Consider the following 136,005-nt stretch of genomic DNA (forward strand, 5'->3'; position numbering starts at 1 on the left):
AACAACCCTCCAGGCGAGCTTCAATGCCATACAACTCTCCTTCCGTGGCCTCCAATTGTTCTTAAATACAAGTAAAACTAAATGCATGCTCTTCAACCGATCGCTGCCTGCACCTGCCCGCCTGTCCAACATCACTACTTTGGACGGCTCTGACTTAGAATATGTGGACAACTACAAATACCTAGGTGTCTGGTTAGACTGTAAACTCTCCTTCCAGACTCACATCAAACATCTCCAATCCAAAGTTAAATCTAGAATTGGCTTCCTATTCCGCAACAAAGCATCCTTCACTCATGCTGCCAAACATACCCTCGTAAAACTGACCATCCTACCAATCCTCGACTTCGGCGATGTCATTTACAAAATAGCTTCCAATACCCTCCTCAATCAATTGGATGCAGTCTATCACAGTGCCATCCGTTTTGTCACCAAAGCCCTATATACTGCCCACCACTGCGACCTGTACGCTCTCGTTGGCTGGCCCTCGCTTCATACTCGTCGCCAAACCCACTGGCTCCAGGTCATCTACAAGACCCTGATAGGTAAAGTCCCCCCTTATCTCAGCTCGCTGGTCACCATAGCAGCACCCACCTGTAGCACGCGCTCCAGCAGGTATATCTCTCTGGTCACCCCCAAAACCAATTCTTCCTTTAGCCGCCTCTCTTTCCAGTTCTCTGCTGCCAATGACTGGAACGAACTACAAAAATCTCTGAAACTGGAAACACTTATCTCCCTCACTAGCTTTAAGCATCAGCTGTCAGAGCAGCTCACAGATTACTGCACCTGTACATAGCCCATCTATAATTTAGCCCGAACAACTACCTCTTTCCCTACTGTATTTATTTATTTTGCTCCTTTGCACCCCATTATTTCTATCTCTACTTTGCGCATTCTTCCACTGCAAATCAACCATTCTAGTGTTTTACTTGCTATATTGTATTTACTTCGCCACCATGGCCTTTTTTTTGCCTTCACCTCCCTTATCTCACCTCACTTGCTCACATTGTATATAGACTTATTTTTATACTGTATTATTGACTGTATGTTTGTTTTACTCCATGTGTAACTCTGTGTTGTTGTATGTGTCGAACTGCTTTGCTTTATCTTGGCCAGGTCGCAATTGTAAATGAGAACTTGTTCTCAACTTGCCTACCTGGTTAAATAAAGGTAAATAAAATATAAAATAAAATAAATAAAAATTCAAAATGACCGCCCATTTGAAAAAGGACAATGCAGTAAATATTTACTCTGAGCTGCGCTTCGGTAGATTGGTCATAGATCGTAGGCCGGGTTGTCTTTGAAGAATGTCTAGTGGTGAACTGGAGTGTGGTAGAATGTATACTCTGTCCGTCCTCTCCTAGCCCACGTTTAGCAGGCGGAGGGGGTAGCACTTCTTTAGTGAATAAGAGTTCAAAGTTCATACCAAGTTGCCATACTTTAAGCTCATGCTAAATTCTTGCTGGTATAGTCGAAATTCATCCTTCCGGCATGTAGGTCGTTACCTTCACATTGAAATTCGATGCCAATTTTGTTAGGTTCTTGCTAATGTTGGCTTAGTTCTGTAGGTGGTCTTTGTCCTTTCAACGTGGGGACTGGCAGACCGCACGTCCTTGGAACAGAAAGTTACATTTTTGTCAAGGGGCTTATATAGAATTGGGAGAGAGAGCCGTGTTTCATAGTTTACAACCCATGTCTGTTCACTTGGGCGGGGCCTCTGAGTTAACAGAGTAGTGTTCTTCTTACAAACCGTTCTCTCATTAAGAAGCTAAAAATTACATTTAATCTTTTCACAAATAGTTTCATATTTAAACATTTAAATTGCACAACAATTCCATGTGAATCTGATAACTAGAATGTGTAGATTTTCCAAGATACAGTTTATGTCGTCCTATAATCAGTAATCATGTCTCAGACGCCAACTGAACTGACATCATATTCATTAAGTCTCAACACATATTTTCAACTGGTTGGATTACAAAATATGGTTCCATTTACCATCCTTTGATATCACTAAAAAGATATCACTCAGAGAGAGAGATAGAGAGAGAGAGAGAGAGAGAGAGAGAGAGAGAGAGAGAGAGAGAGAGAGAGAGAGAGAGAGAGAGAGAGAGAGAGAGAGAGAGAGAGAGAGAGAGAGAGAGAGAGAGAGAGAGAGAGAGAGAGAGAGAGAGAGAGAGAGAGAGAGAGAGAGAGAGATAGAGAGAGAGAGAGAGAGAGAGAGAGGTACTGAACTAGACACAGATATGAAGAATGATCTGATGTCCTCAGAGCCAGGGACTCTCTTTCTCACTCATTCTGTCTCTCTCTGTATCTGTCTTTTTCTATCTCGCTGTCTCTCTCTGTCCCTCCTTCATGCTCTCTCTCTTTTCACACACACTGATGAAACATGACAATATGGAGGAGGGGAGATGGGACATTATGAATAATACCTAACATCCGCGAATAGGGGAGAGATAAAAGAAAGACAAGAAAGAGACTGTGAAAAAGAAGGTGAGAGACAGAGAGGGAAAGAGAAAGAGAGAGTTGAGTGAAAAAAAACGATGTAAGAGTGCGTGTGTGTGTGTGTGTGTGTGTGTGTGTGTGTGTGTGTGTGTGTGTGTGTTTCTTTCCCTTCCCAATTGTAATTTTAAAGAGGGGTTTAATTAAACAACTGACATTTTCTGACCTGTTTCCTGACTGTTCTCCATGGAGACGTACAGCAGGATGTACAAACAAGGAAATCAAAGAGGTTTCAGCCAATCACAGCCAAACATCTCAGAAAGAACCATGTTAGATCAATGACATCACGGTAACTACCCTGCGGTTAAATGTAAATGTTTTCAAAATGTTTTCAAAATGTTCTATAATACCAATGTGATCTAAATGGGGAGGAGAACATGCCTGCGTCCCAAATGGCACCCTGGGCTCTGGTCAAAAGTAGTGCACTGTATATGGAATACTAGGGTGCCATTTGGGACGCAGACCCTCTCTGGGGTACTATGAATCACTTTCAGGTAAGCTTTCCTCGGCTCTCCTATACAGCTGGTTACAAATAATTCCAATGTATACAACATATGTGGGAAAAATGTGTAGGTTTATTGGACTGGTTTCCTGTATACCTGCGCAGTGGGGAGTGGCATTAACTGAATGGCTCACAGAAGTTTCTGTAATGGGGATAGGATAGGAGAAAGCATTCGCTTATTGGGAGATTAAGTGTATGTCCCAAACTGCACCCTATTCCCTATATAGTGCACTACCTTTGACCGGAGCCCTGGGCATTGGTCAAAAATAGTGCACTATATAGCATAGAGGCATTTGTGATTCAGTCAATGTTTCAACATGGAAGGAGATGATTAACTTTGTGAGAAATGTGGAGCATTAAAGGAGAGACTGCTTAGATTCTTGTGATTGCTGTATTCATTCTGTGAAGAGCAATTACTTAACTGCAGCACAGCAAGACATTTTCAATTTGAATGGACACACAACAGTCAGGTCTCTCTCTGTTCTTTATCCATCACTCACCCTCCTCTTTTCCCGTCCTCCCTTTCTTTAGCTATACATCTCCCTCTCTCCATCTTCTTCGTCCATGACTCTCTCTTCTTACCTCTTCCCCGTTCCTCATTCTCTTTCTATCTCTTTCTCCTTCTCTATTTCTCCCCCTCTCTCTTTCTGAGATAGCATGTTTTAAATCATTTTTATTATGGAAAAGCTTAACTTACCTATCTTAATCTAACATTACAGGTACAAACACAAACCTACAAAAAAACATGCTCAACCTCACACAACAGCCAGTTGTGACTGTGGCTCACAAACAGAGATACGTGACTTATCAATAAATGTGTATTTTTCCCTCCAGTCTAACCCTTTAACTCCCTATTTCAAATGACAAGTGAAAATCCTCTCAGATTCCAGATCACCATCAGAGATCATTCTGTATGAAGACTGGATGACCTACCTCTGAACCTGGACTATACTGGTATATTACTGCAGACCTCTCTCTCTCTCTCGCTCTCCCTCCCTGACTGTCTTATCTCTCCATCTCTCTATGTAGCTCTCTCAATCTCTTGCTCGCTTTCTCTCTCTCTCTCTGTTCTTTTTTCTTTTTTCTTTATTGTCCTCTAAACCAGCCCAGTTCTCTGGGTTTTCCTCTAGGGGCTCAGGAGGACCAGTGTCTGTCTGGGCTGTCTAGCTGTCTGTAGGGAACTGGTGGCTTTGCTCTTCCCTGTATCAGTCACAGGCAATGAATTAGTCTCAGAAACAAAGAATCACTACATGAGATTTAAAAAAAAGTGTTATTTACCCCTGATTTCAGATAAAAAAGTCTACATTTGAATGTATTTAATAACAGTTCATCTCTTCATTGTGCACCTCCTTGCTGTGCAATTGAATAGTTTGTTATGGTCTCTATTGGAGGTGTCTGGTTGACACAGACACCATCACAGGGCCACCGTGTTTCTGTAAAGAGCCCCTGCTGTGAAGAGGTTGGCGTTCCATGTTGTGATTTTTACTCAAACTCTTTGATGTTTCTTTGTGTTGTCTCAATAAGGCACAGAGTGGACAGCGTATGCACATAGGAAAGGTCATTCCACTGTTAGCGCTCTCTTTACAAACTACTGATTTTATATCATTCATCCATTCAGTCATTTTGTTTGTTTAGCTAAGAGCACCGTGACATTTCAATCACATAAAGGATGTCATCTGTTACAGTGTGATGGTTTAAGGGGTGAGCTGGAAGACACACGCAAGCATGCAAGCATTAACACATGCAAGCACACACACACACACACACACACACACATACACACACACACACACACACATACACACATACACACACACACACACACACACACACACACACACACACACACACACACACGAACGTACACACACTACCACTCAAAATGTGAGAATTTCAACATAATCCTGTGTAGTTTGTGCTACACACAAACGCACACACATGCACATACACCCAGACACACATGCACACACACACACGCACACACACACACAGGCACATTGCAACCATGTTTCCAGTACGTTGCATAAAAAATGTCACGAAAGGCCTGATGGAAACAGCAAATTTGTCTATATAAACTTCCAAATATCGACAAAACAAAATACGCTAGACAAGGTGGGATCTTTTTGTCAGCCAGGTCACCCGTGATACAAGTCAATAGTAGACATCCAGCAACGTCTCAGGACGTCAGGAGATTACGTGGAAACCGACCACTAGGGGCAACAGTGAGCGCTGTTACCTTCAAGTAGATTTTGGTTTTGCTAGGGCGTTGTGGACAGGGATAGTGGATGGGCGATTTTTCATATATATATATATATATTATTTTTAAGCCAATCCCAAACCTTAACCCTTGCTAGGGTGTTGTGGACAGGGATGGTGGATGCGTGTAAGCATCTGCCTCTGGTGCAAAAAGTTGCATGTTTGAATCCAGCGATATCCCAAACATTAACCCTTACATTAACCATTCGGGGTTGATGCCAAACCTTAAGATTTCAGAGTTAATGCCTAAACTTAATAACCTAGTTAATGCAAAAACTTTACCTTAAACACTTTGAAATTTGACGTTTGGAACAAGTTTGAAATTTGACATTTGAGACGCATGGATGAACGTCTAATTCTGATGTGAGACTGTGAGAGCATGTGCGTATTGTGTCAGTAAAATGTATTATATGAAAAATGACAGGGAAAAGCCTTTATGCCCAAATATTGATATACAGTTTTTTACAATTACTTTGGCACTAATTTCGGGAACCTTGATGTCATTTTTCAAAACTCTAGACACAAAACTTACAACCAATGATCAAAATGCAAATTTGTCAAAACTCTAACACTTTTTCTAATTGCTTGGATACAATACACATAAAGCTAAGATCATTTGTTCATTGAACTAAAATCACCTGTTCAAAATGACACAACTTAACATCAAAGTACTACCATTTCAAAATGCAATTCACACATTACATCTGAGATGACTGTCTATTCATTTCATTACAATGATCTAACTATCAATTGATACAACTGCTCAAAATGATAAGTAACTGTTGCATTACTCTTAATGCATAGTTTTATGGAAACTGACAAACAATATTCCATGTTTAGATCATGAAAGTTTCAGGATAACGAGATCCATGAATTATTCACGGTGTTGTACATTCAGAGATGCCCTTCTGCACACCACTGTTTTAAACAGCTGTTATTTGAGCATTTGTGGCCTTTCTGTTAGCTTGACACCAATTACAGTGGAACATGAACCAATTGGACTACATTATCTATGGATGTAATATTTCATCATCATTCTTTATCAGACACTGTTTCTATGGTCCCATGTACCACTTTTCCAGACCATGTTTTCAGATTTGACATTACTGTATATTTACCGGCCACTATATTAGGTACACCTATCTAGTACTGGGTAGGACCCCCTTTTGCCTCCACAAAAGCCTGAATTATTCACGGTGTTGTACGTTAAGAGATGCCCTTCTGCACACCACTGTTTTAAACAGCTGTTATTTGAGCATTTGTGGCCTTTCTGTTAGCTTGAATGAGTCTGGACATTCTCTTCTGACCTCTCTCATTAACAAGGTGTTTCCAACAGAACTGCCGCTCACTGAATGTGTTTTGTTTATTTGCACCATACTCTGTAAATTCTAGAGACTGTAGTGCGTAAAAATCCCAGGAGGGCAGCTGTTTCTGGGATGCTGAAATAACCATGTGTGGCATCATTAATTATACCACGGTCAAAGTTGCTTAGATTACCCATCTTTCCCGTTCTAATGTTTGGTCGAACAACATCTAAAGCTCTCTACTCTATATACTCTATATATTGAGTTGCAGGCAGCCACATGATTCGCTGTTCGAATGTAACCTTCCTTGATGAGCTTAATCAGGTCTGTAGAGCTGATGGCATGACCTATGTCATTGTGTGGGATAATGTCAGGTTCCACCATGCTCAAATGGTGCAAGCATGGTTTCAGGCCCATCTACAATTTACCACCCTGTACTTACCCCCATACTCTTCTTTCCTAAAACCCGATTGAGGAATTTTTCTCCACATGGAGGTGGCAGGTATATGATAGGCGCCCTCACGAACAAGCCACCCTTCTCCAGGCCATGGATGACGCATGCAATGACATCACGGCAGACCAGTGTCAGGCCTGGATTCGCCATGCCCGAAGATTCTTCCCAAGATGTTTGGCTAATGAAAACATCCATTGTGATGTGGATGAGAACCTGTGGCCAAATCCACAAGACAGGGTTGATGGAAATATAGAAGTACAGTAATCAATCCTTTGTTTTGCTTTTTACAGTGAGCCAGGTGAGGAACACTGCAGTTGACCTTTAACTGTTTTTTCTTTTTTTGTAGCTAATTATTTTTGCTTTGATTCAAAGAAACCTATGTTGTGATTTGATTGTATTTCATCAATACATTTCATATTTTGTTCAATGATTCCACTGTGTCTGTAGTATTCTCTCTACTAGTCCTTTTACAGTGATGTATTTACGTGTAGTAGCATAATGAAACATGTATCACATATTTTGTACTACAATATTTAATGATTGTACGAACAACTACACAGTGAAACTATCGGTATCTTGTGTGTGGGTGATCAAAATGAAGGGTGCTATGGTATTTCATGATAAATGAGTTATTTGAACCAATGATTCTGCAAGTGCAAGGTTTCTTTAAAGATATGAATGCACAATGCAATGTTTTGAACATTGAACAGCCTGTGTTACAAGTGATGACCATTTTGAGTTTTGTGTCTAGAGTTTTGAAAAAGGACCACAAGGTTCTGAAATTAGTCCTAAAGCGATTGTTAAAAACTGTAATAACATTATATTGAAGTAAACTTGGAGTCATGCGATGATACATTATGCTGTGTGATTCTCCCACTACGACTCGGCAAAGCATACAGTTTATTAGGCTACAGAGGAAATAGGCTATGATACACTTCAGACGGTGTCAAGAGTGCATGGTGATGAGCTTGATCAAATCAAATAAATAAATCAAATTTATTTTGTCACATGCTTTGTAGACAACATATGTAGACTGAACAGTGAAATGCTTGCTTATGGATCCTTTTCAAACAATGCAGTTAAAGATAATATAAATGTTTTATTAAAAAAAATGTAAATAGTGACACAGTGAATAATGAATAATTAATAAAAAATAATGAGTAAAAATAACATGGCTATATGTAGGGAATAGAAAATAACATGGCTATATACAGAGAGTACCAGTACCGAGTTGATGTACAGGGGTACAAAGTAATTGAGGTAGCTATGTGCTGTATATTGTTTTTATTAATGTTTTTATTTAACAAGTCAGTTAAGAACAAATTCTTATTTACATGAAGGGACAATTGTGCGCTGCCCTATGGGACTCCCAATCACGGCCGGATGTGATACAGCCTGGATATACAGTAGGTAGGGGTATAGTGACTAACAGCATATGTAGTGTGTGTGTGCGTGCGTGCGTGCGTGCGTGCGTGCGTGCGTGCGTGCGTGCGTGCGGCCACACAGTCATGGGTTAACAGGGAGTACAGGAGTGGACTAAGCATGCACCCCTGAGGGATCTCTGTGTTGAGGGTCAGCTTGGCGGATGTGTAGTTGCCTACCCTCACCACCTGGGGGCGTCCCATCACGAAGTCCAGGATCCATTTGCAGAGGGAGGTATTCAGTCCCAGGGACATTAGCTTAGTGATGAGCTTTGAGGGCACTATGGTGTTGGACGCTGAGCTGTAGTCAATGAGCAGCATTCTCACGTAGGTCTTCCTTTTGTCCAAGTGGGAAAGGGCAGAGTGGAGTGCAATAGAGATTGTGTCATCTGTGGATCTGTTGGGGTGATATGCAAATTGGAGTGGGTGTCTGTGAGGATGGTGTCTGGGGGGTGTCTGGGTGGATGGTGTCTGGGAGGTGTCTGGGAGGATGGTGTCTGGGAGGTGTCTGGGAGGATGGTGTCTGGGAGGATGGTGTTGATGTGAGCCATGACCGTCCTTTCAAATAATTTCATGGCTACAGATGTGAGTGCTATGTGGTCTGCTTGAAACATATAGGTATTACAGACTGGGTCAGGGAGAGGTTGAAAATGTCAGCAAAGACACTTGCCAGCTGGTCAGAACATGCTCTGAGTATGCGTCCTGGTAATCCGTCTGGCCCTGACGGATTCCAAGCTGTTAAAAGGCACAGTCAACTTAGTGTATGTAAACTTCTGACCCACTGGAATTGTGATACAGTGAATTATAAGTGAAATAATCTGTCTGTAAACAATTTTTGGAAAAATTACTTGTGTCATGCACAAAGTAGATGTCCTAACTGACTTGCCAAAACTATAGTTTGTTAACAAGAAATGTGTGGAGTGGTTGAAAAACTAGTTTTAATTACTTTAATGACTTTAATGAAACTGCCGACTTCAACTGTAAATATTGAGGGTGATTATCGATGCTTGGCTGCTGTTAAACAAATTAAAATAATCTTGCTCTTTGTCCATAATAATCTCATCATGTAGGTGTAGCCTTCCCACACTGTATCTGAGAGCTGTTGAATAGAGAGCACGTGTCAAGACCAGAGTGGGCACATTCGCTGCATAATGGATTTTTTTTTATGACAAAACCATCAATAGAGTTGAAAATGCAATGGAAACCCATTTAACTTGTACTTTTTATTCGGTACATGAAATCCAGACTCAGGATATTACCCAGATACAGACACAGGAGACAGAAGGTTCAATACACAGAGTAGTTTATTAAACCACAGGAGGCAGGCAGGTAAACCAGGTCAGAGTCAGATAGGTACAGGACGGCAGGCAGGCTCGGGGTCAGAGCAGGCAGAATAGTACGGCAGGCGGGCTCAGGGGCAGGCAGAAATGGTCAGAACCGGGAGGATTAGAAAACAGGAACTAGAGAAACAGGAGTATGGAAAAACACACTGTTTGGCTTGACGAGACAAGACGAACTGGTAACAGACAAACATAAAATGCAGGTATACAATTTGCACAGGGGATAATGGATAATGGGGAAAATGGGAGACACCTGGAGGGGGGGTGGAGACAAGACAGGTGAAACAGATCAGGGTGTGACAAGTTAAACTGCAAAAGTTTTTATGTGAACTGTGTAATCACACACAGCCTTTTATCCGCAACAAGCAATTTGATGGAATCACATCTCTGGCTGGATAATGCACATATTGTTTTTATGCAGATTTTTGAATATTTACATGAAAATCTTTCGCCAATTGGATGGAAACGCAGTTACAGACACACTATTATTTTTCTATTTTATTTTTGCATTGTGCTCTGCATTCGGAAAGTATTCAGACCCTTTGACTTTTTCACATTTTGTTACAGTACGTTACAACCTTATTCTAAAGTTGATCAAATAGTTTTTTTCCTCTCATCAATCTACACACAATACCCCATAATGACAAAGCAAAAACAGGTTTTTAGAATTTTTAGCACATTTTTTGCAAAGACCCTTTACTCAGAACTTTGTTGAAGCACCTTTGACAGCGATTTCATAAATATTGCTTTAATGTGTTTTTGAATAATACTGATTTGATGCCCCTGCACCTCTGAGGGTATAGATGTCTCTGAGGGTATAGATGTCTCTGAGGGTATAGATATCTCTGAGGGTATAGATGTCTCTGAGGGTATAGATGTCTCTGAGAGTATAGATGTCTCTGAGAGTATAGATGTCTCTGAGGGTATAGATGTCTCTGAGAGTATAGATGTCTCTGAGAGTATAGATGTCTCTGAGGGTATAGATGTCTCTGAGGGTATAGATGTCTCTGAGGGTATAGATGTCTCTGAGGGTATAGACGTCTGAGGGTATAAATGTCTTACTGAAGCAGACGTTCTCAGTCAATCATCTGTGGAGAATGTTACAGTATATGGGGTGGAGGAATCTGAATGGCCAAGTAGTCCATAGCACCAGTAGGCTACAGAATAAAGTACAATCTAAAACCATAAAACACGTGTCATGTTTATAACTTTAATGTCAGTATTTAAACATAAACATTAGGCATTTAGATTTGCCAATAAGCAAATAAGACAAGCGTTTGGAATGCAAGATTAAATAGTCAGCTTTTCCAGTCAGTTTCCAACCAGGAGAACACAATATATCTCTTAAGTGTTCAGATTTTAAACATTAGTGTTTACTTTCCTATCGTCTAAACTAATCCAACCTGTAAGGAGTTGGACATATTGCGCCTGTTACTGAGATGGTTGTTCCAGTTTAGGTAGTCTTGTTTATTAAGTCTTTCACCATAGCAGTCATTCTGCAGGTTAGGGATGCTAAAATATTCCAATTGTTGGATATCCTCCCTCTGGCTGGATTCCGATATGAATTACTTATTCACTTCACAAACTAGCATAGTGTTTACTTGCTGGTCTGACGTGGCTCATGAGGATTTTCAGACCACAATGTCAAGGATAACTAAGCCATAACTAAAGGCCTTATGACATGTATAATATGTGGTCATAAAGGGTTTACTTTTTATTGATTCACATTCTCTTAGACAGTAACTTGGTGAAGGCTTAATGAATAGGAGTTTTTGAATGCAACAACCATGTCTCTGTCACTAACAAAAGCAGTCATGGGTGGGTATCTCTCACATTCACTCGAAAGGAATGCTTGAAAATATTCAAATATGGCTTTACACCATACAGTAGTGTTTAAAACCTAAATGCCTTGTGCTGAATAAATGTGTTCATGTGTTTAAAAAGTGTTACAGCGAATAAACATGTTCTGGCGTTTCCAATCTAAAGACTGTGATGCATTTTTATGGAAATTCTAAATGCCTTGATGTGTTTAAAAAGTGTTACTGAAAAGTGTTTAGTTTTGTGTTCAGATCCTAAACAATTGGTTTTACAGTGTAGTCCATACTATACCTGTCACACCCTGATCTGTTTCACCTGTCTTTGTGATTGTCTCCACCTCCCTCCAGGTGTCGCCCATCTTCCCCATTATCCCCTGTGTATTTATACCTGTGTTCTCTGTTTGTCTGTTGCCAGTTCATCTTGTTTGTCAAGTCAACCAGCGTTTTTTGTATCAGCTCCTGCTTTTCCCCACAAATTCCAATTGGCTATACTTAAACTCTTTAACATCATCCTCAGCTCTGGCATCTTTCTCAATATTTGGAACCAAGGACTGATCACCCCAATCCACAAAAGTGGAGACCAATTTTGCCCCAATAACTACTGGGGGATATGCGTCAACAGCAACCTTGGGAAAATCCTCTGCATTATCATCCATAACAGCAGACTCGTACATTTCCTCAGCGAAAACAATGTACTGAGCAAATGTCAAATTGGCTTTTTACCAAATTACCGCATGACAGACCACGTATTCACCCTGCACAATTGACAAACAAACCAAAACAAAGGAAAAGTCTTCTCCTGCTTCGTTGATTTCAAAAAAGCTTTAGACTCTATTTGGCATGAGGGTCTGCTATACAAATTGATGTAAAGTGGCGTTAGGGGGAAAACATACAACATTATAAAATCCATGTACACAAACATGGATTGGCAAAAACACACACATTTCTTTCCACAGGGCCGGGGGTGAGACAGGGATTCAGCTTAAGCCCCACCCTCTTCAACATATATATCAATGAATTGACCAGGGCACTAGAACAGTCTGCAGTATCCGGCCTCACCCTACTAGAATCAAATGTCTACTGTTTGCTGATTATCTGGTGCTGTCCCCAACCAAGGAGGGCCTACAGCAGAACCTAGATTTTCTGCACAGATTATGTCAGACCTGGGCCCTGACAGTAAATCTCAGTAAGACAAAAATATTGGTGTTCGATCTAGACACCGTTGCCCTAGAGCACACAAAAAACGATACATACCTCGGCCTTAACATCAGCGCCACAGGTAACTTCCACAAAGCTGTGAACGATCTGAGAGACAAGGCAAGAAGGGCCTTCTACGCCATCAAAAGGAACATAAAATTTGACATACCAATTAGGATCTGGCTAAAAATACTTGAATCAGTTACACAACCCATTGCCCTTCATGGTTGTGAGGTATGGGGGCCGCTCAGACAGTCCCCGATAGGCTGAGAGAGGCTGGACTGAGGGCTTGTAGGCCTGTTGTAAGGCAGGTTCTCACCAGACATCACCGGAACAATGTCGCCTATGGGCACAAACCCCCGTCGCTGGACCAGACAGAACTGGCAAAAAGTGCTCTTCACTGACGAGTCGCGGTTTTGTCTCACCAGGGGAGATAGTCGGATTCGCGCTTAACGTCGAAGGAATGAGCGTTACACCGAGGCCTGTACTCTGGAGCGGGATTGATTTGGAGGTGGAGGGTCCGTCATGGTCTGGGGCGGTGTGTCACAGCATCATCGGACTGAGCTTGTTGTCATTGCAGGCAATCTCAACTCTGTGCGTTACAGGGAAGCCATCCTCCTCCCTCATGTGGTACCCTTCCTGCAGGCTCCTCCTGACATGACCCTCCAGCATGGCAATGCCACCAGCCATACTGCTCGTTCTGTTCTTGATTTCCTGCAAGACAGGAATGTCAGTGTTCTGCCATGGCCAACGAAGAGCCCGGATCTCAATCCCATTGAGCACGTTTGGGACCTGTTGGATCAGAGGGTAAGGGCTAGGGCCATTCCCCCCAGAAATGTCCGGGAACTTGCAGGTGCCTTGGTGGAAGAGTGGGGTAACATCTCACAGCAAGAACTGGCAAATCTGGTGCAGTCCATGAGGAGGAGATGCACTGCAGTACTTAATGCAGCTGGTGGCCACACCAGATACTGACTGTTACTTTTGATTTTGACCCCCCCCCCCCCTTTGTTTAGGGACACATTATTCCATTTATGTTAGTCACATGTCTGTGGAACTTGTTCAGTTTATGATTCCGTTGTTGAATCTTGTTATGTTCATACAAATATTTACACATGTTAAGTTTGCTGAAAATAAACGCAGTTCACAGTGAGAGGACATTTCTTTTTTTGCTGACTTTATTAAAACAACGCAGACTATGGAGGGTTTTACGCACTTCCAAACTTTTCACAGTAGCTGGACAAAGATACAATATAAATAGAAAGGGAGAATGTCAACTCATGGTTATACTGCTCCCAAATAGGCCTGTTTTATGAACATGATCGGAACCATTTTACAGATCAGATTGCATTTACACATCTCCAGAAGTTAAATTGCAAACGCGCCACGGACGTAGTCACAATAAAACCAGGAAGGTGAATCATTCTAATAAGTGTGGTTGTAATAAAATGTAATGACACACAAGTAAGAATTTGTTTACAACAATAAATACATTTAAAATATAATGATATCAAAAACCACCCGGATAAAAAAGACACACATTGCTGTTGAACCAGCCTTCGTTATAGTAGGCCTAAGAGAGGGCTTGGGTTTTGAACATATGAAACGGAAAACAAGCAATACAGGTTTACAGGTTACAGATAACTTCTAAATACGAGGTTCGCTGGTATTCACCGAGGTTTCATAATGGGCATGGACACGTAGCCTACATCATGGAGAGGGGACAGGTAGCCTACATCATGGAGAGGGTTTTAAGCATGTCCAAAACAGTACCTGCATGGTTAAAATAATGTGGGCCTGCCTGCAATGCATAGATAAAAAGAGAATGTCAGCTCACTGTTTTACTTCACTCAAAGTTAATATTTTAATAAAGGTTTGGTGATTATGATTTATTTCCAAGCTGTCTCAGGATCCAAACCCTTTATCGACAGTCTTGACTACTTCGCGATTGCATTGGGAAGGACAGCAAAAAGCCTTTTTTTTCACCTGTATTTAACCAGGTAGGCCAGTTGAGAACAAGATCTCATTTACAACTGCAACCTGGCCAAGATAGAGCAAAGCAGTGCGACACAAACAACACAGAGTTACACATGGCATAAACAAACGTACAGTCAATAACACAATAGAAAAGTCTATATACAGTGTGTATAAATGTAGTAAGATTAGGGAGGTAAGGCAATAAATAGGCCATAGTGGCGAAATAATTACAATTTAGCAATTAAACACTGGAGTGATAGATGTGCAGAAGATGAATGTGCAAGTAGAGATACTGGGGTCCAAAGGAGCAAAAAAAATGTAATAACAACATGGGGATGAGGTAGTTGGGTGGGCTATTTACAGATGGGATATGTACAGGTGCAATGATCGGTAAGCTGCTCTAACAGCTGATGCTTAAAGTTAGTGAGGAAGATATGTCTCCAGCTTCAGTGATTTTTGCAATTCGTTCCAGTCATTGGTCTTCATTAAGATGAGTTTTTTGTTTTTAAATATGTATGCAGGCACTAAAAGCACATTAGGCTACTCTTGTTCAATGCGTATATGGGCAGTGTGCGTCATGGCTGGATAGCTTTTGGTTGGTCTTAAATATCAACATCAGCGCTGCCTGATATTAGCACTTTGGATCATGTTTTTAAGGACACACCTCAGATATTTCCCCCCCTCTCATCTGAGTACAAGCGAGCTGATATAAGACGGGTAAATTCCCGAATCTGGGGTTAGGGCTGGAAAAGTTTTTGCACCAGTTTTTACATAATGAAATTGCAAACTAACGTGCGTTAGTTGCGCAAGGCAATCTGGTAAACTCATTATGACATCATTCTGTGGATAGAGTAAATATCAATAGCTGCCAACCAGTTAAGTACATTTGACATTTTAGTCATTTAGCAGACACTCTTATCCAGAGCAACTTACAGTAGTGAGTGAATACATTTCATGTTTTTTTCATACTGCCCCCCCGTGGGAATCAAACCCACAACCTTGGCGTTGCAAGCACCAAGTAGTGATGATCATGATCATTAATATGTCTGTTTATACTCAGAAAATCTGTGCAAATATACAGGTATTGTGCTGTATGTCCATACAGTAGCCTAGCCATTCCACTGTTCTCTTTCTGAAAGGATTACATTTGGATTTAACACTGACAGGCTGACAGCCTACTATTGCTTCTGCTGAATTGGAGGTTGTTGTGTGCGTGTGTGTGTGTATACTGTGAATGGTCATGTAAGCATCTCTGTGTTGTTATTTTTGTATGTCAGACACATGCACACACTATGCACACACACTATGCACACACACTCTTACTCAGTCAAATATAAATGCTCAGAGAGACATTTACACACGTTTATATTCAGGACAGGAGGAAATTATCAATAATCAGGCTGTGGAAATGTCAGAATCAATCAGCTAGTCCCTGATGAGCAGAACATTCCCTATGGCAAGGGAGGGAGGGAGGGAGGGAGGGAGGGAGGGAGGGAGGGAGGGAGGGAGGGAGGGAGGGAGGGAGGGAGGGAGGGAGGACAGAATGAGTGAGTGAGATTGTAATCACTTCACCAGCACAATGAGTTTGTTCAGTGAGTCATTGGTAGCAGTCTACTTTCTAAAAAACTCTGCTGCCCTCTATAGGTATAGCTCTTAGCTCTTAACCAAACTATTTCATGTAATGTGATTGTATGAAATGCAAAATTATGTTATATTGCTCTTATTGCATCAAATGGTTGTTTTATGCAACAGAATAGAGTATTCTTAACTATTGTGTGTGTGTTCTACTGAGGATGGGCCTCTGGGAGATAACACTGACAGGAGATTTACCATGTCTTTTGGGTGATAAAACCTAAAGAGCATTCCAGAGCATGAGTTAATGTTTCTGTTCAATACGGGGCCAGGCACTGGTCTCTATACAATGAAAACTGTTGACACAGCAAATACTGTCTGCTATGTATTATAGGTATCTTTCATACAAATCTTAACCTTATGACCCGTTCTATATATCTGTTGTTCGTCGTGTAGGTTGAAAGGGGTGTATCTTGGCTATAAAATACCTTTGTACTTTTGTCTCGGGGCTCTCAACAAATCATCTGTGAATCGTGTGAATCGTCGACCAGCCATGACCAGCCATTATCGTAGAGCACTCAATCGATTCACTTTATATGTGTTAGTTGTGTTGACCTGCTTCCTTATTAATAAGTTATTAAAGATTTAGTTTAAGTATAATTCTGACTTGTGTGATAAGTTTGTCTCTCCTCCTTTGGTAGTAAAGAAATTAACCACCACATATGGCGATGAGGATGGGATGTGAATCTTCACTTGGTGACCGCTCCTGACGACCTGGGTAAATAGTGCACAAGGGATCCCTCAAATTTGGGATCTCAGGGAGACCACACTTCAGAAATGAAGCAGATGGACCCACCTTTGATCTGAGAGGCAGCGAGCCGAGTGGATACCACATCTCGAACTTAGTTTTTTAAAAATAAAGAGGTTAGAGAAACACACAAAGTCGAGTTTTTAAGAAAAGCCTCTGTTACGTAGGCTCTGAGTGTGTATTCCTGTGTGAGGGGGGCACCTTGGAAGGGCGTAAACAGGGCCGAGTCAGTGGAGGATGATCTGAGAGTTAGTCGACGCAAAGACATCTAGGTTCTGTGTGAAGCACAGAACCTTTCACGGTACCAGGTGAAACCCTTTTGGAAGAAGGACCTCATTCTGAAAAGTGTCTGTGAGACCGTCTAAGTCACATATGTCAGAGTCAAGGCCCGCGGGCCACATCCGGCCCGCGAGAAGGTTTTTTACGGCCCCTGGGATGATCTTGATTTATTATTAGAACCGGCCCGCAGACCGCAGCAAGCCGGCAGCCCGCAGATCTTTTACACGCACCAATACTACATTTCCCACAATGCAACGGTGACGCACCGAGCAGTAGGCTGCTTCATTTCAATATTTATTGGCACAGCAGTCGTCAGCATCACAGTAAAATTAACTTTCAGATACCCATCAAAAATGGCAAAACGGAAGGTGGACACTGAGAACCGGGGGTTTCAAACAAGGTGGGAGTCGGAGTATATGTTCACGGAGGTAGCTGGAAAACCTGTGTGTCTTCTGTGTGGAGAAAGTGTGGCGGTACTGAAAGAGTATAATCTGAGACGACATTATGAAACGAAACACGCGGACAAAAACAAGAATATGGACATGGAACAAAGGCTACAAAAGGCAGAGGAATTAAAACGAGGCCTCAAATCTCGACAGGCTCTGTTCAAAAAAGCCAAATCACAAGGCCAGGCTGCTGTCAAGGCCAGTTTTATTTTGGCAGAAGAGATCGCTAAATCAGCCCGGCCATTTACGGAGGGGGATTTCATCAAAAACTGCATGATTAAAGTTTGTGACGAAGTTTGCCCAGAAAAAAGGCAACTCTTTTTAAATGTGAGTCTGAGCAGAAACACCATTGCCGTAGGTTTTCAGTAGGTTCAATTAGGTTCACTAGACTATATGCGTCATTTAAAAATTTTTCAATGAACATTCGAACAGTCCGGCCCTCGGCTTGTAGCTAAATTTTTTATTTGGCCCTCCGTCCATTTGACTTTGACACCCCTGGTCTAAGTGATCCTTAGAAGTGATGAATTCCAATTATTTTAAATGTGCCAGCCAGGTATGCCCTGGGTTTGATAATTTAGCGTTACATATCTAGAATCTGTGTGAACTAGTTTTGGCCATTTAATGTTAAAACATCCGGAATCTGTGTGAACTAGTTAAGACCCTTTATGATATAGTATAAGATAGTAAGGCGCACCTGTAATTGTTTTAAACCTGTACTCCATTTTAGAAGTATTGAAAGATGTAAATGTATGAGTTGCATTATCCTAGGAACTAACCATGAGATAGAAATTATAAAATATTCCTGCAGCTTAAAATATTGTTGAAAAACAACTAAGTTCTGCTTTTCTGATGTATCAAATACTTATGTCATGCAATAAAATGCAAATTAATTACTTAAAAATCATACAATGTGATTTTCTGGAATTTTGTTTTAGATTCCGTCGCTCACAGTTGAAGTGTACCAATGATAAAAATTACAGACCTGTACATGCTTTGTAAGTAGGAAAACCTGCAAAATCGTCAGTGTATCAAATACTTGTTCTCCCCACTGTATATCACTGTATCATCTGCATTAATTGGAACTTCAGACCCAGTACAGACAGAAGGCAGATCATTAAAGTACAAGCTGAACAGTATTGACCTTTGGGACACGCCAACATCGTAGCTAAGAGTGGGAAACAGTTCGTTTTGGCTATTACGCTGATGAGACAACACCAATTTTTTAAAGGTTCTAGATTTGTTAAGCAACAGGTTTATATTTTTACTAACTTTATGCAACAGGTTGAAATGATTAGATTACTGGAAAGGGGTTATGGGTTTGTTTATTGTTTATTGTTTATTTTAGGTGTCAATATCACTTAATTAAATACTGTATTATCTGATGTGTTTTGAGTAGGATTCTTCCTTCCCGGGAATGATGGAAGTTCCCTACAGTATGTATGTTAACCTCTCTTGGGTACGTGAGACGTTAGTGCCCCACCTCTTCAACAGCCAGTGAAACTGCTGGGCGCCAAATTCAAATACAGAAATACTATAGGTTTAAAGATTAACTTCTTGTGAATCTAACCACGGTCTCAGATTTAAAAAATGCTTTACTGCGAAAGCATACCTTAAGATTATTTGAGAACATAGCCCACTAGACAAATCATTACAAACAGTAACCAGCCAAGTAGAACAGTTACACAAGTCAGAAATAGAGATAAAATTAATCCCTTACCTTTGATGATCTTCATATGGTTGCACTCAGCAGACATTCATTTACTCAATAAATGTTCCTTTTGTCCGATAAAGTCTTTTTATATCCAAAAACCTCAGTTTTGTTCGCGCGTTTTCTTCAGTAATCCACAGGCTCAAACGCAGTCAAAACAGGAAGACAAAAAAATCCAAATTGTATCCGTAAAGTTCATAGAAACATGTCAAACGATGTTTATATTCAATTCTCAGGTTATTTTTAGCCTAAATAATCGATAATATTTCAACCGGACAATAACGTCATCAATTTAAAAGGTAAACAAGAAAGGCACTCTCTCGGTCTCGTGCATGAAAAAGCTCTGTGACACTTTAGGGTCCACTCATTCAGACTGCTCTTACTTCCTCATTTTTCAGAATACAGGCCTGAAACAATTTCTAAAGACTGTTGACATCTAGTGGAAGGCATAGAAACTGCAATTTGAGTCTTAAGTCAATGGATACTGTAATGGCATTGAATAGAAAACTACAAAACCACCACAAAAAAATACTTCCTGAATGGATTTTTCTCAGGTTTTCGCCTGCCAAATCAGTTGTGTTATACTCACAGACACTATTGTAACAGTTTTGGAAACTTTAGAGTGTTTTCTATCCAAATCTACCAGTTATATGCATATCATATCTTCTGGGCCCGAGAAGCAGGCAGTTTAATTTGGGCATGCATTTCATCCAAAATTCCAAATGCTGCCCGTTACCCTAGAGAGGTTAAAGGAGACATAGAAGAACATGTCTCTAACAACTTTTTATTAAATGCCTGGGATTAAATATCACTGATACCTTACGCTGAGAAATTTACTACATTTGCGACAGGAAAAATTATTACATTTAGAGGGGTAACAGGAACAATCTAAGGTGAAACAGCTATCACATATTTGTTGGACATTGGTCTAGTAACGGTACAAGGATAATTGCATCTAAGGGTAGCGCATGTTAAATTAAGCACATATAAACATTTTGGAAGATTAACTTCTTTGGGGTAGGGGGCAGTATTTTCACGTCCGGATGAAAAGCATGCCCAGTGTAAATGGCCTGCTACAAAGCCAGAAAAGCTGGAATATGCATATTATTAGTATATTTGGATAGAAAACACTCTGAAGTTTCTAAAACTGTTTGAATGATGTCTGTGAGTATAACAGAACTCATATGGCAGGCAAAAACCTGAGAAAAAATCCAACCAGGAAGTGGGAAATCTGAGGTTGGTCGATTTTCAACTCAGCTCCTATTGAAGATACAGTGGGATATTGGTAATGTTGCACTTCCTAAGGATTCCACTAGATGTCAACAGTCGTTAGAACCTTGTCTGATGCCTCTACTGTGAAGTGGGGCCGAAGGAGAGAGGAATGAGTCAGGTCTATCATGACCTGAACATGACATGACCATGCGCGTTCACGTGAGCGCGAGCTCTGTTCCATCGCACTTCTGAAGACAATGGAATACTCCGGTTGGAACATCATTGAAGAATTATGTTAAAAACATCCTAAAGATTGATTCAATACTTTGTTTGTCATGTTTTTACAGACTGTAATATAACTTTTTTATTTTTCATCCGTACTTTCCGCTGGACCTGCCTGCGCGTCGTAAGTTTGGAAAGTGTACTGAACGCTAGAACAACAAGGAGGAATTTGGACATAAATGATGGACCTTATCGAACATACAAACATTTATTGTGGAACTGGGATTCCTGGGAGTGCATTCTGATGAAGATCATTAAAGGTAAGTGAATGTTTATAATGTTACTTCTGACTTCTGTTGACTGCATAATATGGCAGATATATTTGTGTCTTGATTGGGCTCTGAGCGCCGACTCAGATTATTGCATGGTTTGCTTTTTTTGTAAAGCTTTTTTTAAATCTGACATAGCGGTTGCATTAAGGAGAAGTGCATCTAAAATTCCATGCATAACAGTTGTATCTTTTAGCAATGTTTATTATGAGTATTCCTGTAAATTGATGTGGCTCTCTGCAAAATCAAAGGATGTTTTGGAACTTCTGAACGTAAGGCGCCAATGTAAACTCAGATTTTCGGATATAAATATGAACTTTACAGAACAAAACATACATGTATTGTGTAACATGAAGTCCTATGAGTGTCATCTGATGAAGATCATCAAAGGTTAGTGATTCATTTTATCTATATTTCTGCTTTTTGTGAATCCTCTCTTTGGCTGGAAAAATGGCTGTGTTATTCTGTGAATAGGCACTCACCTAAAATAATCGTTTGGTTTGCTTTTGTCGTAACACCTTTTTGAAATCGGACACTGTGGCTGGATTTACAATAAGTGTATCTTTAAAATGGTGTAAAATACATGTATGTTTGAGGAATTTTAATTATGGGATTTCTGTTGTTTTGAATTTGGCGCCCTGCAGTTTCACTGGCTGTTGAAGAGGTGGGACGCTACCGTCTCACGTACCCTAGAGAGGTTAAAACTAATGATTAACTTCTCTGCGCTACGGATCCCTTTTACGGGATCATTTTCCTAAACAACCCCTGAATTGCAGGGCGCAAAATATTACTAAAAATATTTATAATCATGCAATCACAAGTGAAATATACCAAAACACAGCTTAGCTTGTTGTTAATCCACCTATCGTGTCAGATTTTGAAAATATGCTTTACAGCGAAAGAAATCCAAGCTTTTGTGAGTGTATCAATCAATGCTAGAACAGCTAGCCCCAAATTAGCATGGTCACGAAAGTCAGAAAAGCAATAAAATGAATCGCTTACCTTTGATAATCTTCAGATGTTTGCACTCACGAGACTCCCAGTTACACTATAAATGTTATTTTTGTTCGATAAATATTACTTTTATAACAAAAAAACGCCATTTGGGTTGTGTGTTATGTTCAGAAAACTACAGCCTCATTCCGTTCGGGAAAGGCAGAAGAAAATTCCCAAACGTATCAGATTCAAAAATATTACAAAAAATATTTGTAATCATGCAATCACAAGTGAAATATACCAAAACACAGCTTAGCTTGTTGTTAATCCACCTATCGTGTCAGATTTTGAAAATATGCTTTGCAGCGAAAGCAATCCAAGCTTTTGTGAGTGTATCAATCAATGCTAGAACAGTTAGCTTTATATTAGCTTGGTTAGCTTAGTCACGAAAGTCAGAAAAGCAATCAAATGAATCGCTTACCTTTGATAATCTTCGGATGTTTGCACTCACGAGACTCCCAGTTATACAACAAATGTTCTTTTTGTTCGATAAATATTACTTTTATAACAAAAAAACGCCATTTGGGTTGCGCGTTATGTTCAGAAAACCAAAGCCTCGTCCCGTTCGACGAAAATTCCAAAAAGTATCCGTAATGGTCGTAGAAACATGTTAAATGTTTTTTATAATCAATCCTCAGGTTGATTTTAACAAACATAATCGATAATATTTCAACCGGACCGTAACCTATTCAATAAGAGAGGAAAAGAAAATGGAGAGCTACCCCTCTCGCGCGCAGGAACTAATCAGAGGACACCTGACTACTTTTGAAAAATCTCGCTAATTTTTCAAAATAAAAGCCTGAAACTATGTCTAAAGCCTGCTCACAGCCTGAGGAAGCCATTGGAAAAGGAATCTGGTTGATACCCCTTTAAATGGAAGAAAGACGGGCCAGGAAACACAGATTTAAATTTAAAAAAATCACTTGTTTTGTTATACTCACAGACAATATTTTGACAGTTTTGGAAACTTTGGAGTGTTTTCTATCCTACTCTGTAAATTATATGCATATTCTACGATCTGGACCTGAGAAATAGTCCGTTTACCTTGGGAACGTTATTTAAAAAAATAATAATAATAATAATCTGACCCCTAGCGTCAAGAGGTTAAGAATACTCTATTCTGTTGCATAAAACAACCATTTGATTTAATGAAAGTATTATAACATAATCTTGCAATTTTCCACCATAATCCCCCATTTTGAGAATCCGCTCAACTTAAAAGAAAATTACAAGATTTAAGAACAATCATTCACATGTAGAAAATGCATATATTCTACATAAACCAAGAAGCATACAAGCAATAACTCATTGCATGGGTACCTGCACGTAACCAGCTGCTATAGCACTGGCTCAGCCTCCTGCCAAGAAACTTAGCACTGTCTCCCATTTCAACCTCCAACACATTTTCTAAGCACTCTAGCAATTTGTCTGGGAAGGTTATGATACACAGTAACCTGCACGAACCCATGGAGTAAAACAAAAGATGCATACAGTTTATGAGATTCAAAGCTATATCTTCATAGACAGTGAAAAGCACATATTTAATGCATAATGCAGTGCATGCAACAATGGAGTTTAATAAAATAAGCTTTAGTTATCTATCACACTCCAATGGATCAGCATGGTGGAAATAACTACAGTTGAAGTCGGAAGTTTACATACGCTTAGGTTGGAGTCATTAAAACTCATTTTTTCAATCACTCCACAAATTTCTTATTAACAAACTATAGTTTGGCAAGTTGGTTAGGACATCTACTTTGTGCATGACACAAGTAATTTTTCCAACAATTGTTTACAGATGTCACGACTTCCACCGAAGTTGGTTCCTCTCCTTGTTCAGGCGGCGTTCGGCGGTCGGTGTCGCCGGTCTTCTAGCCATTATTGATCCATTTTTCATTTTCCATTTGTTTTGTCTTGTCTTCCCACACACCTGGTTTCAATTCCACCATTACATGTTGTGTATTTAACCCTCTGTTCCCCCCATGTCCTTGTCCGGAATTGTTTATTGTAAGTGCTTGTGCACATTATTCTGGTGTGCGATGGGTTTTGTACCCATTGTATTGTTTGTTCTGTTTATGGTGATTTTTATTATTAAACTGCGCCGTTGTAACACATTTTTTGCTCTCCTGCGCCTAACTTTCTGCAGCCAGTACGCACCCCTTACAGAATTCCGGACCAAACTTATGGAGTCAGCAGGAGCAGATACCCCGGGTATAGGGGTGGAGGAGCGCGTCCGGGAGCATGCAGCAATGCTCCACAATCTTGGCACCGCCATGGACCGCGTTGTCCAGACAATGGACTGCTGGGAGAGACAGGGAGTTCTACCAGCGCCTCCACCAGCACAACCGGGGTCTCCACTACGCGCCCCTCCTTCTCCTGGTCCCAGTGGGATTCGTCTCTCCCTTCCCCAGGAATACTATGGGACGGCTGCGAACTGCCAAGGGTTCCTGTTGCAGCTAGACTTATACCTGGCAACCGTCCACCTGGCTCCTTCGGGCCGTGAGAGGGTGTCCGCCCTCGTCTCGTGCCTCACCGGGAAAGCCCTGGAGTGGGCCAACACCGTGTGGAGAGAGGGAGATGCGGCTTTGGACCAGTTTGAGGAGTTCACCCACCGGTTCCGGGTAGTCTTCGACCACCCGCCCGAGGGTAGAGTGGCGGGTGAACACCTCTTCCATCTGAGGCAGGGACGAGGAGCGCCCAGGAGTTTGCCCTGGAGTTTCGGACACTGGCTGCTGGCGCGGGATGGAACGACAGGCCCCTGATCGACCATTATTGCTGCAGTCTGCGCGAGGACGTCCGTCGGGAGTTGGCCTGCAGAGACACCACCCTCACATTCGACCAGCTGGTGGACCTGTCCTTCCGGCTGGATAACCTGCTGGCTACCCGCGGACGTTCAGATCGGGGTCTGTTGGTTCCATCCCACCGCACCCCCTCTCCGATACCCATGGAGCTGGGAGGGGCGGTGCCCAGGGAGACTGAAGGGGGTTCCAGCTCGTGCACCATCTGTGGCCGCAGAGGTCACACTGCCGGTCGGTGCCGGGATGGTTCCTCTGGGTATTGAGGCAGCAGGCAGGGCACTCTGGAGTCACCCCAGGTGAGTCGGCACCATTCTCACCCAGAGCCCTCTGTTGCACATATGTTTTTGTATATCACTTTTCCTGAGTTTTCCCCGCATTCCCAGCATAAGGCGCTCGTCGATTCAGGCGCGGCTGGGAATTTTATAGATAGATCGTTCGCCCATAGTTTAGGGATCCCCATTGTTCCCGTGGCTGTGCCTTTCCCTGTTCACGCCTTAGATAGTCGACCATTGGGGTCAGGGTTGATTAGGGAGGCCACCGCTCCTCTGGGCATGGTGACGCAGGGAGGTCACAAGGAGAGAAGTAGTCTATTCCTTATTGGCTCCCCTGCGTTTCCCGTGGTGCTAGGCATACCCTGGTTAGCTTGTCATGACCCCACTGTTTCTTGGCAACAGAGGGCTCTCACGGGGTGGCCCGAGAGTGCTCGGGGAGGTGTTTAGGGGTTTCCGTTGGTGCTACTACGGTGGAAAGTCCAGACCAGGTCTCCACCGTGCGCATTCCCCCTGAATATGCCGATTTGGGAGAAGGTGACTGAATTACCACCCCATCGATGGGGCGATTGTGCGATAGATCTCCTGGTAGACGCTGCACTTCCCAGGAGTCACGTGTATCCCCTCTCACAGGAGGAAACGGCGGCTATGGAAACAAATGTCTCCGAATCCCTGCGTCAGGGGTACATTCGGTCCTCCACTTCACCCGCCTCCTCGAGTTTCTTTTTTGTGAAGAAGAAGGAGGGAGGTCTGCGCCCGTGTATTGACTATCGAGGTCTGAACCAGATCACTGTGAGGTATAGTTACCCGCTACCGCTCATAGCCACAGCGATTGAGTCAATGCACAGGGCCTGTTTCTTCACCAAACTAGATCTCAGGAGCGCTTACAACCTGGTGCGTATTCGGGAGGGAGACAAGTGGAAGACGGCTTTCAGTACCACCTCAGGGCACTATGAGTACCTCGTCATGCCGTACGGGTTGATGATTGCGCCATCAGTCTTCCAAGCATTTGTAGATGAGATTTTCAGGGACCTGCATGGGCAGGGTGTAGTGGTGTATATTGATGACATTCTGATATACTCCGCTACATGCGCCGAGCATGTGTCCCTGGTGCGCAGGGTGCTCGGTCGCCTGTTGGAGCATGACCTGTACGTCAAGGCTGAGAAATGCCTGTTCTTCCAGCAGTCCGTCTCCTTCCTAGAGTACCGCATTTCAACCTCAGGGGTGGAGATGGAGAGTGACCGCATTTCAGCCGTGCGTAATTGGCCGACTCCCACCACGGTAAAGGAGGTGCAGCGGTTCTTAGGGTTTGCCAACAACTACCGGAGATTTACCCGGGGTTTTGGTCAGGTAGCGGCTCCCATTACCTCACTGCTGAAGGGGGGCCCGGTACGTTTGCAGTGGTCGGCTGTGGCGGACAGGGCTTTTGGTCACCTGAGGGCTCTGTTAACCTCGGCTCCTGTGCTGGCCCATCCGTCCGAGGCTGGCCGTCGTCCGAGGCTGGGATAGGAGCCGTGCTCTCTCAGCACTTGGCTACGCCACTAATGCTCCGTCCCTGTGCTTTCTTCTCGAAAAAGCTCAGCCCGGCAGAGCGAAACTATGACGTGGTGTACCGGGAGCTGTTGGCCGTCGTCAAGGCCTTGAAGGCGTGGAGACATTGGATTGAGGGGGCTAAACACCCTTTTCTCATCTGGACTGACCACCGCAATCTGGAGTACATCCGGGCAGCGAGGAGACTGATCCCTCGTCAGGCAAGGTGGGCCATGTTTTTCACCCGTTTTGTTTTCACCCTTTCCTACAGTCCAGGCTCCCAGAACGTGAAGGCAGACGCATTGTCCCGGCTGTATGACACAGAGGAGCGGCCCATGGATCCCACTCCCATACTCCCCGCCTCCTGCCTGGTGGCGCCGGTAGTGTGGGAGCTGGACGCGGACATTGTGCAGGCGTTCTGGGAGAAACCCCCATTCTCCCAGAAAAAAGAAAAAAAACATTTTGTTAGCATTCATTATACTACACCTATTCAGCAAGCCAAAAGTTTGAACTACAAACAAAACCTGATAATCATGATGTCCACTGTACTCCCTTAAATCATTAACTATTGTGTGTGTGTTCTACTGAGGATGGGCCTCTGGGAGATAACACTGACAGGAGATTTACAATGTTTTTTGGGTGATAAAACCTAAAGAGCATTCCAGAGCATGAGTATCACGAGAATTTTTTCTCGTAGAAACTCCACCTCTCTTTAGGTGGGCTGTATTTTTCCACAATACTAACACACAATTTCTCATTTTCTTCTACAAGCCTAGCCATTCCTAACAGTTACTCCCCCTACCTAAGTTGGGGAGGCCTCTTTCCTGTTATTTTGTTTCAGAGTTATCACAAGTCGACAGTTCAGTTGGCCTTGAATGTCTCAACTCTACCCAGCTCATATTGCGAAATAGTAACACAATGGTCTAGTCACACATATTATTGAATTATGACTCTAACACATTTCATACGATTATATGATTTCAGGGTGGAACACTTTAGCCATTATCTTAAAACATACAAATGATTCTATCAATGAGTTAATGTTTTTGTTCTATACGGGGCCAGACACTGGTCTCTACACAATGAAAACTGTTGACACAGCAGATACTGTCCACTATGTATTATAGGTATCTTTCATAATATCTTAACCTTGTGACCTATTCTATATATCTGCTGTTCATCATGTAGGTTGACATGAGTGTATCTTGGCTATAAAGATACAAGCGTCAGATGCTAAGTGTCAGCTGCAGTGGTGTAAAGCTCGCCGCCATTGGACACTGGAGCAGTGGAAACGTGTTCTCTGGAGTGATGAATATAGTATAAATATTTGTCATCGGTCCCCAGATCCTCAAAAGGTTCTACAACTGCACCATCAAGAGCATCCTGACCGGTTGCATCCCCACCTGGTATGGCAACTGCTCGGCATCTGACCGTAAGGCTCTACAGAGGGTAGTGCGAATGGCCCAGTACATCACAGGGGCCAAGCTTCCTGCCATCCAGGACCAATATAATAGGTGGTGTCAGAGGAAATTCATTAAAATTGTCAGAGACTCCAGTCACCCAAGTCATAGACTGTTTTCTCTGCAACCGCATGGGAAGCGGTAGCAGAGCGCCAAGTCTAGGACCAAAAGGCTCCTCAACAGCTTCTACCCAGAAGCGATAAGACTGCTGAACAATGAATAAAATCCTCACTGGTCAATTTACATTGACTCCCCCCTCCCTTTTGTACACTGCTGCTACTCGCTGTTTATTATCTATGCATAGTCACTTCACGCCTACCTACATGTACAAATTACCTCAACTAACCTATACCCCCGCACACTGACTCGGTACCGATGCCCCCTGTATGTAGCCTTGTTATTGTTATTCTTATTGTGTTACTTTTATTATACATTTTTTTTGTAAACTCTGTTTATTCAGTTTTACACACAAGACAACACAAAACAATATAAATAATATAATAAACTAGAAAGAATACAAATAAAAAAATATATAATTAGCTTTAAAACCTCTCCGGGCTAGAGGGCACTATTTTCACGTCCGGATGAAAAGCATGCCCAAAGTAAACTGCCTGCTACTCAGGCCCAGAAGCTAGGATATGTATATAATTGGGAGATTTGGATAGACAACACTCTAAAGTTTCTAAAACTGTTAGAATTATGTCTGTGAGTATAACAGAACTTATTTGGCAGGCGAAACCCCGAGGACAAACCATCCAGGACTGTTTTTTTTTGAGGTGACTGTTTTCAATTGATTTCTATGGGAATCTAGATTTCTGAGGCATCTGGTTGCAGTTCCTATGGCTTCCACTAGATGTCAAAAGCCTTTAGAAAATGGTTGAGGTTTTTCTTTTGAGTAATAAAGAAGTAGCCCTTTCCTTTCTGAGTGTCGAGCCAAGTGGACTGTTTTGTTTGGGGCGCGTGACCTGGGGCTCGCTCCACTTTCATTTTATCCGCTATTGAACACAGTATATTCCGTCTTAAATTTGATCGATTATTTACATTTTAAAATACCTAAAGTTGGATTAGGAAAGTTTTTTGAAAAGTTTGGACCAAGTTTACAGGTAACTTATTAGATCATTTGTAGTCATGTTGGGCGAGTTGGAACCGGTGTTTTTCTGAATCAAACGCACCAAATAAATTAACATTTGGGGATATAACGATGGAATTTATCGAACAAAAGGACCATTTGTGATGTTTACAGGACATTTTGGAGTGCCAACAGAAGAAGATCTTCAAAGGTAAGGCATGAATTATATAGTTATTTCTGAGTTTTGTGTCGCGCCTGGCGGGTTGAAATATGATTGTCATGTGTTTGTATGATGGGGTGCTGTCCTCAGATAATCGCATGGTTTGCTTTCGCCGTAAAGCCTTTTTGAAATCTGACACGGTGGCTGGATTAACAAGAAGTTAAGCTTTAATTTGGTGTATTGCACTTGTGATTTTATGAAAGTTAAATATTTCTAATAATTTAATTTGAATTTCGCGCTCTGCAATTTCCGCTAACGGAACGTCTAGCCGTAACAGTTTAAAGATACCGTACTTTAGACAAGTTAAACACACCGGGCAGAAGGCTACAAAGGTTAAAGGGCAATCTGTAGTACAGGGACAGAGCAAACGCCTCACCATTGTTCCTGTAAACAGTCAAGGGATAGGTTGTGGAGAAATGCAACCACTCACAGACAGTCATGGCCACCGACCGACCATCCACTGGACAAAAAAGGTTACAATGCTTTAAAAAAAAAACATTTATAATCATTTTATGTAAGCGTGAACAAAATGTAAAAAATGTAATTACATTTTAAAAACAGGTCAAAACAAGCTCACATTTTAGTCTCTGACCGAACAAGGCATCCGCAGGACACAGTCAATAAGCACATCAACCTAAATGCCCCCCCCCCCCCAAAAAAAACTAAGAAATGCTCATCCAACACTTAAGTCACAGGGGAGTCAAAAAAAATACTTATTTTTGTTTTAATATGAATACCATCAGAGGATGGACTGTTTAAAGTAAGACCGGAATGGAGCCCAAGCTTCATAAAACAGTTTGGGGTTCCAACGTGTATTGAATTTAAATTTTTCTAGTTTCAATATTTATAAGATGGGGGAGCTGCCATCTTCCAGTTCTGTAGTATTAGCCATCTAGCTAAAAGAGTTGTATAAGCAACAGTGTCCAACTGGATTCTTGACAGGGGGGTACCTATGGGCAGTACACCAAAAAGGACTGTAAGGGGAGACGGATATATAACAGTGTCATATATATCAGAGAAACATTTAAATATTAATTCCCAGAAACCTGACAGTTTATGACAGCCCCAAAACATATGCAACAGTGTGGCTGGTTCCGTTTTACATCTGACACAGGTAGGATCAAAATCAGAGAATATTCTTCCAAGTTTGGCCCCGGACCAGTGGATACGGTGAACCACCTTGAATTGAATGAGGCTGTGTCGAGTGCTAAAAGAGGATGAATGCACCCTGTGCAGCACAGATTCCCAGGTGTCTTCCCCAAGTTCCTCCCCCAAATCCTTTTCCCATCGAGTCTTTAAAGGCACCAAAGAAGGGTTCTGTAAGTCATTAATGATTGCATACACGTCTGAAATTGCACCCCTAGGAAGCTTGTTCAGCTCAAAGATGCTCTCTATAGCTGTATTCGCAGACCTATGGGGAAATTCAGGTGTGTTAACTCTGACAAAGTTCCAAGTCTGGAGATAGCGGAAAAGTGGGATTGGGGGAGGTTGAACTTTTCCTGTAGCTGAGCAAAAGAGGCAAATGTATCATCAAAGAATAATTGGGCTAGTGAGGAGAGGCCTAGTGAGTGCCAGATGGGAAAAGCCCCATCATTCAAAGATGGAGGAAATAAAATGTTCTGATTGATTGGGCCTGATAGAGAAAAGCGTCGGAGGCTAAAGGCTAAACGGAACTGATTCCAAATTTTAAGAGACTGCTTTACAATTGGGTTGACACACCTTTTGCCTAGGGACACTGGGAGAGACGAGCACAACACAGAAGAAAGTGCAGCAGGTTTACATGATTCAGACTCCATCTGGACCCAGAGTGGTCTAGGGCCAGTAGGATCAGTCCACAGCCAGTACAAAAGGGCTCTGAAATTTGCAGCCCGATAGTATGTCTGAAATGTAGGTAGAGCTAAACCACCCAGTGCCTTAGGCTTCTGTAAATGTTTTCTACCATTCCGTGGTACCTTGCCATCCCAAATAAAATACATTAATGTTTGATCCAGTGAATTTAAAAAAGATTTTGGAATAAAAATGGGTAAACATTTAAATAAATATAAAAATTTGGGCAACACATTCATTTTAATGACATTAATCCTTCCAATAAGAGAAAGAGGTAGCGAATTCCAAAAAGTAAAAGATTGTTGCTCTAGCAGAAAGTTTGAAACAAAGTTTTCCTGAAACAAATTTGAATATTTCCTTGTCACTTTAACTTCCAAGTAGATGAATTGATCCCGGACAATCCTAAACTGAAAACTTGCAAAAGAGCACTTTACAGCAGCCTTATTTAAAGGAAAAAGCTCACTCTTGCCTAGATTCAGCTTGTACCCTGAGATTGATCCAAACTTTTTAAGAACAGATAAGGCACATGGCAATGACGTATCAGGGTTGGAGATAAACAAAAGGAGGTCGTCAGCATATAGCGAGACTTTCTGCTCTAAGCCCGTCCTGATTATACCTTGAATGGCATCATTAGAGCGTAGTGCAATGGCGAGAGGCTCGATTGCCAGAGCAAACAACAAGGGGGAGAGTGGACTACCCTGTCTGGATCCGCGGTGCAAGGGAAAATAGTCAGAGGACAAGTTGTTAGTCTGTACCGAAGCATGGGAGAAAAATAAAAAATCTTTATCCATCCAATGAATTTGGGGCCAAAGCCAAATCTATAAAGGGCAGCTGATAGGTAGTCCCACTCAACGCGGTAAAAAGCTTTTTCCGCATCAAGTGAGACCACCACCTCCGGGTCCCCTGACGCGGGGGAGTACAGTATATTCATAAGGCGTCTAATATTGAAAAACAAATGCCTATTTCTCACAAAGCCAGTCTGGTCAGAGTGTATTACTTGGTGCAGCGAGCCTTCCATTCTGATGGCTAAAAGCTTGGCTATGATTTTGTAATCACAATTTAAAAGCGAGATTGGGCGATAGGGTCCACATTCCAGGGGGTCTTTGTTTTTCTTTAATAGTAAAGAAATTGAAGCCTGATAAAGACTAGGCGGAAGCTTTGAGGTATTAAGGCACTCTGCAAATAATTGAGACAAGAATGGACAAAGCAGACCAGAAAAAGTCCTGTAAAATTCAGTTGGAAAACCGTCCGGACCCGGTGATTTACCACTTTCATTGCAGTCACTGCTGTTGCAATCTCCCCAGGTGTAAATTCTTCTTCTAGCCAGTCATGGGAGTCTGTATCAATTGAAGGCATAGTCAAGCCTTAAAGAATGAATCAATCAGCAAAGGGTCTTGAAGAGATTCAGAGGTGTATAGCGCAGAGTAAAATTGTTTAAATTGATCATTGATCTCTTTATGTATAACTGTTGTGGTACCAGACAGGGTCCTTATTTGTGGGATTAAACGTGAGGCCTCAGATTTACGGATCTGATGTGCAAGGAGTTTACTGGCCTTGTCGCCTTGTTCATACACTCTGTATCGAGCTTGCAAGAGTAAATGTTCAGCTTGCCTGGTAGAAAGCTCATCAAATTCAGATTGGAGTAGTTGGCGCTCTTTATGTAGATCAGAGGAAGGATCCGTAGCATACTTCTCATCCAATGTGGCTATGGATTCGCTCAGGTCTCGAAGTTGCTGAGAGAGATCTTTGTTTTGGTTGGCTGTATAAGAAATAATTTGGCCACGTAGGTATGCTTTGAGAGACTCCCATATGGTAGAGCAGGACATCCCTGGCGTTGAATTAGTTTCTAGCAATAAGGGGATTTCAGAGGAAATGAAATTGACAAACTCCTTATCTGAGAGTAAAATGGGGTTAAGACGCCATTGATAACACATAGGAGGTCGCTGGGAAAACTCTAGTTCAAGCACTAATGGTGAATGGTCAGAAACAACAATACTCTCGTTAGTACACCGCCGAAGGATAGGCAGAAGTTTTTTATCTAAAAAGATGTAATCAATGTGGGAGTATGTTTGATGAACATGAGAATAAAAGGAATACTGTCTATCTGTAGGGTGTAGGAAACGCCAGGCCTCACACACAGCATATTTCTGAAGGAAAGATTGAATAAGTAGGGCACATTTAGATGGGCCTGTAGTTCTTCGTGAGGACTTGTCAAGAACTGGGGACATTGTACAGTTGAAATCCCCCCCTAAAATCAACAAATTGGAATCTAAATTGGGTATAGCAGATAAAAAGGAAGAAATGAAACTTGTGTCATCCCAATTGGGAGCACAAACACTAGCCAAAACAAGAGGGGTAGAAAACAGTTCACCAGTTACTATGACATATCATCCCTTAGGATCAGCAATAACCTCAGAAGCTACAAAGGGAGTAGATTTATCAACCAAAATGGCAGCACCCCTTGATTTACTATGAAAGTTAGAGTGGAACACTTGACCAACCCAGTCCTTACGCATGCTAAAATGCTCACCAGTCCTCAAGTGAGTCTCTTGTAGAAATGCAAAATTTGCATTCAAACCCTTTAAGTGTGTCAGCAACCTCTTTCAAGCCTAAATAGAACATGTTCTCTTCGCACAGAATGTCTGTGAGAGTGCGGTGTTAAACCCAAACCCACAGTCCCGCTCTTTAAAGTCGTGTTTTGTGTTAGCGGATCAAGCAGCAAAATTAGAGAAAAATAAAAAAGTGAATCCCTTGTGCAAACGAAATTACAAAAGCACCACTTGTAGATGTATATAATTATATTCCCAGTCTTATAACAGGCATTGAGAGAGAAAATAAATCAAATGTATAAAGGCTCTCAACCAAAAACCTAATTTGAAGTAAGCAAATCATAGAAAGACAATCAACAAAATTTAAAAAAATGTAAAAACCTGGATGGTGCCGTAGTAGTCGTTTGGCCTGCCCGAAAGCTGCGCGCTGCCTGGAAACAGTGGGGGAGTAATCCTGGTAAAACGAGAAGCTCTGTCCTTGAAAGCTCAGAGGGGTATTGCGGGCTCGTCTGAGAATCTCCATCTTCTCATGGAAAAAGTGCACTCGAAGAATTATGTCACGGGGCCTCTCACTATCCCGGGGCTTTGGGCGCAGCGACCGGTGGGCACGATCAATCAGGGGCTTTTCATCTAAGGCAAGAACATCCTTCAGCAGCCCAGAAACGAAATCCGTGGCTCGAGGCATTTCCACTGACTCTGGGACCGATACCAGTCTCAGGTTATTGCGGCGAGAGAATCCCTCTAAACTCACACAACTCTCCTGCACCTTTTTCAAATCCGCATCCAGGCATTTCACGTCAGCCTCCAGAAAGGTAGTTAAGTCGGAGACATTTGTAGCAGAGGTTTCCAGTGCTGCAATCGTTGTAGTGTGCAACTCTGTTGTTGTTCTGAGTGATGTGATTGCTGGCACCATCTCGTTTCACAGGATGGTTAGATCTGCTTTTAAAGTATCAGAAACCTCCTGTATTCGGGCCTCAATCGTAGCAACTACCTCCGTTTTCATTTCAACTATCTCAGTGCGTAGTAGTTTGATGGCCTCGAGAATGTTCATTTCAGCGCCGTCAGGCCAAGCCGCACCCCCGGGTAAAGTGTGAGTCCCCGGGCCTTCAGACTCAGGCAAGGGCTGTGATGAGAGTGGGTCTTGTAGGCCGGGTTTTCGCAAAGTCATGTTTTTGGCCTTGTGTTTCGTCGACATGCTGACATTCGAAAGCAAAGTAGTCTTGGTTTTTACGGAAAGGGATCACCAAACGAATATTTGAAAACAAATACAGTTCTGCTGCAAAATTCACAGAAACTTTAAGATTACTGCGGGAGCAAACGGAAAACCCGTCAGTGTTACTTTTTATTATAATTTTTTCCTTTAGTCTACTTGGTAAATATTTTCCTAACTCTTCTTGAACTGCACTGTTGGTTAAAGGCTTGTAAGTAAGCATTTCACGGAAAGGTCTAAACTTATTGTATTCGGCGCATGTGACAAATAAAGTTTGATATGATTTGATTAGATTTTGATTTGATGAATCACGCTTCACCATCTGGCAATCTGGGTTTGGTGGATGCCAGGACAACGCTACCTGCCCGACTGCATAGTGCCAACTGTAAAGTTTGGTGGAGGAGGAATAATGGTCTGGGGCTGTTTATCATGGTTCGGGCTAGTCCCCTTAGTTCCAGTAAAGGGAAATCTTACAGCATACAATGACATTCTAGATGATTCTGTGCTTCCAACTTTGTGGCAAAAGTTTGGGGATAGCCCTTTCCTGTTTCAGCATGACAATGTGCACAAAGTGCACAAAGTAAGGTCCATATCAAAAAATGGTTTGTCGAGATCGTTGTGGAAAAACTTGAATGGTCTGCACAGAGCCCTGACCTCAACCCCACTGAACACCTTTGGGATGAATTGGAACGCTAACTGCGAGCCAAGCCTAATTGCCCAACATCAGTGCCCAACCTCACTAATGCTCTTGTGGCTTCATGGAAGCAAGTCCCTACAGCAATGTTCCTACTTCTAGTGGAAAGCCTTCCCAGAAGACTGGAGGCTGTTATAGCAAGCAAAGGGGAACCAACTCCATGTTAATACCCATCATTTTGGAATGAGATGTTTGACGAGCAGGTGTCCATATACTTTTGGTCATGTAGTGTATCAGAAAGGTGGGGATATGACCCAACAATGTCCCCAGTATGACATGTGTTTAAGAGTTAGTATTGCCAAATCATAAACTCCATTATGTTTGCTTGGCAACAAAGTACCCCCAGCTTCTGTCCTCCAAGCCTCATCCTTCTCTCAGCCAACCCAACTGTTTAAACACTTACCCCTAGTGTGTGTGCATTTGTGTGTTTGTGAGTGTGTGTGCCACTGTGTGTGTGTGTGTGTGTGTGTGTGTGGATGTGTGCGTTTGGAACGTGCGAGTCTGTGTGTGTTCTGGCCCAGAGTCAGCCACCTGATTAGCCCACTGTAGGGTTGCAGGGAGAGAGAACATGTGTGGTTTGATAATGACTGAATACTTAGACCCTTCATACACCATCAGGCCAGAAAAATAAAACTGGATTCCTGCGATCATGGGGTATTTAATGACCATCCTCTATGTAATGATGACAGGTCATTGATGATGTCTGAACAGGCATAGACTATCTAACTGCGGGGGTCAAAGGCAGTATGTGAGCTCGTTCATAGGACACTTTCTCTCTGTGGCTCACTGTTGCTATATGACTCTTTCTGTCAAGGTGGACTCCAAGAACTCCCTTTCAGATAAAGGCTGGAAGGCTTTGACCTCAGCATTTTGGGTTTCTTGAACAAGAATAACGTTTGATGAATGATCTTTTTTGTCCTATCCCTCCTTTCCCTTATCCCTCTCTCCTCTCTGAGAGTTCCACTAGAGCAACTACCATTGCCAAGCCACTCCACATGAAGGAGAGGGGCTCTGTTAGAGCTTGAAGATTGGAGAGAAGGGGAGGTAAAGGGTTTGATGGGACTAGAGAGGGGTGGAGGAGAACCTTCTCTCCCCACCATTCAGAGCCATTGATTTGGCTGACTGGACTTGCCTGTGTTTCTTCCTGTGGAACTTCACTCTTTCAGGAATCTGCAGCAGACATGAATGAGTAATGTGTCTTTGAGTCAATCTGTATACACACACCATTCAGACACACACTCAACAAGCCATGTAAACTGTGAAGCCCACATTGAACTGAAAACAGTCTTGATATACACACTGAAACGCATATTGAGCTCCTCAAACAGACAAAGAGAGCCTAGAAACAGCTGAATTCATCTCTAAATAAACTCTGGATAAGTAGAGAATAAGATAGACTATTCTCTTACAAAGGGCAGCATCTCTGTGTATTAGAGGAGAGAAAAGCAGAGTAAAGCTATGTGAACATTCGCTCCACATGGCAGAATCACTCATGGAAAATATCTCTCTCATCCACCGCTCTCTTCCCGCTCCCTTCTACAGTACATTTCTCACTCTCTCTCTCTCTCTCTCTCGCTCTCCCTCTCTCCCTCCCCCTTCTTTCTCTCTATCTCCTTTTCTCTCTTCATCTTGGTCTCTCTTTCTCCCTCTCTCTCTCCCTCTCTCCTCCTTCTTTCTCTCTCTCTCCCTCTTTCGCTCTCTCCTTCATACTCTCTGTCCCCCTCTCCACCTCACCATCTCTCTATCTTTTTCTACCTCTGTTTCTTTTTCCCCCTCTCTCTCGCTCTACTTCTGCCTCTCTCTCTTTCTCTCTCTCCATCTCTCTCTTCCTCATTCTCTGTCCTGTCAATGTTGGTTCTGCTCAAACTGTCTTTGTTTGTGTCCCTGGCTCCTCTAGAGGGGTGCAGCTGCACAGTGATGGAAAGGGGGAGGGGGGGTGTGGTGGGGTGTGGGAAACAGAATTTATATATTTTTGTTTAACTATTTAAAACTTGTTCTTGGTATTGTAGAATTGGTGTTGAGGTTCACGTATACTCGTTTTTTTGGCTCTGGTCTTAGCTGGTTGCAGTAATATTATGTGGATGTTGTGTAACTATTTCAGGGTTGAAGTTGGTTTGGAGCTGGTTTGAACTTCTCTGTGGTTACAGTGTAACCAGGAACATTGTGTTAGTAGAGGCCTTATCAGCATGTCCCATGACCCTCCCTCCCTCATCTCTGTTTCTACTACAAACACTGACGCCATACGCTGGTGTCTGTCTGCTACCTTCAACTGATATAAGCAAAAAGTATTTTATTGTGGTGGCAGCATCATGTTATGAGTATACTTGTCACTGGCAAGAACTTGAGAGTTTGTCAGGATCAAAATAAATATAAATGTAGCAAAGCACAGGTTCAAAAGTTACAGGAAACCCTGCCTCTGTCTTCTGAAAATCTAACACTGGAACAGAGTTGGACAATTACACAAATTGCCAAAGTCACACCAGAATGGCTTTCCAAGAGGTGTTGAGTGTTCCGGAATGGTCCAGTCTCAGTCCTGACCTAAATTTGCTTCAAGATCAGAGACAAGGTTGCAACTCTATATTAGGAAGGTGTTCCTAATGTTGGGTATATTCAGTGTATGTTGCCCTAAGAGTTGTGCAAAGTTGGTAGAATCTTATTCAAAAGGATTCACAGCTGTAATGGCTGACAAAAGTGCTTCCACCATGTCCTAACTCTGGGGTGGGAAGACATACGCAATCAAGACATCTTTGTTTTTTACTTGTAATTAAGAACATTTTCACTTAGAAAATGTACAGTAGCTTTTGTAGATCAGTAGGAAAAACATCTAATTGAATTAATGTTTTGATTTCATTTTAAGGCAGCAAAATGTGAAAACTGTACAAATGGTGTGTTGTCCTGAGAAAAGACTTCTCCAAGTCTGGCCTCTGACCGCAGAGAGAACTTTCACCTCGTTCAGAACTACTTCAAGCTATAACATGTGTTTGTGTTCATATCCTCGATAAGACTGAATTAATAAATGTAATGTAATATAATATCAAATATGGTATAAGATCACTGACACGTACCCCATGTCCTCCTGCTCTAACCTCTGACCCCTACCCACAGGTGTGTCTGCGTCGTCTCGGGGCCCAGGTGTGTGGGCTGTTTGTGGAGGTGGAGGGCGTTCAGTTTGGCCGTTGTCTAGATGCCCTGCTGCCCCTTATCGAGAAACATTTACTCTTTTACAAATCAAACTTTTAAGATATCAAAATATTTAAAAAGGTATGTTTCCAAAAGCATTATCAAAGCATGATGTAGGTATTTATCTTTTCATTACAATCTTATATAACCTGTGCTAACAGCTGCTCTATATCTGTCTCTGTGTCATTGAGGAGGAGCAGGGTGAGAAGGCAGCAGACAAACAGCAGTTCAGCTACCTGACCCTGGTCTTCAAACTCACCAAGGACTGTAGCCTCCTGGAGCTCAGCAAGCCTCAGGACACACTCACTAACATCCTGGTTAAGACACTACAATAGTACCTAGAACCTGGTCCCAGATCTGTTTGTGCTGTCTTGCAATCTGTTTGTGCTGTCTTGTAGTTGCGACCATAGGAATTGGCACGACAGCACTAACAGCTCAGGGACCCAGCTTTACTACCTCTGGATATCATATCTGTGACGTGCACCCAGTCTGAAAATCACCTCAGATATCTCAGATGTCTGGAGAGAGACAACTGGGCCTACAGTACTGTGGTACGTTACGTTTATTGCCTGCTCTGTACAGCAGTGTGATTAAACTCATGTGCCACAATTGTTCACCTGAAATGTCTATTTTTGCACGTTTCTCACCTCTTGCTCTTTGGGTCGATGATGATGATGGCTATGTAGAACTATAGATCTACATCAATTCATCGATTATTTAATTGATTTCTCAAATAAATTGTTTACTCTCTGTACTGCTTGCTTACCCCTTGGTGAAATGGTGTAATATTTCCCTCCACCAGTTCATGTTGAGACCAACCTGTGCTTCCCCCACTGTTGGGTGTGGCTCACCGCCTCTCAGCTGTTTGGTCAGCTGTTTGCTGCCTACCGGCCGGACCAGCTATCAGCCCACTGGAGGGAGGACACCACAGAGGAGTGCAGTGCCAACAACACCACAGAGGAGGGCAGTGCCAACAACACCACAGAGGACGGCAATTCCAACAACACCACAGCCTGTTGCTCCTACATTCCTTTCTACCAGCCTGGACAAGAATGTGACACACCACTTCACATAATCATATTTATCCTGCTACAAAAGATTCTGGTGTAATCAAGATAGGTTTATCAATTACTTTTTCTGTCCTCCCTATCTCCCCTGTCCCTCAGATGAGAGTGCTAGTCCTGTCCTTTCATCATCAGCTCCAGTCTAAATACCTAGACATGTCTACAGGAGAATAGGTAAAGACTGTGCTGTTACTCTGATCATGATGTAAACAGACAAACAATTGTGGTCCGGGTGTCAAACATCAGGGTCATATTCATTTGTCACGAATGGAAGAAAATAGACTGGAAAAGGAGGGACAACCCAAACTTGTCCAATATGAAACACTTGTTTTTGTTTTACTTTATGAAAATCTTATGCTGCAGTGTGCCCTCGTGAATACAACTGAGTCAGTAAAACAACAAGGACCAAGACACACTTCATATAATTCATTAAAAATGCCTTATTTTAAACGCATACAGGAAAAAATACATACAAAATATAGTTTTAGATAAATGTTTGGGGATACATGTGAAATATAAAAAACTGCCCAAATAATTATATTTAATACATTTGAAATACATTCCAGCATATATTACAGAATTACAGTGCCTTCGGAAAGTATTCAGACCCCTTGACTTTTTCCACATTTTGTTACGTTACAGCCTTATTCTAAAATTGATTTTTTTTTTTTATTAAAAAAATGTAATCCTCACCACACACAATACCCCATAATGACACGGACTTGAACCTGATCGATCATCTCTCTGGAGAGACCTGAAAATAGCTGTGCAGCAACACTCCCCATCTAACCTGAGAGAGCTTGAGAGGATCTGCAGAGAAGAATGAGAGAAGCTCCCCAAATACTGGTGTGCCAAGCTTGTAACGTCATACCCAAGAAGACTCGATGCTGTAATCGCTGCCAAAGGTGCTTCAACAAAGTACTGAGTAAAGGGTCTGAATACTTATGTAAATGTTATATTTCAGGTTTTTATTTTTAATACATTTGCAAAAAAATCTAAACTTGTTTTTGCTTTCTCATTATGGGGTATTGTGTGATTAGGGCGGAAAACTATTTAATACATTTTAGAATAAGGCTGAAATGTAACAAAATGTGGAAAAAGTCAAGGGGTCTGAATACTTTCCAAAGGCACTGTATTTCACAATATATGTTAAATATATCAGAAAATGTATTTCATGTATTTCAAAATACATTCTGAAAAACATTAAAGAATATATTTTCAAATGTTGTAAAGTCCTGACCAGAGTTCTTATGTGTTTTGCTTGTTTAGTGTTGGTCAGGACGTGAGCTGGGTGGGAATTCTATGTTGTGTGTCTAGTTCGTCTGTTTCTGTGTTCAGCCTAATATGGTTCTCAATCAGAGACAGCTGTCAATCGTTGTCCCTGATTGAGAATCATATATAGGTGGCTTGTTTTGTGTTGGGGATTGTGGGTGGTTGTTTCCTGTCTCTGTGTTTGTATTCTGCACCAGATAGGTCTGTATCGGTTTGCCACTTTTGTTATTTTGTATTTGTTTAGTGTTCACTGTAGTTTTTTGTTAATTAAACATGTTGAGCACTGGCTACGCTGCGTGTTGGTCCGATCCCTGTTTCACCCCCTCTTCTAGTGAAGAGAGGGAAGGCCGCCGTTACAGAACCACCCACACCTCTCGGACCAAGCAGCGTAGCAACGGGCAGCAGTGGCAGCAGCAGCAGCAGCGGGACCAGGAGAAATGGACATGGGAGGACGAGCTGGACGGAAAAGGACCCTGGGCAGAGCCAGAGGAGTATCGCCGCCCCAAAGCAGAGCTGGAGGCAGCAAAAGCAGAGAGGCGGCGTTTCGAAGAGCTAGCTCGGCAGCAGGAGCCGGATCTGGGTTACACCACTTGGGAGGAAATAGACAGGTGGTCGGTTGACCCAGGGAGAGTGCCGGAGCCCGCCTGGGATTCGATGGAGCAATGTGCAGAGGGATACCGGCGAATGAGGTTAGCACGACGACGCGGTAAGAAGCCCGTGAAGAAACCCCAAAAATGTATTGGGGGGAGGCTAAAGGATAGTGTGGCGAAGTCAGGTAGGAGACCTGCGCCCACTTCCCATGCTTACCGTGGAGAGCGGGAGTACGGGCAGACACCGTGTTATGCGGAAGAGCGCACGGTGTCTCCTGTACGTGTGCATAGCCCGGTGCGGGTTATTCCACCTCCCCGCACTGGCCGGGCTAGATTGAGCATTGAGCCAAGTGCCATGAAGCCGGCTCTACATATCTGGCCTCCAGTACGTCTCCTCGGGCCGGTGTACATGGCACCAACCTTACGCATGGTGTCCCCGGTTCGCCAACACAGCCCAGTGCAGGTTATTCCACCTCCCCGCACTGGACGGGCTACGGGGAGCATTCAACCAGGTAAGGTTGGGCAGGCTCGGTGCTCAAGGGAGCCAGTACGCCTGCACGGTCCGGTATATCCGGCGCCACCTTCCCGCCCCAGCCCATTTCCTCCAGTTCCAGCACCCCGCACTCGCCTTATGGTGCGTGGCCCCAGCCCAGTACCACCAGTGCCTACACCACGCACCAGGCTTCCAGTGCGTCTCCAGAGGCCTGTTCCTCCTCCACGCACTCTCCCTATGGTGCGTGTCTCCAGCCCAGTACCTCCAGTTCCGGCACCACGCACCAAGCCTCCTGTGCGTCTCCAGAGCCCTGTACGCACTGTTCCTTCTCCCCGCACTCGCCCTGAGGTACGTGCCCTCAGCCCGGTACCTCCAGTTCCGGTACCACGCACCAGGCCTATAGTGCGCCTCGAGAGTCCAGTGTGCCCTGTTCCTGTTCCCCGCACTAGCCTTGAGGTGCGTGTCTCCAGTCCGGTACCACCAGTTCCGGCACCACGCACCAGGCCTACTGTGCGCCTCAGCAGGTCAGAGTCGGCCGTCTGCCCAACGCCGCCTGCACTGCTCGTCTGCCCAGCACCGTCTGAGCTGCCTGCCTGCCCAGCACCATCTGCGCCATCCGTCTGCCCAGCGCCATCTGAGCCATCCGTCTGCCCAGCGCCATCCGAGCCATCCGTCTGCCCAGCGCCATCTGAGCCATCCGTCTGCCCAGCGCCATCTGAGCCATCCGTCTGCCCAGCGCCATCTGAGCCATCCGTCTGCCCAGCGCCATCGGAGCCGCCAGCCAGTCAGGAGCCGCCAGAGCCGCCAGCCAGTCAGGAGCCGCCAGAGCCGCCAGCCAGTCAGGAGCCGCCAGAGCCGCCAGCCAGTCAGGAGCCGCCAGAGCTGCCAGCCAGTCAGGAGCCGCCAGAGCCGCCAGCCAGTCAGGAGCTGCCAGAGCCGCCCTCCAGTCATGAGCCGCCCTCCAGTCATGAGCTGCCTTCCAGTCATGAGCTGCCTTCCAGTCATGAGCTGCACTCCAGTCATGAGCTGCCACTCAGTCATGAGCTGCCACTCAGTCATGAGCTGCCCTCCAGTCATGAGCTGCCTTCCAGTCATGAGCTGCCTTCCAGTCATGAGCTGCACTCCAGTCATGAGCTGCCTTCCAGTCATGAGCTGCACTCCAGTCATGAGCTGCACTCCAGTCATGAGCTGCACTCCAGTCATGAGCTGCCCTCCAGTCATGAGCTGCCTTCCAGTCATGAGCTGCCTTCCAGTCATGAGCTGCCTTCCAGTCATGAGCTGCCCTCCAGTCATGAGCTGTCCTCCAGTCATGAGCTGCCCTCCAGTCATGAGCTGCTCTCCAGTCATGAGCTGCCCTACAGTCATGAGCTGCCCTACAGTCATGAGCTGCCATTCAGTCCGGAGCTGCCATTCGTCCTGAGCTGCCTCTCTGTCCGGAGTTGCCCCTCTGTCCTGAGCTACCTCTCTGTCCTGAGCTACCTCTCTGTCCTGAGCTACCTCCTAAATCATGTGGGGGCCTTGGGGAGGATTCTTAGGCCAAGGTCGTGGGCGAGGGTCGCCACTCAAAGGACGCTAAGGAGGGGGACAAAGACAGTGGTGGAGTGGTGTCCTCGTCCACCACCGGAGCCGCCACCGCGGACAGATGCCCACCCAGACCCTCCCCTTGAGTTTTAGGGGTGCGTTCGGAGTCCGCACCTCAGGGGGGGGGTACTGTAACGTCCTGACCAGAGTTCTTATGTGTTTTGCTTGTTTAGTGTTGGTCAGGACGTGAGCTGGGTGGGAATTCTATGTTGTGTGTCTAGTTCGTCTGTTTCTGTGTTCAGCCTAATATGGTTCTCAATCAGAGACAGCTGTCAATCGTTGTCCCTGATTGAGAATCATATATAGGTGGCTTGTTTTGTGTTGGGGATTGTGGGTGGTTGTTTCCTGTCTCTGTGTTTGTATTCTGCACCAGATAGGTCTGTATCGGTTTGCCACTTTTGTTATTTTGTATTTGTTTAGTGTTCACTGTAGTTTTTTGTTAATTAAACATGTTGAGCACTGGCTACGCTGCGTGTTGGTCCGATCCCTGTTTCACCCCCTCTTCTAGTGAAGAGAGGGAAGGCCGCCGTTACAAATGTATTAATTGATAAATTTGGTCAATATATATTTTGATGTATTTGGAAATGTTTTGTAAAATATATTCGAACATGCATTTAAATGTATTTGTAAGAAATATATTTTAAATAAAAATGTAGGGCAAATATACAAAATTGGCCAAATCATACTGTAAAGAAATGCTGACAGTCTTAACAATGAAACTTTAGTACTTTAGTGCGCTCTTGGGTATCACATGCACTTCTATCCAACTAGCTCTCACAGTCTAACATCAGAATTAGACTGTCATCCATGTTTCTACAACGTCAAATTTCGACATTGCAAACATCAAATGTCAGTGTTTAACGATAAGATAGGAATTAACTCTGAAGGTTAGGGTTAAGTTTTGGGATAGGCTTAAAACAAATATCTCAAAAACAACTTTCTATCACTGGATTCGAACTTGCAACATTAACCCTTACCTTAACCAGACGTTCATCCATGTTTGTCAAATGTCAAATTTAGAAGTTGTCGCAAACGTCAAATTTCTAAGTGTTTAAGAATAAGTTTAGTCATTAACTCTGAATGGTTAAGGTAAGGGTTAAGGTTTGGGATAGGCTTAAAACAAATATCTAAAAAATAACTTTATATTGCTGGATTTGAACTTTCAACCTTTAGAATCAAAGGCAGATGCTCAAGCATCCACGATCCCCATCCACATCACCCTAGCAAAACTGAAACCTATTTGTAGGTAAGAGCGCTCACTGTTGCCCCTAGTGGCTGGTTTCCACATCATCTCCCAAAATCCTCAGACATGGATAGACATCAAATGCTGACTTGTATCACAGGTGACATGGCTGCTTATGTCAGTCTCATTAAGACTGCAGGACTGGTATGTACATGCTTAACCCTTAACTAAAGAACACAACATGACATATTAACTGGCATGACAATCCTTCTCATGGGAGGCCAAAACGCAATAAGACAACGCCATGCCCCCAACAAGCCAAGCCTCTGAGTCTTCTAATAGGCTTTCGCCGCTAAAATATATAGTTTGTCAAAATTATTTTTTATTGTACATGACACATACCAAAAGCACTAACATGTGTTTATATGCATTTAAATTCAAAAAAGATTACTACAATCAATGGTAGTCATGTAGTCAGTCATGTAGTGACTCCATAGCTGTGTTCAAATACTCATACTAAACACACTAACCGTACTATTTGTGACGTAAATTGAGTATATAGTATGCTTATTGGTCATAGTATGGATGTAGTTAGTAATTTAGTAATTCAATTGTTGCCAGCAGCACAGTTACAGTTACCAACACTCTGGATAACATGAAAAAAATAAAATGGTCAGAGTGAGGTGTTCTCTCATTTGTGTCTGGAAGTAGCTAGCCAGTTAGCTTGGTTTTTTGACAGCCGTTGAGAGGTCAGAACACTCAGATCAACCCTACTCCTCAGCCAGAGCGTTCAACGTGCGCTCCTAGAGGGAAAAGTGCGGAATTTGCGAAAGGACAATCTGACAACGCCCTCAATTTACAAATGCCCAGAGCACTCTCTGGCACTCCAGATTGAATATACGAATACACACCTGAAGTCTAGCTAGTAATTTGTTATGCTAACAAGCTAGCAAGAGGTTGCATAGCAACAGCATCAACTTCGGGCAGACAGAGTACGCTCAACTGAAAGTATACCGTTTGTTTACAATATTTTTCATTACACAGAAAGTCAAAAAAGTATGTTTTTTACATCCATTGTGAATGACAACATTCATCTCTCAATGCGAAAAATCTTTCCAACACTCCTCCTCCATAACCACCAAGCCTCGGTGTAAAAGAGAACATTGTCATGCTCTGATCCCATATCTCTACATAGTTTTGCAAACAGGCATGCACGCAGTGGATGTGGTTTGATGTAGTTTACAATCAAAGTTACCGGCTGCAGTATATCTCAGAGTTCTGTGCTCAGCTCGTTTGTTGCTCTTAATGTATCATACAATGAAAATTGCAGAGTGAGACACATTTGTAACTAGATTGCAGAGGCTTGCCCGCCGTCCTGCCATAGATGGAGCCCCATCTGTGCAAAAGCCCACTATTTGATCCCATATGGAATCTGCTTTTCGTCAATATAGCCACACAGCACACTGAACTGAGCTAGGCTGAAACACCTGCATTTTAGAGCTGCCTTAATCAAGAAATCAAAAAAGAGACCATGTTTGTATGCGGCTTAAATAACTCATTTACAGGTGAAGTCGGAAGTTTACATACACCTTAGCCAAATACCTTTAAACTCAGTTTTTCACAATTCCTGACATTTAATCAGAGTAAAAATTCCCTGTCTTAAGTAAGTTAGGATCACCACTTTATTTTAAGAATGTGAAATGTCAGAATAATAGCAGAGAGAATTATTTATTTCAGCTTTTATTTCTTTCATCACATTCCCAGTGGGTCAGAAGTTTACATACACTCAATGAAAAATTGCTAGCATTGCCTTTAAATTGTTTAACTTGGGTCGAACGTTTCGGGTAGCCTTCCACAAGCTTCCCACAATAAGTTGGGTCAATTTTAGCCCATTCCTCCTGACAGAGCTGGTGTAACTGAGTCAGGTTTGTATGCCTCCTTGCTCGCACATGCTTTTTCAGTTCTGCCCATACATTTTCTATAGGATTGAGGTCAGGGCTTTGTGATGGCCACTCCAATACCTTGACTTTGTTGTCCTTAAGCCATTTGCCACAACTTTGGAAGTATGCTTGGGGTCATTGTCCATTTGGAAGACCATTTGAGACCAAGCTTTAACTTCCTGACTGATGTCTTGAGATGTTGCTTCAATATATCCACATAATTTTCCTACCTCATGATTCTATCTATTTTGTGAAGAGCACCAGCCCCTCCTGCAGCAAAGCACCCCCACAACATGATGCTGCCACCCCCGTGCTTCACGGTTGGGATGGTGTTCTTTGGCTTGCAAGCCTCCCCCTTTTTCCTCCAAACATGACGATGGTCATTAAGGCCAAACAGTTCTATTTTTGTTTCATCAGACCAGAGGACATTTCTCCAAAAAGTATGATCTTTGTCTCCATGTGCAGTTGCAAACAGTAGTCTGGCTTTTTTATAGCGGTTTTGGAGCAGTGGCTTCTTCCTTGCTGAGCGGCCTTTCAGGTTATATCAATATAGGACTAATTTTACTGTGGATATAGATGCTTTTGTACCCGTTTCCTCCACCATCTTCACAAGGTTCTTTGCTGTTGTTCTGGGACTGATTTGCACTTTTCGCACCAAAGTACGTTCATCTCTAGGAGACAGAACGCGTCTCCTTCCTGAGCGATATGATGGCTGCGTGGTCCCATGGTGTTTATACCGGCGTACCATTGTTTGTACAGATGAACATGGTACCTTCAGGCATTTGGAAATTGCTCCCAAGGATGAACCAGACTTGTGGAGGTCTATCATTTTTTTCTGAGGTCTTGGCTGATTTTCTTTTGATTTTCCCATGATGTCAAGCAAAGAGGCACTGAGTTTGAAGGTAGGCCTTGAAATACATCCACAGGTACACCTCCAATTGACTCAAATGATGTCACATGATTCTATATGTGTTATTTCATAGTTTGGATGTCTTTCATCAAGCGGCACATGCACATTCTTCCAGATTGCATCGTTTAAAGAGGTCACCATGGAGATGACTCTGGCCCAGCTTGGCTCTCCAATCAATCAATTCAAACAGGGACAATGACATGTGTGCCCAACAGGAGAGGATGGCCACATCACTAAAGGTAGTGAAAGAGAGGGCCTCCACCATCTTCACCCTGTTCCAGAGGAGAGATTTCCACCCTGCCGCCATCCAGAGGGTAAATGCCAGCCTCTCTCGGGGCTGTGTGCTATGGCCGGGGCTGTACACCTGGCCCACCATCCCACCCTCAGCCTGGACTGTCTTTACGACAATGTACACCTATACAAAGAGGCAGTCCTAACCTTCGCCAGGACGTTAAAGGATGTTGCTCTGGGTGGCCAGTCCACCTCACCCCACAGGAGAAGCAGACCAGCCACCAACTCCCTGAGACAAATCAGACGCTCCTTTAGACCTGCATCTGGTGGAGCCTCACAGAGACTGGAGAACAGCCAGCAACACTGCCCCCCACAACACCCTCCACCTCTTCACACGCAGGAACTGCATGCAGATACATGGAGCATTGCCCAAGCCATAAGCAGTCAAAGAGACCCAATGCAGAGTTTGGAACATCGCCGGCCACACCACTCTCTTCAATTCCTCCTACAACCTCCCTCCCATGCTACCAAACCAGGCCCATCAGCACAGCTCTACCAGACCAGGCCCATCACAGCACAGCTCAACCAGACCCGGCCCATCACAGCACAGCACAACCAGAGCCGGCCCATCACAGCACAGCTCTACCAGACTCGGCCCATCACAGCACAGCTCTACCAGACCGGGCCCACCTCAACTCAGCCCAGCTCTACACAGCACCGACCACTACCCTAGGGTCTGGCAGAACACTGTTGAGGGTAGTGCACCACATGATGCAGTCCACACCACCCTCCTTAATTCCTCACAACCTCCCTCCTAGGCTAGTTTTGGTTACCCTCCCTACTCCCATCCCCAGGACAGGCCTGGTACACTCCTGCCCCCCATGGCAGCCCCAACCCTGCAACAGGAGCCACACCAAGGCTGTGCATACTCAGAATGGAGCATTGGCAGCCACTCCGATCCCCTGCAGCAACTCCACTCCTTTGGTGGGAGCTTCATCAGGGTGGACTGAGCTCTGCCAACACTGCTCTCCCAGTTCCCACACCAGCCCCTGCATCCAACGACTTGAGGGAGGTCTGCCAACACTGCTCTCCCAGTTCCCACACCAGCCCCTGCATCCAACGACTTGAGGGAGGTCTGCCAACACTGCTCTCCCAGTTCCCACACCAGCCCCTGCATCCAACGACTTGAGGGAGGTCTGCCAACACTGCTCTCCCAGTTCCCACACCAGCCCCTGCATCCAACGACTTGAGGGAGCTCTGCCAACACTGCTCTCCCAGTTCCCACACCAGCCCCTGCATCCAACGACTTGAGGGAGGTCTGCCAACACTGCTCTCCCAGTTCCCACACCAGCCCCTGCATCCAATGACTTGAGGGAGGTCTGCCAACACTGCTCTCCCAGTTCCCACACCAGCCCCTGCATCCAACGACTTGAGGGAGCTCTGCCAACACTGCTCTCCCAGTTCCCACACCAGCCCCTGCATCCAACGACTTGAGGGAGGTCTGCCAACACTGCTCTCCCAGTTCCCCCCCAGTCCCTTCATCCAACGACTTGAGGGAGGTCTGTCAAATGCTCAGTCTACTCTGCTCTCATGTGGTTGGCCAGAGACCTATGCAAAGTCTCAGCTCACTCAACAAATAGCTGCAGATGATCCTATGCCTGTTAGCTCTTATGGGAATGATCTGAATACCCTCTGACTTTAAATATCGTAGGGGGCTTTGGATAATAAACCTAAATGTGCAAAATATGATTTAAAAAATTGCCACAATTGACATTTGGGTACAGGAAACATGGTTAAATGGTTATGTATCTGATAAAGACATTGAAGTAAATTATTATAATGTAGATGGGACAGATTACAGAAAGGGGGAGAAGTGGCCATATATGTCAAATCTAATTTCATGGCATCCCAATCTTTAGATATTTTTGTTCCCAAGACATTTGAGCTCCTGGTTGTAGATGTGTCCATAAACCAGAATACATGTGTATTTGTTTCTGGGATTTAGCGCCCCCTGCTGCCATTGCGAATGCTATTGGTGCTATATCCAAGTGTTTTAACGCCTTTCTTTTTTCCTCAGAGTTGGTCATTTTAGGGGATTTGAATCTGGATTGGCTGTCCCCGGCCTCAGATCAATTTAAGAGACACTGATTTGAAGTGGATTTAACAAGTGTTTTTTTACACTCAGTGTATATAATATATTTTATTACTATTTTTATTTAAAAATACACCTCCCCAAAACACCCCACCCTGGTGGACACACAAAAGCTAACAAACAAGAAATTACCCTAACAAACTACAAAAGGACATAAACAGGAATGACATAAATAAACACAAAAAAAAACAATAAATACAACTCAACAAACAAAACAAAACAACTACTAGAATTTGGCTGGCGATCAGGAGCACCTTTCCTTTGTTTATGAAATCAGACCATCCCTCTTGACATGTTATGTGGTCCCACTTATTAGTAAAATCTTGAGACCTCACACTTTCTTTTGCAATCAATCCTTCTAGTGTATAATAGTGTTTGAATAGTAGTGTTATTTTGAAAGCATCCAATACTAACATATTTGTTTTTTGAGTTTTAAAATAAAAACCTTCCCCAGCAGAATTAAGAGATTGTATATCGTTTTATTATAGGCTATTATAATCAGCAATCTGTCTGTTCTCTGTCCAAACTGAGCAGTATATCAGCAGTGAGGGGATGTTGATGGATACACCTGAAACATCCTCAGAATCAGAGGCATCACCTTTATAAACAGGGCAATGCATAGCCACATTTGTTGTTTGGTGTAAATTAAACAAATATTTCTAAACTACCAGTGAGTGAAGCTGGATGGCTTTCCTCCTCTTCCTCTTTCTTTTTCTCTCTCTCTCTCTCCTTCACCTTACCCTCTCTCTCCTCTCTCTCTCCTCTCTCTCTCGCTCTCTCTCTCTCTCTCTCTCTCTCTCTCCTTCACCTTACCCTCTCTCTCTCTCCTCTCTCTCTCTCTCTCTCTCTCTCTCTCTCTCTCTCTCTCTCTCTCTCCTTCACCTTACACTCTCTCTCTCTCTCTCTCTCCCTCCCTCCCTAACTCTCTCTCTCTCTCTCTCCTTCACCTTACCCTCTCTCTCCTCTCTCTCTCTCCCCCTCCCCTCTCTCTTCTCTCTCCCCCATCCATTCTCCTCTCTCTCCCTCATCCTCTTTCCTCTCTGTCCCTCATCCTATCTCCTCTCTTTCCCTCATCCTCTCTCCTCTCTCTCCTCTTATCAGGACGTGTTGGTCCCGGTGTGTGTGTCCTTGCTGTACCAACCAGTGCCGATCCATCTCCTCTCCCTCCTGGCCTGCATGTTGTCATAGAGACAGGGTCATGGCCGCCTTCAAGGGGATCTTGACACAGGAGTTCTGGCGTTGCATGGGGGCGGAGTTCCTAGCCATGATAATCTTTATCCTCCTCAGCCTGGGTTCCACCATCAACTGGGTGGCTGAGGAGCACCCACTCTGACCTAGTCCTCATCTCCCTCTGCTTCGGAATCAGCATCGCCACCCTGGTCAAGTGTTTTGGACACATCAGTGGAGCCCATATTAACCCTGCGGTGACCGCAGCCATGGTGGTAACCCAGTGACTCAGCCTGGCCAAGGCAGTGTTTTACCTCCTGGCACAGTGTCTGGGAGCAGTGGTGGGTGCAGCTGTGCTCTACGGGGTTACTCCAGATGTTGTCAGGAGCGAGATGGGCGTCACATCAGTAAGAAGGAAGGGAGACAGAGTCTGAACTTTAACCTTGATTAGTTGTCATGTTAGTTGTCATCATCACTGAAGAGGAACTCAAAGTTTAAGTTGTTATGGGTAGTCATTGCCCGAGTCTAAAATGGCACACTATTCCCTACATAGTGCACTACTTTTAATCAGAGTCCTATGGGCCCTTGTCAAATGTTGGCCTGGGATAAAACCAGTATCACGATACATGTTAGTATCGTGGCAAGGAAACAAAACAAAAACACAAAGCAGATTTCATTTCTTTAGGAAAACAGCCCTAATGTTGGAAACAAACATCATTATGTTGTCATCCAGAGTCACATGTATTTATTTTCCCAGCTATACTATATTTTACATACAGCAGGTTTTTAAAGGACCAAAGAGTTTTTTCATTTTTGCCATATGTCCCGGCTCTAGTCAAAAGTAATGCACTACACAGGGAAAGGGGTGGCATTTGGGATTTAGCCCTTGTCCTCAAGTCTACTGCACGTGCCTTACATCCTGTCTTGTTTGCTAACCAAGGTCATGTGACTCTCCCCAGGTGAACACCAGTATCTCTGTGGGCCATGCCCTGGTTGTAGAACTCTTCATCACCTTGGAACTCATCTTCACCATGTTCGCCACCTGTGACCCCAAATGCAGAGACCTGAAGGGCTCAGCTGCCCTGGCAATCGGCTTCTCTGTCTACATCGGACACCTGTTCGCTGTGAGTAGTACCTCAGATAGCCAACAGAGTTTGCCACTGTCATGACGTTGGCCTGTGGGTAAGGTTTATGACCCCCCCATGAATACCTTTCTGCCCTCTCTCTCTTGACTCTACTGAAGGACTCTTGAATAGCCTTTGTTAAACATAGAGAGTCTGGGAACATCAAACGGTGGGGGGAAAGGAACCATATTTCGGTAATCCAACCAGTGGAAAATATGCATTGGTACTTAATGAATATGATGTCAGTTCGGTTGTCATCTGAGACATTATGACTGATGACAGGACGACATAAACTGTATCTGGGAAAGTCTACACATTCTAGTTATCAGATTCACATGGAATTGTTGTGCAATTTAAATGTTTAAATATAAAACTATTTGTGAAAAGGTTAAATGTCATTTTAGCTTCCAAATGAGAGAATTGGGTTTTCATAAGGTTAGAGCTCTGCTCAATCAGTGGCCCGCCCCTGTGAAGAGACATGGGTTATAAACTATGAAACACACCCTTCTCTCTCTCCACTATATAAGCCCTTGACGAAAATGTAACCTCCTGTTCCGAGTACGCGAGGCCTGCAGCCTCTGCGTTAAAAGGGCAAATAACTTGCTGTTCCGGGTACATTAGGACGAAGGTCCGATGTCAGAAGGATTCAGATAATAAATACAGAACGAAGCCAACCTCAGCGTGAGCTTTGGTTGCGAATGGTATGAACTTTGAACTCTTATTCACTACAGAAGTGATACCTCCTAGCCGTTGAGTTAGCAGCGGCCGCTGTAAACGTGGGCTAGGAAAGGACGGACGACGTATCCAGTCTAACACACAACGACAATACTACAACGTATCCAATTTACCACCAGTGACATTCTTCCGAGGACAGGAAAATCTCTGTTGGCCAACACGGCCAGCATCTACGACCAACCTACCGAAGCGCAGCTCAGAGTAAATATTTATTGCATTTTCCTTTTCCAAATGGGCAGTAATTTAGAATGCATAAGATACTGTATTTACAATAGCACAGCTTCTCCCTTTGTTCCTCAGTCTTCCCGCTCTTTCACTCAAACCCAACCCCCTTTCTTTGTGTAACCAGCTGTCATATCTGTTCCGTCCGCTAGGGACGTTTTCCTTTATGACATAATTTGTAATCAAGGTATGATTCATTCTGTGTATATGTAATTCTGTGTGATTAGTTAGGTATTTAGTAAATAAATAATTAAACCCAATTTTGTATTGCTGATTCAACTTGTTAGCCAGGGTTCGTGAAGATAACCAAGAATTCTACGGTGTTCAGAGGAGTCTGAAAAAAGGTGATGATTAAATATTGACTGCTATTGATGTAAAATATTAATAGGTCTTTCAGAGTTTATTCGGAAGATAACAGCTCTATAAACACTCTTACATGGTGCCCCGACTTTCTAGTTAATTACATTTACATGATTAGCTCAATCAGGTAATATTAATTACAGAGAAAGGATTTTATAGAATAACATGTCATATCACTTAATCCGGCATAGCCAAAGACACGACACCACTCTTCATCAGTCAACAAACCCTAACCCTAGCACTAACTCTAGCCCCTAAACCTAACCCAAGCCGTAGGTATCACTACTCTACCCTAAGCCCTCTGGTTGGAATGTCCCAATTAGTATATGTGTGTAATATCTCTCCTCTGTTTAGCTTCCCTACACTGGTGCCAGTGTGAACCCTGCTCGATCATTCGGACCTGCCATGGTCACCTGGAGCTGGGAGAACCACTGGGTAAGAGTGAACAAATGAAACACAACGCACAGAACCACATACAACCATATACAACCATACACAACCACACACAACCTACACACAACCACATGAAATCCCTGAAACCCAACCACGCACATCCTCTCTCACAACTTCACTCAACCACACAGGGGTAGATTCATACAACCACAATCACAAAAACATTGACGCAATGCACAACCACACAAAAGCTGTATAAACTGCACACATTACCCTATGTGTTTACACACACAAAGAGAGAGCTCGAGCAGATAATTTAGTGGTTTCATGCATTGTGTGAATACAAATGTATGGTAAATAATGTATTGTAATATTTTGGAGTCACAGTAAAAGTGACTCCAAAGTGGCACAATATATTATTTACCATTCATTTCTATTGGGAACAAAATAATCTGAAACATAACCAAAACAAACAGCAAAACAAACAGCAAATGCATCTAACAAGTTTGTAGAGTCACAAGCTTGATGTAATCATTGTCATTGCGTGCTAGGAATATGGGACAAAATACTCCAATTTATATAAGTGAATTTTCCCTAATTCTTTTGGTCCCCTAAAATGAGGGGACTATGTACAAAAAGTGCTGTAATTTCTAAACGGTTTAACGGTTTATGGATGAAAATACCCTCAAATTAAAACTGGCAGTCTGCACTTTTAGCTCATAGTCATTGTATAATTTCAAATCCAAAGTGCTGGAATACCGTGTGTCACTGTCCCAAGACTTTTGGAGCTCACTGTAGAAACAGACACAGCCCTAAGACTCACAGCACCAGTCTTCTTTCAGTGCACGTGGTGAAGTCTCTACCCTCTCTGCTGAGTGCCTCTCTCTTCATCTTTCTATTCTTATTGGCCTGAACGATTCTCCAATAGATAACATATTGAGTCACTAACTTTATATGTAATATGTGTATAAAAAGACAGGGATGTGACAGGGTGGCTTAGAGAGATTATTCTACTTTTATACTACTGTGTTTATTTCAACTGTTTCACTGTCTCCCTTCCTTTAGATTATTGCTATTGTCCTCCCGTCCTATCCCTCTCTCACAAACATATTTAATCACACACACAAACACACTGATCTTCCTCTGTTTTAAGTGAATACTATAATTGATAAAATGATTGTTTGAAGAGAACAATGATTATTGCTCAGCCAGAAGGATTAAGCTGTTTCGTGCTGTTTTTATATAGTTAATATTGTTGTAATGGATAAGACCTCATGTTGGACATATCTCTTGAATTTTATATCAGTTGTCTTTCCACTGAGCTATGCTGCAGTATACTGAGGTACCTCATCACTAATAATGTGAACTGGCCGATGGATTGGTTGATTTGTTGATTGATTAATTGATTGATTGGTTTAGCAAAATGATTCATAATCTAGAGTATGCTTTCCCTAACCCACCGCTATCAGATACAGTGTTTTCCTAAACAAATCCCCTGCGTTTGAGGCTCCTAAGTGGAACTGAAGTTTGATCAATGTTAAGGTGTACTTACCACTTTCTAACAGCAGAGGGCACCGGAGGAAAGGATTGACAGGCTTTCAAGTTTTGAAAGCACAAGCATGTGCATGCAATGTGCATGCATGAGTGTTTTCTGTGTGTCTGTGAGCACACGTGTTGTGCGTGCATTTATGTGAGTGTACCGTAGGCCAGTCCCAGGACAGTGCTTAGTTAACTGTTATGTTGGTACAGTGGAGTCCCTCTCTCCTCAAAGAGCTCTGTGTTCTATCCGGTGGCTATCTATTACAATTTTAAGTATAATTGCTCCATTTAAATAACTGGAGGGAGAAAAAACACAATTATTCTCATTTGAATTAATTGACCAGAGTAACAAGACACAGACATACTGTAGTTGTCCACAAATACCACAAGGACATAGAGACAGGGACATAGAAAGTGCTAACTATGTCAATACCTTGTTCTGTTGCTGGACATTCTGGCAATGAGGGAGATGTTTAGCCTCAGAATGTGAGGGAAATCACACAGCCTCATTGTACTGTGAATGGGAGGATTCAGATGACAAGCCTGAAGGAGAATAAAACAGGGCAGGCTGATTACACACAGCCATGCGCTCCCCTTGTTCTGATGAGTACCTCCACTGAGGAAGTTTAAATATGAAGTATTATTGATGTCTGACTGACTGACTGGTGTTGAATATTTAGAAAATTTGTGGTGGAATACCACAGGAGACCAATCAAACAAGACATGCCGGAAGGTGCGCCCAGCCTACAGTCTCCCTGTCTGTGGCTTCTCATCATCAACAGATCAGATCACCAAAACACTGCAATACTAACACAAAGTCACCACAATCATTGAGAGATCCTCAAAGTTGACACAATCATACTCATCAGTGTGCTGGTAGTTAGGGACCATATCCTCCCCTCAGTGGTAACAGGGACCAAATTATCCACAGGTGGTGCACCGTTGTCAGGACAGTAACCACTACTATAGGGCTGAGTGACCAAGGTGATGCTAACTCATACAGAGAACTGTTACCACACAACTGTAAGAAAACAAGCCAGTCAGAATAGAGTTGCTGATAATAGCTCATTATGGCACTCTCTCCCAATCTCTATTTCACTGCCTCTCCATTCTCTCTCCTTCTACTTTCATGTGTCTGTTGTTCACCCTTCCTCTCCATTCTCTCTCCTTCCACTTTTCTGTGTCTGTTGTTCACCCTTCCTCTCCATTCTCTCTCCTACTTTCATGTGTCTGTTGTTCACCCTTCCTCTCCATTCTCTCTCCTTCTACTTTCCTGTGTCTGTTGTTCACCCTTCCTCTCCATTCTCTCTCCTTCTACTTTCCTGTGTCTGTTGTTCACCCTTCCTCTCCATTCTCTCTCCCTCCACTTTCCTGTGTCTGTTGTTCACCCTTCCTCTCCATTCTCTCTCCTTCCACTTTCCTGTGTCTGTTGTTCACCCTTCCTCTCCATTCTCTCTCCTTCTACTTTCCTGTGTCTGTTGATCACCCTTCCTCTCCATTCTCTCTCCTTCCACTTTCCTGTGTCTGTTGTTCACCCTTCCTCTCCATTCTCTCTCCCTCCACTTTCCTGTGTCTGTTGTTCACCCTTCCTCTCCATTCTCTCTCCTTCTACTTTCCTGTGTCTGTTGATCACCCTTCCTCTCCATTCTCTCTCCTTCCACTTTCCTGTGTCTGTTGTTCACCCTTCCTCTCCATTCTCTCTCCTTCTACTTTCCTGTGTCTGTTGTTCACCCTTCCTCTCCATTCTCTCTCCTTCTACTTTCCTGTGTCTGTTGTTCACCCTTCCTCTCCATTCTCTCTCCTTCTACTTTCCTGTGTCTGTTGTTCACCCTTCCTCTCCATTCTCTCTCCTTCTACTTTCCTGTGTCTGTTGTTCACCCTTCCTCTCCATTCTCTCTCCTTCTACTTTCCTGTGTCTGTTGTTCACCCTTCCTCTCCATTCTCTCTCCTTCCACTTTCCTGTGTCTGTTGTTCACCCTTCCTCTCCATTCTCTCTCCTTCCACTTTCCTGTGTCTGTTGTTCACCCTTCCTCTCCATTCTCTCTCCTTCTACTTTCCTGTGTCTGTTGTTCACCCTTCCTCTCCATTCTCTCTCCTTCTACTTTCCTGTGTCTGTTGTTCACCCTTCCTCTCCATTCTCTCTCCCTCCACTTTCCTGTGTCTGTTGTTCACCCTTCCTCTCCATTCTCTCTCCCTCCACTTTCCTGTGTCTGTTGTTCACCCTTCCTCTCCATTCTCTCTCCTTCTACTTTCATGTGTCTGTTGTTCACCCTTCCTCTCCATTCTCTCTCCTTCTACTTTCCTGTGTCTGTTGTTCACCCTTCCTCTCCATTCTCTCTCCTTCTACTTTCATGTGTCTGTTGATCACCCTTCCTCTCCATTCTCTCTCCTTCTACTTTCCTGTGTCTGTTGTTCAACCTTCCTCTCCATACTCTCTCCCTCCACTTTCCTGTGTCTGTTGTTCACCCTTCCTTTACATCTCTCTGAGCCCAAGTAGACTCCCAATTTCAGGACGAGAAAGTAATTAATGGTGGCTTACGGGCATGGTGTCACTATTGTGTTCTAAGCCCTTTGATCAGCACCTACTGTGGATGTTTGAGCTGCATGACTTATTGGGCTGCATTAAAACTCAAACATTTACCTGACTGAGAAAGAGCAAGATAGAAAGAGCGAGAGATAAATCGTTTTTATGGAAATAAAAAACATACACAATAATGAAATTAGACATGTAGACACACTTTCTCCATTCCTTTCTGAATAGTCAACACAGTCTGACTCCTATCTCTTCCTCTTGATTGAGATTCACACTGTTGATTGCTCCATTGGTCCAGACAGTGTCCAAGAGATGTACTTTCTCTAATGTATAGTATGATACATATTTGATTTCGATAGATAGTGGCAGTTGACACAAGCTACAGTTTATATAACCACCATCATCTGCTGTTTCCCTGCCTGGCACACAGCAGTGTCCCTCCATCCATTAGAAGAAAAGTGCCCGCGGAAGGTCTCCATCAAAACGAATCATCACGAATAACATCAGCCTCTCCCGCCGCGAGGAGTAGCGCAGGCGAGCTAAAGGCGGGAGTGCGAGAGAGCCACAACTCTATTGCGGGGAGGCTCTCCAAACAAACCAGCTATATAATATAATAATAATTATTGTATAGAGTTGATCATTAGAAAAGGTATAAACGGAATCCAGAATAATGTTCATTTGATATGATGCAGGAATACGCTAATTGTCTCCTGATCTTAGCCTGAGGGGCTAGTGGAGCCTTGGAGCGACTGTTCTGTCTTCCGTCCCTCGCCAGGCTAATGCATTTCTCTGTAGCGTGCCGGGGAAGCAGCATATCGCCAGGCTAATGCATTTCTCTGTAGCGTGCCGGGGAAGCAGCATATCGCCAGGCTAATGCATTTCTCTGTAGCGTGCCGGGGAAGCAGCATATCGCCAGGCTAATGCATTTCTCTGTAGCGTGCCGGGGAAGCAGCATATCGCCAGGCTAATGCATTTCTCTGTAGCGTGCCGGGGAAGCAGCATATCGCCAGGCTAATGCATTTCTCTGTAGCGTGCCGGGGAAGCAGCATATCGCCAGGCTAATGCATTTCTCTGTAGCGTGCCGGGGAAGCAGCATATCGCCGTTTTTCAGAGAGAAAAGCAGATGATTGATGTCGAATGTTTCAGGTAAGAACCGTCTGAAATTTGGTTTGTTTTTAATTTCCTGGTAAAGATTGTGGAGGTGGTTGTTGGGACTTATATGGGCGAGGGGAGCAGCACTGTTTTGCCCATGGGGTAGGATAGTGGACAAGCCTACAGTTTGCTGCTAAAATGATTAATCACTTGTGGTGAGGAAATTCTGATCTCTGTTAGTCTTGGAAGTTGTCGCTGTCCATGGTCCTGCACATGTAGAGTGTGTTGATGGCTTGTCAGGAGTAGCTGACCAGGGCAGTGCTGAATGGACAGCTCCGAGGTGTTCACCATGCGGAAATGCCCCTTATTCAATTACAAAGTTAAATATGGAAATAGATGAATGACAATATTCTGTTGTTGTACTGCAGTTCTATTGTTCACAGTAAGAATGTCATCATACTTACATGTTTCATATTTTCCCACACTCTGGGACACTCTGTGTGTGTGTGTGTGTGTGTGTGTGTGTGTGTGTGTGTGTGTGTGTGTGTGTGTGTGTGTGTGTGTGTGTGTGTGTGTGTGTGTGTGTGTGTGTGTGTGTGTGTAGATAGTGGAGCAGACACAGTGTATAGGATGTGCAGTCAGCCCTGAGACATCCAGTTGTTTGGCATGTCATTAATAATGGATCCTAGAACTCATTAAAGCTGAAGTGACAGCTTGCTATTTACGCTGGCTGGCAGGGAGAGAAATATGCTTATAGATGTACATTCCAAAGCATGTCTGTTCTCCTTTTCAGGATAATGAAATGTTTTAGGAGGATAAAATACCAAATATATGATCAGAAAGTATATATGAGTTTGATAGAGAGTAGGTAAGACATTAAAGACATGTCCCGGAACTTTGGCGACTAAGTATTTTTTAAACCTCCTGATGCACACACAGCAAGCGAGAGAGAGCAGTGACGTGGTGAACATATCTGCACATGTGTGACTTTAAATAAGCAATTTCCCGGGGATCACTTTTGGCTTGTGAGCGCTTTCAGAACTACTGGCTAAAAAAGTATACAAAAGTACCAGGGGATCTCATTAAAGGTGTTATGGTGTAGGCCTACTTCATATGTGATTATTACACTATTGTAAAGTCTTTACACTGCGAATGATTGTGCAGTTGTGTAGGTATTTTTTGTTATAATGTTATTTATATTGTGTATGTAAGGGATGGTGTACTACTGGCTGTGTAATCTAGTCTTCAAGGTTTTCCTACATTCTTTCTTGTGACAAGCATTGCTCTGATAGGCATTGTATGTATGCAAATAGTTTCTGAATTAGTGTGTGTGGGTTTAGTGTGTTGTTTGATATAGTGGGCATGTTTACATGGTGTTGCAGGTCTCTCCCGCGAGACAGACAGATAAACAGAGCGTTTGTCCCTGACTGTGATCTCATTAGAGACTACTGCTGGGAAGAATGGTTGTAGTCAATAGTGAGTGTGAAGGACAGGTGTAATGTGAGCACTTTCTGTTTATATAAGAGCACACACACACACACACACACACACACGGAAACAATTTATATACCTACACACTCTTTCACACACAAACATGTCCACACAAACACACACATCCCTCTTTCATGCCAGTCCTATGCTGAGGGAGCATCTCTATCTATTGCGTGGTGTTCATTTCGTAGGTTTTGACAAGGTGCCTCAGAGAGAGAGAGAGAGCTTTGTTCTTTGTGTAAGTGATTTTTCTTCTACAACTTCTCCCTATCTCTGCAGATTAGTCAGGGAGTAAATTACCTACCTGCACACAAAAAAGCGCAATCCTACACACTTTGCTGCCACGCGGCAGACAGATATCCTTTTGAAGAGCGGCCATGTTATTCCCCGGAGCCCCTAAGGCTCTCCTGACATGCAAATCATCATAAAATTAAATGTAAAACTCTAATATGTATTCTGGGGCCCTTCTCTTATCAGCAACTGCACAAGCGGCATATAAATCAGGCTGGGATCAGACGCCACAGCAAAGGTCTCCACTTAAAGGCCTGGCTAATTGCTAATTGGGTACGGAGGTGCAAAACGAGGCATGGGTGTTTTTTCCAAATGTCTCAGCATTCCTTCCTGGTGATATGCCTTGGAGGCTGAGACACGGTCAGAGACAAGACACTGCTTCAGTTAAGCAAAGAGGTTTCAGAAAGGAAGGTTTCACTTTGGCTGTTTCTGTAGGGCTGTGTTTGCTTGTTGGTTGCTCCTTCCTGTACTGGACCTAGATTAATCTTAATCTTTGACCAAAAAAAAACAAATTTTCAAATGAAAAAGTCCATTAAAAGTGATTTTCAGTCCCTCAATGTGTGCAGGTTTAGGATCAAGGTATTTCATATTAATTTCCTCACATATCTAACATTCTGACACATTCACATCAAACTCACTCAGAAAATATGGTTATATTGCTATGTTCTACTCTCTGCACTGCTGTGATGGATGGAAGTGGATCACATTGCTTTTTCCATTGTAATAAATGTCATTAACAAACTTCCCATAGATACACACTGTTGGGTCTGTCTGCCAGACGATTTCCATTACTGCCACACATGTCACGTTCGTTGTAGTGAGGAGACCAAAGCGCAGCGTGATGTGAATACATACTTTTAATGTAAGACGAATAAACACGAAGAACACTAAACAAACTAACAAACTAACAAAACGAACGTGAACACTATAAACAATGAGTGCAGACATGCAACTTCACATAGACAATAACCCACAAAACCAAACTGGAAATGGCAACCTAAATAGGATCCCCAATCAGAGACAACGATAAACAGCTGCCTCTGATTGGGAACCAATCTAGGCCACCATAGACCTACATATGTCTAGACTAGACACACACACCTAGACATACAAAAAACCCTAGATAAGACAAAAACACACATACCACCCTCGTCACACCCTGACCTAACAAAAATAATAAAGAAAAAAGAATACTAAGGTCAGGGCGTGACAACACAACACCTAATTACCCACGACATTACCCACGACATCCAGCACTGCCATGTAGCAGCAGAGATAAACAGACTGCCTGAGATTTGTTCACTATATTACATTTGAATTTAAATGACAGCTCTGTTAGGCACTTGGCTTCTCACAGGTCCTCCCGTTTTGTTACTCTGAGTAAAGTTAGGGAAGAGGGTCTTCAACATTACAACTCTCTACATCTATCTCCTTAGGGTATAATCAGGGAAATGTTAACTGTATGTCTATATGAACCCTAAGTTGGCAGCATAAGAAGTCTATGAACTTCCACAAGGGCAACATACAGTACAGTGAGCTCCAAAAGCATTGGGAGAGGGACACGTTTTTTGTTGTTGTTTTGGCTCTGTACTCCAGCACTTCGGATTTGAAATGATACAATGACTATGAGGTTAAAGTGTAGACTGTTATTTTGAGGGTATTTTCATCCCTATGGGGTGAACCGTTTAGAAATTACAGCACATTTTGTACATAGTCCGCCCATTTTAGGGGACCAAAAGTATTGGGACAAATTCACTTATATGTGTATTAAAGTAATCAAAAGTTTAGTATTTGGTCCCATATTCCTAGCATGCAATGATTACAACAAGCTTGCTGGATGTATTTGCTGTTTGTTTTGGTTGTGTTTCCGATTATTATGTGCCCAATAGAAATTAATGGTAAATTATGTATTGTGTCATTTTGGAGTTGTTTTAATTGTAAATAAGAATAAAATATATGTTTCTAAACACTTAAACATTAATGTGGACGCTACCATGCTACCATAATCCTGAGCGAATCGTGAATAAAGATGAGTGAGAAAGTTACAGAGGCAGAAATATTATACCCCCCCCCCCCCCCCCCCCAAAAATGCTAAATTCCCCGGTGATCATAGGGAAGTAGGGGTGCTGCATCACCCCCTGATAAATCAGAATTAAAAAAGATACATACAGTAACAGTAAGGGTTTTTCTTTATATTTACTATTTTCTACATTGTAGAATAATAGTGAAGACATCAAAACTATTAAATAACACATATGGAATCATGTAGTAACCAAAAAAGTGTTAAACAAATCAAAATATATTGTATATTATAGATTCTTCAAAGTAGCCACCTTTTGCCTTGATGACAGCTTTGCACACTCTTGCTTCATGTTTTTTTTTTTTATAGAACCTTAGGAAAGGGTTCTTTATAACACCATACAGGTTCCATTTAGAACCTGATGAATATGATTCTTTATAGAATCTTCAAAATAAGGTTCCAATAGCACGAGAAAGGGTTCCGCTATGGTTACAAGCCAAAGAATCCTTATTTCAATCAATCAATCGCTCAATCAATCAAATGTATTTATAAATCTCTTTTTATATCAGCATATGTCACAAAATGCTTATACAGAGACCCAGCCTAAAACTCCAAAGACACCAAAGAGCAAGCAATGCAGATGTAGAAGCACGGTAGCTAGGAAAAACTCCCTAGAAAGGCAGGAACCTAGGAAGTAACCTAGAGAGGAACCAGGCTCTGAGGGGTTGCCAGTCCTCTTCTGGCTGTGCCGGGTGGAGATTGTAAGGGTACATGGCCATTAAGGCCAGACCATTCTTCAAGATATTAAAATGTTCACATACGACCAGCAGGTCAAATAGTAATCACAGTGGTTATATGGGGTACAACAGGTCAGCACCACAGTAGTTAATGTCAGCTGGCTTTTCATAGCCGAGCATTCAGAGGTTGAGACTGCAGGTGCAAAAGAAAGAGAGAAAGAGAGAGAGAAAGAGAGAAACAGAGAGAGAGAGAGATCACACAGGATGCCAGAAAAGACAAGATAATTACAACAGATAGGAAAGACCCTAGCCACCTGGCACATACACTATTGCAGTATAGATACTAGGGACTGAGACAGGGGGAGTTGGAGAACACCTGGGCAGGGCCAAACAGGCAGGATATAACCCCAATCACTTTGCCAAAGCACAGCACCCACACCACCAAAGGGATATCAACAGACCACTAACTTACTACCCTGAGACAAGGTCGAGTATAGCCCACGAAGATCACCCCCACTGCACGAGCCGGAAGGGGTGCAAAACCAGACAGAAAGATCACGTCAGTGACTCAACCCACTCAAGTCAAGTATAGCGGGAAAAAGCCTGGCATGACGTGATGCACCCCTCCTAAGGATGGCATGGGAGAGCGCGAGTAAGCCAGTGACTCAGCCCCCATAACAGGGTCAGAGGCAGAGAATCACAGTGGAGAGAAGGGAGCCGGCCAGGCAGAGACAGCAAGGGGGTTTCGTCACTCCAGTGCCTTGACATTCACCTTCGCACCCCTGGGCCAGACTACACTCAATCATAGGACCTACTGAAGAGATGAGTCATTCGGAAACATTGTGTTTCCGAATGACATCACCAAGAGGTAGCATATAGGGTGAGAACAATAGTGGTCCCAGAACAGAACCTTGAGGACCAGCGAAACTTACCATCGATTTGTCAGAGGACAAACCATCCACAGAGACGAACAGATATCTTTTCAACAGATGAGATCTAAATCAGGCAAGAACTTATCTGCGTAGACCAATTAGCACAGAATCGTCTAGAATGTCATTGTATACTGTAGCGTTAAGATTTCCCTTCACTGGAAATAAGAGGCCTTGTCCGAACCATGAAAAACAGCCCCAGACCATTATTCTTCCTCCACCAAACTTTACAGTTGGCGCTATGCACTGGGCAGGTAGCGTTCTCCTGGCATCCGCCAAACCCAGATTCGTCCATTGGACTGCCACATGGTGATGCATGATTCATCACTCCAGAGAAAGCATTTCCACTCCTCCAGAGTCCAATGACGGCAAGCTTTACACCACTCCAGCCGACGCTTGGCATTGCTCATGCAGATCTTAGGCTTGTGTGCAGCTTCTCGGCCATGAAAAACCATTTCATGACACTCCCAACAAACAGTTATTGTGCTGACGTTGCTTCCAGAGGCAGTTTGGAACTCGGTAGTGAGTGCTGCAACAGAGGGCAGATGATTTTTACACACTAAACGCTTCCGCGGTCCCGTTCTGTGAGCTTATGTGGCCTACCACTTCGCGGCTGAGCCGATGTTGCTCCTAGATGTTTTCACTTCACAATAACAGCACTTACAGTTGACCGGGGCAGCTCTAGCAGGGCAGAAATTTGACGAACTGACTTGTTGGAAAGGTGGCATTCTATGACGGTGCCACGTTGAAAGTCACTGAGCTCTTCAGTAAGGCCCTTCTACTGACATTGTTTGTCTATGGAGATTGCATGGCTGTGTGCTCAATTTTATACACCTGTCAGCAACGGGTGTGGCTGTATTAGCCAAATTCACTCATTTGAAGGGGTGTCCACATACTTTTGTATATATAGTGTAGCTCTTTCAATAGTTTAGTTGGAATAGGGTCCAGTAGACAGCTGAAAGGTTTAGATGCCATGACTATTTTAGTGAATGTGTTGAGCGATACAAGTTTTTTCAAAACTTGAGTGTCTCCATTGAGCCAAGGTCCTGGCAGTTCTGTGCAGAATCAGGAAAACTGAGTTTTGGAGAAATATGCATATTCAAAGAGGTGTCCGTAATTTGTTTTCTAATGATCATGATCTTTTCATCGAATAAGTTCATGAACTCACCACTGCTGAAGTGAAGGCCATCTTTACTTGGGGAAAGCTGCTTTTTAGTTAGCTTTGCAACAGGATCAAAACATTTATTTGGGATTGTTTTTATTATCCTCAAAAAGGTTGGAAAAGTATGCTGATATTTGGCACTATATAGAACCACTTGTTTTTAGTTTGTAGAGTCCTTAGAAGCTGTAATTATAGAAGAGTATGAAGGACATAATTAATCTAAGCTAAGGTGGCAGCATAACTATGAACCCTCACAAGGGCAACATAGCTAACCTATGAGCCTTTATAAGAGCTCATACAGTCCCTATAAGCTGTAATGGGAGCAGTGCATCGTATGGAGGACACCCTGTAGCCTATCAGGCTGTATAAAGCTGCATCAAGGTCACGGATGCCCAGGGGAGGAGCAGTACTCTTAGCCTGGAGGTACAGCAGGGTGATGAGGTTCTATATTAAGAGGAATATAATATCATTGCTTTGTACTTCTGAGGCATTGGCATGTATGCTCAAATCAATGCACAAGTCTAACAACAGACTTCACACACAGTGGCTTGTGAAAGTATTCACCCCCCTTGGCATTTCTCCTATTTTGTTGCCTTACAACCTGGAATTAAAATAGATTTTTTGGGAGTTTGTATCAGTTGATTTACACAACATGCCTACCATTTTGAAGATGCAAAATTGTTTTATTGTGAAACAAACAAGAAATAACACACACAAAAAAAGACTTGAGCGTGCATAACTATTCACCCCCCACAAAGTCATTACTTTGTAGAGCCACCTTTTGCAGCAATTACAGCTGCAAGTATCTTGGGGTATGTCTCTATAAGCTTGGCACATCTAGCCACTGGGATTTTTGCCCATTCTTCGAGGAAAAACTGCTCCAGCTCCTTCAAGTCGGATGGGTTCCGCTGGTGTACAGCAATCGTTAAGTCATACCACAGATTCTCCATTGGATTGAGGTCTGCGCTTTGACTAGGCCATTCCAAGACATTTAAATGTTTCCCCTTAATCCACTCGAGTGTTGCTTTAGCAGTATGCTTAGGGTCATTGTCCTGCTGGAAGGTGAACCTCTGTCCCAGTCTCAAATCTCTGGAAGACTGAAACAGGTTTCCCTCAAGAATTTCCCTTTATTTAGCACCATCCATCATTCCTTCAATTCTGACCAGTTTCCCAGTCCTTGCCGATGATGCTGCCACCACCATGCTTCACTGTGGGGATGGTATTCTCGGGGTGATGAGAGGTGTTGGGTTTGTGACAGATATAGCGTTTTCCTTGATGGGCAAAAAGCTAAATTTTAGTATCATCTGACCAGAGTACCTTCTTACATATGTTTGGGGAGTCTCCCACATGCCTTTTGGCGAACACCAAACATATTTACTTATTTTTTTCTTTAAGCAATGGCTTTTTTTCTGGCCACTCTTCCGTAAAGCCCAGCTCTGTGGTCCTATGGACAGATACTCCAATCTCCGCTGTGGAGCTTTGCAGCTCTTTCAGGGTTAGCTTTGGTCTCTTTGTTGCCTCTCTGATTAATGCCCTCCTTGCCTGGTCCGTGAGTTTTGGTGGGCGGCCCTCTCTTGGCAGATTTGTTGTGGTGCCATATTCTTTCCATTTTTTTTATAATGGATTGAATGGTGCTCAGTGGGATGTTCAAAGTTTCGGATATTTTTTTATAACCCAACCCTGATCTGTACTTCTCCACAACTTTGTCCCTGACCTGTTTGGAGTGCTCCTTGGCCTTCATGGTGCCACTTGCTTGGTGGTGCCCCTGCTTAGTGGTGTTGCAGACTCTGGGGCCTTTCGGAACAGGTGTATATGTAACGGATGTGAAATGGCTAGCTAGTTAGCGGGTACGCGCTAGTAGCGTTTCAATCAGTTACGTCACTTGCTCTGAAACCTAGATGTAGTGTGCCCCTTGCTCTGCAAGGGCCGTGGCCTTTGTGGAGCGATGGGTAACGATGCTTCGTGGGTGTCAGTTGTTGATGTGTGCAGAGGGTCCCTGGTTCGCGCCCGGGTCGGGGCGAGGGGACGGTTTAAAGTTATACTGTTACATTGATGCTGTTGACCCGGATCACTGGTTGCTGCGGAAAAGGAGGAGGTTGAAAGGGGGGTGAGTGTAACGGATGTGAAATGGCTAGCTAGTTAGCGGGTACGCGCTAGTAGCGTTTCAATCAGTTACGTCACTTGCTCTGAAACCTAGATGTAGTGTGCCCCTTGCTCTGCAAGGGCCGCGGCTTTTGTGGAGCGATGGGTAACGACGCTTCGTGGGTGTCAGTTGTTGATGTGTGCAGAGGGTCCCTGGTTCGCGCCCGTGTCGGGGCGAGGGGACGTACTAAAGTTATACTGTTACATATATATACTGAGATTGTGTGACACTTAGATTGCACACAGGTGGACTTTATTTAACTAATTACGTGACTTCTGAAGGTAATTGGTTGCACCAGATCTTATTTAGGGGCTTCATAGCAAAGGGGTGAATACATATGCACGCACCACTTTTCCGTTTGAAATATTATGGAATTGTTTTAAACAAGTTGTTTTTTTCATTTCAATTCACCAATTTAGACTATTTTGTGTATGTCCATCACATGAAATCCAAATAAAAATCCATTTAAATTACAGGTTGTAATGCAACAAAATAGGAAAAATGCCAAGGGGGATGAATACTTTTGCAAGGCACTGTAGCGCTCAGAGTAGTGTATGACATCCAGGAAAGTACTGAATGTTCACTAAAGAGTTTATATTAGGACTGTCAAACAATGAAAAAATGTCAGAGTAAATCGCAGGATTTGCTCAAATTGAGCTGTAATTTAAGATTTCTTTATTCAAAAAGCATTACAAGAATATTGATTTTGTCCAAAGTTAAGGTAAGCAAAATCTGGTACATGTATAAAGCACACTCTCTTTAACATCAATAACTTGTTTTTGACGTTGTATTGTAGTTTTAAGCTGTATAAAATATGTGTTTTGAATGTTTTCAGTGTAACACTTCCAGATAATGGGATTAATTGTGATTAAAAAAAACTTTAATTAACTGATTCATTCTGACAGCCCTAGTTTATATTTTTTCCCAAGAAACCTCGCCGACCCTGGCCTGTGTCATGTGCAGGGAAAGGTGTGTGTGTGTTTGTGTGTGTGTGTGTGTGTGTGTGTCTCAGGTATTGCCTTATCAAATGCAGCAGTTACTTCAATTAAAGAGAGACATGAAACCCTGTTACATATTCGTGCTGCATGTGAGTGGTCCAATATGCAGTCCAATACTGCAGCCTTTTTTTGTGAGCGCGCTCCATTTACCCACTCGCTCGCTCCCTGCACCTTTAAGAGCGCGTGCCTAGCTGAAGGTCACTAAACAGTAACACAAAGCTCTCTCAGCTCTGCGGTCCAATATAGCGCATGCGCTCTGCCTGAGGACTGCTACACAGACTGCAATATGGCGAGAATGCCTGGCAGCGCAGACTGCTCTAGCGACACGGCGGGGACAGAGCGGGAGGAGCACATGAGCTGCCCAGAGACTGAGAGGAGCGGAGACGAGGCGGAAGAGGATGAGATCCAGGAGGTGCAGATCACCGGCGAGGAGGAGGGGGAGTACGTGGAGGATGTCGAGCTGGAGTGGGAGGCAGAATGTGTGGACCCCGTCAGCTGCTCGGTTATGGAGACAGAAGCGGTCCGTATGCGCAGTACGGACCAGTGCAGCGGGTTGGGACCGGGAGCGGGGGCGGACCCCGGACTGTTCCACATCACCGGACTGGACTCTGATCCGGAGGGAGACCTGCAGCGGTCTGACCGCTCCAGACTGAGCGAGAACACTCGCCTGGCTACTAGGTACGCAGTCAGGATCTTCCGGGAGTACCTGAGTGAGAAAGCCCAAAGTCCTGACTTTGAAACTCTGGACAAGGAAGCGCTGTGCGCGGTCCTGCGCTCCTTCTACGCGGAGGCGCGATCGAAGAGCGGCCAGCTCTACAGCAAGTCCTCTCTCATCAGCATCCGGAGTTCTCTTAACCGCTACCTGAATGAGCCGCCTTACTGTCGCACCCTGGACCTCACCAAGGACCCAGAACTGCGCAGCGCCAACTTGACCCTGGCCGCAGTCATCAGAAAGCTGGAGGAGCAAGGTGCTGGTCCCGTTGTGCAAAAACAGGCTATTACGCGGGCGGACCTGAGAAAACTCTACACCTCTAGTGTGTTTAACACCGATACGCCGTTCGGGCTTCTCAACAAAGTGTGGTTCGAGACATGCATGTATTTCTGTACGAGGGGGAGAGAGAATCAGCGCGAGCTGGAGGAGGATTCATTCGGGCTAGCCATAGACGAGGATGGGAGAAAGTTTATCTATTTCAAAGCGCTGGGGCCGTATCACAAGTCTCGCTCCGCGTCCTGGACTAAAAAAAGACCAGACACGGATGATGATACTCTGCCGCGCATGTATGAGACGGCCACGGAGTTTTGTCCATATGCCAGTTTTGTTAAGTATGTCTCGAAACGGAACCCGGTGTGCAAAGCGTTCTTCCAGCGCCCGCGAGACCACTGCTGCTTAAGCGACATGACATGGTACGAGAACAAAGCAATCGGTAAAAACCTGCTAGGCACGAGGATGCAGATGCTGTCGCGTGCTGCCAAGCTTTCAAAGACCTACACCAACCACTGCATCGGCGCCGTCTCCATAGCAACGCTCAACAGCATCGCCGGTATCGGGTCAAAGTCAGTGTCCCTTCACGTTGCCTCGGAAACGGTCAATGGTGGCGCAGAGTCTTATCTCCAGCTCGTGATCCCATATAGCCGACAGGTCACGGACGCAGTGGAACTGAAGCCGCAGAGAACGTCAAGGAAATCTCGTTCTCACTGCCCCGGCGACGTCTCTGGCCCTCCATCACCTAAGAAGATCTGTGTGCGTTCCGTGGAACGCGGAGAGTCCCCGGTGGTCATAGTGGACGGTACCGAGCCCGTGGACGCCCGATCCCCGGAGCCCCACGGTCAGCCGCCCGCTCCTTTACCAGCTGGCGTGGTAGCAGCGCAGGTAACACAGTTTCACACTCTGCACCAACTGATCAGCAGTCTTCTAAATTTAATGTGGAATAAATGTACTAGTCTCCAAAGCATCCACAGATTATGCATAAATGTAATGATTTACATAATTTTCCATTTACTGTGGAAGTATTGACCAGTAAGATGTGTGTGTTTGTACTGTTTAGGAGTGAGTTCTGTCATTGGGTGTTCTAGGTGCTTTAGTAAAGAGGTCATGAACATTGTGTTAGCGTCCCAAATGGCACCTTATTCCCTACATAGTGCACAATTTGTTTACCAGAGCCCTATGGACACTGGTCAAAAGCAGTTCATTGTATGTATAGAGGTTAGGGTGCCATTTGGGACAAGCCTGTGAGTAGAGGACACATGAGTGAGTTCTCTCTGGGACTTTGTCTGTTGCTATGGGTGATGGCGCCCCAGGCCCACAATTACCCACCATGCACCACAGTGGAGCCCGCAGGGGGAGAGCCAGAGCGTGCAAGCTCTCCCTCCCTCACTCACACACACACTTATTTTATACCCATTTGCCTAAAGCTCACATTTTCCTGAGACACAGGCACTATACTGAACAATAGTACGACAGGTTGTCTCAAGCCTCTTTCCCCTAATGAAAAAAAAATTGTGTGTGAATGTGCATGTGTGAGTGTGTGTATATCCAGTATCATAATGAGTTTAATGTTTTTGCGTCGTTCCTCAGAAGAGCCTGCCTGTCGTGACCCTAGAGAGATGCACATGTCTGCTGCAGCACTAACAGCTCTGCTAATCTGTTTTCTGCTTTATCAGCTATACATCTATCTCCCTCCATCTATCTCACTATTTACCGTTTTCTCAGCTTTAAGAGGCAGACTGCCTTCGGCCATGGCTGTCTTTCTCCCTCACTGCACTTACCACAGTGAATGCTGACCAGTAGACTTTATAGCTTGTCAGTTTTTCAGCAGTGAAAACTTACTTGAAGCATTTCCAAGGTGTTTAAAATCTTCCTCTACAGGAATGTCCTCACCTTTCTCACCTGTATAGCAGAGCAGAGACGACAGACAGACTCATATCTGTCTCTGGGTTTCTTTAACAAGACTCAGCCCACTCCACTGTCCTTAGTTAGCCCTGACAGACAGACACTGAAAAGGGCAAAAACCCCTCTTCGTCATGTAGTTCAGTGATTCATGAGTTAATTGTACTCAAAACGTTGACAGAGTATGAATGAAGTCCCAGTCTACAACTCTTTACTAGAGTCCTGTCTCTACTTAGTCACTCAGGGAATGACTGTGTGCTATGTTCACACAATATCTGTGACAAATTTCAGTTGGACATTTGTGTATCTTCTTCTTCTTCTCTCCCAGGATAGCCGTAATAGCAGCATGGCCAGCCGGCCACTGGTCTCCCAGACCTCTGCCTCTCCGCTGGGCTCAGGGGGTATAGGGGGCATCCCCACCCCCGCACAGCTCACCAAAACCAACGCCCCTGTACACATAGACGTAGGAGGTCACATGTACACCAGCAGTCTGGCTACACTGACCAAGTACCCAGAGTCACGGTAAGACTCGCACACACATAGCGTGTTTGAGATTGACTACATTGAAGTGGAATGCAGTCACTGATCTACAAATGACCTTGCATCCCAAATACCTACTCATTATGTGATCAAGATTAGCAATTCTGCGCTTGGCTTTGCTCAAACTGATCCCCTCAAACATGTACACTCTGATGACATGTACACCCCAATGATAGGATTGGTCGTCTGTTCAACGGGACAGAGCCCATAGTGTTGGACAGTCTGAAGCAGCACTACTTCATAGACCGAGACGGTCACATGTTCCGCTACATCCTCAACTTCCTGCGGACGGCCAAACTGCTCGTTCCTGACGACTTCAAAGTGAGTTTATCTGACCCTGCACTCAGGCCTTGAAAACATTGTCTGTAATTGCACACTTATAACATATGGTGTGAAGCTTTGTGGGATACATTTTCTTTTTAAGAATCTGATGATCGTTATGTTTGTGTGTGTATGTCTGTGTACATGTGTGTGTGTGTTCCAGGAGTACTCTCTACTCTATGAGGAGGCCAGGTTCTTCCAGCTTTCTCCACTACAAGCAGAATTAGAACGCTGGAGGAGTGAGCGTGAGGCCAGGAAGGTGTGGCGTGTGTGCGAGTGTGTGGTGGTGCGTGTAGCTCCAGAGCTGGGGGAGAGGATCACTCTGAGTGGAGAAAGGGCTCTGATCGAGGAGGTGTTTCCAGAGGTCGGGGACGTCATGTGTAACTCCCTGAACGCAGGCTGGAATCATGACTCTACTCACGTCATACGCTTCCCACTCAACGGATACTGTCACCTCAACTCTGTACAGGTAACATGACAGACACTACCCTTACACTGCATAGAATAACCATAAAAATACCCTACAACAACCCAAAATACTAAGTTAACAGATAACGTCCCCTCAACAGATAAGGTCACCTCAACTCATAACATCACATTAACCCACCTCAACTCTGTACAGGTAACATCCCACTAACTAGTACCCATGGCACAAGCATAGTATAACCTCATAGAGGGCCAGACCAGCCACAGAGAGAGAGACTAATCCTGGTTAGATATGAAACATGTGGCCATCGGCTACTGGGTCTGCTGGTTGCAACACTCACTACAGAGTTCCAAACTGCCTCTGGAAGGAACGTCAGCACAAGAACTGTTCGTCGGGATCTTCATGAAATGGGTTTCCATAGCCGAGCAGCCGCACACAAGCCTAAGATCACCATGAGCAATGCCAAGCGTCGGCTGTAGTGGTGTAAAGCTCGCAGCCATTGGACTCTGGAGCAGTGGAAACACATTCTCTGGAGTAATGAATCACGTTTCACCATTTGGCAGTCCGAAGATGAATCTGGGTTTGGTGGATGCCAGGAGAACGCTACCTGCCCGAATGCATAGTGCCAACTGTAAAGTTTGATGGAGGAATAATGGTTTGGGGCTGTTGTTCATGGTTCGGGCTAGGCCCCTTAGTTCCAGTGAAGGGAAACCATAACGCTACAGCACACAATTACATTATAGATGATTCTGTGCTTCCAACTTTGTGGCAACAGTTTGGCGAAGGCTCTTTCCTGTTTCAGCATGACAATGCCCCTGTGCACAAAGGAGGTCCATACAGAAATGGTTTGTCAAGATCGGTGTGGAAGAACTTGATTGGCCTGCACAAAGCCCTGACCCCAACCCCATCGAACACCTTTGGGATGAATTGGAACGCCGACTGCAAGCCAGGCATAATCGCCTAACATCAGTGCCGACCTCACTAATGTTCTTGTGGCTGAATGGAAACAAGTCCCCACAGAAATATTCCAACATCTAGTAGAAAGCCTTCCCAGAAGAGTAGAGGCTGTTAAAGCAGCAAAGGTGGGATTTTGGAATGAGATGATCAACAAGCAGGTGTCCGCATACCTTTTGTCATGTAGAGTAGGTCCTTATAGCACTGCACTGACATGATTGGTTGATGGTAGGTGGGGGCGGGAGGTCCTGTATAAACACAAACTCACTTCCTTGACAACTTCCTTTAAAACAGCTCTGGCCTGCTCTGTGAAGCGCAAGAAGTATGAATGCTCTGATCTCTGCGGAGGCCACATCACAGTAAATGCTGTACGGCCACTACAGATGTCGGTTTGACCATGCAGAGCCTTCAAGGCAGAGAGAGAGAGGGAGTGGGATGGAGGCAGACAGAGGTTTCTAATTTAGCCTACTGCCTGCAAGAAACAAAGAGAGAAGGAGAGGGCGACAGAGCGAGACAGCGAGGGAGGGAGGCAGACACAGGATAGAGGTACAGATGCTCCTTCAGTGTATACTAATGGAATGCCATCTTGCAGCTATCAAGAGAATGTCTGCATACAAAATGTCCCCCTATTCACTATTTAGTGCACTACTTTTAACTAGGGCCCATAGTGCACTACATAGGGAATATGGTGCCATTTGGGACACACATACTATTACACTAGAAAAAGGGTTTGTGTCTGTGTGCATATGTCAGTCCGTGTTTGTATGTGTGAGTTGTCGTGATAGAGGGGATCCTCCTATCTGTCACTGTGTTTTTAGGTCAGGGAAGGACAGGGTGAGATGGCTGGCTCTTCTTTAGTCAGACGGAGTCTTGCTAAAGAGAGAGATGAGTGAACTTGGGCCCTATGGGCACTGTCTGTGCTATTGTTAGTAGCACATTTGCACATATTCACACATTGGTTCTCTTCCACAAACTGGAGTCCTGTATGACTGTGGTATGACTGGACCCTGAATCAGCCCCTCTCTGAAATCACTTCTCTGCCCCTCGGTCAACTGACCTTCCATACATACTGTATCAGACCACCAATTACCTGATTCATCGTCTATTCTCTTTTTGTCAAACCCCAAATAACTGTTGTGAATGTGATTAAAACTTGAGATCTGAGTCTGTGTCTACCTGAGTGGTTATTCTGACCACAAGTGTGTGTGTACGGTGTCTGTAATGTATGTGTGTGTGTGTGTGTGTTTGATTAACAGGTGTTGGAGAGGTTGCAACAGAGAGGATTCGAGATAGCAGGGGCGTGTGGCGGGGGAGTAGACTCCTCCCAGTTCAGCGAGTACGTCCTACGCAGGGAGGGAAGTAGCAACGGACAGCGTGACCACACCCTCATCCGCATCAAACAGGAAGCACTGGACTAAGCCCGACCCAGGTCAGATCAGGGGTCAGTGGATAATTGGTCAGGAGAAACCAGAAAGCCACGCCTCCATCTCCAAGGGAACGCCAATAGTTGTTTTAGAATTTTGGGGACATAGGTATTGCCATAATGAAACGGTGATTGTACCTACACCAAAGGAGAGCAATAGAACTATGACCTCACCGCAATGAACTATGGAAGTCACTAACCAGGCGGTACGCAGATAGTGACTGACCCCTCTCCCCATGAGCAGGGACCTATAGCATAGAGAGAAGCAACATTAGCACTATCATCATACTACTCATGTTACTGTGTAGGATTATTCTGATTTATAGTGTCATAATACTATGTGGCTTCATTAAGATTCTTACAATAATGTAAATAATCATAGAATGGGATGAGGTCATGACTGAAACTCTGAAATGGAGAAACGGCACTGATGAACATGGAAGATATGCAGCTGAATGTTAAAAAGCACAAGTGTCTGGGAAATCTAACCCAGCCTAAACTAAATAGATAAAATATATGGTTCTGTGAAGCTAAAGTTATTACGAGGAACTCATGGAATTTTTTTTAAGGCAATTTTTATAAACCAAAAATATGGTTTTCACATGTTAAGTCTTAATCTTATGACAATGGAATTCTGAAGAGGTTCTTCAACATTTTATATTCATCACATTGATAAAAGAGATTTGTCTTGTCAGAGATTGAATTGTTGCATGTTTTATGCTGAGCATTAGCGCAGCAGAGGACTTGAGATCTGTATCAAAACTGTCTCTGTCACACTAAAGGAAATTTGATTTCATAAATGAATGACTGTACCAAAAGGATGTAAAAACATGTTTCATACAAAAAAGTATGCATGTGTGTGTCTATTAGTTATTCAGGAAACTGTAAATTATGAGAATATTCACAAAATGTTAATTTTAGTTAGGCTAGTCTTTCTCTAGCAATCACAGATCAGATGACAAACCTACCATCACCGTATAATTGAAACCGGAAAGTTAAGGGGGAGGTTTGCATTCATTTTAGGTGGCATGGTAAATATTCCACCTGCTTCAGAGTTGAGCAGAAAGTAGTTAATATTCATGCTTTGCTTATACATATTCATTAAGTACACTAAAGTGCCTTTGTCTTCCTGGATTTGACAAGCTGTCAGAGGGAGGGGCTTGTCTTTGATCTGAGACAGGAACAGGAAGCAGTGGGACATATGAGCTTGTTAACGTTGTCGACGATGATCAATAATTCAGCAATCACCTAATCAATCAGTAAATCACATGAATTAAAATACTCCCTAACCATTTGCTATAACTGGCACAGTTATATGAAACAGTCTAAGTAGCTAACCTCCACATTAATGGTCAGCATTCATTTCCACTATCAGATCCTTCTTTAACTGGCACACTGTTAGTTTGCCTAGCTTAGTGTTAAGTTAGAGGTCAGCAGTCTTTTCAGCTGAAAGAATTCTGATCCATTTCATTCTTTCCACCCTCTGTATTTCATAGCCAAAAGGTACTTCTGTGCCTTAAAGCTCCTATCTTCTGTATTCAAAAATAGAGGAATAATGAATCTCAAAAACACATCCACAACTCTGACACACATTTCCACACACGCTCTGAAGGATCACTATTTTCCCCTCCAAGTGACAACCTAAAAAAGGTATCAATTATGAAGCATAACATTTTCATGAAAATGTGTGAGTAATGTGGAAATAAACAAAGAATCCCTGTTAGACTGTAAAAGTACACCGTACGACACTCAACTAGGGTTTGCTATTAACTTATTTTAAATTGTCACAGGTTTACAATCATCAGGTCAACCATGTAAACATCAGTAAGGAATGGCTGTCTGTCTGTGATATTATTAGCATGAAACTGAAAAAACAAGGAAGAGTCAATGACCTCACCACAGAACACTCTCTGAATCACACTAAGGGCAGAGGGTCACTGCTTTAGGCTGTAACACAGAGCTGACTTCCACTGTTCTGACCTCTTCTCTCACAGAGTTGCCCTTCTCAAAAAGTGCAATATAAAAATGTTTGGTCCTGCCAACCTGACTACAATCTTTTCTCAGCATGAATCAGCAGAATTCAGTTACATTGCTGACTGTGCTACAAATTGTTAGAAAATAAAATACATAACAAAAATATCAACAAAATAAAAATATCAAAATAAATATAATATACAACATCTGAAAGAGTGGTAAGGCATAGAATCTGGCACAAATGGTGGGGGAGAGTGATAGTATCTCACACACACAAACTATCTGAGCAGGCCCTTGTAGAGAGTGAGAGAGTGTCGTAGAGGAGGGTCCTGTTCCAGACAGAAGAGTAGGTCCCTCAGAGAGACCCCAGTCACTCTCTGAACCCCAGCCCTCTGTAGTACTGACATAATGCCACCTGGCCCCACCTGAGAGAAAGGGTGAACACCCCAACAAAGAGAGAGAGAGAAAGATGAACGGCCCAACAGATAAAGCTTTCATCCTAAACTTTTCAACATTACCATTATGCCAAACAGCTTCCCCCTTCTCCTCCCTCCGTTTCTCCTTCACATTCTGGCACACAGAGGCGATGCCTTAGAGAGCAGAAAGGAAGGCCCTGTAGCGCTACAAAGGAAAGGGAGAGGAGGCAGGAGAGGAAAGCTCCTCAGGCTGCAGGGTCCTCTGGGTAACGCAGTTCAAAGGCAGCGGTTAATGTGTTCAGTTTACAGAGCTTCATCTCTAAACCCATCGCCTGCAGGGCCAGGGAATTAAATAAACTTCGTTCAATTAGACACTTTAACCTAAACTAACAGTCCTGCGCATGTCTGCTCCTTCGCGTCACAGGTCTAGTCTCCCCTGAATGTTGTTTCTTATCAGTGATACTAACACAGGTGTTCCTCATATACGCATCCCCTACCCACCTGGTAGATCCCCTGCCCACCTGATTTCAAAGATTGAAAATCTGCCAAAGATACCATAAAAACACTGATAACCAAGAACCTCCATCCACTCTCTCAGTATAATAACGCACACGCATACTGTACATACCTGGTTTCCATTGGAGTCCAGTGGTCTCTTCCTGCGAGGTCCGATGGCAGCCAGGGCAGTGAGGTTGGCTTCTCTGTGCTGCAGCTGAGCCTGCTCCAACTGCTGGAGCTACAGAGAGAGAAGAGGGGGGGGGGGGGGGGGGGGGGGGGGGGGGGGGGGGGGGGGGGGGGGGGGGGGGGGGTGTTATAAAACTCTAAAGCGGGTTTCCCAAACTTGCACCGCACCGCCCCCCCCCCCCCCCCCCCCCCCCCCCCCAACTCATCATCCATCTTCGTATATTTGAGTTAGCTATCTAGTGCTAATCTAAAACTGTGCACCCCTTGGGGTCCCAAGACAGAGTTAAAGAAACGCTGCTCTATAGGATGGGAAGTTGAATGCTCATGAAGGAATAACTGAAACACTGAAGCTAGGGTAATTTCCATAAAACGATATACAGTGAGATATACAGTGAGCCAATAAAGAATCACACTAGCCAAATGTCAACCAATGAATGAATAATGTTGTCAAGGTCACATAGAGACAACCTCACACACACCGTAGGTGTTCTAATTTGATTCCGCTTTGTGCCTGCTGCAGGCCTCCACTCCAGCCCCAGAAACAGGCTCCATTCAAATTAGCTCCAATTACAGCTGTACCTTCTCTGGGGCTTGGATGTGTGTGAGTGTGTTGGTGTGTGTATATGCGCATTGGTGTGTAGGGTGAGTCTGAACACCCACACAGGCTGGGTATGCAAATTAAACGATTTTTTTGATTTCTGCTGTTGCCGTGGAAAGACCTCTGGGAACATTGTTGCCGTGAGCGATCCACCAACGGAGAGAAAACAACCTCAGTCTCTCCTCCCTCTGTATTACCAGTACCCTACCGCTGGCTGTCTCATCTAGCTACAGCCTCAGCCCCTACAACCCCCTCAGCCAAACATCACACACAATCTCATTTACTAAATCAACAATTAGTCTAACAAATAGCAGGCATTATAGCATTCCCAAACATTACTAATAAAAAGTATATATTAGGTTAGTTGTGGTAAAACTTTTTGAAAATGCTCCACCACTGTGCTATAACTTTGAGGAGAAAGAATCTAAAAATTAAGCTCACTTTGCAGCTACCAGTAAAAGCCCAGAGCCTTAATGAGCTGATGTGTGTGTGTTCTACTTGTCCTTCCCTGGGGACAGTGCTTCCCTCGAACTGTTTGGAAATGACAGTCTGATTGAATAGTTAAAGCTGACGTGACGCAAATTCAAGTAAAGCAAGCGCACACACAATGACATAACACACAAACCTCTTTGGCCCGTTGTTTCAGTAGTTGCTGGTCTGGATCATCAGTGTTACAGCGACTCTGAAGCAGAAAAGAAATAGACAGATGTTGACCGTCTGGAGGCAGCAGGGTTCTACAATGGTTCATCTAGACCAGACAACTTAAGTAATCAAGAGTAACCATGTCCTCAGCATACTATAAATCATACAGTCAATATTTGTTTTTAATTCCAAGAACTTAATACACAGTAGCTAATATGAATAATGTAGCACCCATCACTCGCACTCATTCACCCCAAAATGCTAAATACTCAAAACCATGTCTGAGTAGCTTCTTGACCCCTTGTCAAAACTGAAACCCCATTAGTCTGCAACATGTACCCTGGCGACGCGGAGCAGTGTCTCCCTCTCCTCGTCGTCTCTCCTCTGCTTCTCCAGACGTTCCAGCTCTTCCAGGAAGTGGAGCTGGGAACGCACGTCACTGGTCTGAACGTGACTGTAGTCCTCCTACACAGAGAGACCATGAGGATTCTAGAAGAGCTGTAGTACTAGTTGTGAAACGGTGTTATAGTTGTAGTATGTGTATTATGAGGGCATCATGCTGGTAATAATGTTGTAGTGCAGGGTTTCTAAACTCCTGGAGAGCTTCTGGGTGTGCAGGATTTTACTCCGGCCCTTCACTAACATACCTGATTCACCTAATCACGGTCCAGCAGAGTGAAGAGCTTGATAAGTTGAATATTCCGATCGGGTGTGTTACTGCTGGGCTGGAACAAAAGCCTGTACTCCAAGTAGCTCTCCAGAAGCGGAGTTGGAGACACCTGTTGTATTGCTTGTGTATGTAATGATGCCAGGGTAGGGCTGTTGTCGTGTGTATAATATAGTGATGCCAGGGTAGGGCTGTTGTCGTGTGTATAATATAGTGATGCCAGGGTAGGGCTGTTGTCGTGTGTATAATATAGTGATGCCAGGGTAGGGCTGTTGTCGTGTGTATAATATAGTGATGCCAGGGTAGGGCTGTTGTCGTGTGTATAATATAGTGATGCCAGGGTAGGGCTGTTGTCGTGTGTATAATATAGTGATGCCAGGGTAGGGCTGTTGTCGTGTGTATAATATAGTGATGCCAGGGTAGGGCTGTTGTCGTGTGTATAATATAGTGATGCCAGGGTAGGGCTGTTGTCGTGTGTATAATATAGTGATGCCAGGGTAGGGCTGTTGTCGTGTGTATAATATAGTGATGCCAGGGTAGGGCTGTTGTCGTGTGTATAATATAGTGATGCCAGGGTAGGGCTGTTGTCGTGTGTATAATATAGTGATGCCAGGGTAGGGCTGTTGTCGTGTGTATAATATAGTGATGCCAGGGTAGGGCTGTTGTCGTGTGTATAATATAGTGATGCCAGGGTAGGGCTGTTGTCGTGTGTATAATATAGTGATGCCAGGGTAGGGCTGTTGTCGTGTGTATAATATAGTGATGCCAGGGTAGGGCTGTTGTCGTGTGTATAATATAGTGATGCCAGGGTAGGGCTGTTGTCGTGTGTATAATATAGTGATGCCAGGGTAGGGCTGTTGTCGTGTGTATAATATAGTGATGCCAGGGTAGGGCTGTTGTCGTGTGTATAATATAGTGATGCCAGGGTAGGGCTGTTGTCGTGTGTATAATATAGTGATGCCAGGGTAGGGCTGTTGTCGTGTGTATAATATAGTGATGCCAGGGTAGGGCTGTTGTCGTGTGTATAATATAGTGATGCCAGGGTAGGGCTGTTGTCGTGTGTATAATATAGTGATGCCAGGGTAGGGCTGTTGTCGTGTGTATAATATAGTGATGCCAGGGTAGGGCTGTTGTCGTGTGTATAATATAGTGATGCCAGGGTAGGGCTGTTGTCGTGTGTATAATATAGTGATGCCAGGGTAGGGCTGTTGTCGTGTGTATAATATAGTGATGCCAGGGTAGGGCTGTTGTCGTGTGTATAATATAGTGATGCCAGGGTAGGGCTGTTGTCGTGTGTATAATATAGTGATGCCAGGGTAGGGCTGTTGTCGTGTGTATAATATAGTGATGCCAGGGTAGGGCTGTTGTCGTGTGTATAATATAGTGATGCCAGGGTAGGGCTGTTGTCGTGTGTATAATATAGTGATGCCAGGGTAGGGCTGTTGTCGTGTGTATAATATAGTGATGCCAGGGTAGGGCTGTTGTCGTGTGTATAATATAGTGATGCCAGGGTAGGGCTGTTGTCGTGTGTATAATATAGTGATGCCAGGGTAGGGCTGTTGTCGTGTGTATAATATAGTGATGCCAGGGTAGGGCTGTTGTCGTGTGTATAATATAGTGATGCCAGGGTAGGGCTGTTGTCGTGTGTATAATATAGTGATGCCAGGGTAGGGCTGTTGTCGTGTGTATAATATAGTGATGCCAGGGTAGGGCTGTTGTCGTGTGTATAATATAGTGATGCCAGGGTAGGGCTGTTGTCGTGTGTATAATATAGTGATGCCAGGGTAGGGCTGTTGTCGTGTGTATAATATAGTGATGCCAGGGTAGGGCTGTTGTAGTGTGTATAATATAGTGATGCCAGGGTAGGGCTGTTGTCGTGTGTATAATATAGTGATGCCAGGGTAGGGCTGTTGTAGTGTGTATAATATAGTGATGCCAGGGTAGGGCTGTTGTAGTGTGTATAATATAGTGATGCCAGGGTAGGGCTGTTGTAGTGTGTATAATATAGTGATGCCAGGGTAGGACACCTTGAGGACCATCTTGCGATGCTGTGCCACCACTGTGACTTTCTCCAACAGGTCTCTGAGACGCTCCTGTGTGGCGTGAGACACCAGACTGACCACATCTGACCCCACCTCGGACAATCCAAACTTCTCACCTGTGAGAGAGAGCGATGGAGAGAGAAGGCGAGAGAGTCCGGGTGGCCATTTGATTAATTGTTCAGCAGTCTTATGGCTTGGGGGTAGAAGCTGTTAATGAGCCTTTTGGACCTAGACCTGGTGCTCCGGTCCCGCATGCCGTGCGGTAGCAGAGAGAACAGTCTATGACTTGGGACTTCCTCTGACACCATCTAGTATCTAGGTCCTGTATGGCAGGAAGCTTGGCCTCAGTGATACACTGGGCCATACGCACTACCCTCTGTAACGCCTTACGGTCATATAAACCTATAATTCTGAACATTTTGACATCGCCACTATGCCACACTAATTCCATTCTCGTCATTTCTCCTACAATTCTGAAACACTGAGGCGAGAGGGAGAGATTCATTGTTTTCTGTATCTGAGGTTAAGAAAGGTCAATTTCTAGTCAACATTGCTCCCTGCAGGTGACCAGAGGCATGACGCCTATCTAAAGCACAGAAGGAGTGGCAAAGTTGTACATCTTTACTGGTTACCAGTGTGGAGGATGTGTGTGAGCAGTGGAGAAGGATTGTGGGTACCGGTGTGGAGGATGTGTGTGAGCAGTGGAGAAGGATTGTGGGTACCGGTGTGGAGGATGTGTGTGAGCAGTGGAGAAGGATTGTGGGTACCGGTGTGGAGGATGTGTGTGAGCAGTGGAGAAGGATTGTGGGTACCGGTGTGGAGGATGTGTGTGAGCAGTGGAGAAGGATTGTGGGTACCGGTGTGGAGGATGTGTGTGAGCAGTGGAGAAGGATTGTGGGTACCGGTGTGGAGGATGTGTGTGAGCAGTGGAGAAGGATTGTGGGTACCGGTGTGGAGGATGTGTGTGAGCAGTGGAGAAGGATTGTGGGTACCGGTGTGGAGGATGTGTGTGAGCAGTGGAGAAGGATTGTGGGTACCGGTGTGGAGGATGTGTGTGAGCAGTGGAGAAGGATTGTGGGTACCGGTGTGGAGGATGTGTGTGAGCAGTGGAGAAGGATTGTGGGTACCGGTGTGGAGGATGTGTGTGAGCAGTGGAGAAGGATTGTGGGTACCGGTGTAGAGGATGTGTGTGCGCAGTAGAGGAGGATTGTGGGTACCGGTGTGGAGGATGTGTGTGAGCAGTAGAGGTGGATTGTGGGTACCGGTGTGGAGGGTGTGTGTGTGCAGTAGAGGAGGATTGTGGGTACCGGTGTAGAGGATGCATGTGAGCAGTAGAGGATTGTGGGAAAAGAGAGGGATTGTGGGTACTGGTGTAGAGGATGTGTGTGAGTAGCAGCGAGGTGGATTGTGGGTAGAGAGAAGGATTGTGGGTACCAGTGTGGAGGATGTGTGTGAGCAGCGGGGCTGGGGACAGGAAGGGTTTGTCCTGACAGGATCGTTCCACAGAGCCCATGAGCCCTGAGTTGGATGCTAGGATACGCGCATTCTCCTCGCTCACGTTGACCCCAGCCATGGAGGCCACATCGTTGATGTCATCCTCCTCCCTGAGGTAAGCAAATCAAATTTATTTATATAGCCCTTCGTACATCAGCTGATATCTCAAAGTGCTGTACAGAAACCCAGCCTAAAACCCCAAACAGCAAGCAATGCAGAGTTAACAGAAAAAAATCTACCTCAGACAAACAAGATAACTCGGGCCTGGCTTAGAGTGAATTAGCGTTCAGTGAATAGCTATGCAATATTTGGACCCTCCATACATTCTGGTGCAGTACAACAGGCTCTGGTCACAAATGTATGTGTTACCTGAAAGAACCAACACTGTCCTTGAAGGGGTGTCTCTGGGCTGGAGGCGGCGGGACCAAGAAAGGAGTCCGCCTGACAACAGCACCTAGGGGGACAACAAGGAGATGAGAACACAAAGTAGTGAGGAGAAAAAGGCCTTAGTCAGTTGACGTGTAAGGTGTGATTGACCTGTGTTGTGTGTGTGTGTGTGAGACTGTCAGGTGAGTGTGGTTCTACCTGTGTTGTAGTGCTGTCCTGACTGTATGACCATAGGTTTGGCCAGGCTCCTGTTCTGAACAGACAGGTATGTACGGGCCGGGGCGGGGTTTGTCACAGCAGGCTTATACACCACACCTCTAGGCTGCTGGATCACCTGTGGTGGGGCAAACACACCTCAGACTGAGCCTCTGGAACACAATTACACAAACCAGACCATCTGGACATGTACAGTGAGGGGAAAAAAGTATTTGATCCCCTGCTGATTTTGTACGTTTGCCACTGACAAAGAAATGATCAGTCTATAATTTTAATGGTAGGTTTATTTGGAAAGTGAGACAGAACAAAAAATCCAGAAAAACGCATGTCACAAATGTAATAAATTGATTTGCATTTTAATGAGGGAAATAAGTATTTGACCCCTCTGCAAAACATGACTTAGTACTTGGTGACAAAACCCTTGTTGGCAATCACAGAGGTCAGACGTTTCTTGTAGTTGGCCACCAGGTTTGCACACATCTCAGGAGGGATGTTGTCCCACTCCTCTTTGCAGATCTTCTCCAAGTCATTAAGGTTTCGAGGCTGACGTTTAGCAACTCGAACCTTCAGCTCCCTCCACAGATTTATGGGATTAAGGTCTCCAGGACCTTAATGTGCTTCTTCTTGAGCCACTCCTTTGTTGCCTTGGCCGTGTGTTTTGGGTCATTGTCATGCTGGAATACCCATCCACGACCCATTTTCAATGCCCTGGCTGAGGGAAGGTACATGGCCCTGTCCATCGTCCCTTTGATGCGGTGAAGTTGTCCTGTCCCCTTAGCAGAAAAACGCCCCCAAAGCATAATGTTTCCACCTCCATGTTTGACAGTGGGGATGGTGTTCTTGGGGTCATAGGCAGCATTCCTCCTCCTCCAAACACGGCGAGTTGAGTTGATGCCAAAGAGCTCCATTTTGGTGTCATCTTACCACACCACTTTCACCCAGTTGTCCTCTGAATCATTCAGATGTTCATTGGCAAACTTCAGACGGGTATGTATATGTGCTTTCTTGAGCAGGGGGACCTTGCGGGCGCTGCAGGATTTCAGTCCTTCACGGCGTAGTGTGTTACCAATTGTTTTCTTGGTGACTATGGTCCCAGCTGCCTTGAGATCATTGACAAGATCCTCCCGTGTAGTTCTGGGCTGATTCCTCACGTTCTCATGACCATTGCAACTCCACGAGGTGAGATCTTGCATGAAGCCCCAGGCCGAGGGAGATGGACAGTTCTTTTGTGTTTCTTCCATTTGCCAATAAATCGCACCAACTGTTGTCACCTTCTCACCAAGCTGCTTGGCGATGGTCTTGTAGCCCATTCCAGCCTTGTGTAGGTCTACAATCTTGTTCCTGACATCCTTGGAGAGCTCTTTGGTCTTGGCCATGGTGGAGAGTTTGGAATCTGATTGATTGATTGCTTCTGTGGACAGGTGTCATTTATACAGGTAACAAGCTGAGATAAGGAGCACTCCCTTTAAGAGTGTGCTCCTAATCTCAGTTTGTTACCTGTATAAAAGACACCTGGGAGCCAGAAATCTTTCTGATTGAGAGGGGGTCAAATACTTATTTCCCTCATTAAAATGCAAATCAATTTATAACATTTTTGACATGCGTTTTTCTGGATTTTTTTGTTGTTATTCTGTCTCTCACTGTTCAAATAAACCTACCATTAAAATTATAGACTGATCATTTCTTTGTCAGTGGGCAAACGCACAAAATCAGCAGGGGATCAAATACTTTTTTCTTCACTGTATCTGATCTACTCAGGGAGTGAAGAATAATGATGAGTGTGATGCTCCTAAAACTCCAAACAAACACAAATACATCCACTCATACAGAGCTGTTCGTCACACTGTTAATTACGTAATCAACATTACAGAAAATCTGAATAAATATTGTGATTGCTCTCCACATCACGAGTTTTCCCTCTGAAGGTGAGAGAGCTGTGTGTCTCTGTCTGCAGAGGGAAGTCTGTCTGTGTGCAGAAGAGAACTGATGAGAATCCTCATTTTGGGAGCAGTAGCTGTAACCTAGTTAGTCCTCAGCCTAGGCTCTAACGGAATTAGACTTAACCTCAGGGCTCTGTGTGTTAGGAGAGAGAGAATGAAGACAAAGTGCAGAGAAGAACTTTGAGAAGTGAGCTGCCTGCTACACAACAGGGACTCTACATCTATATTACACTTTAACTGGATTACTATGTAAACCTCAGGTACATTATACAGTGTTGGAGTCGCCAAGCCCAGAACTTTTGAATGGATATAGACCGGAGAATATAGGAGCCCTGACCTGGGATCATGCTTGGCGTTTGTGTGATAGGTATATGGGTGATCAGTAGGATAGGCATGATTGGCATTTGTGTTGAATAAAAGGGATAACTTATATCCTGACGGAAACCTCTGCCTGATGCTTGGATGAAAAGGGGTAATCATTGAGAGTCTGGCTTACTAGCTGGGTGGATTTGATTGACTGGCCACTAGCAGTGCTGAGGTGGGCAGGCCTAGAGTTGGTGGAGAGGAGGGTAGGGGTGCGGCCTGCAGTGGGGGCCGGGGCTTTGGATGCCGGGGCCTTGGAGGCGGCTGGAGCCTGTGGCTTCGGTTGGTCAACCTCCTGGATGAAGAGCTGTGGGTTGGGGGTGAGCTGCCGCACAGCTGGGAGACTTTTCTGGAGGTATGGAGATATGAGTGAAGAGGAGAGAGAGATAAGAAGACAGAGAATGAGAGGGATATGAATAAGGAAGAGAATGTCCAGTTTTGTGTGTTGGTGTTTCTCTCTGATCACATCACCTTGAGAAAGGGTACCAGGTAGGGCTGGGGAGAAGACTTGAGCTCACGGTAGAGTTGGTCAGTGAACTCCTCAGGTTCAAGTCTCCCATCCTGGAGGACAAAAGACAGAGACAGGAAAAAGTGTGTACGAGAAAGCATTTGAACGTGTGATTATTTAAGTAGTGTGAGCATGTGAGTGTGCTTTTCCCTGGTTACCAACCCGGTTAAACCCCCATTAAATATCATATTTGTACATTCACACTTCACGATTAACAAACAGACCATATTACATTTTAAGTACACAATGCTGAGCTGTTATCCTATAAGTGTTTCAAATTTCACTTCTATTTTTCTTTACTCTATAATCCTGAGCCACAGGTTTGACTCCCTACAAAAACGTTTTCTTCACAGGAAGGCCACGGCACACTTTACTTTCTCATTATTGGAAGGCATTGTTTATGTATTTTAGTCTTACTCTATAATGTTACAGTACATCCTCCTGAGACCCAGCAAGTCATTTTTATAATGGACATTTGTTTTTGGTCCGTATCTCTAAGCCCACTGAGTTAGGTCCTGTTGTACCTTAGAGGACATGTTGGGCTTTTCAATGAGATCACGCTTGGTGTTGTCACCTTAATCCCTTTTTATTTCTGGTTCTTCAAAATATCTACCATCACAATTAGCACATTTTTTGGTAAGTGTGTGGTTGTGTAATTATAATTGTGAGTTTGATATTCAAATAGGTAAATACAGTGCATTTGGAAATTATTCAGACACCTTCCCTTTTTCCACATTTTGTTGTTAGGTTAAAACCTTATTCTAAAATGGATTAAATAAATGTTTTCCCTCATCAATCTACACACAATACCCCATAATGACAAAGCGAAAACGCATATGTATGTTTAAAAATAATACCTTATTTACATAAGTATTCAGACCCTTTGCTATGAGACTAGAAATTGAGCTCAGGTGCATCCTGTTTCCATTGATCATCCTTGAAAATTTTCTACCACTTGTTTGGAGACCACCTGTGGCAAATTCAATTGATTGGACATGGTTTGGAAAGGCACACACCTTTCTATATAAAAAGGTCCCACAATTGACAGTGCATGTCAGAGCAAAAACCAAGCCATGAGGTTGAAGGAATTGTCCTTAGAGCTCCGAGACAGGATTGTGTCAAGGCACAGATCTGTAGAAGGGTACCAAAACATTTCTGTAGCATTGAAGGTTGCCAAGAACACAGTTGCCTCCATCATTCTTAAATCAAAGAAGTTTGGAACGACAAAGACTCATCCCAGAGCTGGCCGCCCAGCCAAACTGAGCAATTGGAGGAGAAGGGCCTTGGTCAGGGAGGTGAGCAAGAACCTGAGGGTCACTCTGAAAGAGCTTCAGAGTTCCTTTTGTAGAGATGGGAGAACCTTCCAGAAGGACAACCGTAACTGCAGCACTCTACCAATCAGGCATTTATGGTAGTGGTCGGACGGAAACCACTCCTCAGTAAAAGGCACATGACAGCCCGCTTGGAGTTTGCGAAAAGGCACCTAAAAGACTCAGACCATGAGAAACAAGATTCTCTGCTCTGATGAAACCAAGATTGAACTCTTTGGCCTCAATGCTAAGCGTCACGTCTGGAGGAAACCTGGCACCATCCCTACGGTGAAGCATGGTGCTGGCAGCATCATGCGTTGGGTATGTTTTTCAGCGGCAGGGACTGAGAGACTAGTCAGAATCGAGGGAAAGACGAACGGAGCAAAGTACAGAGAGATCCTTGATGAAAACCTGCCCCAGAACACTCAGGACCTCAGACTGGGATGAAGGTTCACCTTCCAACAGGACAACAACCTCAAGCACACAGTCAAGACAGCACAGGAGTGGCTTCTCTGAATTAAATAAGAGCTTGTTAATAAATATCCTCTGTAGTAATCAGGATGTGCGCAAAGATATGGTTAATTGACCACAAAAATAAACATTTCGCAATGGCCATCTCAGTCTCTGGACTTAAAGCCCATTGAAAACCTGTGGTTTGAATTGAAGAGGGCAGTCCATAAGCGCAAATTGAAGGATATCAAGGATCTGGAAAGATTATGTATGGAGGAGTGGTCTAAGATCACTCCCAATGTGTTCTTTAAACTCATAAAAGATTATAGAAAAAAGATAAACGCTGTTATCCTCGCAAGGGAAGGGTGCCCAAATTATTTAAGGAGTGGCAATCATTTTATCATTTGTTTTATATATTTTACTAAAACACAATCTCTTTCTGACAAATTGTATTATAAAATAATTTAATTTTCCAAAAAATGTGAGCATACACTACCATTCAAAAGTTTACAACATTAACAATGTCTACACTGTATTTCTGATCAATTTTATGTTATTTTAATGGACAAAAAAAAAAGCTTTTCTTTCAAAAACAAGGACATTTCTAGTTGACGCCAAACTTTTGAATGGTAGTGCACATTATAGCTCGGTATTTGTATTATTTATTTTATACAGTGTGTGTGTACCAGCAGGCTCTTGACAAGTTCTCGGACGTTCTTGGCCATGTCAGCAGAGTGCGTTCCACTAGAGGCCAGCTTGATCAGCGTCACCAGGAAGTTCTTACACTTCTTCACATTCTCCAGGACCTCCTGAACAGAGAGCAAAATGGGACACGTCAGAGGTCACACTGAGCAACAGAAAGACATACTAACCTTAGGTGTATCCAGGTAAGTGAAATGTGCCAATAGAAATGCAATGAATAGAGCTGACATCCAGTCAGCGGTCTGACTCACAGGTGTGATGGTGGGGGGTGTGGCCCTGGGGGTGTTGGTGGGTTTGGTTGGGATGATGAGAGGACCAGGGCCAGGAGAACGGGTGACTGTGACAGGGGCCACTGGGCGGATCAAAGGCCTGGGGATCTGGCCTGCAGGAGGGGTCGGAGCAGCCCCTACCACCTGGAGTGAAGCAGAGCAAAACACGCATGCAGACAGAAAATGGTAACTGAAATGAACCACTCTTTATCCACTAATCAAACCATACCTGTAGTTAAATCATACACTAAACCAGACCTTGACCATTGGTTGAGACCAGCGTACCTTAAGCAAGGGTGTACTCTGTGCTGTGGTCACATGGGGGCTAGGAGGAGGCACTCTGATCACACCTGGATTCTCAGCTTTTCTCACGACAGTCGCTGCAGACACCTTTAATGACATAACAGCTGAATCTGTATCCACAGTAAGGCGGAAATCCAGTGCACAGCCCTAACACACACACAGTTACAGCCTTAACACTAACACACACACATTCATCTTCCAGGTAGGTACATAGTATGATAGACACCTGTCACAGTTTAACACACACACACCTGTGTGGTCGGTGGCCTAGGGCTAGGGGAGGTCCCAGTTCCAGGAGTTCTGGCTGCGAGGCCCTGGGCTGCAGCCAAAGCTTGTTGGGACACCAGCATCAGTTGGCCACTGTCACTACGGATGAGCACCATGCCTGTTGACAGAACATCACATTAAAAAAGGGGCACTTCACTGCACCATACCAGTGTCTATGTTAAAAAGTGCCCCTTAAGACAACCTCTACACACACTTTGCCAGCTAATCTTTCATTGATTCATTAAGTCCTCTCTCCTCCTCAAAATGCATTGGAGGAGAAGGTCCAAGGGGAGGGACCTTGGAACTTCTCCAATAAGGTTTGAGAAGGAGACAATGAGTGGTTGTGAGGAAATATGAATCAAGACACTTTTTTTCTCCAATATCACTACTCCCACCCACCTCCCTCCATTTTGCTTTCTATCAGTCCCAGGTGATGCTTGGTCAGGCACTCACCTGGCGGGATTTGAAAGTTGGCTGGAAGCTGGACAGACGTGGTCTGTGGGGGTCTGATCGATGCAGCTGGTTGCTGAAAAGTTGTTGGTCTTGGTATGGCTATCACTGCAGCCTTCCCCGGTGCCTGGGTCGCGGTGGCAACTCGAGTCACCGCTGGTCCCAAAGGAGAGCTCATGCGCGCCGGTGGCTGTGCGCTCATGGTCACCGTTGGAGAGCTCACTCTCGGTCCCGCAACCACCGGAGAAATGGGTCTCGGTCCCGTGGTTATCATGAACACCGTTGGAGGCAGGTTGCTCACGACTGACTTTATGGTTGTGGATGACGTAACAGGTTGAGCGCTTGCCTGGACAGGTGCGACAGTCGCGGTGGCGGTAGTAGGTGCAACATGCATCACGGACAACGGAAGCTGGGTGGCACTGGATCCATTATTTGCGTTCTGTGGCTGGGTTTGGGCAGGGTCGGGGTCTTTCGTTGTACCTTTCGAAATGAAGGCGGGCATTGCAGGGCAACTGGCAGAAGGTGTCGGGGCTTTGACTGTCGCTCCCACCTGCACAATAGTGTCCGAGATATTCGCGGTTCCACTTCCACTGTTTGCCGGGTAGGCACTTTTCTCTGCCTGATTTTGAGTTTCATTTGCGGAGTTTTCGGTGGTTGACATGATTTTGAAATCTAAATTGAAACATACAATACCTTAGTTTGCAAGATGACCTCACCATAGCAATCCTTTGGTAGTTGCTTTTTGTCGCTAGCTAGCAGGCTACTGACTAGCACCACCAATAAACAGCAAGTGGAACAGGTCTAGTGAATTGTTGGAAATGCCAGTCTAGGAATCACAGAAAAACATGGCAAATAGCAGGTTTTACCTTAGTCGTGTTCATTCATTCTTCAGACCCACGCGTCCAGCAAGTGACCATGAGTTTGTAGCCATGTGGAGCGTGCATGCTGAGTCTGCACTGCGCTCTGGAAGCGCGAGGGATTCCGTTATACTGTGCTCTCATTGGCTGGTATACGCGATGACGCAGAAATATGAGCCACCTGCACGCGATACCGGTGTTTCCTAAATGCTGCCTGGAAGCCAATTATCCCCAAAGGTGAACACTTGAGAAACATACTCAATTTCACTACATCAGTTCTGGAAATACTGTGTAAACCCATTATTTGCACAATAAAGTTAGGCTACAGCACATTTACATTTGAGTAATTTAACAGATGCTCTTATCCAAAGCAATTAGGGTTAAGTGCCTTGCTTTCGGTTACTGGCCCAGTACAAAACTAAATTGCCCAATGCAGTACTATTTGCAATCATTCATAATGAACATTTGCATCTCTTGGTTCTATTCTATTTCCTATGTACGCAAATAAGAATGGACTGCACTCACATCTCATTATCCCATCAGGTCAACAATGCATAAGAGTAACAGTTATTTTTCAACATTGTAAATGAGACCCTTTTGAGCAGTCAAAAATAAAAGCACAATCTTTTATTATTCAAGGTTCAATTTATAAAAGCATTATTTGAGTCAAATGCTTCAGTTCAGGGTCAGAATAATGTGCTAACATTACAGTGAACAGGGAAGTAGTAGCCGCACTACAGAACGATATATATAAAATGAAGACGAGTCAGTGTCTTGGAAAAGGGGGGTTGTGTTCACCCTTATTGAAGCCCATCCTCACACAAACTGAAAACAGGTCATGTGACAGACTAGTTTGACTTATGTAGATTTCTTCGGCTTCTTTTTCTCTGCCTCCTCCTCTTTCTCCTTCTCGATTTCAGCCACGAGGGTTTCAATTTCTTTAGACTCCAAAAGCTGATAAAGATGTACGAAACAGGGAATTAGTAATGATTTCAAATGAGAATTAATTGTTCAGTTAACTGCTTTTAGTGTGTGTGTACCTTCAGTGGCTGATTCCTCCTGATCACTGCCAGCTCAATGTTCTTTCCTCCTGACTGAACAACCTGTAAGCATAGGGTCAGGAGGTAAGCATGCTGCTGTTCATTACCATCAACCCCCATTAGTGACTTAGTTTCCCAATTCACATTATAGGGTCAGCATAAACCATATTGTGCCGGCTCAGATATTTTGATTTCCAGCAACTATGGTGGATGGGTAATCAGGCCAGCCTAGTACAGCTTGCCTTGTTGGCCTTCTAGTGTGAATCAAGCAAATGTTAGTGCCTTGTGTTAGCCTACCTCCAGCAGGGCTTTGATGGCCAGCTTTATAGCCTCGTTGTCAGTGGCGATGGCCTCGTCTGTGTAGTTCTTCTCCAGAAACTCCCGGACAGTCTTTGCACTGCGACCGATAGAATTGGCCTGCAGGGGAGAAGGTCGAGAGAGGTTACACATAGAAAATGGAACACTAAGCAACCCTGCAAAAATGTTGGGCTGAATAAACCACACCCCCAAAGTGAAAAATTCAAACAGATTGGATAATGCCAGCATTAGTGTGTGGGCCTCTGTGTTATGTTTTCTACCCATTTAGCAGGATAGCAGAGTGTGATCTACTAGACATAAGAGAGAGGACAGTGTTACACACCTTCCAGGCATGATATGTTCCAGATGGGTCCGTTTGGTAGAGTCGTGGGGTTCCATCGTTGTCGAAGCCCACGATCAGAGCAGAGATACCGAAGGGTCTGCGTCCGTTACTCTGTGTGTAGCGCTGAAGGGGGATAAAGAGACACACACACTTACTCAAAGGGTTTGACTGTGAGAGACACTACCTGCCTGGGTCATGTTCATTAGGCACCAAATGGAAGAAAACTGAATGAAACCAGGATGACTACCACTACCAAGAAACACTAATTTCTATGGCAGTGAAGCATGTTAATACCAGTGTGTTTTGCATGTAGTCTACCTGTTTGAGTGTGGCAATGTGGCGTGTGATATACTCCACAGTAACAGGGTCCTCTACAGTAAGCCGGTGGCTCTGACACTCCACCCTGGCTCTGTTGATAACGATACGAGCATCGGCCGTCAGACCTGGAAGGACAGAAGAGAGGGACAATGTCTGAGTCACAACAGTCTACATTTCAGGCCTTTTACTCAAAACTGACACAAAATACCTGCTTTTCGACTAACAAAACCAGTTCTGCATCTGAAATCATATCAAAGTTTATTGAAAACCAGTGAACTACAGCAAGGCTCAATAAAAACTAGCTAACTAGGCTAATCAGACTGATAACAGGTGGTTAGGACTGGGTGTATGAGTAAATGGATGGTCTTACCTGCAAATGCCATACAGACATGATCATCAAGTGCACATATCTTGCGTACAGTCCTCTCCTCTTGGAGTTTAGCTACAGACTTTTTCTCAACACCCAAAACGACAATGTCTTTCCCTCTGATGCCCACCTGCACAAAATAACAATGATTAGTCAGTATATTACCATGTTCTGAAATGCGCATTGCGACTGCAATAAAGACGACGTGGAACAAAACCTGTTTGCTAGCTAGCTGGGCTAGTTGGTAGGTTAGCAATTACATGCAAGTCATGCTGTCCCCGCGGAATGTGTATCTCGTTGTTAGCAAGTTAGCTATATTGAATAATCATCTTATCTAGCTAATTCAGCTGTCAATTGTCAGTTCAAATTCACAAAGCAAATGAAGTAACGTTATGACAAATGCAAGAGAGTGAAAAGTAACTAAAGATAACGTTAGCCTTGCTAAATTGGCTAGCTAGCTAACTTAGCTAGTAGTAATAACACTCACCGCAGTAGAGCCTTTTTTCACAGCCTCTTGTGCATATTCCACTTGAAACAGGTGTCCATCGGGGGAAAATACTGTTATAGCTCTATCATATCTAGCGGCCATCTCTAACCACTAAGAAAAGTTAAAATACGAAGAAGTATTCACTTGTTAGCCAAATAAACCGCTAAGGATTTTGACTGGTACCAATCTGCGCATGCGGTTCTAGCTACACACTGGCGGTTGGTGCGATTGGACAGAAAGGACTAACCGGAAGTCCACAAAACATCAATTTGAAGAAGAGATATTTTACAATTAAATGGTTTGCTATTTTGAGGTATTCAGTGGTGAAATGTATTGAACCCATGTGTTTGCCAAGGATTGGACCCTTTTTTTCCAATTTTCTCCTAAAATGACATACCCAAATCTAACTGCCTGTAGCTCAGGACCTGAAGCAAGGATATGCATATTCTTGATACCGTTTGAAAGGAAACACTTTGAAGTTTGTGGAGATGTGAAATTAATGTAGGAGAATAACACATTAGATCTGGTTAAAGATAATACAAACAAAAAAAGCGTTTTATATTTTTTGGGTTCCATCATCTTGCTAGGGAAAGCAAGAGAAAAGCCATACATTGAGATAGGATTATAGGTGTAATCTAGGTGTTGTCCACAAGATGGCAGCAGTGTGTGCAAAGATTCAGACCGATCCAGTGAAGAATTACATCACTACACAATAGTTTGTATCAAGTCTGCCAGGAGTTCGCCAAAATGTGCCGAATTGGTCAATTTATACATTTAAGTACATAACTATAGAGAACATACAAAAATGCTATGGTAATATTTTTTTTTTAGTTTACACACTCCCAGGAATGTCATACATGACAAATCATTAGCTTCCCTACAGAAAATACACAAACCTTCACACATCTAGATGGCAGGGAGGGAGCCAGAGAAAACAGTGGACTCAAACTGTAGAAACCAGTTCCTACATTTTAATGTAAAAATGTATTTTATCAAACAAACTATGCTTAATTTTATCTCTGGGACCCTCAGGATGACAAATCAGAGCAAGATTACTGAATGTAAGTACATTATTTACCTTTAGAGGTGAATGTATCAAACCAGTTGCTGTGATAAAAGTGTTTTGTAGTTGTACACTATCCTCAAACAATAGCTTTTGTTGCTGTAATAGCTACTGTAAATTGGACACTGCAGTTAGATTTACACGAATTTAAGCTTTCTGCCCATATAAGGTCTCCTGAGTGGCGATAGCAGTCTAAGGCACTATCGCAGTGTTAGAGACATCACTACAGTCTCTGGTTCGATCCCGGGCTGTCCCATAGGGCGGCGCACAATTGGCCCAGAGTCGTCCGGGTTAGGGGAAGGTTTAGCCGGGGTAGGCCGTCAATTGTAAATAAGAACTTGTTCTTAACTGACTTGCCTAGTTAAATAAAGGTTAAATAAAAATAAGACATGTCTATGTCCCGGAAAATTGGCTGTTGTTTACAGCGTCATTCTAGTCACATTATCGCCTATTGAGCAACAACTGTCCCGGTTTAGGGACACCGATCCCGTAGAGGTTAACCCCTCAGGTCATTCTCCATGGAGATGCACTCTGTAGCAGAGTTCCACAAAGTCCCAATGAGAAGCATCCCCCGGCCCACACCACTCAGGTGACTGATAACCTAGCATTTCGGTATAGATTCCCTGACCCAGATTAAGCCTAGTCCTGGATTAACATTTACTTTCAATGGATAAATTACATTTAGTATGATTATATGTATATATACGTAAATAAACTCAGCAACAAAAAAAATATCCCTTTTTCAGGACCCTGTCTTTCAAAGATAACTTCATATATCTTCATTGTAAAGGATTTAAACACAGTTTCTCATGCATGTTCAATGAACCATAAACAGTTAATGAACATGCACCTGTGGAATGGTCAGTAAGACACTAACAGCTTACAGACGGTAGGCAATTAAGGTCACAGTTCTGAAAACTTAGGACACTAAAGAGGCCTTTCTACTGACTCTGAAAAACACCAAAAGAAAGATGCCCAGGGTCCCTGCTCATCTGTGTGAATGTGCCTTAGAAATACTGCAAGGAGGCATGAGGACTGCAGTTGTTGCCAGGCCAATAAATTGCAATGTCCGTACTGTGAGACGCCCAAGACAGCGCTACAGGGAGACAGGACGGACAGCTGATCTTCCTCGCAGTGGCAGACCACGTGTAACAACACCTGCACAGGATCGGGACATCCGAACATCACACCTGCAGGACAGGTACAGGATGGCAACAACAACTGCTCGAGTTACACCAGGAACGCACAATCCCTTCATCAGTGCTCAGACTGTCCGCAAAGCCTGAGAGAGGCTGAACTGAGGACTTGTAGGCCTGTTGTAAGGCAGGTCCTCACCAGACATCACCGGCAACGTCACCTATGTGCACAAACCCACCGTCGCTGGACCAGACAGGACTGGCAAAAAGTGCTCTTCACTGACGAGTCGTGGTTTTGTCTCACCAGGGATGATGGTTGGATTCGCGTTCATCGTCGAAGGAATGAGCGTTACACAGAGGGCCTGTACTCTGGAGCGGGATTGATTTGGAGGTGGAGGGTCCGTCATGGTCTGGGGCGGTGTGTCACAGCATCATCGTACTGAGCTTGTTGTCATTGCAGGCAATCTCAACGCTGTGCGTTACAGGGAAGACATCCTCCTCCCTCATGTGGTACCCTTCCTGCAGGCTCACCCTGACATGACCCTCCTGCATGACAATGCCACCAGCCATACTGCTCGTTCTGTGCGTGATTTCCTGCAAGACAGGAATGTCAGTGTTCTGCCATTCCCAGCGAAGAGCCCGGATCTCAATCCCATTGAGCACGTCTGGGACCTGTTGGATCGGAGGGTGAGGGCTAGGGCCATTCCCCCCAGAAATGTCAGAGAACTTGCAGGTGCCTTGGTGGAAGAGTGGGGTAACATCTCACAGCAAGAACTGGCAAATCTGGTGCAGTCCATGAGGAGGAGATGCACTGCAGTACTTAGTATCTGGCCAATAGCTGCATTGTTACTTTTGATTTTGACCCCCCCTTTGTTCAGGGACACATTATTCCATTTCTTTTAGTCACATGTCTGTGGAACTTGTTCAGTTTATGTCTCAGTTGTTGAATCTTATGTTCATACAAATATTTACACATGTTAAGTTTGATGAAAATAAAGACAGTTGACAGTTTATTTTTTTGCTGTGATGAATATATATATATATACACTGCTCAAAAAAATAAAGGGAACACTTAAACAACACAATGTAACTCCAAGTCAATCACACTTCTGTGAAATCAAACTGTCCACTTAGGAAGCAACACTGATTGACAATAAATTGCACATGCTGTTGTGCAAATGGAATAGACAAAAGGTGGAAATTATAGGCAATTAGCAAGACACCCCCAATAAAGGAATGGTTCTGCAGGTGGTGACCACAGACCACTTCTCAGTTCCTATGCTTCCTGGCTGATGTTTTGGTCACTTTTGAATGCTGGCAGTGCTTTCACTCTAGTGGTAGCATGAGACGGAGTCTACAACCCACACAAGTGGCTCAGTTAGTGCAGTTCATCCAGGATGGCACATCAATGCGAGCTGTGGCAAAAAGGTTTGCTGTGTCTGTCAGCGTAGTGTCCAGAGCATGGAGGCGCTACCAGGAGACAGGCCAGTACATCAGGAGACGTGGAGGAGGCCGTAGGAGGGCAACAACCCAGCAGCAGGACCGCTACCTCCGCCTTTGTGCAATGAGGAGCACTGCCAGAGCCCTGCAAAATGACCTCCAGCAGGCGACAAATGTGCATGTGTCTGCTCAAACGGTCAGAAACAGACTCCATGAGGGCGGTATGAGGGCCCGACGTCCACAGGTGGGGGTTGTGCATACAGCCCAACACCGTGCAGGACGTTTGGCATTTGCCAGAGAACACCAAGATTGGCAAATTCGCCACTGGTGCCCTGTGCTCTTCACAGATGAAAGCAGGTTCACACTGAGCACATGAGCACATGTGAGAGACGTGACAGAGTCTGGAGACGCCGTGGAGAACGTTCTGCTGCCTGCAACATCCTCCAGCATGACCGGTTTGGCGGTGGGTCAGTCATGGTGTGGGGTGGCATTTGTGGGGCCGCACAGCCCTCCATGTGCTCGCCAGAGGTAGCCTGACTGCCATTAGGTACCGAGATGAGATCCTCAGACCCCTTGTGAGACCATATGCTGACACATGCACATTTGTGGCCTGCTGGAGGTCATTTTGCAGGGCTCTAGCAGTGCACCTCCTTGCACAAAGGAGGAGGTAGCGGTCCTGCTGCTGGGTTGTTGCCCTCCTACGGCCTCCTCCACGTCTCCTGATGTACTGGCCTGTCTCCTGGTAGCGCCTCCATGCTCTGGACACTACGCTGACAGACACAGCAAACCTTTTTGCCACAGCTCGCATTGATGTGCCATCCTGGATGAACTGCACTACCTGAGCCACTTGTGTGGGTTGTAGACTCCGTCTCATGCTACCACTAGAGTGAAAGCACCGCCAGCATTCAAAAGTGACCAAAACATCAGCCAGGAAGCATAGGAAGCAATTTTTAGTCAATCAGTGTTGCTTCCTAAGTGGACAGTTTGATTTCACAGAAGTGTGATTGACTTGGAGTTACATTGTGTTGTTTAAGTGTTCCCTTTATTTTTTTGAGCAGTGTATATATGTGCCCATGAGTTTCTAGTACAGAGACCATATGGTTCAAGAGAAAATAGCCTAATTAATGGGGGGGGGGAAAGCATCTAATCATCAATGGCATTATTTTCAGTTAACTCTGCAACTCTTCCCACTGATTTTTTTTCACAACTGCCACCAGTTAGACTCCAAAACATTGGCAAGAAATACTGTAAATATAGACTTTGTAAAAAAATATATATATTTCATGCTGAACACCTCATATTAAACACCAATGGTTTATATTTCGGATAATGTTTTACAACTGTCACTCTATAAAATATTTTACATGTGGTAAGGCCACACGAAGGGCCAGAGGTTATTATGCACCTGTACAAATCTTAAATGCACAAGTCCCACTAGATGTCTTGATAGATTGGATTACATAGAATCCTCCAACATTCTGGTAGTTCACTGGAAATACATCCAGTAGTATACCCTTCCTTTACAACCCTAGTCAAGACTGTTGCATGCCTAAAGCCAAAAATAACTAATAATAAGTGGCCTTATGGCGTTTCAAATTGTGAAATAATAATGAACTCTGTATCCTAATTGTGTGAAAAAAAATGTAAATGCACCATTTCCTTTATCTTGTTCAGCTCACCAATGTTTCTGTTTGTTACCCTTTACTCAGCATCTATGTTATTGTTGACATATTGTAATCTTTAATGCAGCATCTGCAGCCCTTAAATAATTGTTTTGTTAATATCTTGTTTGTTGAATTGCTAACAATTGTCTTGGTTCAATAAATCCTGACATTAGTGAAATTGTCAGTTCTTTACAAAACATTTTCACTATCAAGGGAAAAAAATATATGATTTAACAGAAAACAATACACAATAACATTTACACTGTGGCTACAACACAAAAGACTGTAAGAGAGATGTGTGGACAATTGCAGGTAGGATTGCCTTTTCATAAGAAGAAAATGGTCTTCAATATGGTTATTACTCTGTTACACACCCTTATAAAAGAGTATGGGGGAATTCAGCCGTGAATCCATCACGATAAGTAGTATTCCCATCATAAGATAGCTTGTCTCTTTTTGTCCGTTTTCCTAGGGTCCGTGCAATCCCGGGTCCTTGGGACGTCCCTACCACATTGAAATTTAAATGGGGTAGCGGTTTAGGGTACGGACATCCCAAGGATTCCAGAAAGCGCAGACAGTTTTCCTGGGCCCTCTTGTCCAGTAACGTTGCTCCTACGTGCTGGTTGGCCGTCCTTGGTTCAGGGCTAGGCCCTCTCGTCAAATACCATGACTCCTGGTTGTCTCAGACCGCATGGCTGTCACACGACCCCTCTCTGGTCCTCGTGGGAGCGCTGGTGGAAGACAAAGGAGATGGCAGCGTCCCAGGAGGCCTGCAGTATGGGGTCTCTCAGGCCCCTCTTGTCAGAGCAGTGTTGCCACTGGGACAGGTCACAGGTACAATCAGAGTCCTCAGGAGGGGGCCGCACCTGTCGCCCATTCACACAGCGCCGACAGCGGAACCTGGCAGGGGCACAGGAGACAGAATAGTTAACATTAGTGGACAAATACAAGCGTTGTGATTAAGGTAAGTCTCGAACACATAAGATGTTTTAAATTATACTTGAACTCTTCCAAAGAGGGAGGATGTAACAACATCCAAGAATTGACCTCAACTTTAAATTAGTGTCAATGGGCTCTGCCTACTGCTGCGAACTGTGTTTGTACCGGTCGTGTGTGTGTGTGTACCTGTCATGCGTGTCACTGGTGGTCTCCTCACTGAGATGAAAGAGTTCTCGTAGCTCCCCCAGAGAGAAGTGTCTCTCCACATCCTGCTCTTCATCCACCACACAGCTGCTCAGAGCCTTCTTATGGGCCTGCCTCTGAAGGATCTTCTCCTCAATTGTCCCTGTCTGCAGGAACACACATAGCAACTGTCAGTCATACACGTGACGTAAAACACCATTTTGATAGTTCAATTGCAAATACCACCATACCGAGGTGAGACTCCCCTCCCTCCCCAAGCACTTGGAAAAGCGATAGAAATCAAATGAATGAATTAACTAATTTGCGGCCGACACCACTTTTCAGTATGATACTCTTGTCATTCTCTGTTCTACTCACTGAAAGCAGTCTGTAGATGTAGCAGGTCTTTTTCTGTCCATCTCTCCAGACTCGAGCCATGGCCTGCTCGTCATTGGCTGGGTTCCAGTCAGGGTCAAACATCACCAGGCGATTAGCACCAATCAGATTCAGGCCACACCCCCCAGCTTTGCTGCTCAGCATAAATATGAACTCTGGGCTCTGAGTGAGAGAGATGTCATGTAAATACTCATGATCAAACAAACTCTTATAGCAAGATGCCATTTACAACATGTTCACTACCTACAGATGGGCTGTTGAACCTCTCCACTATCTTTGCTCTCTTCTTGATGGACATTGTGCCATCAAGCCGAACGTAGAGGTATCTGATCAAAAGAAAAAAACGGTTTCTTTCCAATCTCAAAGTTCATTTTCAAGAATAACTGAAAACAATGGATGTGACAGCTCCTGTGTCAGTTCCTTTCTTACCTTCGAGTTCGACAGAGCTTCTCAAAGAGGTCCAGTGTTTGTGTGTAGTTGGAGACCAACACCACTTTGTCACTGGTGGTGCTTCTGGTCATGGCAAGTATATAGTCCAGAACCAGCATTTTACCTGGAGGAAAGATCAACGTCATTATAGATCCCATATTAACAATGGGGTGATTATAATTAATTATAAAATCAGGTGGTTCGAGCCCTGAATGCTGATTGGCTGACTGTATACCATTCGTATGACACTTTTTTTTGTTGGTAACCAGTTTATAATAGCAATAAGCCACCTCTGGGGTTTGTGGTATATGGCCAATGTACCATGGCTAAGGGTTGTGTCCAAGAACTCCGCGTTACATTGTGCGTAAGAACAGCCCTTAGCTGTGGAATATTAGCCATATACCACACCTCCTCAGGCCTTATTGCTTAATTATAAGGGGATAATACTGTACATGCTCATGACAATGCATTAAAAAACAGCATCGTAATGAATTATATCTGCGAGTTCTAAGTGTTACCTGTCCCTAATCATTCCTAAAACTAAATAATGTGTTCTTACCAGAAAGCTGTGGCTCCACAGCCTTGGTGGAGTATCCTGTAGGGAAGAGATCCAGGGCCCCATCAAATCCCTCATCTCCCTCCACACACTTATCATAGATGAGAGCCGGGTCTGGGAGGCAAAGGAGAAAAAAGTCACAATACAACAGACCAACATACACTGACGCAAAGCCAAACAGCTAACAAAAGGATATCCACATACACAACAACAAAAACAAGTTGTGTCAGGACAGAAATGTACATGGGAGGATTTCACTAATAATAAAATAAAGACAATACATAAGAAAGCACCAGTTGATTTGTCGTTTGGACACTTACGGTTACAGAGCTTCTTGAGAGAGGTGATGGAGGACAGAGAGGAGACACTGATCTTGCCCTGCTGCTGCAGTGTCTGTAAGGGCTTAGCCTGCCTCAGGAACAGTTTATACAGCTCTGACTGGAGGGGGGTCAGCCTGCAGAGAACACGCAAATATTAAGCCGTGAACAATACAGGCTTTTAAATCTTTCCACTAAATGAGAGTGCCTTGATTACTTCTGGAAGCTTTTTTGGTATTGTTTACTATCCAACATCAACTTATTTGTATTTTATAGTATTCCAACCGAAATTAACTTGTATATTCAAGGGTCCCTATACGCCTGTAATGACTATTCAGGTAGTATACATTTGCAATTAGTTGAACCGCGACACCATTATTTGTGACACTAAACACACCTGTTAATACCATCAGAAATACCATTATCAGTGGTCAGTTGCAATCAATACATATAATAAAATCTTAAAATGTAAAAATACATGAAAATGGAAGAGTTACCTGCAACAGACGACCTGCTCGATCTTAACAGGAAGATACTTTGAGAGGATGTCTGAGGTTCTCCGAATCAAGCATCTAAAACCACCAAGGAGAGAAAAATATTAAGTATAGGGCTGTGATGATACCAGTATCACAAAAGTTTTTCCATGGCAAAAATGAAAACACGGTCCTTTAAAAACCTGCTGTATGTAAAAAACCTGCTGTATGTAAAATATTGTGTGCTATAGGTTGGAAAATAAATAAAATGAAAGTCTGGATGACCACATAAGGATTTTGGTTTTCCTAAAGTTTCATGTTTTGCTTCCTTGCCACGATACTAACGAGTATCACGAACTGGTATTGTCCCGGACCTATTAAGTAGTTATGTTTTGCCTTACTAAAGCGACCGACTTCCTCACTGTGTACCATGTGGGTCTGCGCTTCAGCCAAGCTAAGATATATTAGGCAGATAGTCTGAAAATACACATGACCATAAAGATGTCCATTGTGTTGTAGGTAAACTATTAAGTCTTCAGCAACGTGTGAGGTTTACCCATTGACAATGCTGATCAGCTCCTTGAGTTTCTCCTCTCCAACCTGCCTGTCTTTGCCGCTGGCGTCTGCATCACGACCCTTCAGGATGGGGAATTCAAAACGCTTCTTAAACTCCTGGGCTGTTCCTGAGAAGGGAAAGAAAAACCACAGGAGGACAGTTAGAAGGCAGAGAAGGGGCGATCTAACCGACCTAATTTAACATGTCTCTCCGTCTATTCAGAAAGCATACATACCTTCAACTTTTTATAGAATTTTGTCCATTTGCCTCCATGTAGTTGTAAGTAGTGTCAGCTTACCCAGGATGCCAGCGTTGACAAAGTGCACCAGACTGAAGTATTCCAGCAGGTCATTCTGAATGGGAGTGCCTGAGATCAGCACCCTCCTCTGGGCACTCATAGCATTCAGAGCTTGGTATGTCTGGTTGTCCGAGTTCTTCAGCCGATGACCCTACAGGGTGCACAAGGAACAAGGTGTTATTGGCATAACCAGGTTAAATATATATTTACAATATATTACAACTATTACTACTTGTATATGGTCCATTTGAGGATAACATCAATCCAAAACCTGAGCAGAAGCCTAAGAACCATGACCTGTGTTCATAAAACAGAGTAGGAGTGCTGATCTAGGATCAGTAATTAATAAGAGTGGGGACCTGATCCTAGATCAGCACCACATTGTGAATATTGGCCTACATCTCCTCGTCACGGTACCTCATCACAGATGACAAGTCCCACTTTTCCTTTGTGTAGAACTTCAGCATGAAGCCGGAACGTCTCATATGAAATGATCAGGATTGGAGTAGGAACCCTCAAGCCATGCTGAGTCATGAAGTTCACTGTCAAGCACATAAACCCAGTTCACTGTCAAGCACATAAACCCAGTTCACTGTCAAGCACATAAACCCAGTTCACTGTCAAGCACATAAACCCAGTTCACTGTCAAGCACATAAACCCAGTTCACTGTTAACATTTTATGTTATTCTTATTTATTTAGCCTGAATAGTCCACTAAGTAACAATTGTCACTGTTTCCCCAGGGAGTCCTGGGAACAACCATGCCACTGCTAAGGGTATTGCCACAACAGGAATAATGCTTAATGGTCAAAACAAACCTACCTAGTTTTTTGTCTATCTCCTCCTTGGATCCCCCATCGATGGCCACCGGTGTGATGCGTCCGCCCAGCCACTTTCCCACCTCGTTGTACCAGTTACGAACCAAACTGGAGGGTGAAACAACAATGGCCTTGTCTATCTCAGGCTTGGCATCAGGACTCTGGCGCAGCAGGGTCCACATGAGGGCAATACACTGCAGGGTTTTCCCCAGCCCCATCTCATCAGCCATGATGCAGCCATACGAGTCGGCAATACGTCTCCCGGTCACACAATCCCACAGGAATTTCACTCCCTGACAGAATACAACAAAATCTGGTTATTAGAAACAAAAGTATACACAAATACAATTAAGTGTGCTCTGGGCCCTGGTCAAAACTAGTGCACTATATAGGGAATAAGGTGCCATTTGGGACACAGAAAAATATCAAGATTTACAAAGAGACTGTACCTCTCTCTGATGGGGTCTGAGGACCTTTCCAAGGACTGGATCCACGACAACATGTACAGGCAGTTTATCTCTGCACACAGAGAAACATATTAATAAACTTCTACTACAACATGTCATTTTGTGCAAAGTTATCACCAAAAGTCTGATCTTTATAACAATCTGAGACCGTAACTGAGCTACTGACTTCACATCACCATGTTTTTCCTAATCTCTCCCTTTCCTTACCATAATTGTGCTACGGACTTCACATGAACATTTTCTAATCCCTCCCTAAATATTGAGATGAACTCACTTCTCTGCTTTTATCAGCTCATGAGCACTCAGCACTGGAGGCTCATAGAGGACCAGTGCACCGTTTTCAAATGGGTCGTGAAGAGACTTCCTCACCCCCGCACGCTTCAGTCCTAGTGCTCTTATCCCCAGAGAGCCTATAGAACAAATACAATACCATTGTAATAGATAGATCCATCCAGCATAATATACTGAGACTGTTCCTAAAGATAGTCATATAGAGATATGTGAGATATGTGGAGAAGACCTAGGGTAGCAACATTGATTTGACATATTTACTTACCTGTGTAATTGGGGATGGGGATTTTAAAAGGTTTTGAGAGAATACTTCGAATGAAGGCTTCCTGTAAAGACAATACATCCATGAGCAAAGTACTTCAAAATGATTGGCATGTCTATAACAGCATTATACTGAGTGTTTGTGTAAGCACATGCCAAATACATTTATGCGTCAAAATGACCATACTCACGTGTGCATTGCTGTCCACACATACGGGCTGGTTGGTCAACTGTGTCAAAGGCTTTCTGAAGGGAGAGATATAGCTTTCTCTGTTTTCATTTCCTCCTTTCCTTCTTTTGGTCTGAAACAACATGTTGTGTTATCCTATCTGCTTGACATTACAGTGAAATATAAGTAGGACATCATAGTCAAAATGGATGAGTTTCTGATCAACTCAAACATAACTTACATCTTCTTCTGGATTCCAATCCTCATCCTCGGACGAATCTCCTCCATGCTTCCTTTTGGCAACCTGGCTTGGTGCTAGGCTTCTCCTCTGTCATGACATAATACACATTTGAGTAGACCATTTAATGTCACAAATAATTTTCTCTCTGCTCCTCCTTATGTCAAAATAAATGTTCCCCCACAAGCCTCATGCACATATATGGTGCACATGTAAGATTTTTGTTGTTGACATGAAGTGAAGTAGAGACAAAAGGGATTTGTCAGGTGAAGAAATAGAGAACCATTCAGAAAACCAGTCTGTTCGCAGTTTGGATTATTGTGGATATGGTGTCTCAAATTCCGCGCTGCATAAGGACCAACCACCAAGGAAACCGGTAACGTTAGAGTGAGATCAAATTGAATTGTATTCAACATTCTGGCTATGCACTGAAGTAACGTTAGCGAGCTAGCAACTGCTGCTTCGACAACAAGCGTATTAGCAACGAACTACTTACCATTTTCCTCGTCTCTGGTGATTAATGGGGCGGTTAGGATATGATAACTGCTGTAGATGAATAGTTAAGTTGACAAACGATACATGACAGTTGCTACAACAATTGATTAGCTAGCTAGCTAGACTCCCATGTTTCTCCGTGGTTTGTTTACGTCTGTTAAATATCCCGCGCGCAGGTTGCACAATCATATGGCGACCGTTAAGGCTCAAAAAATAATTCTCGTTTTGGAAATACAGTGTGGGAAAAAGCTCATAGGCCATCATTGGCCACCAGGGGACCTACTGAGACAGGCTATGCAGCACTCAGTTGACAACACATTACACATGTGAGATTATAATGTTGAATGGCAGTTTTATTCCGTAGTTTTATCAGTATCCATTTTTTTGTCATGATTAAAAGCATGTGTCTAGCTGTGTCTTCTTTATGTTATGTTGTTGACATCTGCTCATAGACCACAATTCACAGAGCTGCGAAACCCTTACAAATACTGAATTCCCCTTTTACCAGTGTTGGGGAGTAGTGAACTACATGTAGTTCAACTAGTAATTTAACTATATTTTGCAGTAGCTTGGTGGTATTTGAACTAAATTCAAATCTAGGTAGTGTTTTCAGTAGTTTTAATAACTTTTTGCCATGTAGCGGTCAGCTAACTACTGTAACTACACTACTTTTTTCCGAAAAGAAAATACAGGTGAAGTAGGCAATCTTTTCCTTTGTTTTGCATAAGACCTGCATAATTCTCACTTGAAACATATTTTTGGGTGTTTAATAGGCTAAATTACACACTATGTTAACGTATGACCCAAACGTGATCTGCCCTTGCAATTTGCAGTCTATGACAATTTTTCACTAAATAGTTTGGATGTAGTGAACTACTTTTTCAGAATAACTTTACTGAAGTAAACAATATGTTTCTTAAGGGTAGCTCTAGTGTAGCTTAACTTCTTCCAGTGTGAAGCTTGGTAAACTATATTTTCAGAGTAGCTTCCCCAACACTGTCTTTTACTGAATTGTTGCTAGGTAAAGATTATGCTACTTCAAGTGTGAAAAGCTTAAATATCTTTATCATCACCATTCATCTCTGTGTTTGGGCATCTGTACCACACCTGTGTTAACATGGAGTTAATGTTCCTACAGCCAGTGCAGATCTCCCATTCACATGTCTGATAAGAAACATAAGAGTTTCCATAAACTCTGCAAGGTTTCTCCACAACCTCCCCTTATCCCTTGTAAACCAGGATCAGGAAACATGGGGGCAGGGCAGAGCTGGGTGTGGTAAGGTGAGGTGAGGTCTAGGTAACCACTGACCTGGCCGGCTGCCACGGTGTGTGCATCCCAAATGGCACTCTATTCTCAATTTAGTGCTCTACTGTTGACCAGGGTCCATGGGGCTCTGGTCAAAAGTAGTGCACTATGTAGGGAATGGGGTTCCATATGGGATACAAGTTGAGGGTTTCCCAATCAGCTTCTGTTTTATTGTGGTCTGTCTTTCTCTCATGCAAAGCTATATGGGACGTGGGCAGGTGAAAGGACAGGTGATATGATCCAGGGTCAGGTTCCTATTTTAGACACCTGAGTCATTATCATTATCTCTGACTGAATCTAGACTGAACTAGGCTAGTCTGCAGCATCACTGACTGAGTCTAGACTAAACTAGGCTAGTCTGCAGCATCACTGACTGAGTCTAGACTAAACTAGGCTAGTCTGCAGCATCACTGACTGAGTCTAGACTAAACTAGGCTAGTCTGTAGCATCACTGACTGAGTCTAGACTGAACTAGGCTAGTCTGCAGCATCACTGACTGAGTCTAGACTAAACTAGGCTAGTCTGCAGCATCACTGACTGAGCGTCTAGATTGAACTAGGCTAGTCTGCAGCATCACTGACTGAGTCTAGACTGAACTAGGCTAGTCTGCAGCATCACTGACTGAGTCTAGACTGAACTAGGCTAGTCTGCAGCATCACCGACTAAGTCTAAACTGAACTAGGTTAGTCTGCAGCATCACTGACATGAGCTTCTAGCCTGAACTAGGCTAGTCTGCAGCATCACTGACTGAGTCTAGACTGAACTAGGCTAGTCTGCAGCATTCCAATTCATGTGTTAGATTTGGCCCTGGTGGCTAATTACAACACACTATTGTGACAGTGCCAAAATCAAGTAGCTGATTTGGTTCTGGGGCCGAGATTAGAATACATTTTAGTCTCAATATTGTGAAGACATGCAATGGTGATTAGAATGGTTATATCATATGAAAGGCCTTTGATGTGTGTATGTGTATGAGTTTACTGCCTGCGTTCTGCCATGGTTGCTCTTCAATGGTCTGAGTGACAGGGCCTCAATTGAAAAAGGAGTTCCCACAGGAGTTTTTTTCAATAAGCAGAGCCAACACCACGTTCTGCACGTCTCTGTAAACTACCACACAAGGCAAGTCTTGTTCTCTTATCCAACACCATCAAACTCTTGATAGACTGTTTCTCTTGCATGAACACCTTTACTGTTAAGATAAGACCCGTTTTTAAACCATGAGGCAGGCCCCAGTGTTGCCCCACTCTGTATGACAATGTGCTGTCATCTGTCTATGCTACAGCACATTGCATGACTCACTGATTACACATCAACCACACACAGTCAGCGTGAGGACCTGCTCTAGGAGGTGCAAATCTACATTCTGATCTCTTTACTGTACCCCTGAAGAGAGAACACAGTGTAATAATAATATCTCACAGCCACATGGCAGGTGGCCAAACAACTTGAACTCAGGCAGGGTGTAAATAGTCCAGTGTTTTGGGAATGAAGAACCTGCCTCCTGTTCAATCCATTAACAAATACATGGGAAAAACAAAGAAGCCAAAGAGTTATTGATGAATGAACTCAGATCTGCATTCAGTCCTGGGCAATTCCATGGTCACAGAGTGATGCTGAATTTTTCACTTTAAAATGTATGTCAAACAAAAACCAACGATTGCAAAGTTGAACAAACCATACAACTCTATGCACAAGGACTACTTTTACCAGTTTCCACTGAACATTTTACAAACAAACATTTACTTGAAGAACTGTGCAGATGCAAAGTTTGGTAACAGAATGACGGTTTGTGCCCTTTGTGCCGTCCTTCTGTTACCAAACTTTGCGTCTACACTGTTCTTCCTTAATTAAAAGCCATTAGTAACAACTACTTATAAACAGTTATGATTACAGTCACAAACATTCCTTGATTAAACTCGGCCTATTGCAGATGTACCATATATGACCTTTGTGTATTTCTATCTTAATGCACATTTTTATCAGGGGTATGGTTAGGTCGGGTGTATGTAAAAAAAGGACAGGAGATACCAATATCAGGACAGGAGATACATATTTTCATATTTAAAGAAGCTTTATTCTTTTAAGAGAAGTACAACAATAGTACCCATGAGACCTTTCAGACATGACAGTAACACAATAACAATAATAATAATAATAATAACAAGAATAACAATACACTACCATGTCAATATAATATGAATACCAACATTTATTGTCTTCGTTAAACACTGGATAATAAGGTTGTTTTAATAACAGGTAAATGTATGGAACTACAACAAGGTCCCATGAACAGGAGTAGGCCTAGTGCTGTCTGACTTAAAAGGGAAAATTCAACATTTTTCAACTTTATATTCATCATCTCCAGCACCACCCCAAAATCAACATATGTGAAAATGCCTAGTTTCTATGTTTTGTAGTAAAAAAAGATGGAGAAAGATAAGTGTTTGAAATGACATCAACCAGTTAGTCGACAATTAGTAGAAAATGCCTACTCACAATTGGTCAAAATCACACAATCCACACCGATGATGTCATTGGAAACACTTATCTACCCTTATCTTTTCACTACAAAACATAGAAATGCACCATTTTCACATATGTTTCACAGATGTTGGGGTGATGCTGGAGATGATAAATATGAAGTTGAAAAATTGTGAAGATTCCCTTTAAGCCTAATTTATAACCTACACAAGTAAACAATCAAAGAATGCAATTAACTATGCAAGAGGTAATCCTACATACTTGCGTTGAGTTCCAAATTGTGGGGCTGCACACATTTGCATATATTTGCGACAGAACAACGCAGGATTGCCATTTTGCATAGCTAATTGTGGATGTGTACTTGTGTAGGTTATGAATTGGGTTTTAGAGCAACATCTAAAAGGGAACAGAAGTGTTGGGTCTCTGATACCAGGGTGCCAGGGACTGACACTCATCTCTTGGCAAGGTTCCCTGGCAACACATGTGACTGACAGAGCTAGTGGAGGAGGCTACACCAGGTTACATTAGCTTGTTTTCTATCAGTGTATCTTGTTTTCTATCAGTGTATATTCATATAAAAATGTAGTGGATAGTGGATATACCTACATGCACTGTTTTGAAAGGTAAATCCCTCCTTGTCTGTGTGTGTGTGGGGGGGGGGGGGCAGAGACTTGTTGCTTGGAAACATTCTCTTTCCACAGAGAAAACAATAGTAAAAGAAAATAAAGCATACATGGCCACTTCATAAATTATAAACATCTGATATTTGTAAGAACAAGTGTATAACATAAAATGACAATAAATAAATAATTTAAATGTAATAAATACTTTCCCTAATGTACAATTCGGCGATGATGAGATGCATGGCATCTAACAGGGAAGTTAAGTTTGGACTTAAACGATGGGTGAAGGCCCCATGTTCGCAGATTAAATGCACACCAGATGCTGCAGCTTAATATAACCACAAACCGTACATGTACTGAAGGCAGAATAAAGACCAGTTATCATCTGTGTTCACACTTTGCCAGTCCCTAAACATATTTCTGTGAACAACTAGCAAACACAAAATCTCTGCACGTGTTACGGTTGAAGCACATGGTTAAAATGGAATAGAAACCTCTCTCAGTACATGGTTTGGTTAAACTTTAGTAGGCCTACCATTGGTGGTGGGATCTGGGTAGGCAACACAGATTGAGACAATGAATGACATCATGGATATAATAACAATGTATGGATACATCTTTCAATAGACTCTTGATTGTTGATTATTGTGAATACAAACACTTCTTGAAAGATTGATCATAACATTTCTATAATAAACAATAGTTCTCCAGATGATATCTAACTATAAAGAGATTGAGGAGATATATGTCTTTCAGCTAATGTAAAACATAACAGCATGATCCTGAGAACTAGGCACAATGTACACAATGTACATAGCCTACTACAAACAGATGAACATTTCTTTATGAAATCCTACTGTACAAACTTCAACAGTTGAACAAAAATAATGCTTCACTTTTATTTTCTTAACACCACTTGATATGAATATGTTTCTCAACACCTACACTGTCGCTTAACCATCAACAATCTAAAGAACACAGAGAGAGAGGGAGCTACAGTTTATACAATACTTTATAAATACATAAATATACTATAATGCAATATGTGGGATACATTAGTTCGTAAACTTTCCCCTTGTTTTGATATACTGTATCTACAGTACATTATGTCTTATTCTCTCTGCTGTATGTCTCCATTTCATTGGTCAGGTGTGGAGAGGCAGCCAATCAGAAGACATTATGTACATATGGGGTCCACTCAAACGTTCCTTCAACACAGATGCAACAGAGTGGTGTCAATGAAGAGTTCTGTTTGTCCATAAGAAACATAACATAGATAAATTATGCAATATGAGATATTTACAGTATACTATCACGGTACAAAATATGATAAGCACATTCTGAATAACAGCTGTCAATATGCTCAATTATCTTTGTAATCCAAAAAGTTAAATTGACAGCGGTGAAGTGCCACGTTCAGAGCTGAAAATAAACCATGTGATGAAAGCTGTGTGTCAGGCAGCATGAGGTATGGCTGGGCCATGACTGACCTTGGCCCTGTGATGGCACCCTACAACACACTGTTTATAGTGTACAGTAAACAAGTTGGGCCAAGCTACAAACAAGTGCTTCAGATTCTGCTAGACTTTACAGTTAATCTAAGTAGGTACAGTTGATACCGTTTTGGTATTGTTCTCAAAGCATGCATGAGTTACTAAAGTAAGAGTAGATGTGTGCTTTGTCATAGGAATCAACTGAATGCCATGATGAAACACTTGGAGATGGGAGATGTACTACGGTTGGCTCAAAGCTACCTTGCTATGACCAATTCCTATGTGGATGAGCTGCCATGGATGAAGGAAACATAAAAATGCATTACATCTCATAGTTATTTTGGTCTTATTGGAGAGCCTTCGAAACCAAAAAACTTAACTTCTTAATATTTCTTCACAAGTATTTGTTCTTCAAACTGGTTGCCCTCTTTACGGTCAGGTGCCATGTAACCCAAAATGCTCCTCTTCTGGTTCAGAGTTAAGGTCCAATGGTCCAAGGCTTTTGCTTCACCATCTCCTCTTTTTTGACATAACAAAAGGCACATGAGGGCAGATACCAAGTGAAGAGCACCCTCTTATGGGACATCTTGCTGTCAGCACAGGGAGGGAGACATCCAGTCCTAACCACCCCAGTCCTAACCACCCCAGTCCTAACCACCCCAGTCCTAACCACCCCAGTCCTAACCACCCCAGTCCTAACCACCCCAGTCCTAACCACCCCAGTCCCTGCCCAGGAACTCCATTCCTCACCAGTCTCCAGAGCCGTGACTCCTGGGCTCTGACTGAGGATGTAACTCCTCTGTTAAACATAGGGGTTTGATAGGCTGTATCTCTATCTTGCATCCGTGCTTTCCCTACCCGAGAAGACTGGTTAATCCAAAGTGGATCCACATCAGGCTGAAACCCAGCCGTTGGGCCAAGGCTTCGGTCCAGGCTCTGATCCACCATTTATGCCCAACACGCCCACAGTGAAGGCATCTTAGCCACTTCCTCTCTTCACCCTGGAGTTTCTTTATGCATGTGTGTTCTGCAGGTAGACATCCTCTTACTCCTCGCCCATCACCCCACACAGCTACAGTTAGCCGCTGACAGCCACTTGATGGTCTGCCATATAGTCTGGGCATCCATGAAGGAGACAGTCTCGTAGCGGGTGGGCCGGCAGCAGGGGTGGGCGCTCACCTTCCTGCTGGGGATACTCTCGTTCTCCATCAGGGCCTTAAGGGCCAGGTCGTAGTTCTTACGGGAGCTCGAGCACGTCCCCACACAGTACTTAAACAGGATGATCTCATCCGAGTCGAAGCCCAGGCCCAGGTCTCTGACACGCATCTCCTTCTTCTCCATGCGGCAGTCCCGGCTGCTGTTCTTGGGCTTTTTGCTTTTCTTGCGAGAGCCTCTACGGGAGGGTTCGGGGTCTGGGTCAGGGTCTGGAGGTGAGCGTTGCCACCTGCTCGGATAGCCCTCTCTGTCGTCCTGCAGACCTGGGTTCTCTACAGGAGACAGGACACAAGGACACACATTATGAGACACACGGAGAGACTAGGTGAATGAAATGGTGAGGCAATGACCTCTCTATATAGCACTTTGTGTTTGTTTGAATTACTAACCTTTCCCACAACATTCATAGGTACAATGCGTTTCTTGCGTGAGAACGTAAGGAAATATAAGTCAATGAGAGAGTAGGAAATTAGCCCTTTGGATTTTGGCGTAGTTGTAGGTGAGTGACATAATACCGAAAGAAAGTAATATCTCTAAACCTGTGAACTCCGCAAGTAGTTCCAAAAAATGGTGCCTAGACAAAGCAACCATAATCTTAAATTATATACAGATTTCAGAGATATCCCAGATGTCTGCTATGACCTTTAGCAAGTAAAGTGAACTTCTCACAGTCTCGCTGGGTGAGGGCCACTGAGTACAGTGTAGGGTAGGTACTGCTGCAGCCTGTTGTGTGTGTCTGTGTGTGTGCTGCAGCTTGAGGTGTGTGTGTGTGTTGGTTCTTCTATCCTTGTGGGGACCAAAAATCCCCAAAAGTCCCCAAAAGGATAGTAAAACAAGGAACATTTTCCCACATGGGGACATTTCACACATCCCCATGAGAACAAAGGCTATTTTAAGCTTAGGGGTTAGGTTTAGGGTTGGGGTTACAGTTAGGGTTAGAATTAGGGCTAAGGTAAGGGGTTAGTGGTTAGGGTTAGGAGTTAGGTTTAGGTTAGGGTTACAGGTTAAGGTTAAGGTTAGGGTTAGGGTTAGGAAAAAATAGGTATTTGAATGGAAATACATTTTAGGTCCTCTCCAGGATAGAAGAACATAACATGTGTGTGTGTACATGTGTGCACATGAATAGTCTAGTGGGAGAGCTAGAACAGAGCATGTGTGGTTAAATTAAAAGCAGATAGGGCTGGTGTTGAAACCGGGAGTGGAATTCCTCCTGTTATCAGCTGAATGGTGCAAAGTGTACTGTAACAATGTAGGGTGATTACCACCGGCGGAGAGGAGGGAGAGTAGGAGCGGCTGGCTGGTCTCCAACAGGAGAAGTAATGTTGCTCTGTGTGAGTTATTAGTTATTAGTTATTTCAAAGGGAGATTTACCTTCCATAAACTTCCTGAAGCCCATCAGTATGTATGATGCATGAACACATTGAAGGTTTTTACTTCATTTGCGTAACATAGCACAGGCATTAGAGCTGTTTCAACATTCTTCTGACCTGAGAATGGTTATGCACTGCACTATTGAAGTTTTGTAGGTCTACTCCGAGTCCTTAATGTGCTCATATGTCTTGGGTAATGGGTTTTCTGGGGAGAATGTTTTCTTTCAGTGTATGAGCTGATGCATGGAGAATTACAATAACACAAGTCAGGTCATGTAGTGTTGTTTACGAAAACGAAAAAATTGAATTTGAATAAAAATGTTCCTCCGGCAAAACAAGAACAAGGGAGCTGGTAGTCAACTCCTTCCACATCTAGCCATGTTAAAACACGCCACAAGGGTTTTAAATAATTTCATACAATTATAGAAATATTCCACAAGCTTTAGGGAATCACTTCCGACACAGTGTTGCTTCAAAGACTCTCTAAAAATCGGCTTCACAAGTGATTTTGCACATTTTTTTTTGGGGGGGGGGGGGGCATGTGTATACAAAGAGTCAATAAAGAAGCATGAACAATATAAACCAAAAGATATGTACTCATATACAATATCTTGAAACTATCTTGCCCTCTAAGACCTGTGTGTTCTTGACAGAGTTCAAGTTTTATTGTCACATGCACAAGTACATTGAAATGCTTACAGTACCAGTCAGAAGTCTGGACACACCTACTCATTCCAGGGTTTTCTTTATTTTTACTATTTTCTAACTTGTAGAATAATAGTGAAGACATCAAAACTATGAAATAACACATATGGAATCATGTAGTAACCAAAAAAGTGTTAAACAAATAAAAAATTATATTTCATATTCTTCAAAGTAGCCACCCTTTGCCTTGATGACAGCTTTGCACACTCTCGGTCTTGCTGAAGTTGAGGGTGAGGTTGTTGTCCTAGCACCACACTTCCAAGTCTCATCACCGCTGGTGATCAGGCCGACCACTGTCGTGTCATCAGCAAACTTAATGATGGAGTTGGAGTTGTGTGTGGCCACGCAGTCATGGGTGAACAAGGAGTACAAGAGGGGACTAAGCACACACCCCTGAGAGACCCCCGTGTTGATGGTCAGCGTGGATGAGGTGTTGTTGCCTACTCTTACCACCTGGGGTCGGCCTGTCAGGAAGTCCAGGATCCAGTGGAGTGCAATTGAGATTATGTAGTCTGTGGATTCATTGGGGCGGTGTGCAAATTGGAGTGGGTTCAAGGTGTCTGGGATGATGGCATTGATGTGTGCCATGAACAGCCTTTCAAAACACTTCATTATTAGAGATGTGAGTGCTACAGGGCGGTAGTCATTGTGGCAGGAGACCTTAGAGTTTTTGGGAACAGGAATAATGGTAGTCAGCTTGAAGCATGTAAGTGTTACAGACCGGGACAAGGAGATGGTTGAAAATGTCAGTGAAGATGCCTGCCAGCTGGTCTGCGCATGCCTCGAGGACACATCCTGGAATACTGTCTGGCCCTGCGGCCTTACGAGTGTTGACCCGCTTAAAAACCTTACTCACGTCAGCCTTGGCGAGAGAGATCACCCAGTCCTCCGGATTAGCGGGGGCCCTCACGCAGGGCTCTGTGTTGTTTTTGTGAAGCGTGCATAAAAAGCATTGCGTTCGTCTGGTAGAAAAGCATCGTTGGGCAGATCACAGCTAGGGCTTCCTTTGTAGTCCGTAATGTACTGTAGCCCCTGCCACATGCGCCAAGCATCGGAGCTGGTATAATAGGATTCCACCTTGTTCCGATATTGTCCTTTTGCCTGTTTGATGTCTCTGCAGAGGTCCTAGTGGAATTTGCTGTACGCGTTTGTGTCCTCAGCCGTAGCCTCAGGGTTGGCTGTGATAGCTCTGTGATTGGTAACTCAGAGGTCAGTGGAGATCCATCCACCCAGACCCAGGACATAACATATACAGCAACCTGCAGCATTGAAAACTACCAGAAGTTCTAGTAGCCATAAGCGAGTGATGGACTGCCTCCCAAATGGCACCCTATTACCTATGTAGTGCACTACTTTTTACCAGGGCCCATAGGGAGTCATACAGGGCTCTGGTTATAAGTATTGCACTATACAGGGAATAGGGTGCCATATGAGACACAGACATTATCTTGTTTTATGGCCATTACCATTCAAGGCATCAGCTTCAGATGTATTAATTGTTGTTCTCAGAGAGACAGCTTGACAGCTCTAAAACTGATTTGATTATGGTTACAGTACACTGAAGGATGTAGAATAGGATAAAGAATGTGCTTCTCCATCTAATAAAAACTCTGCGGACAGAGATGAACATGCAGGGCTGGGTATGTACTGTTAGATGGCTCCCACGCAGCAATCAGAGACCTTGATATACAGTAATGTTACATGCTTTCCCATGGTGCACTGGGGGGTCCTCTGCTCCAGATACTTTGGCTGCATCCCAAATAACACCCTATTCCCTACTGTAGTGCATGTTCTTTGACCAGGACCCATTGCATTTTTATGTGATGTGGTTTGTGTGACAGCATCCATTATTTGACCCCTTTCTGAGGTCGTGGAGTGGTCTGAGGAAGTACTAACCGAAAAGACTAGGCCAGGAGGCCTGGCCATGGCCGCCCCTCTTCTCTTCCAGCTCGTGGACCTCTGGGTGGTGGTCTGGGAGCCAGGTCCCAGTGGTGGTGGTCCTCTCCTGGGCTCGAAGCTGCTCAGTGTGGGCCTCCTTTGGGTCCTCCTCAGAGAACACCCCCTCTATCAGGGTCAGCAGAGAGGCCACCACCCACAGCATCATCTGGGAAGGGGAGGGAAACAGTACATGTCACTACAACATTAGAATTACTACACCCATTACAACACATTCATCCACAGACAGGGATTCAGTATGTCACTAGAGCACAGAGTTACTGCAGATGTAGGACGTTAATTTGAGCCTGTTTGCTACAGCAGGAAAATAATCCTGCAGCAACAGGAAATTTGAATTATTATGTGGATTATAATTAATGGACATTTTTTGTAGGGATTGATAAATGTTTCTTTTGGGGCAAATCAAGTCTGACATTTTAATAATGTTTTTAAACATTGAATACTCTATAAATTCTCACCAACAAAAGAGTGATCAAATTAAGATCCTACATCTGTAGTTATTACACCCATTACAACACATTCATCCACAACATTAAGAGGAGCAGGGATACAGTATACACTGCATCATTAGAATTACTACTCCCATTACAACACATTCACCCACAACATCATATATAGGACAGACAAGGTTACAAGGCACTACAGAACTTACTACAGTTACTAGAGCCATTTCAAAATATTCAACAAACTGACTGATTGAAGTTCAACAAAGGCAGAGAAATATAGAAATGACACATACATGATGTTGAATAAATAAACATAGTAAAATAATCAACATAGAGCAGACAAATTAAATATAGCATAAGTAAACATACAAACATAAACACAGAATGTAAACATAACAACATATATAAAACAGTGGCTGCAAAATATAAAACCTGTGAGCCATACCAACCACAGCTGGTGATAATGTAATGTCACCACAAGCAAAACAACTCACAGCAAGGCCAACACTCAGTCTAACATTTTTGAGAAAGAGATACATTGTATATTGATTTATCTGGCTTGCAAGTCACAGAAGGCATGTTTATCTCTATGACAGCAGGCAACAACCACAACAAAGTTGCTTCGCTGGTTACCGAACACATCTCTCCTGTCATCATTTTGCTGTTTACTTGACTCCTTGTATGCACAGCAATAATTGCCTCTTGGGAATGAATACCGTTTATTGAATTGAGTTGGTTACAGAATACATCTCCGTGGTGGGTGGTGGCCCCAGCCCTGTCAAGGCATGCCCTGCCTGTTGTCCATTTGCATTTGATTTGGTCGTTGTATGTTACATAATCCCTGTGAGGTTGTAGGACTCCAAGCTGTTGTAGGTAAGGTGATCCGGATGCCTATCCTTACTGTCCCATCACCATCAGCCTCCAGCCTCTAACACATAGCCGCCAGCCCCCTAGTCTGACATGGAGACACTCCCTCCCTGGTCAGGCCTCACTAACCAGGCCTAGGGCCCACTGGAACAGCCCTGGATTCAAATACTATTTGAAATCATTTTGAATACTTTAGCTGTACTTGATTGAGCTTACCTGTTGCAATGGAACCAATTGTAAAGTCCTAAAAGTGAAAACCTTGCCCACTTTGCACTCCAGGTAGGCTAACCAACAGCTCAAAACTATTTTAAATAGTATTTGAACCCAGGTCTGCTGGACAGTCCACTGACAGGCCTGTGGGCCGGCTGTGGCCAACACCTACCTCTTTAATTACTTAATTGACAGCCGACACCCCTCCAGGGCCCAGCGAGGATAATGTTTCAAAGGCACTTATAAAATGAGTTTCTCTGGAGGCAGCAGCTGTATGTCTGTCAGGCCAGTACAAAGGCCCAGATCAGATTGGCTGTGTAGTGGAAACTGGCAAGGCTGAAACATACTACTACAGACAACGCTAATGGTTAAATCAAATCAAATTTTATTTGTCACATGCGCCGAATACAACAGGTGTAGACCTTACAGTGAAATGCTTGCTTACAAGCCCTTAACCAACAGGGCAGTTTTAAGAAAATCCAAAAATAAAAAAGTAAGAGATAAGAATAACAAATAATTAAAGAGCAGCAATAAATAACAATAGAGGGGATATATACAGGGGGTACTGGTACATAGTCAATGTGTGGGGGCACCGGTGTCGAGTAGTACAGTATATACATGTAGGTAGAGTTATTTAAGTGACTATGCATAGATGATAACAGAAAGTAGTAGCAGCGTGTGGGGGGGGGGGGGGGGGGGGCAATAGTCTCGGTAGCCATTTGATTAGCTATTCAGGAGTCTTATGGCTTGGGGGTAGAAGCTGTTTAGAAGCCTCTTGGACCTAGACTTGGTGCTCCGGTACCGCTTGCCGTGCGGTAGCAGAGAGAAAAGTCTATGACTAGGGTAGCTGGAGTCTTTGACAATAAAACAGGCTGCCAGGAAGCAAGCAAACCCTCTGCCCACTTTTTATTATTTCATTGACAAGGTTTTAGACATGTCAATGGCGGTTGAGATTTTAAGGTGATGTGTTGCTGTTGTTTGTTTGTTGTTATAATGGTACACTCACCTTCCAGTTCCTCAGGTGATATTTGGCATTTGACACTTCCTGCCTCTTCCACATTTTTCCATCTGTAAAAATAAAATATTGTCTGTTGAACAATCACTACATTATGTTTTTTGGATAATGCATTTCCATTACCCCCCTCACATGCCTACTTTCCCACTTCACAGGTTAGTTTGTAGTTTTATACCTTGTCAGTTATTTAATAAATCGTTTTTGTTAGTCCTTAACTGCCAACGCATGGACTCCCTTGCTTGGCCCCATCTAAGAGCCAGGATGTGACACTATTGAAGAAAGGAGCACATGGTCTTGAGATCATTCATGACCACATACATTTGGTCTTTAACTTGTCATGGTCTCAGCTCAATGGGTCTGGATCTTGGGACCAATGTCCTGGTATAAATCTTAGTCTTGGTCATGGATATTATTTTAGTCTTTGATTTACAAACCATAGTCAACCAAATTTGAAGAAGACAATGCTCTCTGATGATTGGCTGATCACACCCCAACCCATAGGAATCCCCACCCAGTTGACTACTTTTAAAATGGTGGAAGCCCTCGATGGCAATGTCTATACCAAAATTAGCTATTTACATCTAGAGTCCTCTGTTTATCTCTATAATTGACACTTGACACTGAAATGTGTAGGATGTAGCCATGCTAAGGACTATTAAACTATTAGTCCTAGTCCAATCAACGCTGGTCTGAATCCACGCTTCAAGATTGTTTTGATCACGCGGACTGTGACATGTTCCGGGTAGCCTCAGGGAATAATATCGACGTATATGTTGATTCGGTGAGTGAGTTTATAAGGAAGTGTATTGGAGATGTTGTACCTACTGTGACTATTAAAACCTACCCTAACCAGAAACCGTGGATAGATCGTGACATTCGCGCAAAACTGAAAGCGCGAACAACAGCATTTAACCATGGAAAGGTGACTAGGAATATGGCCAAATACAAACAGTGTAGTGACTCCCTTCGCATAGCAATCAAACAAGCGAAATGTCAGTATAGAGACAAAGTAGAGTCGCAATTCAACGGCTCAGACACGAGATGTATGTGGCAGGGTCTACAGACAATCAGGGACTACAATAGGAAAACCAGCCACGTCACAGACACCGACGTCTTGCTTTCAGACAAACTTAACACCTTCTTTGACCGTTTTGAGGATAATACCGACGCAGCCCGCTACCAAGGTCTGTGGGCTCTCGTTCTCCATGGCCGACGTGAGTAAGACATTTAAACGTGTTATCCTTTGCAAGGCTGCCGGCCCAGACAGCATCCCTAGCCGCGTCCTCAGAGCAGACCAGCTGGCTGGAGTGTTTACGGACATATTCAATTGCTCCCTATCCTGCTGTCCCCATATGCTTCAAGACGGCCACCATTGTTCCTGTATTCAAGAAAGCAAAGGTAACTGAACTAAATGACTATCGCCCCGTAGCACTCACTTCTGTCATCATGAAGTGCTTTGAGAGACTAGTCAAGGATCATGTCACCTCCACCTTACCTGTCACCCTAGACCCACTTCAATTTGCTTACCGCTCCAATATGTCCACAGACGATGCAAGCGCCATCACACTGCCCTATCCCATCTGGACAAGAGGAATACTTATTTAGAATGCTGTTCATTGACTATAGCTCAGCATTCAACACCATAGTACCCTTCAAGCTCATCATTAAGCTTCAGGCCCTGGGTCTCAACCCCGCCCTGTGCAATTGAGTCCTGGACTTCCTGACGGGCCGCCCCCAGGTAGTGAAGGTAGGAAACAACACCTCCACTTCGCTGATCCTCAAGGATGCGTGCTCAGTCTCCTCCTGTACTCCCTGTTCACCCATGACTGCATGGCCATGCACGCATCCAACTAAACGACACAACAGTAGTGGGGCTTGATTACCAACAATGACGAGACAGCCTACAGGGAGGAGGTGAGGGCACTCGGAGTGTGGTGTCAGGAAAACAACCTCTCACTCAACATCAACAAAAGAAAGGAGATGATCGTGGACTTCAGGAAACAGCAGAGGGAGCACCCCCCTATGCGGTTTGCACAACGCATCACCGGGGACAATCTACCTGCCCTCCAGGACACCTACAGCATCCGATGTCACAGGAAGGCCAAAAAGATCATCAAAGACAACAACCACCCAAGCCACTGCCTGTTCACCCCGCTACCATCCAGAAGGCGAGGTCAATACAGGCGCATCAAAGCTGGGACCAAGAGACTGAAAAACAGCTTCTATCTCAAGGCCATCAGACTCTTTAACAGCCATCACTAACACAGAGAGGCTGCTGCCTAAATACACACTTGAAATCATTGGCCACTTTAATAAATGGATCACTAGTCACTTTAATAATGCCACTTTAATAATAATAATAATAATATCATGTATCACTAATCTCATATGTATATACTGTATTTTATACCATCTATTGCATCTTGCCTATGCCGCTCTGTCATTGCTCATCCATATATTTATATGTATATATATTCCATTCCTTTACTTAGATTTGTGTGTATTAGGTAGTTGTTGTGGAATTGTTAGATTGCATGTTAGATATTGATGCACTGTCAGAACTAGAAGCACAAGCATTTCGCTCCACACGCAATAACATCTGCTAACCATATTATTATGTGACCAATAACATCTGCTAACCATATTATTATGTGACCAATAACATCTGCTAACCATATTATTATGTGACCAATAACATTTGATTTGATTTGAAACACCTGTTATTTTACCAAAACGTAAAGTGGTAATTGAAACATCTAACATCATTAATTAGATGCATAAGTAATTCAATCAATCAACAGGTTTCAGATTTATACAATCAACACTGAACATGTCACAGAGAACAATAGAGATTATACGTCTCCAAATTAACTTAAAGGTTTTGAAAATCAGGTAAAAAATAATGTTTTTAATCTTTTGTTAATTTGGTATGCAAATAAAATGTCTAAAATGTATCTGTAATAGGTTACTCACAATGATCTATGCATGGTTCTCCCTTTACTGCAACTTTACACTTTGTTCAGTAGTTTTTTATTTAACCTTTATTTAACTAGGCAAGTCAGTTAAGAACAAATTCTTATTTACAATGACAGCCTAGGAACAACTGCCTTGTTCAGGGGCAGAACGACAGAATTTTACCTTGTCAGCTCAGGGACTCGATCTAGCAACCTTTCGGTTACTGGCCCAACGCTCTAACCACTAGGCTACCTGCCGCCCCATGTGTAGTGCGATGGTAAGGAATTCAGGTAAATATTTCAAATATGCAAAACAAACGAAGTGTGTGAGTATTATATATGTCTACCTGACATACGTTGGAAGACGTGTGCTGAAAGTTTGGGAGAAATAGGATACAAATGTGAATTTTTTTCCAACCGCCAATTCACACCACTACTGTAGAACTATCTATATAGTGCATGGTATGGGCCCTGGTCAAAAGTAGTGCACTACATAGGGACTAGGGTGCCATTTGGGATGCAATCAAGGACAGAGAATATTGGTGTGGAAGAGAAGAGTGTCACGACTTCCGCAAAAGTCGGTCCCTCTCCTTGTTCGGGCGGTGTTCGATGTCACCGGCCTTCTAGCCATCGCCGATCCACTTTTCATTTTCCATTTGTTTTGTCTTTGTCTTACACACCTGGTTTCAATTCCCCAATTACCTATTAATTATTTAACCCTCTATTCCCCCATGTTTGTTTGTGAGTAATTGTTTATTGTATTGCGGTCCGTATTTGTGGCCTTGTATTTATATGACGTGTATTGTTATATTATTGAGTAAAATTGCTTTCATTACTCATATCTGCTGTCCTGCGCCTGACTCAACTCACCAGCTACACACAGACGCATTACAGAATTACTCACCTGAAAAGGAGTCAGCAGGAGCAGACGGCCCCCATTTCCCGGTCGAAGAGCGCATCCAGCAGCACGCGACCTTGTTACAACGTCTGGGCACCGCCATGGATCGCGTGCTGCAGACGATGGATAGATGGGAGAGAGAAGGAGCTTTTCCAACGCCTCCACCAGCCCCACTACAGCAGGCTCCACGGTCCACCCCTCCTTCACCCGGTCCCAGCGGGATTCGGCTCGCACTCCCGAGGGAGTATGATGGGACGGCTGCCGGATGCCAGGGGTTCCTACTCCAGCTGGAGCTCTACCTGGCGATCGTCCACCCGGCTCCTTCGGGACGTAAGAGCGTGTCCGCCCTCGTCTCCTGCCTCTCAGGGAAAGCCCTGGGGTGGGCCAACGCCGTATGGAGTGAGGGAGACGCGGCATTGGACCATTACGCAGAGTTCACCCGCCGCTTTTGGGCAGTTTTCGACCACCCGCCTGAGGGTCGAGCGGCAGGTGAACGTCTGTTCAACCTGAGGCAGGGGACGAGGAGCGTGCAGGATTTCGCGTTGGACCAGCTGGTGGACCTGTCCATCCGGCTGGACAACCTGCTGGCCACCCGCGGACGTCTGGATCGGGGCCCGTCAGTTCCATCCCCCAGCACCTCCAATCCGACGCCCATGGAGCTGGGAGGTGCTGCGCTTAGGGCGACCGGAGGAGGGGGGTCATTCCCTGCACCATCTGTGGCCGCAGAGGGCACACTGCTGGTCGGTGCTGGGGGGGGGGGTTCCTCAGGGAGTCGAGGCAGCAGGCAGGGCACTATCGTGTCACCCCAGGTGAGTCGGCACCAGGCTCACCCAGAGCCCCCTGTTGCTCACATGTATGTGTTTATTAAATGTTGTATGTGTTTATTAAGTTTTCCCCGCATTCCCAGCATAAGGTGCTCGTAGATTCAGGCGCAGCTGGGAATTTTATTGACCGTCCATTTGCCCATAATTTAGGGATCCTCCTTGTTCCTGTGGATATGCCCTTCCCTGTGCACGCCCTAGATAGTCGACCATTAGGGTCAGGGCTGATTAGGGAGGCCACCGCTCCACTAGACATGGTTACGCAGGACGGTCACAAGAAGAGAATCAGTCTCTTCCTTATTGATTCTCCTGCGTTTCCCATGGTGCTGGGCCTACCCTGGTTGGCCTGTCATGATCCCACTATTTCGTGGCAACAGAGGGCTCTCAAGGGGTGGTCACGAGAGTGCTCATGGAGGTGTGTAGGGGTTTCCATCGGTGCGACTACGGTGGAAAGTCCAGACCAGGTCTCCACCGTGCGCATCCCCTCAGAATATGCAGATTTGGCTCTCGCTATCTGTAAGAAGAGGGCGACTAAATTACCACCCCATCGACGGGAGGATTGTGCGATAAATCTCCTGGTAGACGCAGCACTTCCCAGGAGTCACGTGTATCCTCTGTCACAGGAGGAGACGGCGGCTATGGAAACATATGTCTCCAAATCCCTGGGGCAGGGATACATTCGGCCCTCCACTTCACCTGCCTCCTCGAGTTTCTTTTTTGTGAAGAAGAAGGATGGTGGTCTGCGCCCGTGTATTGACTATCGAGGTATCAATCAGATCACTGTGAGGTACAGCTACCCGCTGCCTCTCATTGCCAGTGCGATCGAGTCAATGCACGGGGCGCGTTTCTTCACAAAATTGGATCTCAGGAGAGCTTACAACCTGGTGCGTATTCGGGAGGGGAACGAGTGGAAGACGGCATTTAGTACCACCTTAGGGCACTATGAGTACCTCGTCATGCCGTACGGGTTGATGAATGCTCCATCAGTCTTCCAGGCCTTTGTTGACAAGATTTTCCGGGACCTGGACGGGCAGGGTGTAGTGGTGTATATAGATGACATTCTAATATACTCCGCTACACGCGCCGAGCATGTGTCCCTGGTGCGCAGGGTGCTTGGTCGACTGTTGGAGAATGACCTGTACGTCAAGGCTGAGAAATGTCTATTCTTCCAACAGTCCATCTCCTTCCTAGGGTACCGCATTTCCACTTCAGGGGTGGAGATGGAGAGTGACCGCATTTCAGCCGTGCGTAATTGGCCGACTCCCACCACGGTAAAGGAAGTGCAGCGGTTTCTAGGGTTTGCCAACTACTACCGGAGGTTTATCCGGAGTTTTGGTCAGGTAGCAGCTCCCATTACCTCACTGCTGAAGGGGGGACTGGTGCAGCTGCAGTGGTTGGCTGAGGCGGACAGGGCTTTTGGTCACCTGAAGGCTCTGTTTACCTCGGCTCCCGTGCTGGCTCATCCAGATCCCTCTTTGGCATTCATAGCGGAGGTGGACGCGACCGAGGCTGGGATAGGAGCCGTGCTCTCTCAGCACTCGGGCATGCCACCAAAGCTCCGCCCCTGTGCTTTCTTTTCGAAGAGGCTCAGCCCGGCGGAGCGAAACTATGATGTGTGGGACCGGGAGCTGTTGGCTGTTGTCAAGGCTCTGAAGGCATGGAGACATTGGCATGAGGGGACTAAACACCCTTTTCTCATCTGGACTGACCACCGCAATCTGGAGTACATCCGGGCGGCGAGGAGACAACCCTCACCAGGCAAGGTGGGCCATGTTCTTTACCCATTTTGTTTTCCCTCTGTCCTACAGACCAGGTTCCCAGAACGCTAAGGCAGACGCACTGTCCCGGATGTATGACACAGAGGAGCAGTCCATGGATTACACTCCCATACTTCTGGCCTCTTGCCTGGTGGCACAAGTGATGTGGGAGCTGGACGCGGACATCGAGCGGGCGTTACGCACAGAGCCCACTCCCCCCCAGTGTCCAGCTGGGCGCCTGTACGTTCCGTCTGCTGTCCGCGACCGTTTGATCTATTGGGCCCACATGTCACCCTCCTCTGGTCACCCTTGCATCGGTCGGACGGTGCGTTGCCTTAGTGGGAAGTACTGGTGGTCAACCTTGGCCAAGGACGTGAGGGTTTATGTTTCCTCCTGCTCGGTGTGCGCCCAGTGCAAGGCTCCCAGGCACCTGCCCAGAGGAAGTTACAACCCCTACCCGTTCCGCAACGGCCGTGGTCGCACCTGTCGGTGGACTTCCTGACGGATCTTCCTCCCTCACAGGGCAACACCACAACCCTGGTCATTGTGGATCGGTTTTCTAAGTCCTGCCGTCTCCTCCCTTTGCCTGGTCTCCCTACGGCCCTACAGACTGCGGAGGCCCTGTTCACTTACGTCTTCCGGCACTACGGGGTGCCTGAGGATATAGTCTCTGATCGGGGTCCCCAGTTCACGTCCAGAGTCCGGAGAGCATTCATGGAGCGTCTAGGGGTCTCGGTCAGCCTCACCTCAGGTTTTCACCCCGAGAGTAAGAGGCAGGTGGAGAGAGTAAACCAGGATGTGGGTAGGTTTCTGCGGTCATATTGCCAGGACCGGCCGGGGGAGTGGGTGGCGTTCATCCCCTGGACAGAGATGGCCCAAACCTCACTCCGCCACTCCTCCACTAACCTCTCTCCCTTCCAGTGCGTACTGGGGTATCAGCCGGTTCTGGCACCTTGGCATCAGAGCCAGATCGAAGCTCCTCTAGTGGACGAATGCTTTAAGCGCTCAGAGGAGATCTGGGACGCCGCCCATGTGCACCTGCAACGGGCCGTGAGGCGGCAGAAGGCGAGCGCCGACCGCCACTGCAGTGAGGCCCCGGTGTTCGCACCGGGGGACCGGGTCTGGCTCTCAACCCGAAACCTGCCCCTCCGCCTGCCCTGCCGGAAGCTGGGTCCGCGGTTTGCGTGGCCATTCAAAGTCCTGAGGAGACTGAACGAGGTATGCTACAGGTTACAGCTTCCCCCAGATTACCATATTAATCCCTCGTTCCATGTTTCTCTCCTCAGGCCGGTGGTGGCTGGTCCACTCCAGGAGTCTGAGGTGCGGGAGGTTCCTCCGCCCCCTCTGGACATCGAGGGGGCCCCGGCGTATGCTGTTCGAGCCATCCTGGACTCGAGGTGTCGGGCGAGGGGCCCTCAGTACCTCGTGGAGTGGGAGGGGTACGGTCCAGAGGAGAGATGCTGGGTGCCGGTGGAGGACGTCTTGAACCCTTCGTGGCTGCGGGAGTTCCACCGTCTCCATCCGGATCGCCCTGCAACTCGTCCCCGAGGTCGGTGTCGGCGCGCGGCTCGGGGTACTGTCACGACTTCCGCCGAAGTCGGTCCCTCTCCTTGTTCCGGCGGCGTTCTTCGGTCGACGTCACCGGCCTTCTAGTCATCGCCAATCCACTTTTAATTTTCCATTTGTTTTGTCTCTGTCTTACACACCTGGTTTCAATTCCCCAATTACTTGTTCATTATTTAACCCTCTGTTCCCCCATGTTTGTTTGTGAGTAATTGTTTATTGTATTGCGGTCCGTATTTGTGGCCTTGTATTTATACGACGTGTATTGTTATATTATTGAGTAAAATTGCTTTCATTACTCATATCTGCTGTCCTGACTCATCTCACCAGCTACACATAGACACATTACAAAGAGTGGTGAGTTAATGGAATTTTTGTTTCCCTCAATAGGAGTGCCTTGTCCCATGCTGCAGGGCCAAGGTTCATAGCCAGAAACAGAGAGATGTCAAGTGGAGAGGTGAGAAAGAGGTCTGCTGTCAACCTCAACACGTTTGTGACAGTCTGCCAAGGAGAGGAGCTGGAGCTGTCGCTCACAGCTAGTTTGTATCGATGGGCTGGTTCTTATCTCAGCTTGACCAGGCAAGAGTACATGATGCGCCTCACTGGGCTTAATGAGGACAGAAAATAGATGCTGTTGTGGCTGAGGGTTGAGGGTTGGGTTAGTGAGCATGGATCTTGCATTCTAGTCCAGTGTCTCCTCTCTCAATTCTTGCCTGTAATGTCTGGAAGAGAGTTCTTGTTCATTTTCCAGCTTTCACTGTTCAGAACAAGATACGGCTGGAGCTAGTTCTGAGAAGACAGTCGTTCCTGCATACAGCCTAGCCTGCTCAAAACAATGAGGTCCTGGATAGGACTCAATCTCAATAAAACAGACCTTGTAAAATAGGAATATTTGCTTGACCATTTAATTGCTTAAAAGGGTCCTTGATTTAATCATCCATGTGTTTTATCAATAAAACAACTGGTGAGTCTGACTTGAATTTCAATCCCATTTATGCCGTATAATCAGATTACAGAATAAAGTACTTTACATTACATTGCAGACAGTACTTGGACCGTGAAGACAGCCACAAGGTTCACACTAAACACAAAAGTGTGACTTGAATTTCCTAGCAAGGCAGATACAAAGGTAACAGCCATAAAGAATCTAAAGGAGCACCTTTCTTCCCCGATGACAGTATAAATAACCAAATAAGTCAATAATAAAGTCGTATCTGCTTTATCTCAGTATTTTAAAATCCCTGTTATGACTGTAGGTTTCTAAAAATAACCCTGACTGGCCTTCCCTGGCAGACAAAGCCTTGACAGTGCTTCCTGATTGCAGGTTGGATGACAGGCATGACATGGTAGGTTAGGAGAAGACCAGGCTCCCATTACACAACACCAGTTAGCCTCGCCAGCCCGGCCGCCACAACCCTTACCCAGGGAATCAGCTAATCAATAGTCTATTATGCCCAGTAAACTGGGATACTACTATTACAACCACAAGCTACATGACTAGGACAAACAAGAGAAGGTATGTGTCCCAAATAGCACCTTATTCCCTATATAGTGCATTACTTTTGATCAAAACGCTATGGCATTTGGGACGCATCGAGGGTTTTGTAATAGAGTTAAAATGGTAGAGTGACTATTTAGCCTGGCAGGAAGAGGAAGCCAGGCTTTTAGATCATCGTAATCCTGTGCATACTTAATCATGGTGGTTAAGTGTTGGTCTGTAACACTCTGGCCCATAAAGGGAGCATAGAAACTGTAGGTTACAGTCAAGTGGGGAAGATTTAGTTGAAACTGATGGACTCATCATGATGGAACTGTGTGTGTGTGTGTGTGTGTGTGTGTGTGTGTGTGTGTGTGTGTGTGTGTGTGTGTGTGTGTGTGTGTGTGTGTGTGTGTGTGTGTGTGTGTGTGTGTGTGTGTGTGTGTGTGTGTGTGTGTGTGTGTGTGTGTGTTGCCTGTATACGAGTCCATATCTGAGGTGATGCATGAGCCATGAGCTCATTAGAATACTTGAATTGTCTTTGCCCACAAACAGTGCAGATGTCAGGTCAGGCTCGTAGCATTCCACACCAATAGAGAATTTACCCAAGCTTTGATGAGAGCAGAGGGAAGCAGAGAGAGCTCCTCAACCACATATGGGCACAGTGAGCAAGTCAGACCAAGCCACACCATCCCAGACCCAGGGTACATCCCAAATGGCACCCTATTCAGTGCACTGCTTTTGACCAGTAGTGCACTACAACTAGCATGGTCTATGGTCAAAAGTAGTGCTCTATAAAGGGAATAAGGTGCAATTTGGAACGCAATCCCAGCTCCACCAGGCTGAGCCGTGGACGGGCCGCTGGAGGTCAAGAAAAAGTTGGAATGCTGCACTGTGACCCAACAACCCTTCACACCCTCAGATTCATCACAATATAGCAGGAGAAAGGAGGGAGACCATCACAACAGAGCAGGAGAAAGGAGGGAGACCATCACAATAGAGCAGGAGAAAGGAGGGAGACCATCACAATAGAGCAAGAGAAAGGAGGGAGGCCGTCACAATAGAGAAGGAGAAAGGAGGGAGACCATCACAATAGAGCAGGAGAGAGGAGGGAGAACATCACAATAGAGCAGGAGAAAGGAGGGAGACCATCACAATAGAGCAGGAGAAAGGAGGGAGACCATCACAATAGAGCAGGAGAAAGGAGGGAGACCATCACAATAGAGCAGGAGAAAGGAGGGAGACCATCACAATAGAGCAGGAGAAAGGAGACCATCACAATAGAGCAGGAGAAAGGAGACCATCACAATAGAGCAGGAGAAAGGAGACCATCACAATAGAACAGGAGAAAGGAGACCATCACAATAGAGCAGGAGAAAGGAGGGAGACAAACTAAACCATGACACACTGAAATCTTGCAGTCAATGATTACCAGTGTGCAGGGAGGCATGCAACACACACACACACAACGTCCACACCTGTAAAATGAGAAGCTTATCATGGATTCGATTACACATGGATTCAATTGTTCCACTTCCAGCTGCTACTGCTTACACATCCTTAGCCCATCACTCTGTCACTTGGTATAGTCTACCTCAGATCTGTTTAGACAGACAGACACTAATCCTTTCTGAGGATGTTGGAACCAGAACAGGGAATCCCTTGGATCTCCAAAAGTGTCAAAATTATAAGGAAACAAATGAATGAATGAATGAATGAAGGACATGACATTATTTAATCAAGTGCAAAAATCCATCACCCTACTGAAGGAACGATCCCGTATATAACTTGTATTGTTTCTCTGACAAAATATGTATTTGTGTTTACAGCTTAGAGAGACAATGTGAAGTATGCTGAGAACAACTCTGAGGAATGTGATGCTGCGTCACTAGACTGCTAGCCTGGATCCCAGATCTGTTTCTGCTGTCTTTTCAACTACTATGGTGATTGTAATGCCAAACATGAAGGTCATGGCTAAACAGCACAAACAGATCTGGGACCAGGCTATCAGGCAGGGAGCTCTATGATTCATCCTCCAGTATTCATCATCATTACTACAGATGTTGGATCTTAATTTGATCACCCAGATACAGGAGAACTTTCCTGCAATACAGGACACTTTAAACTTGTAGAGTATTTGACGTTTAATCCTTAAGAGTCTATTGATGCACCCGTGCATCAGTGTAAGTAACATAATAAAAAATATCCATCAAAATCCCTCAGTTTAAGCTAGAGATATCAGTTTTTTTTGCATGGGCTGCATCCACCTATGTCGGCCTTCCACATCTGCGGTGGAAGGTGTCTGAGCTACAGCGGTGTTTGTCAGACCAGGAGACATCCCGAAAATTGGTCTTCTCACAAAAACGTCTGTAGCGTCTCCTCTTTGCTCCACGACTCCCCCCCAAAAACAGTTAATATTCTTGATCACCCCAAAAAATTGGGGAGCCGATCCACCTGACCTGTGTTGATTGACAGTTTGCTGGTCCAATCAAAGGGCCAAGTATGCGTTTCACTAGCCAATCTGTTGCACGTTTTTTCCCAAGGGGCGATGCTGCGTCTACTGTGTCTGGCTGCGTGAAGAATAAGTACTAAGTAATAAGACTTTGTGCCACAAAATAAGTGACGAAACATTACAAAACCTGGCCAGATAATTTCAAGTCATCAGACTCGAGTCCAAGTCATGTGACTCGAGTCCACAACTGCTACAAGTTTGCATTTCCTACTGTGCAGGAAAATTCTCTGTGACAACAGAGATCAAATTAAGATAGTATATCTGTACACATAGCTCCTCCACCTCCTATTTTTCAGCAACACACACACATATGCAAGTCTTCCTCAGATTGAAATATAGAAATGTAGCTACAATGCATAGGCCTACAGTATACGCAGATTATGTACCCTTCAGAATATAAGAAATGTAACACTATCAGGCAGCACATGATTCAAAGCTGACGGGAGGTGCTTGAGTTTGCGCATGGTTCACAACGGATTGGACATGGTTGACCACAGATTAAGCCTGTTATGGTTAGAATGTCAATTAGCTGGCTATTCTTAATCTGGCCTGCCACTCTGAATGGAGACATGTCAAAACAGGCCTTCTCCCTGGGCCGTAGAGGACCTTAGCCTGGCTGCCTGGACTGAGCTGTCCTGGAGGGCCAGTTTCCTTTCAGACTGGGAAATATAGAGCCACTGGCAGGGAAAACACTAGCGACCGCTAAACATACCTGAGGACCTGTTGTGATGCTCAAATCAGATGGAACAACAATACTGCAGCTACTTCACTTTTTTAACAATAATAATAATAATAATAATAAATAAAGTATGTTTGAGGTGCACTTCTATTGTCCTCCCAAGAGTTGCTGAGTATTTTACATCTTTATGATGCTCAAGTGGAAAACTTTGTGTGTGGCCTACTATGATAGTCTAAAGTTGTTCTCAATAACAGAAAGGGGATGTCACTTCTGACCTTGAGAGTTCACCAATGGAGTAGCTGTTCAGTTTAGTTCAGTGTACAAAATGCTACTTCCCATGGTCACATCTCACTTGTTTTGCATGTTACAATCTGTCTAAATCTGGTGAAATCCTTCATTAAGCAATGGGCACACTCAGTTAAGACTTCCATAACCTCCACGGAGGCTTCTGAGTAACCTTAATGATGTTTGATAGTACTCATGCTGAACAAATCTGCAGCAAATATTTTACATACCCAAACAGAGATGATTTACACTTTAATAGAGATTTAAAGCATGTTGAGTATGACACATTCAGCTCACTACCTTTCAACAATATACATCCATGCAGTTAGTTTCTGTACTGTTACAGGATGGAAGGTTCTAGAAGGTACTGAAGGTTCCAGGAACCTCCCTTTCATGTCAACATTATTGACGCTATGGCAAAACACGTCATGGAAGGACGTGGGGGTATGGTGGAATAGCCTTATTCAAAGTGACAGCCCTGCATGTGTTATGTAATTTAATTAGCATATAGCATTTCATTAAAAAAAAAATCATATTATTGTTTTAGGGCGCAAGTGTTCAAAGATGGATGCATACAGTTTGCCTATATCCCAGGTTACAGTGACTTGTTCCACTTACACTGTAAGTTTACTGTTAACACATTATAAGGATGTAATTTAGAGCGTTGGGCCAGTAACTGAAAGGTTGCTGGATCGAATCCCCTGAGCTGACAAGGTAAAAATCTGTTGTTCTGCCCCTGAGCAAGGCAGTTAACCCTCTGTTCCCCGGTCGCTGAAGACGTGGATGTCGATTAAGGCAGCCTCCCGTACCTCTCTGATTCAGAGGGGTTGGGTTAAATGCGGAAGACACATTTCAGTTGAATACATTCAGTTGGACAACTGACTAGGTATCCCCCTTTCCCTTTCCCTAATAAAGAGGAGAAAAATACTTGAATTATGACTAAAAGAGGTTATATATCAAGATCCCCTTATCCCCTCTGCGAGTAATCACCTCCATTAATTTATCCAGACGATACAGTAATATACAGAAGGGTAGAATCTAGATAACTCTCCATTGCGGAGAAAGCTACTGTGACTAACATGGAATTCAGATCACCAACCGTCCAAACAAAACACTATTCAATTTCCTTAACAGTACACCAGCGAAACAAACACTATACTGTGTGTGAGTATGATTTAATGTGTGTGTGTGTGTGTTAGTGTGTGGCGGACCACTCCGAGCCTCTTGAAGGATGAGCCCCTGTCTGGAAGACATTTTTTACATTTGCCTTTTAGAAATTAAGTGGAGGCTGTTTGCATTCCCAGCATGCTCCTTCCATGTGAGCGTGACTTGTGTGGAACAGATGTTTAGTTGGGCTGTTAGTGAGGCTACAACTGCACTGTGAGTCTATGCCTGACTCTAAGCTCGGAGTGAGGCTACAACTCCACTGTGAGTCTATGCCTGACTCTAAGCTCGGAGTGAGGCTACCGGTAAGCTACACCTGTGACTCTCTGGCTTCACACTCCACAGCCTTACGCCAGCTCAACCACACTCAGTCTCTCTCTCTCTCTCAGTCTCTCTCTCTCTCTCAGTCTCTCTCTCTCAGTCTCTCTCTCTCTCTGTCTCTCTCTCTCTCAGTCTCTCTCTCTCTCTCAGTCTCTCTCTCTCTCTCAGTCTCTCAGTCTCTCTCTCTCTCAGTCTCTCTCTCTCTCAGTCTCTCTCTCTCTCAGTCTCTCTCTCTCTCTCAGTCTCTCTCTCTCTCTCAGT

The 136,005-nt window shown here is 44.2% G+C and overlaps 5 protein-coding genes, 1 non-coding gene and 1 pseudogene across 6 annotated transcripts; 3 read left to right on the forward strand and 4 right to left on the reverse strand.

Moving 5' to 3' along the window:
• The first annotated feature begins 39,626 nt into the window (after window positions 1-39,626).
• Window positions 39,627-39,753, forward strand: LOC120055228. The gene has a single exon (XR_005477681.1). It is a non-coding gene; the product is annotated as a small nucleolar RNA ACA64 (small nucleolar RNA).
• Window positions 39,754-51,756: 12,003 nt separating this feature from the next.
• On the forward strand, window positions 51,757-54,619 carry LOC120054338 (annotated as a pseudogene).
• Window positions 54,620-69,780: 15,161 nt separating this feature from the next.
• On the forward strand, window positions 69,781-76,041 carry LOC120054339. Its single transcript, XM_039001749.1, has 6 exons — window positions 69,781-71,364; window positions 71,568-71,575; window positions 72,673-72,903; window positions 73,098-73,242; window positions 73,406-73,711; window positions 75,880-76,041. Exons 1-6 carry the CDS (start codon window positions 69,781-69,783, stop codon window positions 76,039-76,041), a joined length of 2,436 nt encoding a protein of 811 aa, XP_038857677.1.
• Window positions 76,042-76,620: 579 nt separating this feature from the next.
• taf4b (TAF4B RNA polymerase II, TATA box binding protein (TBP)-associated factor) lies at window positions 76,621-92,230 on the reverse strand. Its single transcript, XM_039001750.1, has 15 exons — window positions 92,209-92,230; window positions 91,838-92,074; window positions 91,263-91,396; window positions 90,691-90,852; window positions 90,424-90,546; window positions 87,956-88,030; window positions 87,603-87,818; window positions 85,149-85,284; window positions 84,933-85,017; window positions 84,504-84,673; window positions 83,055-83,194; window positions 80,700-80,825; window positions 80,344-80,400; window positions 79,065-79,172; window positions 76,621-78,445 (listed from the first exon to the last, which is right to left on the reverse strand). Exons 1-15 carry the CDS (start codon window positions 92,228-92,230, stop codon window positions 78,299-78,301), a joined length of 1,938 nt encoding a protein of 645 aa, XP_038857678.1. The 3' UTR covers window positions 76,621-78,298.
• A 955-nt stretch (window positions 92,231-93,185) lies between these two features.
• Window positions 93,186-95,654, reverse strand: LOC120054562 (proteasome subunit alpha type-7-like). Its single transcript, XM_039002012.1, has 7 exons — window positions 95,438-95,654; window positions 94,954-95,080; window positions 94,584-94,708; window positions 94,266-94,388; window positions 93,923-94,042; window positions 93,626-93,688; window positions 93,186-93,539 (listed from the first exon to the last, which is right to left on the reverse strand). The coding sequence occupies exons 1-7, from the start codon at window positions 95,537-95,539 to the stop codon at window positions 93,444-93,446; spliced, it is 756 nt and encodes a 251-aa protein (XP_038857940.1). The 5' UTR covers window positions 95,540-95,654; the 3' UTR covers window positions 93,186-93,443.
• A 4,566-nt stretch (window positions 95,655-100,220) lies between these two features.
• On the reverse strand, window positions 100,221-107,768 carry rad54l (RAD54 like). The gene is made up of 18 exons (XM_039002013.1): window positions 107,628-107,768; window positions 107,135-107,221; window positions 106,916-107,026; window positions 106,729-106,789; window positions 106,447-106,582; window positions 106,155-106,224; window positions 105,710-105,998; window positions 105,305-105,429; window positions 104,888-105,038; window positions 104,590-104,716; window positions 104,058-104,132; window positions 103,564-103,697; window positions 103,247-103,357; window positions 102,688-102,811; window positions 102,506-102,584; window positions 102,241-102,420; window positions 101,866-102,029; window positions 100,221-101,640 (listed from the first exon to the last, which is right to left on the reverse strand). Exons 1-18 carry the CDS (start codon window positions 107,628-107,630, stop codon window positions 101,439-101,441), a joined length of 2,229 nt encoding a protein of 742 aa, XP_038857941.1. The 5' UTR covers window positions 107,631-107,768; the 3' UTR covers window positions 100,221-101,438.
• A 6,820-nt stretch (window positions 107,769-114,588) lies between these two features.
• LOC120054342 (neurturin) lies at window positions 114,589-121,358 on the reverse strand. Its single transcript, XM_039001751.1, has 3 exons — window positions 121,305-121,358; window positions 118,716-118,923; window positions 114,589-115,016 (listed from the first exon to the last, which is right to left on the reverse strand). Exons 1-3 carry the CDS (start codon window positions 121,356-121,358, stop codon window positions 114,589-114,591), a joined length of 690 nt encoding a protein of 229 aa, XP_038857679.1.
• Window positions 121,359-136,005: the final 14,647 nt, after the last annotated feature.

The sequence above is a fragment of the Salvelinus namaycush genome, chromosome 10 (assembly GCF_016432855.1).
Source record: "Salvelinus namaycush isolate Seneca chromosome 10, SaNama_1.0, whole genome shotgun sequence".
Taxonomy (NCBI): Eukaryota; Metazoa; Chordata; class Actinopteri; order Salmoniformes; family Salmonidae; genus Salvelinus; species Salvelinus namaycush.

Coding starts and splice junctions, on each gene's coding strand:
- LOC120054562 (XM_039002012.1), bottom strand. CDS start 95,539: ATGGCCGCTAGATATGATAGAGCTATAACAGTATTTTCCCCCGATGGA. Junction 94,043..94,265: donor GAACATATCATGCCTGGAAG/GTGTGTAACACT, acceptor TCTCCCCTGCAG/GCCAATTCTATCGGTCGCAG. Junction 93,540..93,625: donor GGAGGAATCAGCCACTGAAG/GTACACACACAC, acceptor CATCTTTATCAG/CTTTTGGAGTCTAAAGAAAT.
- LOC120054339 (XM_039001749.1), top strand. CDS start 69,781: ATGGCGAGAATGCCTGGCAGCGCAGACTGCTCTAGCGACACGGCGGGG. Junction 72,904..73,097: donor ACCAAGTACCCAGAGTCACG/GTAAGACTCGCA, acceptor CCCCAATGATAG/GATTGGTCGTCTGTTCAACG. Junction 73,243..73,405: donor TCGTTCCTGACGACTTCAAA/GTGAGTTTATCT, acceptor TGTGTGTTCCAG/GAGTACTCTCTACTCTATGA.
- taf4b (XM_039001750.1), bottom strand. CDS start 92,230: ATGCCCGCCTTCATTTCGAAAG. Junction 92,075..92,208: donor GCCCGCCTTCATTTCGAAAG/GTACAACGAAAG, acceptor GCACCTGTCCAG/GCAAGCGCTCAACCTGTTAC. Junction 90,853..91,262: donor CTAGGCCACCGACCACACAG/GTGTGTGTGTGT, acceptor GCTTCACTCCAG/GTGGTAGGGGCTGCTCCGAC.
- LOC120054342 (XM_039001751.1), bottom strand. CDS start 121,358: ATGTGGAAGAGGCAGGAAGTGTCAAATGCCAAATATCACCTGAGGAAC. Junction 118,924..121,304: donor ATCACCTGAGGAACTGGAAG/GTGAGTGTACCA, acceptor TCCCCTTCCCAG/ATGATGCTGTGGGTGGTGGC. Junction 115,017..118,715: donor CTCCTGGCCTAGTCTTTTCG/GTTAGTACTTCC, acceptor TGTCTCCTGTAG/AGAACCCAGGTCTGCAGGAC.
- rad54l (XM_039002013.1), bottom strand. Junction 102,812..103,246: donor TGTGGAGCCACAGCTTTCTG/GTAAGAACACAT, acceptor TCTTTCCTCCAG/GTAAAATGCTGGTTCTGGAC. Junction 102,585..102,687: donor AAGCTCTGTCGAACTCGAAG/GTAAGAAAGGAA, acceptor TCTTTTGATCAG/ATACCTCTACGTTCGGCTTG.